The 138,733-nt window shown below is 40.3% G+C and overlaps 1 protein-coding gene and 1 long non-coding RNA gene across 9 annotated transcripts; one reads left to right on the top strand and one right to left on the bottom strand.

The window, feature by feature from the left end:
* Positions 1-42,671: 42,671 nt before the first annotated feature.
* Positions 42,672-106,377, bottom strand: cfap46 (cilia and flagella associated protein 46). 8 transcript variants are annotated; one of them, XM_029449943.1, is made up of 59 exons: positions 105,996-106,377; positions 105,780-105,901; positions 104,150-104,281; positions 103,753-103,817; positions 102,695-102,859; positions 101,167-101,290; positions 100,656-100,750; positions 99,823-99,969; positions 99,532-99,631; positions 99,036-99,134; positions 98,396-98,586; positions 97,539-97,764; positions 97,153-97,270; positions 93,324-93,453; positions 92,718-92,842; positions 92,433-92,551; positions 90,964-91,076; positions 88,228-88,440; positions 86,996-87,197; positions 84,066-84,209; positions 80,873-80,983; positions 79,859-80,040; positions 79,322-79,453; positions 79,027-79,192; positions 77,790-77,862; positions 77,510-77,645; positions 77,224-77,407; positions 76,551-76,707; positions 75,672-75,895; positions 75,422-75,544; positions 74,948-75,109; positions 73,814-73,962; positions 73,092-73,190; positions 72,924-72,984; positions 72,173-72,325; positions 71,738-71,938; positions 71,536-71,642; positions 70,876-71,061; positions 69,888-70,026; positions 68,447-68,644; positions 64,941-65,129; positions 63,559-63,675; positions 61,529-61,711; positions 60,517-60,690; positions 59,233-59,330; positions 58,859-58,932; positions 58,098-58,276; positions 57,450-57,553; positions 57,066-57,133; positions 56,196-56,357; positions 51,678-51,760; positions 51,245-51,305; positions 51,105-51,137; positions 50,446-50,539; positions 50,206-50,318; positions 45,879-45,960; positions 45,507-45,643; positions 45,313-45,411; positions 42,672-43,853 (listed from the first exon to the last, which is right to left on the bottom strand). In XM_029449943.1, the coding sequence occupies exons 3-59, from the start codon at positions 104,243-104,245 to the stop codon at positions 43,738-43,740; spliced, it is 7,581 nt and encodes a 2,526-aa protein (XP_029305803.1). In that variant the 5' UTR covers positions 104,246-104,281; positions 105,780-105,901; positions 105,996-106,377; the 3' UTR covers positions 42,672-43,737. The 8 variants fall into 8 exon arrangements, 7 of the variants coding, with proteins under 7 accessions (XP_029305803.1, XP_029305802.1, XP_029305798.1 ...); XM_029449942.1 differs by having other exon boundaries at positions 106,001-106,377; XM_029449938.1 differs by having other exon boundaries at positions 106,005-106,377.
* Positions 106,378-107,797: 1,420 nt separating this feature from the next.
* Positions 107,798-128,179, top strand: LOC115020227 (uncharacterized). The gene is made up of 3 exons (XR_003833552.1): positions 107,798-107,921; positions 120,057-120,161; positions 126,766-128,179. It is a non-coding gene; the product is annotated as an uncharacterized LOC115020227 (long non-coding RNA).
* The last annotated feature ends 10,554 nt before the right edge of the window (positions 128,180-138,733 follow it).

The following is a 138,733-nucleotide window of genomic DNA, read 5'->3' as shown; positions in this document are numbered from 1 at the left end:
CATTCTGGCATATTATGAAAGTTCCACTTTCTGCACTACAGATAGCTACCATACTAAACAGTTTGGAAGACCGGTACCGGTACCGGTCCGTGGTTCATTTGGTACCGGGCCGCACAGAAAGATTGAATAACAAAATATTTTATTTTGAAAGGTTTTATTTTGAAAAATCACCGGATACATCTGTCTGTGCGTCTGTGTCTCTTGACACATGTCAAGACGCTCGTCTGTCACGTGATACTTTACTTAAAAAAAAATAAGCTCACAAGCAACAATGAGAGGAAAACAAACGTCTTCAAAGAGTTTTTTGGAAAAGGGAAAAGACCCAGTGAGGAGACATTTAAAAGACAACATCAGGAGTCCTACTTAAAATACGTGTTTATCCGTGGCATCGGTCCGTGGGATAAAAAAGGTTGGGGACCACTGTTCTATGGAAGATAAATTGTAACAGCTGCTTTCTCTCATATTTATTCAGGATCTCTTTTTTCCAGGGAGTCTCATTTGATCACATTCAAGCTTTAACATGAGTTATTAAGAGGTGTTTATTTGTGTGGATATGGTTGGCCTATATGGAGAGTAGTATTGCAAGTTCTGCACAGCAAGTTGCATACATATAATCAAAAAACATTGCACTGAAAACATGGAATATGTAGATCACTGATTCAGTCAGCATTGTCATATGTCCGATTGCAAACCAGGTTATAACTGAATGTGTACAGTGCAGAAGAAAACACAATCAATACAGAGTTTATGTAATGTTGAAAAGTAACCAGTGAAACAATCTTACAATTCCAACGACGACACGCTTTGCAAAATCAATACTTAATTTAACGTAGACGCAAGACGTTAATTCACCCATGTTGAAAAGTAAGACGTTGAAACAAAAGTTGCGATATAAATGTGATCGACCTTGTAAAATCAAAACAAAATTCAAAGATGATACAACCTTGATACATAGACGTTGTGTTACCCGTGAGTAAACGTTATAAAGTCGACTGGGTTCGTAACCATATTTAAACTTTTTATTTTTTAATTCTCTTCCACAATCTGGACAAACACTTTTAGATGAAATAGATGCACCTTGAGTTGTTTGCACTAACAAGCGTCATAAATGTCTGACATTACTTTTCAGAGGGATAGTTCAGATCTTTTAAGGGATATTAATGCATGGACATGAGCTCAGACAGAGCTTGTGGTCGCAGATCTCCCAGTGAGCCAGGGGCTTTATCCAAACACCTCACACAGCCAGCTACCAAAAGACGTGAAGGCTCCACCCAGTGCATCACATTATGGCATAGCTTTCGGTGTGAAGTTACACACTGGTTTGACAAATACAAACCATTACAAGTTACTGTGAAGTCTAAGAGAAGAATCCAGCAGCAGAAATCAACAGATGATGTTTTGCGTGTGTTCTGGCCTGAAATATTTGGTTATGCATTTATGAATGATAGGGTTAAGATAAGGCCGCTCCTCATCTCCTGGAACATCTCCAACAACAACACAAAACAACAACGCAACAAAACTACTTGGTTATGATCAAGCTGCAACCTCTGTGAAGCCAATGTTTTTTCTAAGTTCTCAATCACTGGTTTTTAAGTTTTCTTCAATACATAATGTTCACTTTATAAGGTGGTTCCTTTTAGAGTACAATAGATGATAAAGCAGAGTTTGCTATGCAGCGTGGCTTCCTTGATTGACTTTAACTCTTGCGAAGTATGTTTTCAGTTCATCAAGTTAATTGTAACATTTTGGTCGCCCAAAATGTCTTGTTCGGAGTTCGGTTGTACTTAGTTCCACCCTCTCTTCTCCCTCGAAACGTAACTGAAAATCCAGTTCCGTTGTATGGAGAACGTTGTTTTTAGGAGTTCAGGCTGCATATACACACACACACATGCGCACACGCACACACACACGCATGCACACACAAACAGACACACACACACAGATACAGTAGGTGTGTACTGTAAGGTTGACTTCACCTTGAACATCAGACAGGATATAAATCAAACAAACCTGCCAGTGTTACATTGGTGCAGGATTACAGACTGCACTGCATGCTGATAAGGGGAGGGAACACTTCCAACATGTACAGAAGGGTTAAAGCTCCTATTTCTCACCTCCCAGCCTAAAAAATCAAGCCGCTCCACTTGTTTGTTGTGTTACAAAGGCAATACTTTTTTTTATTGTATGTTTGTATGCATTCCACCTCTTCCTGTGCTCCATTAAGCACATCACAGTTTGAGATAAAATTCCAATATTTGTGCTCACAGATGATGCATTCCCACTACGTCTCTGGAGGATCAGGGTTTTCCCACTTTAGTATAGGCAAGTCATTGTGGATTCACCGGATTTCTGAGGGCGTTATGCAAATCATAGGTACTCAGTCCACACAGACTTAGAAGAGGTATGTGTGTTTTCTGCAAAAAGTTGGCTATTTTCATGATGAGTAGTAAAAAAAGAGCAAGATATGGGGATACCTAACCAGAGAATCTGGCAACCCCATTTACCACGCATCAACTACATCAGCTAGTTGCAGCTCTGGATGAATGAACGCCATTCCACCCATCCATCGTCTACCGCTTATCCGGAGTCGGGTCGCGGGGGCAGCAGCTCCAGTGAGGAGATATAATCTCTCCACCGAGTTCTGGGTCTTCCCCGGGGTCTCCTCCCAGCTGGATGTGCAGGTGGCATCCTTACTAGATGCCCGAACCACCTCAAAACGCATATTTTTTAATTCATTCATTCATTCATTAATTTTTTAAGAATTAAAAAATATCTTTGCCATATATAGAATTAACATCCATCAACTGATTCCATTAATATTAAAAAACAATTTCCACTAAGATTTTAGTAATATTCGTGCAAGAGTTGTTGCTTCCTAACGAGAACCCAGCAGGCTTTATTTAGTTATTTTGTTTAATCGTTTTCATTTCCTTTTATACATATTTCCGTATTATCGAAGAGGAATTTTATTATAATTGAAGATAATTGGGTTTTCCTGACGAAAGCAGTGCTCTCTGGGAGAGAGAGGACGCTGGCGCTGCTTGTTCGCCGCTTCTCCTCCTGCTAGTTCTAGTTTAAGTCTGTTGTTGTTGTTGTTGTTGTTAGATGTTACCTTTAAACATCTAACTTATATCTTCTGCTGACTGTATTTCTACTGAATTACAAACCATGTTTGGAAAACCGCTGCTACCTTTTGCTGGCACTTTCCACTGCTATCGACAGCTCCCGGACAACTAACGCTAACTGGCTAGCTAGCAGTCTGTCGGCTTCCAATGAGCCAGTCAACTCCTACGGTCAGCTTCCTGTTGCCAGTGGGCCATAATACGTCCATCACTGTTTCACCACCTCTAATGTGGGGTATCCCCTGGACAGCCCTTCAACTGTCCCGGTGCGATTAGCTCTTGTTGGCTAGGACCGCTGCCTCCACAGCTAGCCGTCAACTAGCTTGCCGGCTAAACTGCTGCTTGGAAACGGACTACTTCTCCCTGCTTCTTCTCCTCCTTCCATGCTACGGATAACCATCTTGCCTTGCCTAACAGTTCTCCATCTCTGTCCATGGCTAACGGCTAGCCCCAGACTAAAACCTGTGGCAACCGGCATGATGTCCACGTATTCCATCCCGCAACTGCTGAGTCTCAACAACTACACAACTCCAACGTCATCTCCATCTCAGCCATCAAACAACTTGGACTCCTACGCAGACCTCGTTACACCCACAGAGGCTCCCGTAGAAAGTTTGTTTACCACCAGCCTGGCCCACCTGTGTCATCCATTCCTTCCATCTGGACCACTGTCGCACGTCTGCCGCGTCATCAGAGGACTGACGCTCTCGGTGTCACTCAGAAACGCACGGACACAGTTCTACTCCAATATCATCAATAAAAATCCTGGAAACTCCAAGCAGTTGTTCTCCACCATAAGTCATCTCCTCAGGCCACAAACTCTTTCACACACCAACACCACAGAAGAGCAGCGCAATAGCTTTAGTACTTTCTTCAAGACTAAAGTCGACACCATCCGCTCTTTTCTCTCCAGCTCCTCCGCTCAGTCTGTCCCTGCTGTCAACCCACAGCCTGGGATTTTCCCGCCTCTTCGCGTCTTCTTGGAGATCTCTCAGCAAGAGGTTGAGGACGTCATCCGCAGGATGAAACCTTCCACCTGCGTACTGGACCCTTTTCCCACAGCCCTGGTAAAATCCAACATTTGTGCTCTAAACCACCTGATCACCAAAGTCATTAACCTCTCGCTCCAGACTGGTCATGTCCCATCTTCTCTAAAAACTGCCGTCATCAGACCTCTTCTCAAAAAACCCACCTTAGACCCGAATGTTCTCACCAACTACAGGCCCATCTCCAACCTGCCATTTTTATCAAAGATATTGGTAAAGGTAGTTGCAGCCCAGCTTCAGGACCATCTCAAAGTCAACTGCCTCTTTGAGAAATTCCAGTCCGGTTTCCGTTCCGCTCACAGCACCGAAACAGCTCTGGTCAGGGTCACAAACGACCTGCTGATGGCGGCTGACGCTGGTTCCCCATCTCTCTTCATCCTCCTGGATCTGACTGCAGCGTTCGACACGGTCGACCATCAGATCCTCTTTCAGCGCCTCCACTAAACCATCGGACTCTCTGACTCCGCCCTGAGCTGGTTCCGGTCCTACCTCTCTGGAAGAACAGAGTATGTATCCTTGGGAGGTGCAAGTTTGCAGATACACCGAGTAACCTGTGGTGTAGTGGTGACCTTTGACACCCACATCAAACATCTGTGCAAGACCTCCTTCTACCACCTCAGGAACATTGCAAAACTCCGCCACACACTCTCCCTGTCAGATGCTGAATAACTCGTCCACGCCTTTGTCTCCTCAAGATTGGACTACTGCAACGCTCTCCTCATCGAGATTCCAAGCAGGAGCCTTCAAAAGCTCCAATATATCCAGAACAGTGCTGCTAGGATCCTGATGAGGGTGCGAAAATATAACCACATCACACCCATTCTCCACTCCCTCCACTGGCTTCCTGTCGCATTCAGGATCGAATACAAAATCTCCCTACTCACCCATCAGTGCATACATGGAAATGCTCCTCCATACCTCAAGGAACTCCTCCCCCAACAAACCTCCACACGCAACCTCCACTCCTCTAAAAAAACTTTGCTCCACCCTCCCAGGACCAAGCTCCGCACCATGGGCGATCGGGCCTTCTGCTCAGCCGCTCCTCACCTGCCGCCACAAAGGGATGGAGAAAAAAAGAACATTGGAACTATGTGAGTACAGTCCTTCAATCTGATATGCACCTGGTGCAGCTTCTGCCAAAGAAAGCAGCTCAGAATCCTGGATCCACATTGAAGCGGTCAATAATTGCAACATACTTGTGATAAACAGATGCACTGTATAAAGCACCCTGTGATACAGCAGGAGCAGCAGGGATGGATCCAGACTGCATTAAATGGCCTATTATGGGGACATTATTAGGAAATGCCCTTAATACTGTCTGCAAATTGTTTTATATAAAAGAGTGTTTTTTCAGCAAAGAAATCATCTATGTCGGACTTATCATTTTGTCAATGTAACTATATTTTAACTTTTTCAAAAGTATAAAGCTGCCAGGAACCCAAAATACAGGAACAATTGACAGTGGTGCCTATACAAATGTATACATCTTTGTTTTTGATTTATATTTTTTATAGTTCAAGGTTCAACAAATCCAAGATTGTAAACTCAATTTGGTGCCATTTTCATCGCTGAAAATATTGATAATTCACAATAACATTTTTTATAGTTCTCAGCTCTATATGATTTATAAATAAAGTTGACTTACTATCTTATAAATTGGATTTACAATCTCAAAATTCTGACTTACCTTTTTATAGTTTTCACTGACTGTCTCATCATTTTGTCAAACATTTTTTATTTATTTTTTATCATCATAGCTTTCCATCTATTTTTATCTTGGCAGAAATGGGCTACCATACTGAGTATTCTGCCAGACATTAACCATTAAATATTGGACTTTCTCCTAGGACTGATGAAAATGGAAATGCCAAGAGGGTTGATTGAGGACATATAGTATTTGAAAATCAAGTAATTGCTTTGTTTTTTACATGTTTTATATTAAACATACCAATAATGCTTCGCTTTATATTTCTTAAATCCTTGTTTTTTGTACTTTTTGCCTTTCAAGTAATTAAGTACCTTTTTGCTTTCTGGACTGGTGCCCAGATGAAAGGGCTGCTCTGTGGGAGCACAGCCTGAGCTGCTCCATGGAAGTAGTTGAAATTCAGTGCCTTGCTCAACGGTCTTTGTTGATCCGCATCTCTGATGTTCTCAAGTGGTCTTTCCCCTCTCCCCTACCCACTGTAACATTTCAATCCATCCTATGAAGTAATAGCGACACCTGTGACTCCATATCCATCATGCAGAAGAAATAGAATATATTTACAAAGCTTGTCAAACCACAAGCCATGAATGACAGCTGATATGAAAGGGTTGGTGCAGGCAACGACAGAGAAGAGGAACGAGAAGGATTGCACTCAACCACAATATAGCAGAGGTTACGGCCCCCGAGGTGAAGGGCAGAGGAGCCTCATGACTGAGATGTCCAGCAGAACCAACAACACAGCACTTAGCTGTGAGCAAGTGATTTACAAAGTTTACCACTCAAATCATATGATGATACATTACGTTTTTATAAGTAACTCCCCACTCAAACTAAAAGAACAGATTTGCCAGTGCTGTACAGTATTCATCTAAGATATTCATCTAATAATCTAGGGCGACTGTGGCTCAGAAGGTAGAGTGGTCGTCCACCGGCCGGAAGGTCGCTTTGAGTGATCGTAAAGATTGGAAAAGCTAAACTATAAACTCATGTTACTTTCCGGTCATTAAATTGAGCAGTTGGAGATGCAGCTACTGTGCCATTGACGTCATTTGTTAAAATATTTCTGCCCCCAGCATAGAGACAGCTTAGAGACACTTATTTCTACTCTCACTGATCCAACCAAACCACAAACCCTCCTGCTCCTCATCTCTCTTCCTCTCTACGCAACAACTGAAATAAGGGATTTAATGTTCAGACTTCACAGAATGTTGTGATTGTTGAACCAAATTACAGCTGCATGATTTTGAAATCTCCCAGCTCAGCAGTGATGTTTTGAAACGTTGCCAAAGTACATGTTATCAAGAGCCCGGTACCCTTAGAACACTTTTAGAAAAATGTATGACATCAGAATATGACACATATGTTATCCACATGTAAATGTAACAACATATTAACCTACAGTGAACTAACTGCAGGGACTACTAAGAGTTAAGTGCCTTGCTCAGGGGCACAATTTCATGATGCTACTCAAACGTAAGAACCACCCTTTTCTCCAGTCACTCGATATTTCACCTATAGAGAGCTTTTTAACCCTCTCATAAATCCTTATAAGGGCTCACACTCTCATCTAGTCAAAACACTGACGGGTGCAGTCCCTCATCAATGTGAATACAGTGACACGCAGCGGGTAAAATGGAGGTGAACACTATGGACACGACTCTGAACGCATCTGTTTTAAGATGCTGAGATAACACAACATGCATATTAGAGTTTCTAGGTTTCATAACCATTGGTCATTATGCTAAAATCCAAAAGCCCGGCCATTGGATGCATCAACACTTCAAAGTTGATGTTAAGCATGTTAGCATGCAAAATGCAGCTAATTAGTACCAAACACAAAGTACAGCTGAGGCTGAAGGGGAAGACTTTAGTTTTGCAGGTACTTGATAATAAACAAGTATTAGACAACACAAAAATGTTGACTTGATGTTGGCGCTATATGAAAAGTTATAGGATCACCAAAGTTATTACAGTTCATCCTGAGGGGAACATGACAATCCATTCATCGATTGTCAAAGACATTTCACCTAAAACTTCCAAAGTCAACCTCATGGTGGACCTAAAAGAAAAAGGTTAAGTGCCCAAAGTCAGTATGATTCATTCTTTAAGTACCATGAGTATCTGTACAAAACTTTGTGTCAACCCCAAGCACATTGGTAATTTGTGATATTGGGCTATACAAACAAAACTTGATTGATTGACTTCTGAGTGAAATAACTCTTTCGTCCCTCACAAGTGGAGAACGACTCGCGCGACTAACAACTGATGTGGCAAACTCATTTTTAATGTTGACATTTAGTTTCACTCCGGAAATGAACACCAATCCTTTGGCCCATCCACCTCAACCTCTCACCCACCCGATGCAGACTATTGCGCTATTTATATTACACAATGAGCTTTAAGTTTCTAATAATTTCGCGGGTGTGTTAATATTGGAGTAAGTTGAAAGTCCTGTGTGTCACATACACATGCTAATGGCTGCCTCCATGCGTCTGTGTCCGATGCTGAGGTGTAATTACCAAGCGTCAGTATTTGACACACTGGAAGTAAGAACGGGTTGACAAACATGAACCTGTAAGTGTAAATGTCTCGAGCGGAGCCCAAACAGCTGTACCATCTATGTGTTATTGTTGGGGATACATTCAGATGGGTCAAACAGTTTGACACACAACTTTTCTCTCACTTCTTGCACACATCCCATCTTTTATCACTGCCTGCCTTGAAGGCAACCTTGGGGCTGTCAAGACACACAATCAAATACCTCACCGTTTATCAAGGGGAATCCCACTGCGCACAGGCCACTACCTACTTTGTTATTGATCACCGTCTACCAGAGCTTGACCTCGAGTCCCAATTGGACAGGATGAAGAAATCAAGGAGAGAAAAAAGCATAATTAGATACAACCAATGTAAGAACATGATGCCAAACCTGGACACTAATTAATAAAATAAAATCAGTCAAATGATGGTGATTTTAAGCAGATGAGTGAGCTTCACACTGTCAGTGACAGCGAAGCAGAACGGAAATATCTCAGTAGTTACAGGGCTCCCCTTTAACAAGGTACCGAAAGCTGCATGTAAGAACTTTGTGGAAGTGCTGCTCCTGAGTCATCATTCACAAAGCAGAACAATGGCAACTAGTGTGGGAAATTAAAATGGCTGATATATTCATCCAAAACGAGCTTCCCAGTTATGACATGACAAGCTTTTACTGTGAATGCTGTGTACAAATGAAAATTCATAGGAATATGTGATACATTTCTATTATACATCTGCAATAATCAGCAAAGCCTGTATGTGTAACGTGTAACTATAAGTGCACTGGTGATCTCTTGTACTATATTTTCAACTTTTCAACGCCAGCGTGCTCTCGTCGCTGTTCCGTCTTTAAGAGCAATATTCAGCCACAGCAAATCGATCTCACTTTACCACCTGGTGAAATCAATTTCATCCCGAGGTGCTAACAAAGTTTTTCATGGTGAAAGCAATTTTATACTTGTCAACCGCATGAGTGATACACAGTTGCAATGATTTAATTTCCCACGATCCTCTTTGCGCCTCATTGGCATTCTTGTCAGTAAGTCTCCATGTTGTGAAATTGTTGTGATTATATAACAGCACACACCAACACTTGAACACATGTACATTACTGGCACATCACATTTATTTCCAAATGATTAGTTATTAATCACTTAGAAACACCACCTTGTAATAAATGTTGATACAAATGGTACAGCTATAGCGTCTGGCAAAATACTGTGGGCCTGATCTTCTGCTCAAACTAGTCCCGAGAGAATGCAGACTGTGCAGCTGTGTGAGATACAATATGTGTCTATATGCTGCTGGATAACACTTCAGATCTCTGCACCAAAATCCTATGTCTATAAATAATATAGACAGGGCCCAGTAGGTCATTTGTGCACATGACTTACTATGAGTATTTCTTATTACAAACAATCATTTGTAGTCTTCATAATTGTTGTGAATGATTTTTTCCCACAAATACTACACTGAGACCTTTCTTTAGATATGGTATACCATACAGCGTGGCTTTAGGGAAGGCAAACTCCATCTGTCGGTCAATTACTTTGACACAGAAATATCTTAACAACTATTGGATGGATTGCCATGACACTTTGAACAGACATTCATGGTTCCTAGAAGATGAATCCTAATGACTTTGGTGATCCCCTGTCCTTTCCTCTGAGACCAACAGCAGGTTGACATTTTTTAAATAAAAAGTATTTTCCATGAACTTTGGTACACACATTCATGCCCCCTTCAGGATCAATCATAGTCCGTTTGGTGATCTTTTAACTTTTTTTGTATAGCGCCACAATGAGGTGGACATTATAGTTCATCCAATTTATGGCTGATTGACTTCTGACAACTACTGACATTCCCATCAGCCTCAGTTGTGCTTTGTTCCAATTCGCGAAAGTATGCACTCAAATGAAAAAAAAAAAAGTATTTGGTTACCAGGTAATCATCAGCAGGATAGCATCGCCCTTTTGAGCATGTGAGCATGCTGATGTTAGCATGTAGCTCAAAGCACACTGTGCCCCGACCATAGACTGTATGTAAGAAGTGGTTTGTGGACTACGCGTTTGAAGCCTCAAGTTTGGCATTTTGTCCGTCGCCGTCTTGTTTTTTGGAATCAGAGGTGATACGAGAGGTAGCAACCTGTCAATCACAAAATAGCCCCTAAAGCAGTGATTTTCAACCACTGTGCCTGAGAGATTGTCAGGTGTGCCGTGGGAAATTATCCAACTTTTCTTTTTTTTAATCAATTTTCTCCGACAGCACTCGTACCGGAGCTCCAGAGTTGGTGGAGACCTAAAACATAACTAAATGATATCTGAAATATGACAATGTAACAGTCATCGGATTGATCAGTGCATTCAGCTAGTCACGCATTCAACTCAACCTTTGGACTCTGAGCATTTACAGTTTAGGAATGATTGGGAAAGGATTAGAGGTTTTATTTTATTTTATGGAGTGGTCTGCTGGGGCAGCAGCATCTCGGCTGCTGACAGGAAGAGACTGAACAGACTGGTGAAGAAGGCCAGCTCTGTCCTGGGGAGCCCTCTGGACACTGTGGAGGTGGTGGGAGAAAGGAGAATGACGGCCACGCTGTCCTCTCTATTAGACAACATGTCCCACCCCCTCCAGGACACTTTGTCCGCACTGTGCAGCGCCTTCAGTGACAGGCTGTTTCACCCGCGGTGTCTCATGGAGAGATACCGTAGGTCCTTTTTCCCTGCAGCGGTCAGACTGTACCATCCCCACGACCCCTGGTAGACCACCACACCAAGAAAAGTCTATTCCACCACTGTGTGCAATTATCAATGCCTTGTGCAATATTCACTTTCCAATGACTGTACTTATATTACTGTTACTGTATTTTATTCTATTGAACTCTTGCTCTTTGCTGTAACAACGTAAATTTCCCCGTCGTGGGACAAATAAAGGATTTCTGATTCTGATTCTGAAGAAATAGTGCACCCAATTAAAATGTTGGATTATACTGTATCAGCTGAACCCCTGTTAACGTTCACGTCAAAACAGCACAATAAACATAACAACCATCAAATTAGCTGGCACAGCTTCATGTCAGCCTTCTTCAGACAGCTGCCGTGAGTGAAAAATACATCTTCAGAGCTCCAATAAGAGTTACAAAGACACATTTTTTTTTAACTGTATACAGAATCCAAGCAAAACCCTTACATAACTCATGGTGACACACATACCAAATGATGTATTACCTTGTGTGACTGCAATGTTTAATCTCTCTTCCCATGATAAGCTGCCTTCATCTCGTCTATAGAGATGCAGTAACATTTAACTGCTTCGCCTGCTTTCTGACTGTTAATCCTGCATTAGCTGAGTGTTTGGCCTCCTGCGGGTACAAGGTTTCATGTCAAAGTTCTCTTTTAGGGTGATTTAATATTTGATGTTTATTTGAGCTAATTCATATTGAGAGGACTGAAAAAGAAGAGAAGTGAAACACAAAAAAAGGCACGGGAACCCCCATGATGTAATTCTCATAAATCAGAAACGGAGGCATCCCAGCTTCACAAACAACAGTATGAATGTCGTTTTCTCACGATGAGTGATTTGTCAGAGCTGCTACTTTTTAAATCCCAGGTATAATTGCTGGTGTATAAATATTCAAAAACATTTTTTTCTTACAAGATGAAAAAGGACATTAGGACTTTCTATTTCCCCTACACTTTTAAAGCCATCATTAATTGATAAGATGTCATCATTTTGTCAAGGCTTCAGCGTTAATATTTTATCCCGGGAAAAAGGGGACGTCAGAAAATTGTGAATAGAACCTGTGTTGTTAGGTGATTCAGATGGAAACTAAAAATAAACCATAATGTCAGTGATAGATTTTTGGCTGGAATAGGTAATGTATTTAAATACTTGCTAAATTGGGCAGTAAAATAATTGGGAGATTATATATTCTCTGTACCTGCTGGGAGGTGGGCATTGCTTTCGCACGGTATTCTCCTGGATTAATTACAAGCTTCTGGAAGCATTTGTGAATGTTTCAATCAATTTATAGAGATTACAGATGACAAAAAGAAATCATATTATGTAATGTTATTGTTATTCATTTCAACATAATCAAGTTCACAGCAAAAGTTTGAGCTGGAAGAAAATCTCTTTGACTTGATCACTCTGTGCACATCATGTTTGGTTCACTGTCATGAACACGCTCGCATCTGCTCAGGCTTTCTGTCAACTAGCAACATTTAACAACATAGATATGTGGAGTGAAGATTAAGGAGAGTGGAGACATTCAAACTGAAAATAGAGGAGGGAGAAAGAGCAGAAAGTGGCTGATGATTGATCTTGGTTGTCACACGAATGGAAGCAGCATGCTAAGGGTGGCTACGCCCATCCCCCAACTGTACATTAGGGCTACATTTTCATTATGTAAAATGCTTTTATTGTGCTATTTCTTTCATTTGCGTTTCCTACTGTATTTTCATTCAAACATAACATGATTTACAGTCAATTGATCGTTGATGTTAAGATGCTCTGAGCTGCCATGTGCATTCATTCACTCCTAAGTGCTGTTTTGAGAGAAACCTGGTGGATTACTACTGGGGTAAAGAAGCGCACTGTGTCGTCTGATAATACAAACAAAACGATTTGCTGTAGCATAAGTAATCCAGTAGAGCCTACAATGTACAGGCTTGCCATACGCAGGACGTTCGTGCACCATTCTACATTTGGGAAAAGGTATATTAGAACAGATTTCACTAATTAAGTCCGTACCCACATCCATATTCTGAACCTGTTAAACCTATAAACTTTATTTATTGTTTGCCATTTGGGGTCAGTGGAACTCGCTGTAAACTAAACAATGACATGTTATCAAACGTTTAAACAACAGGTTATCAATTTTTACAAACCCAGCAAACAGAAAGCAACATTAGCATGCATTTGGAGTTGTGTTTCTGGCCAATATTTACTTCCCTTTCCCCTTTCCATTAACTGCTGAGGGAAACCTTTAGCTGTTTAGCTGCTGAATGCTCAACTATGTTCATCAGTTAGCTGCTGGAGTAACTTTGTCTGTCTGCTGTTTGGTGCTGGACAGTTCTTAGCGGGTTTATCAGAGGTTTTTCTGCCAGTTGCTGTGGTAAACGAAACAAAAGATGCTAAACCACTTTGTAAAGCAGAGCGTGATGATTGTTCTCAGTGGGTTTGTCCCAAGATGGTATTTCGGCGAATGCGTTCCGCCTCTTCTGCTCTCCACACTGACTGTCAACCTGCATTCAACCAAAGCCTGCTCAAACATGATTGGTCAATACTAATTGGACAACAAAGGTGGAACAGAATGCTTCCGATGTCAGAACGTTGTCCCTTGGCCTACATGTTCTGCATATCTGAAGGTTTATTGACTTTCATGTAAAATGAAAGTGGCAAAAGTACAACACGTATCACAAACACATCTTTACAGAATAAGAGAATCAATCAGAAAGTCAATGAGTCCTACAGAGACAGCCGGTGTGGTTGCTCGACACTCACTGCTGGGGAGAGATGTGGAGTGTGCTCTCGGACAGAGACAAATGACAAGTGCGGGGAAGATGGCACGAGATGAGCCAAAATGGTCAGCCAGTGAGCCACAATGCTGCCACCGCACACTGTGTTCACTTTTCATCACCAGTCATTTTAAATGAATAAATGATTAGATCAAAATCAGTCTCACCTTTTTAAAAGTGAGTCAGCAAAATGAATGATGAAGATGTTGTTTTTATCTGCTTTGATGCAAGTTATGTCTGAGCAAGACAAAATATCATCCATATCATCGACTCAGATCCTTCTGTGGTTTTATATCTTATCCTGTCTTTTACATTTTTTAAATCTTACATGTGGCACCAACGTTAAAGCAGCAACCTTTTGGATTCCTTTTACATTACGCGCTATCGCTTGAGCCATTGTTTATATAAAAACATAGTTTAGTGCAGCTTTAAAATAATTTAAACATAAAGCAAAGTTATTTATTATTTAAAATAGCGTTTTACCATTTTAGCAAAATTGATGTATTTGGGAAGTTGGGAGTTTACAACTGGATAAATGAGACTTGGACTGCACGAGTCGTGTGAGAGTTTGTAAACGGATGTTTTGACATAGTTTTGCTGTTGTTTTACGCGGCCCAGATTTATTTTAATTCATCAAATAGGAAGTGTGTGAAGTATTCCCTCAAGTGAGTGAGGGAGAGTGGGGGAAAGCAGAAATAAACACACACAGTGTTCTCAATCCAAAGTTTCTCAGTAATCAGGTTTTCACATGTAAAAACACAAAGTGGCATTTTGTTTGGCGCCATGTTTAATCACACTTCAGGGATTGATTAACCTGTGCCACAGTGTAGTCTCGTATGTCATGTATGTAGAAATAAAAAGTGAGCAATGAACAAAGTAGGCTGAGGGAATATATACTGTGTATAAATCAAATTAGACTGCTTTAGTTGAATTCCTTCTGTGTCAATGTGGCAAAAACGGCAACTGAGTGATTAATTTGACCTTCAATAATGATGAATAAAGGGGACAAAGGAGGCCACCGCACTCTATTTTCATACTTCTACCTCATTCTCCAACGCCTCCTTTACTACAATTGCTTTAAAAAAACAACCAAAGATAATATACTAATTTGATTTGGCACAGTACCGATGTCTGGCCATTGAGCATGAGACATAATTTTGAGAAGAAATCATGACTTCCTTATTGTGTGCGACGTTTTGGAAATGCATCCCCAATGACCCACTTTGCTTTGCCCGGATTCCCATAAATATCAAAGTAAAAATGTAAATGTAAACCGGTGACGTCGCAGCTTGCTCTCAGATGGAAGGTTTACTCAGGGTCTGTATTAAATTGAGGATGCAAGGTGCTCCAGAGTTGATTTCACTGGGAGTACACTTCCCGACTGCCTGACTACATATAGTGCTAAATGAGCAGCCTCTGTCCTTGGGACTGTCTGAATTTTTTTGCACACAATTTTCTAACACACTGGGCTGTGTACTCGAAGTGGCTATAAGAAGTGTGAACATTGGCATATTTGAAAATTGTCTCAGGTGCAAAACGTGCACAAACGTATCGATCCAGAAGTGCTATCATGTAGCACAGATATACATAATGAGAACCATCTTAATGCATTCGCCTATCAGTTATACTTGTGCTTGTTTTAACATAATTCATATACTTATGGGGGTAATTGTAGCCTGGAGGAAAGGTAAGCAACTGGGTTAATGATTTAATGACTGGAGGGTCGATATTTAGAAACAGTTACTCTCAAAGTTCCCTTGAACAAGGTCTACTTCAGTTCAATCTGTAACTAGGTTACATTAAGTTTTGTAGGAAAAGGTAATGTCGGGATTATGTTCACAGCCAGCCAGTTTTTGTAAGAAGGAACTGCTACAGTAACGGCTTTTGTATAAAGTGCAGAACTTTGACAACTGAGACCAGGGTTCATCCTGCGTGTGGGTAGGTTTAAACTTTCAGCATGTTCTGTGTGGAGACCCACACACAATCCTCCATGTACATGTGTCACTGTCCACAACGATTAATGTGTACATATGTGTGTGAGCCATGCTCTCGTTCTTGAAGGAACTGTAGTGGGCACCGTGGAATAATCTACAGCAAGCACACAGGAAGGCCGCCGGAAAAGAAGAAAGCAGGAGAATCCAAATGTGACTGTTCTTTGTTCAAACCTTTACCTGTGCTGTTGTTCTCCCTCAGATACCTTGGTTATCAGATTACAGGTGTGTTTTGGAAGGAGGTGTAAAGGATAGGAGGCCAGTGCAAGAAGCATGGACTTTGGTTAAAGGTATAATATCTAACATCTCTGCATTAAAATGTCTAAAAACAACTAGAACTATTTTATACATTGTGTTGAGTTGTGTGATTATAGTATCCACAATATTTCCAACAGTTTTCAAAACTAAAGAAATCCGTAATCTTTATTCATGGAATCGGTTTCATGTAGTCGCCTGTGGTGCCGATGTATCCCCTTTGAGCATTGTGGTTGTCTGCCAGTAGCTGTCATTGTCTTTTAATCCAGTTTGAAGCTACATTTTGAAGATACACTTTTTAGATCTTCGTTTTTTTACTACATATTTTAACCGGATGGAGGATTTTAGTAATTGGAAGTCTGGATCTTTAATTTATCAGAGAAACATTAGCGGCCCCTCCATCACAGCCCCTCCATCCTATGTCCGCCATATTGCTTCAGAGAAGCACTGATTTTTACCATGAAACCTATTTAGTGTTTTAACCCTTTAACTCACATTGTTTTCAAGAAGAGGCGACCTCTGCGGATAATTCGGCTTGTGGTAAAAACCTCCTGAAGGATGAACAATGAAAGAACCCTGACCTTGTGATGCCGACTGCAATGATGGCATTGGCATTGCAAAACTCCCATGATTCCAGGTTACTGAACGACACCACCAAACATTTTAATTGAGAGACCCCTATAAACAAAAATTACATTACATGTTGTGTGATTAATTTAGTGAAAGACCCTGATTTTTGTTTAATGTTAATAAATTAGATGTGTTGTGCCTTGTGCTTTAACTCACTAATTCACTGAACAATATTCAACCAATCAAACCGGTTGGTTGCTAGAGCGGACATCAGATTTCAAAAGTGAAAAATGTAGAACATTTTTGTTTTTGTTTAAATACGTTCAGTATGTAACATGTAACAACTAAGACAAACCATTATAGTTCCTTCAAAACGTATTTACTGTTGCAAATTAGCACTTTATAGACATCATTTTAGCAGACAGGGTTGCAAATACACATGCATACACATTATGGAGCATGCACATGATTGTGAGTACACACACAAAGACACACACTCTCACATAAGAGCACCTGCTCCAGGGGTGTTGCAGTCTCATCAATCATTCTGCTTTGCTTCAATACAACTGAGGAGGGCAACGTTTGACAGGACTGACAGCAAACAACACTAGTTACAAGAGAAAAACAAAGGAAGTGAGGAGGAGGTGTATTAGCGAACATGACAGTGTCAATTTAACCACTATAGCTGCTAAATAGTAATCATTACTAACATTGTGACCAACAAACACAATGGGATGTGGCATTGAAGGACAGGGAGAGAGACAGAGAGAGAGAGAGAGAGAGAGAGAGAGAGAGAGAGAGAGAGAGAGAGAGAGGGAGGGGGGAAGTGTGTTAGAGAGAGAGGGAGAGCAAGGGAGAGAGGGAGAGAGAGAGGGGGAGTGTGAGAGATAGAGGGAGAGAGATAGAGGCAGAGGGAGAGCGGGATAGAGAGAGGGGGGCGTGTGTGAAGAGAGAGGGAGAGGCATAGGGAAGAGAGAGGGGGAGTGTGGTGGAGAGCGTGAGAGCAGAGGCGAGAGGGGGGGAGTGTTCAGATGCAGGAGAGGGAGAGAGGGGACTGAGGGGGGTGTGTGTGAGATAGAGGAGAGAGAAGGGAGAGAGAGTAGAGATGCAGAGATCAGAGAGATATGGAGATATGGAAAGAGCGAGAGGGGAGTGTTGTGGAGAGAGAGAGAGAGAGAGAGAGAGCGCCCGCGCGCCGCGCGGCGCCGCGCGCGCGAGCCTCTCTCTTCTCTCTCGTCCCTCTCCTCCTCTCTCTTCTGTCCCTTCCTCTTCCTTCTCTCCTCTCCTATGTTCATGTCTCTCTCCCTGCGCGCGTCGCTCGCTCGCGCGCGCGCTCTAGGGGCGCCGCGGGCGGGGGCGGGGGCGTGTGTGCGCTCGCTCGTGCGCGACCGCGCGGGAGCGATCGGTTTGGCGTTTGTGAGAGATTAGAGGCCGCGGGCGCGCGGGATAGAGGGAAAGCGCAGAGGGGGGAGTGTGTGTTTATAGAGAGGGAGACGCGCGAGAGAAGACGGCGCACAGGCCTAGGGAGAGAGGGAGAGATGGAGAGTAGGGAGCGAGTGCCAGCGCGCGAGGGGGTCGTGTTGTGTTCGAGCGAGCGAGAGGAGACTCTAGGGAATCGCGATAGAGCGAGACATCTCTCTCTCTCTCCCTCTCGTCCCTCTCGCCTCTTCTCTCTGTCGCCTGCTCTCTCTCTCTCTCTTATGTCTGTCTCTTATCTGCGGCCGGCCGCGCGCGCGAGCGCTCCGGGGCGCTAGCGGGCGGGGGCGGGGGGGCTGTGTGCGCGCGCGCGGGCGCGCGCGCTCGCGGGCGCGGGCGCGCGGCGCGCGCGCGGGCGTGTGTGGCGCGCGCGCGGGGCGTCGGCAGCGGGCCGCCGCGCGCTCGGCGGTCGTGGGCGGGCGAGCGTTGGAGGGTTGGGGGAGGGGTATGGTGGTGGGGAGATTCGCGCGAGCCGGTGCGTGGTGTGCGCGCGTCGAGGCCGCGGGCCGGCGCTCTTCTCTTCTCTCGTGTGGCGAGCTCGCGCGGGGGTCGTTTTGACGCGCTCGAGCGCGCGCGAGCCGCGCGCGCTGCCGCGGATCTCTGGACGATCTATAGGGGGTCTTTTGTCGCTCTCGAGGCAGAGCGGAAGGGAGAGAGGGAGGGGGGAGTGTGTGAGAGATAGAGGCAGAGGGGGAGAGAGAGAACGAGGATAGGGAATAGGGGTAGCGATAATAGAGATAGAGTATAGAGAGAGAGAGAGAGAGAGAGATAGAGGCATAGGGAAGAAAGGAGAGATAATAACCAAAGAGGGGGTAGTGTTGTTTTGATCGATAGAGAGCGATAGAGAGAGAGGGCGGAGGGAAGAGAGGGAGAGAGCGAGAGGGGGGAGTGTGTGTGAGAGAGAGAGAGAGAGAGGGTGGGAGTGTGTGTGTTTTTTGAGTAGAGATAGAGAGAGATAGAGAGAGAGAGAGAGAGAGATAGAGAGTATAGAGCGAGAGAGAGAATAGTGGTTGTTTGTGAGATCGATAGGAGATATCTCTCGCGCTCGAGAATCGCTCGCGCTAGCGGGACATACGCAAGATAGAACCCTCGGTCATACGTTCGATCCTTGCTAGAGGTAGCTCTTACTGGATGGCGTGTGCGCGCGCGCGCTGGCGCGCGCGCGCCGCGCTCGCGCGCGCGCGCTCGCGCGCGCGTGTGGTAAGTTGACAAGATAGAGATAGAGGGGATAGAGAGGTAAGAATGTGTAGCGATGCTTCACGTCATTCAATCTTTAATCAATAACTTACTCTCATTATCATGAATGTATATATCCTTGATTGTGTCCCACACTAGTGTGGACATCCTGTGATGTTCCCTGAGATTTTTTAGTTAGGCTTATAAGTAAGATTTACAACTATCTATAACTAACCAACTGCGGTCCTTCGAGATGCAGGTTGTATTTAAATGCCATAAATCTCCAGGCCCATGTGTTTGCGGTGTGTTTGAGCGAGAGTGGTGTGAAAATGGTAGGCAAAAGCTTTTTTTTTTGCAGCTTTTAATTTATAAATATACAAGGACTCAGTTAATTTTTAACATGTAAACTTAAATACTGCACCTTCAAAATAACAAATTATTAATACATCATTCAGTATTTTACCTTAATTAGCTGCCAACACCTCACCCATCAATTAACCAATCACCTCATACACACGTGACTGCAGCTGAGGCTGCTTCCTCTTTAAGCACCGACAACAAGATGGCTTCCACAAAGGACTCAAACTCAGGTTATGCTTTTTATGACAGCTCGTCTGTTTAATATACGTTTAGGAAATAAACTACTTTCAAATGCAACACATGTTACCTTGCCTTGTTTAATGGAAATTAGAACCATAAATGAAATAAAGAACTGACAAACTGTCTATCTTTCTGAACAAAAAGGCTAAACTAATTGTGAGTGTGAGTGCTTCATCAGAGGCCACAATGGTGAATTTAAGGCTTCAAAACTTTAGTCCACAAACCATGTATGTCGGCTTATGTGTGTATGTTTTTCACTTTTACTATAATTCATATTCCTTACATCACGATAATAGTTTAGACTTATTTTTTGATTTAATGTAGTTTTTATGCTGCCAGCTACACACCACTGCCTGGGACTACGGATGAAAACTAGCCTCCTGGCTAATTCTGGCATGTTTACAGTAATGTTGATTAATATGCACTGTCCCTATGAAATAAACAGAATAAATAAAGTGCTGTGAGCTTAGCTGTATGCTCTTTGTTAGAATGGAACCAAAATATACTTATATTTATACTTTATTGTAACACCATGACAAAACGTTGTAGAGGATAACAGTGAATCCTTTTTAAAGTTTTTAAAGTATCAGCCAAGATCATGGGGGCGGGCACATACACCAGCCACAGTCTAAAGGCATTTAACTTTCCTTTTAATACTTGGCTCCTACAATTGTATATTAATATATATATATATATATGCAGTAGCGGGCCGTCAGGGCCAACAAGGCCTTCTCTGCTGGCCTAAACATCATCAGAATATAAATATAATTTTGATATATTATTTCCACAAATATGTATTAAATTATTCCCCACTAGTCTATTCTCTTCATTTCATAGCTTTCCTCTTGGTTGCGCTGCTTCCAGCCTCAGATCAAGATTTGGAGGGCTGGCCTTTATATTAGAGCTTTTATCCAATCATATTTCAGCCATGATGTGTTGCCAGGTTCCAAGAGATCTGCCCTGAGGCCTTCAGAATCAACAGTGCGGGCGCCTGTCGCTTAAAGTGAACGGAGACAAAACTGTGGCATTAACCAATCAGATTTCGAGTTGGGGACACCGGAGGCCAGCTAGCAGGCGTACGATAACGTCAGCACGTCCACGTCTTTTGATTGGATACGCACTATTGAGAGGCAGAGCTAGCAAACTGAACTTGAACGAGCTAATTTAGATTTCTACAAGCTGTTTTCTTTCAACTCACAATGGCTGAAGGAGGACAAGAGATCGATTTGGTCGCAGATATAATTACAACGCCAGTTTCAAGACGAACTTCTCAAGAAAAGCTAGACATTGTGAGAAGAGAACGGCCAACCCCGATGCTAGCGAGACTATCACAGGGTTTGTCCGCCACTTTCAAATCACTAACTACGAGCCGGTACCCCTGGCTCACAACCTCCAAGAGGCACTGCACATTGTACTGCTGGGAATGACTGCTATTTACAACTGATCGATTTGGTGTTTGGAGCCACACAGGGTTTGGAAACTTGAGTTGTCTAACCAAGGCAGCAACGAGACACCAAAGCACGGCTGGGCACTTACAAGCTACGGTGCTTTTGAAAACCTTTGGGACACCCGAGTGGAATCTACAGCTCAACGAACAAGTGCGCAGGGAAACGGAGCTCCACAACGAAAGGGTGAACAAAAATAGGGAAATGCGGATTTATTGATTATAAATGTATTAAAATGTATGGCCAGCCGAAGTTTTCTCATGACATACCGTGCCCTCGCAGAGAGGTAGGGGTGAGACTGGCCTGGTTGCCAGCACCTGGAGTCTAAAGTCCCAGAGGGGTGCCACAAGTGCAGCTCCTTGCCTGAGGCCACTTCTCCATCCACATAGCCAACCACAATCCATCAGTGTGTATCTCCACAGCCATGACTGACATGCTGCTGGCTTATTAATCAGTGAGACTGACCCAGCCCGTCAGTCAGCAATGCCTGGGGGGCCTCATCATCACGCTGATGCAATGAGATTTTTGCTGTCTCTGGATACGTCCCTCACTTCCACACAATAGCAGAAATGTATATTATTTTCCCCGAAAGCGGGTGTAATGGATGGCAGACGTTAATAGCGGGAAGTTTGCTTGCAGCTGCAGGATAATCTGGGGTCAGAGATGGGATAATAGACAGGAAGCCAAAAGGTATTTCTGACGGACAAAATTAAGGTATTTCTTCTCTCCATCTGTGTCGCTGCAATTATGCCACCATTCCATTTCCTGACTCCCTTGAGTGGCAGTGTTGGAGACAAATAAGTTTTGAAGTGAGATTGCAGATTCTTTCAATAAAAACTGCATTTTGAACTCCTGCTCACAAAACTATTTTGCGTAACTGTTTGGTCAACTGCTTCATGCGAAAAAAAACATTTATTACTGTGTACAGTGCAGGTAGGTAATAAAAGGTTGGTATTTCTGGATCTGCAGAAGACTGTTTTCATATCTGTTTCAGATTGGTTGGGATCTAATCTCTCATAGTTTTCCTATTTTCAGACTTTGACTACAAGTCTACAAGTCTTTGGACCAATTATCTTCCCCCTGTATAAAACCATTGGTGACATGACTCTTTGTATTGCTGGCTGATAACACACAACATTTCATATTTTAGTTAAACCCAGTTATCTGATTGCCGGACAGGAACCCTGGATTAGGTTTAGTGACAGCATATTTCTTCACGGCCCATGTCAAAATGTAAAAAAATCTATGCGAGGCAAATCTGCTATGGATTAAAGGTATAGTTAGTCGCACTGTCGGTTGCTGTTTGTAAACACATAGGATCCAGTTGGCCCCTCCTTCCCAGCTTGAGCGAGCGAGTGAGAGAAAGAGAGCAGCAGGGCCGAGCATGCTAGAGTGTGAATTTAGACAGGGAGCTCTGTAAGTGAGAACAAACCAGTCAATCAGAGGAATAAAACGTTATTTTCTGATTGTTTCATGACGGTTACATTCTGAAGCACTTATAAACACATCTACACCTCCGCAATGCACAGCGGACAGGCAGGGGATTTTAAATAAATGCAGCTGCATTGTTCAAACTGGCCCACCGATGTAGCAGCCGAGGGGGGTGAAACAGTGGCAGTATGTGACGACCTGGGAATAAGAACAAGCTGCACACCCTCTGTGTTGATGCCCAGAAACGTCCCAAACACTGCATGTATCTACAGGGTGTCTGCAGATACATGCAGTGCTACACACTTCTAGTGGGTCACAAGGGATGATTGAGAGGAATTATTTTTGTGCGAGTCCTTAAGGGTAAAGCAACTAAATAACTTGGCTGTGGTTAATTAAGAAAAGTCTGTGGCAAGATGCAAACTGGACTCCTGCAGCGAAGTCTGATGTGCTACACGCCCATTCACCATCATGACCTTCACAACCTTACAATCCACTTTGATACGTACTACTTTCATTGGCACTGAACTTTGACACTGGATGCAAATTCTGAGGTACTAATCCGTGCAATATGGACATAATTCCTTGAGGTACTGGACTGTCTCAATTTCTATTCAGTTCAAAACCGTGGTTACGCCAGCCGCCGTTTTTGAATTCCGTTGCTCCTAAAGTCGCGTTGTTATGGTAAAGATGACCTCTGAGAGTCGAAAGTCCTGAAATACACTGCAACGTTACCATGGTTTTGCACTTGGCTCACATTACCGCACTCTTGGAAAGAGCCGTGATGTTGCAATCTGTCGATTCTCATGACTTTTCGTTGAAGGGTGTAGGATGGGCCAAGGAAGCCTCCATAACATTTAGCCGTTCTTGAAAAGGAAAAAATCATTTAAACGCCACCTCAAGTTGAAACAAAAACATAGAAACAGCTATCAACGTGTTGTTTAAATGCTTTGAGAAATTAAATGCAACATATCTTCTTTGTACCTGAAGCTCATGAACTCAGGAGATGGGACCATCCAAGAAACAGGCTATTGGCCTTGCCAGACGTCTGCACTTCTTTCCTTAGTTATTTACTGACTTAATTAATAAACAATGCACATGCGCTAAAACACAGCTGACAACAGGAAGGTGGACTGACATGAATAACTATATCCTGTTGCACTGTTTCTTGTTAAAGTACATTTCTAAATGGCCAATACACATTTCACTGCAAAGGTGCCGTTCACTAAACAAATTTACAACCCAAAAATCCAAATGTCAGACACTCACAAGGTGATGCTTGGACAGGGGGGGCTTTCCTCTGAAGTGTTAGATTTCGTAGAGATTTCAGCCGTGTGTGGGATACAGGCCTGACACTTCTTATTGTGACAATATCTTCAGTCTTTCCTACATGAGGGCTAAGCTCTCCTATGTGGTGTTGCTAAAAGGCTTGTATGGCAATCAATTACTTTATGAATGAGAGTTAATTACTCATTTTTTTCTATTATACTATCTTGTGTGCACCCTGTATCTGTAGAGAATTACAGAGCAGCAATAAATGACCCTGCTGCCTCTCTGATATGTTTGAATGGAGGGGAAATCATGAAAGAAACATACATGATGTTCAAGATTAGCAATAATACACCCGCAACCATTAGGATTCACAGGCTTACACCAGCAATCAAGAGCTCAAATGAATAAAAGGGAGAGAAAAACACAGCGGACCGCCGCAGCTAATGGGGAGCAGTTAACACAACGAGAAAGCAATCACTGCACTGGGAAAAGAAACACAGTCAGCTGCCAGTAAATGAAATTATTGTACTTGACTAAGTAGCTATTTTACTCTAATAATGAGAGGCCAGGAGATTCTATTTAGCACAGCCCTCTCAATCAGAAACACAATTTCCTAAACACACCCACAGTGATAAGACAGTGGGGGCTGTAGAAACAGAAGGTGAGCCTTCTGAAGGTCGCTGACGGATTTTGTCTTAGGTGGCTGCATATTACAATAGCCTTGAGGATAACATATTAGAGCATCTGTGCTAATGAAACGGACCACAGGAAGAATGAAGATTAACCTTCCTTGTGTACGAGTGTCATAAAGCCATCTTTTAAGACTCTTTTTATGACTGTTGCATGTTACATATATTGCTGTGATTTTAATGTTGTTGTGCGCTATCATGGCGATGAACTACTGTTGTGTATAAATATTTGCATGCTTCCTTTAAACTTTTCCACAAACTGTCATAACAAAGACGCGTTGCTAATTGACACACCTGAACCCAGCTAAAATCAGCGATCTCATTCGCCAGTTGCCGACTCCACTCCTCTATAAATACGTCAGATTACCTGCTGAACCAGACCTGGAAGGATGTTAACCCTTACAGGATGTTAACCCTTACAGGATGTTTCCCTCGCCGTGCACTGAGCCGCCTCAGCTCCTCCTCATCTGGTGAACCAGACCTTGGAGGATGTTTCCCAGGACAGTTGCTGCCTTGCCTCCCCGCAGATCGGATCGAATCCCTTTTGCTCCTCGCCGCGCACTGATCCTCCTCAGCTCCTCCTCGTCTGGTGAACCAGCCCTTACAGGATATTCAACGCACTCAATCGACGGTCCCACTGAAGCACGCCCTTTCCCTGGCACAAGGGAAAATGCGGAGCTGGTCTTGACTTTTGATATTTTTAAACCTGAACTATTGCTTGACACACTTAACATTATTTTAACTATTTATTGATTAGGTGTTTTTAAAAGTAATGTAATAAAAGTCAATCATTTTATACGTTTCTTGTTGTCATTCTGTGTGGCTGGTAATCCGAACCTTTTAGACAAATTTAATGTTAGTTGGATACTCTAGCCCGTTACACGAGCACTCCGGACACTAATGCTTCGTTGTGGATTACACCCTGAAATGTCTAAACAAGTGTTTGATGGGCTGAGTCCCACTGTAGACCATTGCAACAAAAAAGTGAAGGTGCAAACACTCAGCGTATGAGGCCCTGATTTGAACGGGCCAAGTTCTGGCCTAGAACACAGATGGAAACATTAGAGTAGACAGATGGGGAAATATTCAGTAAGCACTATTTAGAACAATACTCTTAATAAAAACAGAAATAACCTTGTGAATGCAAAACAGCCGTAAGCACTGCAAGAGAAAAACAATTGCACATTGACCATAACTACTAAATTGGTTTTATAGGTTTTACCTGAACAGACTTGAAATTGGTTAAATCAGCTCTTATCAGCAGTCACCACAACCCAGGGAGTGTGCTAGCAGTCAAGGGAAATCTGGCTTAGAACATCAAAACAATCAGACCCGGACGATGTATTCTTTGGTGATCTCAAATTTCCTCTAGTGCCGTCATCAGGTCAAAATGTAAAATAGTCCAATACTTTGCTGTTTGACAAAATACCTTTGAAACTAATGACATTCCCACAGCCTCAGTTGCATTTTGTGTTTAGTGAAAATGAGCTAATTTTAGCATGCTAACATGCCTAGACTAAATCCTCAGTAATACTCCCAAAAGTGCGTGTACACGGACAGCTGCGGACACCACGGACGTGTAATAGTTCTCTTTATACTGATATATTTATATATTGAAGTTGTGTGGTGGATGCGCAGTATAGCCTACTTGTAGCGTAGAGGACAGTCTGCGCTAACAGCACATTTAAGGTAAGTGGACATCCGGACACCCGCTAACAACGAAATTTACGTCACATGGACCCTTGCGTACTCTCGGAAAGTATAACTTCCTTCTTAAGCCTGTTTAGCATGTTGGTGCTGTCTGCTAAACATCAGCATATTAGCATGGTCATTGAACACATGTTAGCATGACAATGTTAGCATTGAGTGCAAAACCACTGCTGTGTCGATACAGCCTCACTTCTTGTAGAATTAGTTCTGTTAAATATTCTTATCGTAACTTAACTCCGGCTGCAACAAAGACAATTTTTCATTCCTTACTAATCATTTCAAATCAAATCAAATTTATTTGTATAGCCCAATATCACAAATTATACATTTGTCTCAGTGTGCTTTACAGACTGTACAGGTTACGACATCCTCTGTCCTTAGACCCTCACATCGCACAAGGAAAAACTTCCTAAAAGAAACTCCAAAATTAAAGGGGAAAAAATGGAAGAAACCTCAGGGAGAGCAACTGAGGAGGGATCCCTCTCACAGGACGTGCAATAGATGTCGTGTGTACAGGATTAACAACATAGTACAAATACAACATTTGACAGAAATTATGTTGTGTTGGAAAAAAAAGAAATAGAAAGTATGGATGAATCCAGGAAAATGTCAATAAGGCTTCCCAGTGTCCAGCAGGACCAGGTCAGCAGGCGCTGTCACGATTCATGATCCTGACGTAAACATTATCAGTGGCAACCTGCCACATGAGAGACAGACACTCCGGGGATGATACCCCGGATGGTGAGTTAGTAACATACATTTACATAAATGCATACAGATAGAGAGGGAGAAGAAGAGAGAGGGAGGGGAGGAGAGAGGAAGAGAAGGAAGAGAGCAGGGAGGTGTCCCCCGGCAGTCTAAGCCTATAGCAACATAACTAGGGGCTGATCCAGGGCAAACCTAAGCCAGCCCTAACTATACGCTTTATCAAAAAGGAAAGTCTTTAGCCTACTCTTAAATGTGGAGAGTGTGTCTGCCTCCCGAACACAAACTGGAAGCTGGTTCCACTGGAGAGGAGCTTGATAGCTGAAGGCTCTGGCTCCCATTGTACTCTTAGAGACTCTAGGAACCACAAGTAACCCTGCAGTCTGGGAGCGTAATGCTCTAGTTGGTTTATAAGGTACTATGAGATCTTTAAGATATGCTGGAGCCTGACCATTAATTGATTTGTAAGTCAGGAGAAGGATTTTGAATTCTATTCTGTATTTTACCGGGAGCCAGTGCAGTGCAGCTAATACAGGAGTAATATGATCCCGTTTCCTTGTTCTAGTCAATACACGTGCCGCTGCATTTTGGATCAACTGAAGAGTCTTAAGCGACTTTTTGGGACAACCTGATAACAATGAGTTGCAGCAATCCAGCCTTGAAGTAACAAATGCATGGACTAGTTTTTCTGCATCATTTTGAGACAGGATGTGTCTTATTTTTGCAATGTTACGTAGATGAAAGAAGGCAGTCCTTGAGATTTGTTTTATGTGGAAGTTAATAGCCAGATCTTGATCAAAGATGACACCAAGATTCCTTACAGTGGTGCTGGAGGCCAAGTTAATGCCATCCAGAGCTTCTATGTCATTAGAAAATGCGTTTCGGAGGCGAAGTATAATAACTTCAGTTTTGTCTGTGTTTAACATTAAAAAGTTGCTAGACATCCAAGTTTTTATGTCCTTAAGGCATGCTTGAAGTTTAGCCAATTGATTGGTTTCATCTGGTTTAATTGATAGATATAATTGGGTATCATCCGCATAACAATGAAAGTTTATAGAGTGGTTCCTTATAATATTGCCCAAAGGAAGCATATATAAGGTGAATAGAATCGGTCCAAGTACAGAACCCTGCGGAACTCCAAGACTGACTTTGGCTGTCATGGAGGATTTATCGTTAACAAGTACAAATTGAGATCGCTCAGATAAATAAGACTTGAACCAGCTTAGTGCGGTTCCCTTTATGCCAACACAATGTTCCAGTCTCTGTAGTAGAATGTCATGATCAACAGTGTCGAAAGCAGCACTGAGGTCTAACAAGACAAGAACAGAGACAAGTCCTATGTCTGATGCCAATAGAAGGTCATTGGTAACTTTCACCAGTGCCATCTCTGTGCTATGATGAACTCTAAATCCAGATTGAAAAACCTCAAATAAACTATTATTATGTAAAAAGTCACACAACTGTTTTGCGACTGCTTTCTCAAGGATTTTAGCGAGAAAGGGAAGGTTAGATATCGGCCTATAGTTGGCTAAAACCTCTGGATCAAGACTAGGCTTTTTAAGAAGTGGTTTTATTACAGCTACTTTAAAGAATTTTGGTACGTAGCCAGATAATAGAGACAGGTTGATCATATTTAATAACGAAGTGTTAATTATTAAACTTCTTTAAACAGTTTAGTTGGAATCGGGTCTAAAAGACAGGTTGATGGTTTAGACGATGAGATTGTTGAAGTTAGTTGGTTAAGGTTGATTGGAGTAAAACAGTCTAGATATATTTCAGGAGTTACAGATGTTTTTAAAATTCCAACAGTTGAAGTTAAGTCATTACCAATTGAGGTCAGGAGGAGATTAATTTTGTCTCTAATAATTATAATTTTATCGTTAAAGAAACTCATGAAGTCGTCACTACTGAGCGATATAGGAACAGAAGGCTCTGTAGAGCTGTGGCTCTCTGTCAACCTGGCTACAGTGCTGAAAAGAAACATGGGGTTGTTCTTATGTTCTTCTATTAAGGAAGAGTAATAAGCTGCTCTGGCATTACGGAGAGCCTTCTTATACGTTTTAAGATGATCTAACCAGACTAAATGAGATTCTTCCAATTTAGTGGAACGCCATTTACTTTCAAGATTTCTCGACTTTTGTTTTAGTTTGCGGATTTGTAAATTAAGCCATGGAGCTTTCTTTTTCTGTTTTATGATCTTCTTCTTTAGAGGAGCGACAGAGTCGAGTGTTATTCGCAGTGAGGCTGCAGCGCTATCAACAAGATGATTAATTTGGGAGGGACTAAAGTTAGCATTGGAGTCCTCTGTTATATTGATATTGAGTCCTGGTATTGAATTAAGTGCTGATGGAATCACTTCCTTAAATTTAGTCACAGCACTTTCAGATAAACATCGAGCGTAGGATATTTTGCCTACTGGCTTGGAGTCCAGTAACAGGACTTCAAGAGTTATTAAAAAATGGTCTGATAAAAGAGGATTATGTGGACACACTAATAAACTTTCAATTTCAACACCATATCCCAGAACAAGATCCAGAGTGTGGTTTAAACAGTGAGTTGGTTCATGTACATTTTGACTGAACCCAATTGAATCTAATATTGAGATAAATGCATTATTAAGGCTGTCACTATCAACATCCACATGAATATTAAAGTCACCTACAATAATTACTTTATCTGTTTTAAGGACTAAATTTGATAAAAATTCTGAGAATTCAGATAGAAATTCAGAATACGGACCAGGAGGGCGGTACACAGTAACAAATAAAACTGGCTTTATTGTTTTCCATGTTGGGTTTGAGAGCGTAAGAACAAGGCTTTCAAAAGAGTTATAGTTTAGTTTAGGCTTAGGATTGATCAAGAGGTTTGAGTCAAATATGGCCGCAACTCCACCTCCTCGGCCAGTACCTCGAGGAATGTGAGTATTAATATGACCAGGTGGAGTAGATTCATTTAAACTGACATATTCTTCATGTCTCAGCTAGGTTTCAGTGAGACAAAATCAATCAATCTTATTATCTGATATTAAATCATTTACCAATCCAGCTTTCGTTGATAAAGATCTGATGTTTAAGATTTAGTTGTACTTTTGCAGCGGTGGTGTTTATTTTAATTAGGTTTTCATGTATAACTCCTCTTCTGTTAACCATAGACTTGATTTGTTTCAGTGGTCGTGGGGCAGACACAGTCACTATGGGGATTTGAGTGGGTGACTGCCCGGAAAGAAGCACAGAGAAGTGTGTAAGACTGCAACTCTTTGTCCTGGTCTCAACTCTGGGTTGTCATGGATTAGGTCCACTAATAGACTTTGTAATATTATTGGATATGAGATCTGCTCCAGCCAAAGTAGGATGGATGCCGTCACTCCTAATCAGACCAGGTCTTCCCCAGAAAGTCCGCCAATTGTCTACGAAGCCCACATCATTATCTGGACACCACCGTGAGAGCCAGCGACGGAATGATGACATGCGGCTAAACATGTCATCATTCAAAAGATTTGGCAGAGGACCAGAGAAAACTACGGAGTCCGACATTGTTTTGGCAAATGTACACACCGACTCCACATTAACTTTAGTACACTCCGATTGACGCAATCGCGTGTCATTACCGCCGACGTGAATAACAATCTTACTGTATTTACGTTTAGCCTTAGCCAGCAGTTTCAAATGTGCTTCTATGTCGCCCGCTCTGGCACCCGGAATGCACGTGACTGTCGTCGCTGGTGTCTCAAAATGAACGTATCTCAAAATTGAGCTACCGATAACCAGAGTTGGCTTCTCAGCTGGTGTGTCACTGAGTGGGGAGAATCTGTTAGAAACAGCAAGCGGTTGGTGGTGAACCGTGGGCTTCTGATTTAGAAGAGTCGCTAAGAGAAGGAGGATAAGGAGAGAGTTGTAAGTGCTTAGGAAGTACAAGTATAGGTTTAGATAGATGACAGGTAATTAGCCGATGTGATCAAGAATATAACAACATTAACTGGGTCAAGCTGGAGCTGCCGAAGTATGCTACCAGCAACACAGAAACATTAACAACCGGAAATGACGCGCTTACCGTAACCACGTTACCAAGCCAACCTCATCGTAAGTACAAGCTTGCAGAGGTTTGGTCTAGTGTGAGCAAATACAAAAAAAAGGCAATCATAAGTTCTCAGAGCACATGGTGACATCTTAAAATATCTTGTTTAGTTCAACAAACAGACTAAAATCCGAAGGTATTCAGTTTACTTTCTTATCAGAAGATAAGATTACAATTTTTGCTAACAAAAATGATTTAATAAACTATTATTACATACAATACACTTCTGTTAAAAGACTAATCCATTAATCAACTAAGCGCTTCAGCTCTGAAGTTGGCAGTAAGCGATAGATAGTATATTCACAAAGACACCCACAGCAGGAATGCCACGACTAAGGTGCCAAGTGCAAAAGGCCGATTCCCTTCAAATCAGAGTGAAACTACACTGTCGGTATGTTGTTCACTGATTGTTCCAGATTACCGTTGTTTAACTAAATGCCCATCAGCCATGCTGCGATAATGTACTGCATAACTTTAGAACCTCAGAGGTGAATGGGTCCTTGAAGCGTACCCAGACCTGCAAACCTTGTTACAGTGTAGAGTGGAAATACCAGACTCCGCTGAACACCATACTGTTGTTGACAGCTCAAGAAAAGAGGAAAAGGCTAGAAAGCTAAAATAATAAGGGCAGAGGTGATGAAAGAGAACACACTAAAGACCAATCAAACATTGAATCAATGAAATAACCCTTAAGAGACAGAGCAATGGTGTTCCAATACATAGAAGCAGAAAAGGAGTAACATGTTGAGAGAATGTAAACCTCTGCAGTAAACCTCTGCATTGTTCTGCTCTTTAGAATCTCATCTTTTCTACTTCTTACCAATCGCCACCTGAATAGATCTTAGATCTCCCAAAAGTACAAAAGAGTTATTTGTGTTCCATGTGGCAACTCACCGGTCTCTAACTTTAGTAAGGAATAGCAGTCTCGTAAACACGAGTTTACTTGATACATTTATTTATGTTTAATTGTTTTGGGTTTCGTCAATATTCTGTTTCATAGACTTTGCGTTGTGTTTTTTCATTATTTATCTTTAGAATTTGCATTGAGTTTGCAAAACCTCTATGCTAACATTCATTTATTCAACTAGGTATGAATACTGTCACAGTCTTGCATTTTGGTTTCCTGTTTTATTTTGAAGTTTCACTCCCCCTTGTGTCATGTCTTGTTTTAATTCCTGTCCTTGTGTCTTTTTACCCAGCTGTGTCTCGTCCCCCTCATTAGTTTCTGTGTATATATCTCTATCTGTCTCAGTGATCTTTGTGGGATCGTTGTTCATATTATGTGTCTGATATCTGCCTGCCCGTGTCCTACCCCGTGTCCTACCCCGTGTCCTACCCCGTGTCCTACCCCGTGTCCTACCCCGTGTGCTACCCCGTGTCCTACTCCGTGTCCTACCCCGTGTCCTACCCCGTGTCTACCTGGTTTGTCTGTTCACTATTATTTTGTTACTTTGTATAAGTGTTTCAGCTTTGTTTTATTAAAGCTCGCTTTTTGTTGTAAATCTTCTGCATTTGGGTCCTCCTCTGTACCATACCGTGACAAATACAAGTTTTCAGCGCTGCCTTTGATAGTTACACACATTCTCAACTGGGACAATCCCAGTATAACAACACTTATCAGCTATAAGGGTTTAAGTGCCTTGCTTAGGGCACCCTTTACATGTCAACAATTTGTTTGTTAAATAATACTTTGGATTTGCAGTTCAGAAATGCACAAGTACTTCAAGGTAGATATTTTTCTTTGCTTCAAAACAAATTGAATCAAATAAAAAGCCATTTACGTTTATACATAAGTGTTGAATGATTTTACATCACCATAGTCTATTCTGATGCATTTTTCAATTATGAGTGTATGAACTGTAGCAGATGGAAGGCAGATGTTACTATCTGAGCATTATTACAACATGCTGTGTCCATATCTTGCTCCTTTACTTTACCTACAAAATGAGGCAGAAGAAGAAGACATTATTCCAGTAACTTTTAGAATTGATTTTAAGGTCTTCCTTCTTGTATACAAAGCCCTAAATGGAACCGCACCAAGTTACACTGCCAACTCTCTAATAAACTATGTGCCCCCAAGAACATTACGATCATCCACTACTGGTTTATTAAATGTTCCCAGAAACATCCAAAAGAAATTTGGGGATGCAGCCTTTTGCAATTATGCACCAAAGCTATGGAACACTTTACCTGCAGACATTAGGGAGGCAAGCTCGCTCAATATCTTCAAAAGTAAGCTAAAAACATATCTTTTTACTTTAGCCTTTTAATAGTGATATTTTATATATTTTTATCTTAGCCTTTTAATGGTGCCACTTTAAACTAATTTAAATGATTTCATAGATTTTTAAGCTTGGTTTTCCTGAAGGAGGATCATTTAGTGTTGAGGAAGTAAGAAAGTTAAAAGTAAGGTTGAGAGAGCGAGAGGAAAAAGTAATGTCAAAGAGAAAGATTAAATCTAAAGCGTTGAAAACAATGGAAGAACATAAAAGACAGTTTATGTTATGGGAGAAGGAAGCAGAGAACAGGGATAGCAAGAAAGTATGTGGATTATTTGCAAAGACAAATATAGATGAAAGTACAGACAAAGGGATTATGAAAATGTCAAGAATGTGTAAAGGCTGCTATTTTAATTCAGCTATTTATCACTTTGGGCTGCAATTCTTGTATGAAAGGTGCTATACAAATAAAGCTTATTATTATAATTATTATTATTATTATTATATATTATTATAGTTTGCAATACATTGCATGAAAATTGCTGGTTGTTTCAGTGTCTCCAAATATGTGCAAATATATAATATTGTAGTATTTCATTTCACTATTTATCTATTAATTTGGAATTTCACCTCAGCAATTCTACTGATTCAAGGCTTATGTGAATACGATAAAAGAACATATTTATTTACAGTGCACTCAGTGGGCCTTTTCATATCTGCAAACTTCAAAGGTCATTGTGCTGCAGTAGTTTCATCATACCTTATATTTATTTGGTTTACTAGCTATCTATGTGTGTGTGTACAAACCTGAAGTTTGAATAAAGATGAAATGTATGAATGGTACAATATTATGAATGGTAATTCTGAAAAATAAAACATTTTATTTGCACATGGAAATACATTACAAAGACATTATATCTGTGTGCACCGCCAGTAATACAATTGTCTTTGTCTCTGTTTCTGAAGTGTAAAATAATAAAAACATTTCCTCTTTCGACTCCTCACGGGTAAAACTCTCAGGGCCACAGTCCTGTAACGGTTCAGCATGTGATCTGAGACATGTGAGAATGCAGCATCTCTCAACACATTCAAATATAAAAACAATAAAACCATGTGTGCTCAGGCAGAGAGCTGTTATCCTTGCTGTTCTGGTATGATTGCACCACATAATTGCATTTTTTTTAGCATGGATAACATGATTATGACTACTGTGACCAAATGTTAAAAGCCTAAATCTTGCCATGTTTCTAAAACTAGGGGGATTAGTTGGTAATAAAATGATGCCTGATTATTGGCTTTATTTCATCTCCTCCATCTCATTGGTTCAAACGTGAAGATGAAAATACTGTAATAATAAAAAAAACAATAAATAATGTTTCGGTAAAAATGCTAGTGGGCAGATTTAATTATTTGAGAGAGTTCATATCAGAAAAAAGAAGCATTAAGTTCCTAGGTGTCCTAAGTGTATGTATATGTATGAGTGTCATTATTGCAAAGCACCTGAAGCCAAAGACTCTGAATATCATCCAACTACAGAGTTCCACTTCCAGCCCGATCACATTTGCAGTCCAACATGCACCAGGAAACAATTTACTTTCATGATGTGTGTGTGTGTAAGTGATTTTTTTTAAGTGAGTTACAATCCACTGTCACCAGGTGCTTTTTATCTAAAAAACAAAACAGTAAAAGCAGCAAAAATACATCCATCCATCCATCCATCCATCCATCGTCTACCGCTTATCCGGGATCGGGTCGCGGGGGGCAGCAGCTCCAGTAAGGAACCCCAATCTTCCCTTCTCCGGGACACATCCTCCAGCTCCGACTGGGGGATCCTGAGGCGTTCCCAGGCCAGAGAGGAGATATAATCTCTCCACCGAGTCCTGGGTCTTCCCTGGGGTCTCCTCCCAGCTGGACGTGCCTGGAACACCTCCCTAGGGAGGCGCCCAGGTGGCATCCTTACTAGATGCCCGAACCACCTCAACTGGCTCCTTTCAACGTAAAGGAGCAGCGGCTCTACTCCGAGTCTCTCACGGATGGCTGAGCTTCTCACCCTATCTCTAAGGGAGACGCCAGCCACCCGTCTGAGAAAACCCATTTCGGCCGCTTGTACCCGTGATCTCGTTCTTTCGGTCATGACCCAGCCTTCATGACCATAGGTGAGGGTAGGAACGAAGATCGACCGGTAGATTGAGAGTTTTGCCTTCTGGCTCAGCTCTCTTTTCGTCACAACGGTGCGGTAAAGTGACTGTAATACCGCCCCCGCTGCTCCCGAGGTACTTGAACTCCTTCACTTGGGGTAATGGCTCATTCCCTACCCGGAGTAGGCAATCCACCGGTTTCCTGCTGAGAGCCATGGCCTCAGATTTGGAGGTGCTGATCCTCATCCCAACCGCTTCACACTCGGCTGCGAACCGATCCAGTGACTGTTGAAGGTCACAGACCGATGATGCCATAAGGACCACATCATCTGCAAAGAGCAGCGATGAGATCCTCAGGTCACCGAACTGCAACCCCTCTCCTCCACGACTACGCCTCGATATCCTATCCATGAAAATCACGAACAGGATTGGTGATAAAGCGCAGCCCTGGCGGAGGCCAACATTCACTGGAAACGAGTCCGACTTACTGCCGAGTATCCGGACACAACTCTCGCTTTGGGCGTACAGGGATTGGATGGCCCTCAAAAGTGACCCCCTCACCCCATACTCCCGCAGCACCTCCCACACTATCACCCGGGGGACCCGGTCATACGCCTTCTCCAGATCCACAAAACACATGTAGACCGGATGGGCGTACTCCCAGGCCCCCTCCAGGATCCTTGCAAGAGTGAAGAGTTGGTCCGTTGTTCCACGACCAGGACGGAATCCGCATTGTTCCTCTTCAATCAGAGGTTCGACTACCGGCCGAACCCTCCTTTCCAGTACCTTGGAGTAGACTTTACCAGGGAGGCTGAGAAGTGTGATACCCCTGTAGTTGGCACACACTCTCTGGTCCCCCTTTTTAAATAGGGGAACCACCACCCCGGTCTGCCAACCCCTAGGCACTGTCCCAGACTTCCACGCAATGTTGACGAGGCGTGTCAACCAAGACAGCCCCTCAACACCCAAAGCCTTCAGCATTTCTGGACGGATCTCATCAACCCCTGCGGCTTTGCCACTGTGGAGTTGTTTGACTACCTCAGTGACTTCCATCAGGGAAATTAACGATGATTCCCCCATCAGCTTCCAGCTCTGCCTCAACCATAGAGGGCGTGTTAGTCGCAAAAATACATTCATGTTTTATTTTCTAAATGGTATGATCGATTTAAAAATCACATTTTTTGAAATAAAGTGGGTTTTTAGGTTCAATTAAAAACAACAAAAAACAGGTTATGAAAGTACAAAAAATGGCTGTTCTTGAGGACAAGGAAAAGGACATGGACAAAGCTACTAGATATAAGCGCAACAGAGCCTTTAAAGTAGTTTGCCTCATCGTCAAGCAGAGGGTTTTTAAAATTCACTTTGCATGAACTTTTGCTACGAAATATCGGCAATAGGTTGATATAAATTAAGGATATTGTAGAGGGTAAGCCAACGCTTTAAGCCACTGGGGTTCCGCTTTGTTGCTGTAGTTGACGCACTTGTTGTCGTGCCTGCTGAAATAAAGATTCCGATTCCAAACATTTGCAATTGAACATTCAGTCCGTTTATTTCTTTTTCCATCAGCAAACATACCATGACATTTCGACACACAATAGGTTAGCCTGCGGGAGCAAACGCTACCTTCGCCAACTTGTATGTGTTGTGCGTGTGTGTATGTGTATGTGATCAAAAACTGTTTGCGTTCCGGCGGAACACCACCGTCAACAAACATTGGTTCCTACTTATAGCAGGAGTGCTAATTGGCTCCTACAGATATGTTGTGATCGTTTGAAGGACGCAGACGTTATGCCAAACATGTATGTCCGTATGGCAGAAACATATGCCGGCGTATATGAAAATTAGCTAAAAATGTGTCAGAGTCCAAATACCTTTCCACAGCGGTGTTGTAGCTGACGCATACATAACAAATTATTATATGCATATCAAACATTGATAGCTTATCACTTACCTATTTAAAACATATCAGAGCGTCTGGCCAACAGAGCTGGAAAAGTGTCATCTGGTTCACGTCATGCTGATGCTGGAGAACGGCTAAAATGCTGAATGTTAGCTGTACTGTAGAAACACATTTAATTACACCGTCGTCAGGCATAATGTTAACATAGGGTAGGAATAGGGTATCCACTCGTTATCAATAAATTGGCTGTAGGATTCACCGTCAGCCGACGTAGCCTATATCTAACGTACCTCTAACGTAGTCACGTAGGTATTCACATACTATATGTACGTACTATATTTATGTAGGTAAGTATTCACGTACGTATTCTGTATTCACGTATGTCTAACGTCACGTAACGTCTGCATATCTTATGAAGCACAAGTCACGTCGGGTACGTCCACTAATTTTGAACATGCTCAAAACATCAGCGTTCAACAACGCACCCCAGCGTAACACAGCGAGCTCTTAACGATTACTACTTATACCTTACCTTATATCAACGTACACCAGCGTGTTGTCGATATTTTGTATACGCCATATTTTTGTATACGTTATGAATTTGTTGGGTATTCGTCTGATACATCAAGTAAGTGATGCGCTATCAATAGGTTAGACATGCGTATCTGTATATGTTCACTTTTCCGAACCGATCCGATGAGAAGTTGGACGCATTTGGACTCTGACAAATTTTTCGTATGTGCCGGCATACGTTTCTGTCATACGGATATGTGTGACAGGGCCTTTAATGAGGAACTGATTAAAAGAGGACAAATTACTTAAATGTAATAAATTATCTTTAAATATAAGCAAGACAAATGTAACGGACTAGAGTAGCCCGAGAATAGCGAGAATGACACCAAGAAACGTATAAAATGATTGACTTTTAAAACACCTCATTAATAAATAGTTAAAATAATGTTAAATGTGTCAAGCAATAGTTCAGGTTTAAAAATATCAAAAGTCCAGTCCAGTTAAATTGGAACAACTGCTCCGCGTTTTCCCTTGCGCCAGGGAAAGGGCGTGCTTCAGTGGGACTGTCGATAGAGTGCGGCCACTGTTTCAGTCCAGTCCGGGAAATCCAGTGCAGGATATTGAGGGTCGGAGGCCGCTTCACCAAGGCGAGAGGATGAAGGTCTGGCACACCAGCTGAGGAGGAGCTGAGGAGGAGCTGAGGAGGAGCTGAGGAGGAGCTGAGGAGGAGCTGAGGAGGATCAGTGCGCAGCGGGTAGCAAGAGGGATCCGGTCCGGGTCGTCATGTCCGGTCCGATCTGCGGCGCGACAAAGCAGCAACTGTCGAGGGCCACGTCCTGTAAGGGTCTGGCATATTTATAGGGGAGTGGAGTCGGCAACTGGCGAATGAGATCGCTGATTTTAGCTGGGGTCAGGTGTGTCAATTAGCAACGCGTCTTCGTGTCTTTGTTATGACAGTTCGTGGAAAAGGTTAAATGAAGCATGCACATATGTATACACAACAAGAGTTCATCGCCATGATAGCGGACAACAACATTAAAATCACAACAATATATATAACATGCAACAGTCATAAAAAGGTTAACCATACATCACACTGTCTTAAAAGATGGCTTTATGACACAAACATTTGCATCACAATTATGTTTGTATCAAAATAAACGATCAGGATATTTAGAGAGTAAAGTCCTCTAAAGTTGAGGCTTTTTCTTTCAATTAAAGCACTCTTAACCTTATACACGTTTTAATTGAGCCTCCAATTATCTTATGAAACTAGAGATTGTACAGAAGAAAGTTATACCTGCCACATGTCATGGTCCAAAATCAACGGTCCCACTGAGCCTCTTTTTCCCAGCACGTCTTCTGAAGCTTACTGAATGTGATAGTTTTCACAATGCCTGTATAATGTTGTAAATATGCTTCCTTCACATACATATAAGACTAGGAAAAAGCATCTTATAAAGGGTAAAAAACATAAACTTAAATGTACAAGCTTTAGTGTGGTTTGCAGAGGTCCACAGGGAAGGAATGAGATGGATAATCATATAGAAATGTCTTTATCTGGGTCTGTTTGTGAAAAGAGCTCAAGGCAGCAGTTGATACAAAAGTATACCAAAGCTTGAAACCCTAAACAGCTGGGGACTTCTAAACTAGTTTTCTACTCTGACATCTGTATCAATTGTAATTATTTCCACCTGCCACATGTCTCTGTTTATGGTATTTTACACATGTAACCAATGTTTTAATGGAATAAATGTTTTGGGGAAATTCATTAGTTAGGGTTAAGGTTAGGTAGTTTTTAGGGTTTTTGGTTAGTGTTAGGTGTTTTGCAGGTTGCAAATGTTTCTGTATAATACATAAAATCTTTCCAATTCTAGACTTGTTAGTAAACATATATTTTAAATAATATCTGCTTAGTGTCTGGACCCTATTGTCAAGCTTCAGATCGCTTACAATGGTGTCCCATCTCACATGTCCCCATTTCTGTTTTATGATTGTACTTGTCTTCTAACTGTTTGAATTGAATTGAAGCCTGATCTGGGAAGCTTCCTTCCTTCCCTCTCTTCTGTTCAGCGTTCAGAGAACTCAGACACATTTAGGGACGGCAAACCTGATTGGTTTCCCGGTTTGGCCCTGACAGAGGATGGGCGAGATGATGAAAGAGAAAAGAGGTGCAATTAAAGATAGAAGAATAAAACACCGACTACTTCCTGAGGAAGAGGTCAGTCCCGACATCACTTTCCATGTTGTGGGTCATTGGTGTGTCACAGTGTGTGTTTCCTATACTGGTGCTTTTCAGCTGTTGTTTGCCATGCCTTTTCTAGATCTTCAGAATTCCTACCACCCTCTCAGCTCCCATTACATTACAGTGAAAACACAAGTGGACTATTGTGAGATCAATCCTCATTCAACAATGCTGAACACTCAAGGACACCTACACAAAGCGTGACGGAAGTCATAACATATTTAGATGTTTTAGACTTCTTTATGAAAGTAACCCACGTGCACAATCCTTTATGATACATTTTATTGTGTTTATTTGTACATGTACAGGAAAGAGTTTAATCTTGCTCGTCTCTCAAGATACTTTTGGTAAGAGCAACATACTGTACAGATCTGCCGAACATTAAAACATTTGTGTTTGTTTAACATCAGGCTTTCCGTTGGAGTTGGGATGAGTTGGGTCAGTTCATTGGTTGGTCAGCCAATGGAGAACTGATTGGGATATTTAATAATAAATTAATCCCTTAGGTGTTTTTAGATGGCTTAAATGTGTTGGTTTAGTTACTTTTCTGCATTTTATATGAATTAAGTCGCTTCAGGTTTCTTAGAGAGTGGGGTTAGAAAATGTAGTCATATAAGAATCGCGATTCTTCTCTTTAAGATTCTGAATCGATTCACAAATGCCAAACATCTATTTTTGGTATGTTGATGAAACAAAAACTCAACTACGAGTGCGCAGTTCAGAACCCCAACAGGGTAGAGCCGGACACACAGACATTTTCTTGTAGTCCTTCAGAGAAGGCAAACGTTTGGGCGCATTTTGGATTGTTTAACTTAATTAATTAACTTTGCACATCATCACCCAGAGACCAGAGCAGAGGACTGAACTTGATCACAAGCAAACAAGTTAATCTGTTTATACAAATGACATTAAACTGGTAATGTCGATCAGTTAATTAGATTTTACTATTCTTATACAGGCAGAGAGACGTGCTTCCAAATGTGTAGTTAACGTAAAAGGATGTGAACTCGCACATATTTAATCGAGAGTCGGTTTTATCTCGAATCAATTCTGAATCGAACCATGACACCAAGAATCAGAAACAATTGTTACGTCTTGGGATATGAATGAACACTAAGCCTTGTAGCTACAGTATACCAGCTCCAACAGGCCACAACATAAACTGATTCAATGGTTCCAGAGTTATTTAGTAGCATCAGTCGTGTGCTCTACATGCCACTGTTAATCATTCATTGGTATATAATTCATCCACAGTATGTCAATCCATAAAACAAATTCATGAAACCATTATTTTTGATTAATTCATTAAGTGGTTGAACGCAGTATGGCTTTAATTGACTTTAGCTAAAAGTTAACTTAGATAAAAAAAGCAAAAGCAAAATTGTATACATACTAATGAATGTCAAATAGCTTTTAAAAATGTAACACAGCGTTTACAGTATACTGTAAATATCTAAACGGTATTTAAATACAGTATGTTGTTGAGACAAGTTGAGATCTAAGTGAACAGCATCTGTTGGAAAGCCAAGTTGTCCTGTGATGAAAAGACACACACGCTGCTGAGACAGACAGTCAGCTTTTTATTATTAGAATAAGGTAAAACAAGACATTGCTCTGAATGTCATCAGTGAAACAACGAGCTGTCTAGACATCAATAATGCAGGCATGAGCTGGAGCTTCTTAAATGTTATTCTATAATCAACAATTTGTTGTAAAAGGGTACAGATCTCTGCCTGTATGAGCACCACTGCAACACTACAATGACTGTGTGTCTGCATAGCAGTGGCTCTGTAATCGAATCACTAATGTCTGATTGGGGACATGGGCCAACATTTGGGTTTGACACAGTTGTACGAGTCGTACACCAGCAGCAACCTCAGGGTCTGAACAATTAAGCCAATGCGGAAGTGCCTTAAACTTGTATTTTTTCTGATGACCAGCAGGGGACGACTGCAATGTTTGCAAAAAGATGTCAGATTGTATAGAAGACAATGAAAAAATTATGAGTTTATGGACTCAATCACTAGGTTCAGGTCTTATTCAATACAGCAGGATGTTCATTTTGTATATTAAGGTCACATTTAGAGTAACATAGATGATAAAGCACGTATGCTTTTGGCTACCTTGTGATTGACAGGAATGCTACCAGTGTTTTTACAGGTTGGGTGTTGTCAAGTGTTTTCATCTTAGAACTTTTAAAGCGTCATTTCCATTCATGAAAGTAGCTTTAACATATTTGGTCACTTAAACATGTCTTGTTCAGCATTTATCTGTACTTTGCTCCACCCTCTCACTTCTTCTCACCACAAAAATGATCCTCACATTAACCCCCGTAAAACTGCTAAGTTGTTACTTTTTTACGTTTTTTTTTATTTTTTATAAATTAAACAAACAAGATAGATCCATGATAGTTGTTTTCCCCCGTTTCCTGCTTTATGCTAAGCTAAGCAGCTGCTGGCAGTAGCTTCATATTTTCTGTACAGACTTGACAGTGTTGTTGATCTTTTGAAACTTTAAGCAAGAAAGCGAAAAATGTATTTCCCAAAATGTGGATCTATCCCTTTAATTGTACTGTGGCCTCTACACGAGTGGCTTTGTCTCCACAATCAGAAGGGAGTTTTAAAATCTTACACACATTCAGTGTTTTACTTACACATTCAAATCTATTGAGGAACAAAGCATCATAATGCTGATGATGACTTCCACTCTCTAATTTTAGGTTGACCTTACTTACAATAAACAGGGCACTCACAGTTCTAACAGTAAGAGCACTTTTGTTTTCTAAAGGCGTTTGTTTACTATTTAGAAATACAACACACAAATATAAGGATTAATCATGCACTGCAATGTCTGATAAAGGCGTTCTCTAAATGAAAATAAGCGAATACAAGCGGATTTCATGTTGACGCAGTGTGACACAACGAGTGTAACCTTTATTATGTTAAATTCTGTTATAGCTGCAAGGTGAAGTGGTATCCCTCCACCCAAAGCTTAGCGGACTCTGAGCCTTCGTTTCGAGCTCAGTCCTCTTATTGTAGCATTTCATCCACTCCTCGTGTGTGACAGCAGGACTGCTGGGAGTGTTTATTTGCTTGAAATCCTTTCTCACATTCAATTTGGTAAAGTCTGATAGTAACCCACATTAATGAAACATTGATGGTCACCGAGGCGCAGAGTACACTCTAAACATTATGTTCAGTGTTATGTGCGAGACACATCCCAAAGGTACAAGTATGGAGATGGGCATGTTTCATAACTTACGTCTGCCGTGTAAAACAACAATATTAAAAACACCAAGTATAAAATCAGTATTCTCATGAAATGACATAGTGGAAAATGTAAAAGTGGAGAATAAAGGACATCTCTTGAAATGTGAAATATAAGTGAGCGTCTACAGAGTATTAGGTTATAATTAAGTTAGGGAGTCCATAGAGAATGCAGTTGAAGGCTGATGGTGCGAGAGTCATTCTGTGGTGAACATCATCATCTTCCATTGAGTCAGTGAGACGCACTCCATCTGCAGAGGAACGTCAGAGAAAGAAGTAACTATATCTGAGGGTTGTACTGACATCCAGCTCAGATGGATTCATCATTTTAATGATTCTGCTCGACATTTATTATTTCAGGAACACTTTCTGTGAAGACCACAGCTGTAGTGTATCATGAGGGCATTCACAGGGAATTATAATGCACAATTCTTATTCTTCATGACTACACTCATAAACACACATAATGCTTTGTGATGCATTATATCAACAGTCATGAAACATTATAGATGTGACGTGTCTTATGGATGCTCACGACTAGTTATAAAGGTTGACTGATGGGCTTATAATACATTACGACTACCTAAACTCACCTAAACTGAGTACATATTGATGCATCTATAATATTGCAACCTTCATCATAACGTTTCATTGTTAGTAATAAGTGTAATGCATATTCAAGCATTTAAAAATAATCCATGCTGCATCATAAGTGATCATTACATATTAATCACTTACAATGCAGCAGATTCTTTTAAACTTCATATTAACTTGTGATACTGGATCGACTATTGAAGTATACTATGAGAGGAGTGCTGTCACTATATCAGATTTTCAGCACACGATTATCGTGGGAAAAATAATTCCAGATAACGATAATGATATCAAATTCATTCAAATCGTCTCTTTTTCTCTCAAAATACGAGTAAAGGGAGGTGGAGGTGGGATTCTGTACAAAAGAAAAATGACTTATTATTAGAGGCGCTGCATTATTTACACAATATTATCATATATATTGTATTATATAATTTTTTTTTTTCAATACTGGTCAGGTAGTAGTTATGTGCATCTATAAGACAATTATAATTCATTTTAAGTCACATCCATAATGTTTTATGGCTGTTGATAAAGTACATCACAAAGCATTGTGTGTGTTTGAGTGTAGTGATGGGAAAAATACAGGAAATACTAATTGTTAAACACAGCAGGGGACAGTCCTCAGTCGATTGAATGAGCACGTCTGGGACCTGAGTTGATCAGTACATCTGTGTTTACTGTACACCCCCATCTTGTAGAACAAAGGAAGACTGACCTGGAAGCTCTTCATGACTTCCTGTCCTTTGAATGGGTATAAATACTGAGGCTGGGAGAGTTGCTCCGGTGAGCAACACAGCAGACTTTACAACCTGTATGTGTGTGAGTTTGATCATCCTTTGTATGAATAAAAGTCGGCTCCTTCTTGCAAGAATATAGATTAAACCCTTTTATTTGATTTGAATCCTGACTTCATGGCGTTATTAGGAATATATTTCCAACAGTAGTCACTATCAATGCATTACAATTCACTATGAATGCCGTCATAATGCACAACATATGTGGACTCTAGAAACCCTCACCCAGAGAATGAGTAGGTATGTGATGCACTTGACTATATCTACAGTACATAGAAATGCAAATGTGAGGTTGAATAGTGAGTAGGATATACAGTACCATATGATCCTGTGACCTTGTCATGTGGTATCTCTGAACTGTCCCCTCTCCTCAGGGCGAGGACGGTCTGACCAGATGTCTGTCTGACCCTCAGCAGATCTGCACACACAGATTGTAAAACTGTAACTGCTAATAAAAGTACATTTTTTTAAACGGTTCAATTACAATGTATTAGGTTGATGTATAAAACCTACTGTCTAGTACATTGACCATATTGTGTGTGTTCTGTTGGAGGCTGCTGTGCCATTGGTTGAGGACAATACAGCCGACACCCCCCAAACTCAACAGCAGAGCAGTCTCCAGGGGTTTCTCCAGGTCACACTGTCCTGCACTGAAGAGAAGTGAGATTATGAGAGACGCTCTGTTTCTAGAAACTATTACCAAACAAAAAAGCATTTAGTGTCAAAGGCAAGAGACACACACATTAATTATCATTATTGTAAGTGAATCCAATAAAACACATTAGGGAAGCAAAAATGATAACATATATAAGAGGCAAGAAAAGTAAGTGCAAATGAATTTGACAAACTGAGGTTGAGCTTCATTGGATAAAGCTCTGTCCTTACCTCTTGTGCAGGTCAAGGCTGGATTGGCGGAGCACACTGGCGTTGTTCTGAACCCGGTCAAAGAGCAAAGCCAGGCGACAATCTGTGGAGAGCAAACGTCTTTATCATTATCTGGCAACACAACAAACACAATTCCTCTAGAAAAAGACAAATAACATCTGTATACAAACTATATATACCGAACTCACTCTTCACAAATACACACACAGAGTCCGAGGTGCGTGTCTGTCTATCTCTCTTTCACCTGCGTGAAATGCACCTGTGTCTCTTTCACTTTTTCATATACGTTTCCAAATAAAGCATAAACCAGTGTTGAAGACGTCCACATGTTCCGCCCTAAACAAAAAGAGCTTTCTCCAACTCCAGCTGAACACAATCACATGTAAGTGATGCAGTAGAAGGTAAACACCGGTGTCTGTGCGGTAAGTAAAGCACAGAACCTTGTTTTAAAAAGTTGTGGTAAAAAATATCAAAAGGTGCTTTAAATAATAAAGTTTGCATTTGCCTCAGTATAGAGCCACAGTCCAGCACCAGGATAACTTTTGTTCCACAATGAATTCTTGTTGTATTCAAAATCATTTCCCAGGAGGTCTGTTTCTAAGATTCATAAGAGCTGTATGCTGACAAAATTATACTTTTTTTAAACGTTTGTTAAAATTAAAATAAATGTCAGTATTTACAGTATTAGATTTGCATTTAGCTTAAAGTTTGGATAAAACAACCGATCCTTATGTTTCACCCCAGCCCTCTATTCAAACGGCTTTCTATTCTACGTACATCACGGAGCAGAGGCGTGAACAAGCGTGGGACCAAAGGTGAACTAAATACTATGAAAAGCAAAGGGGGTAGCAGCAGATGGAACTATTAGTTTAACATGATATTTTGTACACATTTGCCATTTTCCTGTGATTTGTCACTGAAGAAAACTGTCTTGGAGCACGAGGCAAACACGCAGGGGCAGAAATACAGATGTCGCTGCGTGAAGCTGGGGCAGGCAGTTTCTTTTTGCCGTCATTGGGCGACGAATCCATAATAACCTTTCAGCTTATTGTAATTCAAGTGGTCTGAGAGAAAACCTGACTTCTCTCGCACCTCCTCTTGGCTCTGTTTTCACAACATTTCAGAGAGAGCGTTCCTATTTGCTGTTTTCTACAAACGCAGATGTTTACGCACAACACTTCAGACAGCCTGTTTAACGGCAGAGAAGATGCTATTTCAGCATCAGCAACAACTGCAAAGCAAACCAAAACAGGGCTGCATGATCAAATGTATAATGTATATGAGGGTATGATGAGGTTAAATGATTGAGCTTATAATATGATGGGAAACAGTGGCAGCATTTGGTCATTTGTGCTACTTCTGCTTTTGTTCATTATGCATCATTTCCTGGAATCACTTTGAGGCAGAAGAAAGAGGCGCTACTTTTTCTCTGTAGATGATATATACCTGTATGTAACTATACATAAACTATAAGCTAAAACATTACATTTCAGCCTTAGGCCTTCCTCAGAGGCTCAGTGTACTTTTACTGTTACTTCAACTCAGTCCATTTATTTATTAGTAAACAAAACAGGCTTTTACTGTACAAGCACTGGGACCTGACCTGCAGGTGTGAGACACCAGGTGTGTGTCAGTGAGGTCATCTTCTCTATTGCAGCAAGAACAGTCAGTGCCCTGCAGCTATTCTGGCTGACTTCCTATACAATGACAATCGTGTCCATGTCTGTAGCGAGACACTGCTGCTGCCCCCCCCGCTCCCCCCCTCCCATTGTTATTGAGCTGCCTGGGGCCAGAACAGCAGTCCACTGTGATGTGAGTCTACCAGGGAGGGACAAAGCTCGATGACTGTTATAGTTGTTCTGTTAGTATTACAGAACTACTGTTACTACTAAAAGGCTCAGTGTTTGGTATTCAGTGGCAGAAATGGAGTATAATATTCATAACTATGTTTTCATTAGTGTATAATTAAACTAGGGCTGGGCGATATGGCTTATGAATAATATCTTGCTATTTTTAGGCTTAACCACGTTATACTATTTATATTTTCTCTAAAATAATACTAAAAAACAAACTCTTTGATTCCACCCTCTGATGCATATCATACCAGCGTGATCATTCTAACCAATATGAACTCTCCATTTTCAAGTCAGATTGGTCTTTGCAAATGTATTCTTTATGTTTAATCTTGACTAATTATTCACACAATTGAAAAACTTTTTTTGTCGGCGGTAATAAAAATAAATAAAATCATTTTAATAATTATTTAATGGATATTAATTTTGTTTAAAATGTTTATTCATGTATTATTGTCAGACTGACTGACTTGAATGAATGAGTTAGGGGAGGCTGGCATCTTTAGTTACCATTTATGACCTAAACACTTATAAACTTCATTTGGTTCCCTCCAAATATAAAAACGCAGGCCTCATACTCCACACTCATTCGCTAAGGAGAGTGCGTCTGCAATACATCGCTTGTATTCGATGGATCTCGCAGGCCGACCTGAAACTAAGAACTGTTTCGTTAGCTTGGAATACGCCCTTCATAGCTACTTGAGAAGCGGCTCCTCTTCCACAGAGTCCACCATGTTGCACCCACCATGTTTGTACAGCAGCCTCAAAGCAGACAAACCAAACTCTGCCCCCCCCCCCCCCCCTACGTTCCCCCCCACGGTCCACCTTAGTTCTCCGACACAAGAGGAAGAGGAGAGCGGAGGGATATTCAGTTGGTTACAATCTGCAACCTCACTGCGAGATGCAATCCTACACACTGAGTCTTTCTACAAGATAAAGATGTAGTGACAGTAAAGTAACACAATTCCCAGATAAGATGCGAGTGCAGATGGTGCTGCATGTATTGCATGACACCTTCTTTTTCTGAATCTGCCATCATATGTCGGCTTATCATATCCTGATGGCCAATTAAGTGGGATTGGTCCCTGCTTGTTGTGAAGTAACAGCTGGAATTCAGAGCATGGTGTCAGTCACACTATAGTTAGCAGCACTAGTGGCAGGCTAGAGGGAGGCACATATGTCTCGCCTGGGGCGATGTGTAAGGCCAACCTGACATCTCTGTCAATCACACTAAGTCCACCCAAAGTCCACACATTCTCAGACCACCTTTGTATGCCGGTGAAAGAGAGGAAAGAAGATTTTGGTCTTGTGAAATATCTTTGAAGATGTGAAGAAGTTAAAGGCCCTTCAGGGCAGGTTATTATTTATTTAAAGAGCACTGAGGGAGGGAAAAGGCCTCCTCTCATAATTGAAAAAGAGGGAGGCGGCCAGGGGTTCTTCTAAGACTACTCCAAGAAAATCAAAAGGTTTGAGTTTCTAAATTGGTAATCACCCGAGACAAGAGACTGAAGCTCGGCTGCTCTTTACATCCGGAATAAATTAAAACCTGGAGTTTCTTTTTTTTTTTTTCTTTGAGAAAAATAAAAAACTTTGAATGACTGAAATTATTACCATATTCCTAAACAAACCTCATTGATTTAGTCAGTTATATGATATTTTGTACAGGCACTGAGTGTTGTGGGAATGTTATAGCAGGGATCTGATAGTAAAACCTCATTGATCTCTATTTCTATATTTACCCTCACAGGGAATGAAAGATTGATGGGTTTGAAGAGATTAAGCCTGCTCTTCTATTTATGGTTTACATAATCCGCAAACAGCTCTGCTCCAAATGTCAGTCATTCAGTATTACAGTATTATGCCTCCACTTTTTCTTCCTAATTTACCATTTAAAAGGTTTTAGAAAAAGCCAACAATATATGTGTGTGATTTAAAATCTGGTCCGTTACGAAGACACAGATGCTCAAACCATTTGATGACAAAGACTTGTTCTCTATCATTCTCATCATTTTGTGTTTTATTTGACGTAATGACATTTATATCGATCGTTTGTTATTAGTTTGAGACGGCCTTACTGCAGTGAGAGTGGTAACGGGGCACAGAAGTAAACCTGAAGGACACCAGCTGAAATTTAAACATTTAAACATCTGTGGCAGCCGAACAGCGTTTAATCACTGGGTCCTCCGAGGATAATTCAGTTCCCGGTGGACTCCTGAATGATGAACAATGAAGAAATCCTAACCAGCAGAAGCTGACTGCAGAGAAAAACTCCCATGATCCCACACTACTTCACAACACCCCATGTGGCAGACAATTACATTTTGTGTGTTTAAGTGTGGATGTTTATAGCATGCAACAGACCTGTACATCTAGTTTCTGTGTGGACATCTGGGGATGTTCAGCATACTGCTATCTAATATTTTTAAAACAACATCAATTCATTCAAATAACAATGCGGTATGTGTGCACAGTACCAGACAGGTTGAGGGCTGCCAGTTTGTCCGGTGGAATGATTGCCATGAAGCGCTCCATCCCCAGGTAAGTGAAGGCACTGCATCTGCACAGCAGCTGCTCGATCTCGGACAAACTTGATACACATTGGAAGGGTTAGCGCTGTAGAAATGATCAGGTGTGTTGCAGCGTAACAAATACAGTTAAATCTCAGTATGCTCAGTGCAAAGAGCCAACACAGACATGCTGCACTGCATTGTAACCTGGGCGTTCCTTTGCTGCCCATGAAGCCCTCCCACAGATGCTGGCCGTGGTTTTCCAAAATCTCTTTCATCCTCGTGCTCAGGCTGGTCCCTTCTGTGCCAGACAGACAACAACATTAGACATATTATCAAACTTTCCACTTGCAAAGATGGGAAAAATGTGTGATGTATATAAAACACAACATTTGCAAGGATCCTCCTGTTACATGTGACAACTAAGACAATTGTGTGTGTGTGTCTATGTTACCAGGTTGTTATTGGTGTTTATGTAGAATGTATCCTCAGACATGAAGTTTACATTACAGGTCATTGAGCAGATGCTCTGATCCAGAGCGACTCACAGGGAACTAACTACAGGGCTAAGTGCCTTGCTCAGGGGCACAATGGTGGCAGCCCTGGTGTTGAACTCACAACCTTCTGGTGTTGTATTTGGAAGCCATTAGCAACAACACAGTGTATTTCTATTCTTAGGGATTTACCAATATAAGGTATATCAATGTACCAATCAATGAAATTAGTACTTTGAGATTTGTTTATTAAAATGAAAAGTGCGCTTATAAATAAAATGTATTATTATTATAATTAGTTTATTAATCCTATAAATATGTAATTTAAGGAATGCGTTTTCTTCAAAGAAATTGATTGAATCCTTTACTTACCAAAGTGGCCTTCATTGTGATGGTCAACAATATCTGTGGGAGTATGTTAATAATAATAATAATAATAATAATAATAATATAATATATAAAAAAGATTTCTATCAATATATGTCAATAGATATATTATCAAAAAAAGATACATTTCAAGTTGCGCGTATCCACTGGGAAGGTGTTAGAAGGCAACACATGACTCACAGGTATCTGGGTACATAAATTCAAGTTATTGCAGCTTAAACCAGTGATAGTTACAAACATGAAGTGTAGAGTATATACTACATACGCATGCAAATATGCAAATGCCCATTGCAAGAAAGAATGTTAGAGTGGATTTTAAGGAGACGGAGCAAAGGAAAGCAGAAAGGGAAGGGGTTGGTGGAAAAAATGGAAGTGGTGCATGACAGGATAAATGCGCAGAAGCTAGAAATAGGATCTTTATGAAAACACATTATGTAATTGATTGAAAAAGCAGAGTTAAAAGGGAGGCGAGAGGAACTTAATTGCCAGTGCTGACAGCAGGTAAAAGTAATATTGCTGTCTGTATCTGGCAGGAACAGATTCATTTACTGAACTCACCACTTTGATGGCTTGGCTTTGATCTCCCCTCCCCTTAGTTCCCTTGCCACCTTTGGTCTCCTTTTTGTTGTCACTTTCAACTACTACAGACAGGAAACAGAATTAATACATACACTTGTCTGCAAGGTAGATTACACAGCATTTGGACTGTGGGAAAAAAACATTATCAGTATCTGCAAAGTCAATGACATTTATTGGTGACTGAAGAACAGTTCTAAAAGTTTCCTCATGGCTGCAGCATCTATTACCCTCTGCAAATAAAAAGCACTGACTGTTGATTAAGCCTTGATTATCAATATAATTACGTAACTAATATGATTCTTCCTATTTCTCATCAAACAAACGTTATATATTGAATATTTTCACCGTTACATTGGCATCTAAAAGCCCTTTTATTTGGCACTACACTCCTCAACATTAGAAAGTCCCTATTCCTACGCAGCTGTGCCTCGCTTATTAAGGCACATTTGGGTACAGAAGGGCTGTTTCGAGATCAGACTGTAAATAAAATCAAATGTAAGTAAAGTTCATCTAAATGAATGAATCCATTTAGTATGAGTAGGTAGGGAGGGATGTTTATATTCAGGGAGAATAAGCCTCCCCAGCACTGTTTAGAGGCATACAAGTGGAAACACACCCACACAGACACAAACACAAAGCACTGAAACCGCTAAGAAGATTATTAGATGAATATTGTTGCATATTGATTTATTTAAATGTATTTCTCCCCTCCTTATTTTTTACGAATCTATTTACTCATTCATCCACCTCTGTCCTTTTGTTTGTTTCTATTATTACTGCTGCCACACATATAATATCATTAATGACTCAAAAACTGACATTACACAGCTTCTTCCCTACAACGATTGTTCCCCACACATCTTCTCCATACACATCTACACCTCTGTGTTAATATACGGTGCCGAGTACAAGGCAGCCCATTAATCGCAACCAAAACCACCAGGGAGCAAACTGCTACAAGCTCTTATCGACCAGGAGGACAGAAACAGTGAGCGTGTGCCACATACATATCGTGTGCACTCTGCACCCACAGGTGCACTTTGGTGTAATTGCTCTTCACCCGAGGGTAATAGTCATTTGGCTATAGGGTCACTGAGAAGAAACTTCTTGGCGGAGGCGATCACGGTCATTAATAACCTTGGGAAACGGGATCCGAGCAGGATGGTAGGAATAGGTGTTTGCGAAGGACTGGAGGTAAACGTGACGGAGCGTGTCGGCCAATCAGTCTCCTGTAAAGTGTAGATTACAATTGTGCTCCGGGTAACTTGTTTAATTAAGTGAGCTAACTGGAAACAAAGTCCAAAGTGGATGTTTCCATCTGGGGTTGTTTGCCCGGGTTCTTATTGGTGTTCCAAAAAATAAGTTTGTTGATGTTACAGGACTGCACTAAGTATTGGCGGAACTTGGGCAATGCAAGGCCTCCTTTAGAAGGACTGTTCTCATGATACATGTTTAATACACCAGAGGAACGACTGAGTTGATCAAGTGCGGATTCCTAAGATTCCTAGTTATCTTAATCTTTCCATGACCTTTCTAAAAGGAAAGAGAGACAGAGGAAGCTTGTTGGCGAGTGAGTCAAAAGAGAAATATTTTCTCGTGTCAACCTTTAACGGCAAGCTCCGGGCAAACGTTTCAGACCTTTCAGTCTGCTTTCTGTTCCAGTTTATGGAAGTTTTACGGCCCAGTTGTTAAATCTGCCACATTGAACCACTGAGCTGCAGGATGCTTGGAAGACAAAGGTCACAGCTCAATGTGTAGGCTACTAAGTGTGTCAAATAAGTATGCCTACGTTAGTTACGTAACATTCATAGAGTGTATCAAATATGGACGTCACCCATAGGTTTCTGAAGAGCCGTTGTGATGCTTATAGTGGGCGCCTGCGGCTGTCACCATCTTGGCAGTGAGGTGAGGCTGAGGCAGGCCCGGGGTGACGCAGCAGAGAGACACTAGCGGCTAGCGACCTGTTAGGGCACCTACCTGTCACTCAAACCTGCCATGCCCTTAATTATAAATAACTTTAAGCCTTAATATAATTTAAACGGGTGAGTTATATAAAATAAGAACTTACATTTATAACATTAACATTTGTCTTTTCATTGTTTGTGCTAAGCTGTCCTGTGTATACGTCACGAAAGCACTGCGCAGAATAACAAATAACCCTTTGAGGCACTATATCTTCTTGACACAACGGTAAACTGTAGATGTCGTGATTATGGTAACGATGGTCCAGAAAAAGATCAGCCATGTATTTGATACAGGCATTTGTTAGGAAATACATGTGTAGTTTCTTGCCTGTGGTATATGCACGTACACACGCACACACGCACACACACACACACACACACACACACACACACACACAGACACACGCACACACACACTAGTTAACAGTAACCTTTGAACATTCACTCAGATTATGCAAATGATTCAACCTTTAAAAAGGTAAAGATGTCTGCAGCGTCAGACTCAGTGCTCTTTCTACTCCCTTTTTCCCCAGAGGATTTAAGCATCATTGCCAAAAAAACATTGGACTTTTTTCTTGGGATTTTACAAAAAAAAACCCTGTGAGACTGGAGAGGGACACAATGCAGTGGATAATATAAATACAAATATAAATAAAGCAAATGCGTTTTTATTTGTTTTTTTTTAACATGAGAAATATTAAAGTCCTCCCTGATGATACTCCCCTGCCCTGTGTTCCAATCACACTTTTGGGCAGTGAAAATTAATTAATTAAATTAAACGCAGATATTCTCCAATCTATTGGTCTTCACAATACATTGAACAATGTGGCAACTCTGATTAGAGTGAAACTTTAGTAATTTAAACTAAACAACAGTTAACGGCTGTTAAACTAAACTTCACTCCTTCCTTTGCGTTACATGTCAGCTGAGCACTTCTTACAGAGAGCTAGCATTTGTTTTAAAGGATTAAGGAGACAAAACATTTGCCATTGACTTCAGTTTGAGTTTGCTCTTATATCAAACCTAAACTTGTTCTTCTCTTAAACTCTAAATTGCTCTGGCAGGCACATTAAAATGGCTACATTTAATGGACATTCACATGGCAAATGTAATATGTTGATATGTTGACAGTCCAACACTTCGTTCCTCTTTGTTGTTTCTACTTTGTACTTTGTTTACATCATAGACTGTATATAAGAAGAGGACGAAGCCACTGAGAGATTGGTTAGTGGACTACCGCTTTGAAGCTGAGAGTTGGCCTGGGCAGCCAATCAAATCAAGATAGAGGCGGGCTTTACTATGTTAGCACTTTGTTTCGATAGTGCTAGCTAGATAGTATGTGAGAGGGAAGGGGGATTTCATATCTCATGTTGTGATAGTTTTAATGTAGGCTTTACTGTCAGAGAGAGAGAGAGAGAGAGAGAGAGGCAGAGAGAGAGAGACGCAGAGAGAGAGAGAGAGAGAGAGAGACAGAGACAGAGAGAGAGAGAGAGAGAGAGAGAGAGAGAGAGAGAGACACAGAGAGAGAGAGAGAGAGAGAGAGAGAGAGAGAGAGAGAGACAGAGAGAGAGAGAGACAGAGAGAGAGAGCAGCAGAGAGAGAGAGATAGAGAGAGAGAGAGAGAGAGAGAGAGAGAGAGAGAGAGGAGAGAGAAGAGAGAGAGAGAAAGAATGTGAGATGAGAGCAGAGAGAAGAGAGAGAGAGAGAGAGAGAACAGATAAGAGAGAGAAGAGAACAGAGAGACAGGAAACACAGAGATGAGAAGGACGAGAGAGAGAGAGTATGAGGATGAGATGAGAGGAGATCGAGAGAGAGACAGATAGAGGTGAGAGAGAGCAGAGAGAGAGAGAGACAGACAGATGAGGGAGAGGGAGAGAGAGAAGGAGAAGGTGAGACAGACGTAGAGAGAGAGGAGACAGATGAGACGCGAGAGAGCGAGACGAGATGGAGTAGCGAAGCAGAGAGGAGAGAGACAGACAGGAGAGGAGAGACGCAGAGAGAGAACAGAACAGAGAGAGGAGACAGAGAGAGAAGGATAGCGAGAGAGAGAGGAGACGCAGAGAGAGAGAGAGACAGACAGAGAGAGAGAACGCCAGAGAGAGAGAGAGACAGACAGAGAGAGACAGAGAGAGAGAGAGAGACAGAGAGAGAGAGAGAGGAGAGACAAAGAGAGAGAGAGAGAGAGAGAGACAGAGAGAGAGAGAGTACATTATCTGTACCACTGAATTACGCTTGTGGTTTCTTAGAATTAGCAAAGGATATTAAAATTTAAATGATTGATAATAGGTCTGGATTAACCATTCTTTGGACAATTGAAAAAGCATTAGTAACAATTTAAGCATGGTCCGTGTTTAATTAGGGCAGTAATAACAGGCAGAATGAAATGACGTGGCTAACAGCAAGTCAAAACAGACTACACAGACAAGACTTACTGCTATCTGATGGTCTTAACGTTGAATGTTTATGGGAATGGTTAGGAATCCCGAGGCACTGACAGTGATTGAAAATGTGTGTGCACGTGTGTTTCTGTTACCTTGTTCTGGTTCTTCTCTGTTCAGGCGGCTGTGGAGAAGCTGGAGGGAGAAATCTCGAGACACAGAACTCAGGGCTTCCTCCTGCAGGACGGACAAGGCTTCCAGCGGCAACTCCAGCAACTTCCTGTCTGCCAGCAATACCACATACTCCCCTGGTTCTGCTGGTAATTTACACACACACACACACACACACACACACACACACACACACACACACACACACACACACACACACACACACACACACACACACACACACACACACACACACACACACACACACACACACACACACACTTTATAGTATTTTTGTTATTATATGATGCTTGTTTTGTTGTAATTGTTTTGGTGCCTTTGAAGGCGATGTCTTATTTTAACTGTGGAAAGCTGAATTTCCCTGAACACATTTACCGACATTGGTACCAATTAAGAAACCTTGGACCTTGAAACATTTCCTCATATATTGTACGTGTCATGACAATAGAAGATTGTTGTTTCTTTTTCTTTTTAAACTTTAAGATTTAGCTGTTCAACCACCTTCTCCACTTGTGAAGTTCATAACTTCTAACTGGTAAAGTTTGATTTCTCCAACAAATTTCATTTAAGTTAATTATTTAAAAACAGTTTATTGGCACTATAATCCCAACTGTGCCTTGTAAAAGTACTGAGTTATCAAATTGTGTGTGTAAATCAGCATGTATCACATTAAATCACAGGTGCAGAAACAACATTGGCCTGAGGGAGATGAGCTATAAAACATGCCAATAATACAGATAGGAATCAAAGCAGATGTTGGCTGTAGATAACCACAAGGCCCTTAGGGTTTCACAGACACCAGCAAGCTCAGACTGTACATGCTCCTCCTTTACCTGAGCTCCCTTTGTCTTCTTTATCTCTTACTTTGGTCATCTCAGGGACTGATGGTGCAGCCTGGGGCCTGAGGGAGATGAGAACAGGTAAGAATCACTCCAGCTACACTACGGTATGACTGACACAGACGTAGGATAGAACCAGATAGTGTGACAAAGTGTAAGAAATAGATACATGCAGCACTTGCTTTGAGTAAGCTTGCTGCATGCTTTTGTGAACGCAGACAGTGGAACAAACCCGACCAACCGAGATTAACAGACAAATCTTCACTTCAAAAGTAGCAAACTTTCCTTCCTCAGGCTGTGAAAACTAAATGAAATTCATCAAGTCTTTGTAGTAGACTTAAATTGGGGAATCTGATGACCTATAGTACAGTACTTCACCTTAAGCATGAGAAGTCAAACTGTGTGAGAAGAGGATTCAAATAGTCTTCCATATCTTGAACAATTTCTCTGAAATGAGGTCCTAACACTTCTGCAGCAGATGTCTGTATAGGAGAACAAGAAAAGACTAGAATTACTACCTCATGGGTAGTAGGCCTCTGCAAGTTGTCATCATTGATCATATCCTATTAGACTTTGTGTGACATTTTCATTATTAGCACATTTATTCTTGAGTTTTCTAATTAAAATGTGTTTTGTTAGATATAAGTGGATATTTGTGCCAAATTGGAAGAAACTCCTGTAAGGTGTTCCTGAGATATTGCTTCACGAGAAGGGGATGGGCGACAACCCAAGAACATAATGCTGTCACCGGCACGGAAGCATGCAAAGAGGAAGAACGTTTCAGTAGCTGTAATGCAGTATTTATTGTTTCAGGGCCACTGATTACTTTCATACACACATCTATTATCTATTGCAGCAACACAAAGCTTGGATGTAAAAGTCATCCGTCCCCAGTCAGCCAGAAGGAACACGAGCGAGATGATAATAATTGCAGTGGAGTGAACTTATTTATGAGGTTTGCGGTGGATAATGTTAATATGTTAATATAGAGAGTGAAAGAAGAGCAGAGGTCTCAATAAGACATACATGGAGAAAAACACGATGCTCCTCAGAGTCCTCCAGCCTGCACTCTGCACTGTGCCAACAGGCTTGCTTGAGGAGGGCATGTCTAGTCTCCAGGCCAAAGGCCCGAGTCTGCTTCCTCAGTGACAGCAGAGCCTGTGGGCAGACTGAAACCTTGGCCACCTTAGAGCACGTCAGGGAACCTGCAACAACAGAATTATTGACACACAATTAGACGTGCATACTCACAGACGCACACTGGCTTTGTACCGTAATTGGTCCCCATGAGCACCTCCACCCCCTCCTCCTGGACCTTTTATTAGAGCCCCCTCTCTCTGCTTCTGTCTCATCTTATTGTTTCATCACTGTCTTTTCTGTTTCTTTCCCTCATTCACAGGCAGTGGGTGAAGATGCCAGCCTGTTACTTTTTTTCCACAGACAAGTCCCAGGCGAGGTGGAGCGAGCAGGTAATACAGTATGCTAATACCCTGTGAGGACATGCCAGGCCTGTACCAAACAGGGGGAATTTGGCTGATTTATTCTACACTCTCTTCCTCTCTCCTCGTCTTCGTTAAATCTGAACGTTTCTTCTGCCTTGCAGATAAATGTTACCTGGGAATACTAAATGAATTTGGCTCAATTTAAATGCTGGCACAATGCTAGGAACAGAAATACATAAATGCAGTACATCTTGTGTTTGAAATGGCCCACATCTCTTACATTAATAGGAAGTCTGACAGCCTTTGTATTGTGAACATTGGTTTAAATAAATGTACAACTCTAACCTGTAGCTTGCGTCGTCTTTCCCTTTTGATTTGGAGCTTTGGTCATCTCATAGAAGGCCCCAAAAAGGTCTGACCTAAAACGAAACAAACAAACACTTTTACCTGTATACTGTATGTTAACATAAACAGATGCATCCCATCTCTATCCACAAGTACACAACAAGTCTAACAATCAGCCCTCTAGTGGCAGGTGTACCACACAGCAGGCCCCTTCTTCTCCAGATGCAGTATTACTTTAGCCCAAACCTATTGTGACTTGCAGTCATTTACTTATGTACCATGAAACTGTCAGAGGCAGATGAGGACGTCATTTACAGCAGGGCAAAGAAAGAGAAAGAGTTAGAGAAAGCAGACAAGGACAACATATGAATTACCCATCTTCAGAATGCTGGAGCAGCAGGATTTTCAGGTTGGGCGGAAGCTCTGCAAGGATATTAAGGTGGCTGGGGTGGATGGTCAACTGGCTGAAGGCCTGCAGACACCACACATTTATCAGTATAGTATACAAACTTAAAGTGCTTAAAAGTTAGATTTCAGAACATGAAAAAGCCGTTTTCACAATAGAGGATGTACAGCAGATCACCAGAGATACAGTATAAGGGAACAGGGGAAAGCTGAATTGTCCTTTCCAATATATTTTCAGATCCCAAAAGACTTGCCAGGTTTGAGTGTTTTCTGCAAGAAGTTCAACATTTCAAACATTGAAGAATTCAAAGTGTCTTTGTTGTCAGTAAACTAATATTAGATTTACATTTTAGGCATTTAGTGTTGTCATTTTATCAAACTGTGTTACTAAGTAGAAATGTCCCCGAAAAGGAAATCAGGTGCTTTTTTTTTTTAGCATTGCTGTGTTTCTGTCGTGCATCATTTTATTAGTTATAGGAAACTTATGAGTTGTGGTTTCAATCAAACAAACTGAAAGGACAGAGTTGCAGAATCTCAGAATCCCCCTGTACAGTAGGTGTCTCCCGGAGCACATTTTGCCATGACGGCACACACACAGACTCACAAGGTGAAAACTATCACTGTTACGGCCAGTAATAAATAATATATATAAATACTCTATTGAATGAATTAAACATGTTGCAGAGTGAAGCTGTGTGTGTCTGTATGTGTGCGCACATGTGGACATATTTAGATTTACAAAAGTACCAGGCATGATTTGTCAGAAAACATCACAGATAACACGATGACATTTTAGTCAAGTCCATGTTATCAGATAACATCTCAATCAGTTTCTGCTTTGTCATGTCGGTAATATATCTGATCATAACATAATTAAACAAGAGTCACTTCACTTGTTTTAAGTTCAATTAAGGACTAACCAATCAGATAACCAATTATACCACCAAGGTCAATTATTAGCAACTATTAATATGTATTTTTACTGGTAATATTAACACATTAACATGTTTCTGCCTTTTATAGGGAAACTTCTTGCTGTACTTTCTTCACAAGCTGCAGATGCCACAAAGCTGTCCCACATAACAGCTACTGTACATGTTGGTGTGTTTGAAGGTCAAGTACTCGGTGTGGTTTTAGGAGCGCATTCAGAGCAAAGGCCATAACAGTGTGTGTCCCATCAAGGGAATTTGCCGAGCCAAGTATGACAGCCTCCATAAATCATGAGTGGGGGGGGGGGTTTGGTGACCTGGTACCTTGGAGAGGCTATTGAGGGAGTCCTCCACTCCGTTCAGCATGCTGCTGGGACTCTCCTCCTGAGAGAGGAGCAGTTTCCTGTGAAGGCTGAGCAGAGCGGAGAGCTGGGACACACTGGTGCCAGCGCAGGCAGAACTTAGGACCTCAGCCATCATCGCAGCAGTGCAGCAGCTCTGGGAATAAAACAGCAGATGGATGAAGGAACTATTGGTAATAGCAAGAATTATAGTAGGAGAACCGCTACGTAAGAGAAGATGATGTGTGGGAACAGATGCATAGAGCCACCTGCGTGGAGTCCATAGACTGTGAAAAGGAAGTGGACGTAGTCACCATGACGTCACCCATTGATTTGTGGACTTCGGTTTGAAGCCTGGAGTTTGACATTTTGGCCATCGCCATCCTGTCTTTTTGGAACCAGAAGTGACACGAGAGGAGCTAAGTACAACCGAACGCTGAACAAGACATTTTCAGGCGATTAAAACGTTACAATTAACTGAAAACACACTGTGAAAGGGTTAACGTTCTAAGACAAAAACATGGACATGCAAACCGGACAACATAGTGTTAATTACTATAAACTATAAAAGCAGAGCATACCCTGCTTTTACAGAATGAACACTGTGTTGTATTGAAGAAGACTAGCGATTGAGACCATACAGTCAGTCAGAGGCAGCATTTGGACCCATGTTTCATACACTGTACTCTTTATGGAACTTTCTAAAGTGTCATTTATAGAAATGAGTGCATAAATGTTATGCCTTCACTATAAAAACTATAAAAGCAGGGTATGCTTTAAGGCGTAGCTACCTTATGATTGACAGGACGCTGCCACGGCGTTGTCCGGTTTGCATGTCCGTGTTTTCGTCTTAGACTTCTTAGTCCACAAATCAATGTGTGACGTCATGGTGACTACGTCCACTTCTTTTACAGTCTTTGTATAGACATTATACAAACACTGCACACTTAGACAATGTAGTAAAAAAAATGCACATTTGATGGGATGCACAATACCTGAAACAGGGCAAGATATTGACCTGCCTCTGCAGGGTCAGACTGGCCATGACACTCCAACATGTTGAGAGAGGCATCAGCCAGGATGGAGGAGGGCAGCTTGTGTTGGAGACAAAGGCTAATGGCCTCAGCCAGCGCCTTACTGGCCTGTGCCAAAAGCTGCTGAGCTCGATGCCTCCTGCACTGATAAGGAGACATCACAGACACACACATGTACACGCACACATACACAAAATGAAAGCAGATTAACATTCTTGTACAGTAAGTCTGCATATCAATCAATCGAACATATACACCTGTAGTACACACACATGTATGTTACACTGTGTACATAAATTACATCGACATCAATACACAGTACAGTGAATCTGGATCTCATACTGTATGCACACTGAATGAGTTATTAGTTGCTATAATCATTCCTCCTCACCATACTGTTGAGTGATTTTTTCCTAACTTGTCTCCAATTGAAGTTTTCAGGGGGAAAAATCCACAGTCCTTTTACTGCAAAAATACATTCCAACGTTCAGCTGCAGCTAATATGAAGCTTACTACAGGCTTTAGAGAACTTTCTTGTTTTCTTGGACAGTGTGTCTAAGGTGAGCTGAGGGCGACGGAATCTTGGACAACAGGAAGTGTAACTCAATCAGACTTCTGAGGTCTCATATTAGCTTCATTGAGTGAGGACTGTGGGTTTTGTACCACATCTCTGCCACTGGAATTACATTAAGAAGGGATCTGTTCACATCAGTGGTGGAATGTAACTAAGTACATTTACTCAAGTATTGTACTTAATTATAAATTCAATTTACTTGTCCTTTACTTAACTATTTCCATGTTGTGCTACTGTATACTTCTACTCCACTAAAGAGTTAAATATTGTACTTTTTACACTCGTACATTGATCTGACAGCTTTAGTTACTTTACAGATTACATTTGTTCACCCCCTTCCTGTCCAGTGAAACCATTCAAACTAAAGGATAAAGTTTTCCTCATGCTTTGAGAAAATTATCCTACTTCTTAAGCTAAATAAACAATTTAAAAAGCCTCTTGGATGAGCTGGAGGATGAATCATCACAAAGCTGGAAACAGCTGTTTTTCTGAGCTCATGTCAAAGTGACTTCTAGAGAGACGTGGTTCTTACAGGACAGTGATGATACAGCTCAAATGAGCCCCGGCCTTAAACGTCTACAACATTACAATGCAACATACATGCAGTAGCAATAATAATCCAAAAGCATCATATATAAGAGTACAACAATTACAGGGAACATTTGTAATGTTCTGCCACTAGGGGGCTCTCAATCAAAACAATAACCAAAGATCATGGGAGTAAACTTGCTTCTCTGACAATTTAAGATCCAGATGACTAAACTATGACTAAGTGACTCAAATCACAATTAAACATTGTATATGTTAAGCCCACACAGGGGCCCTCTAAAGGCCTCAATCTGCAGTTCAGCCAGAAGTTCAGCCACAACGCTTTATTAATGCTAAATGTTTTTACATTCGTAGATACGACATTTCAACATAGTTTAAAAGGGAACAGAATAATTCACATGTTGAAGGTTTATGTTTCTACATAAGGCTAGATAAGTTCCACAGTATGCTTTTTAAAGGCAGGTAACTTTGTCTAGCTAAAGGACAGAAGCACAATAAATGAAGTGATTAATGTCTAGTCTGTGAAGGCATGCATCTTATTTTATAGGATTCAAATGACATGATACAGTTTGTATCATTACAGTTAGTCTCAATGCAGACACTCAAGTCAAGTTCAAACATTACCAATTCAGTCTTTCTTAATATTCCAAAATGTTGCCACATAAATAAAACATTGCCCCCGTTTTATTCTGAACCAAGTTTGATGTGGACAGTAGATCTCTCTGCGCTGACTTTCAATATGAGAACTATGCAGAGAGCCCAGGGATTTACCTACGGGGGATTTGAGATGTGAGGTGAACCTCAGTATAAACACCTTAGATTAGAGATGAGTCAGAGGAGATGGGATCACTTGTCAGGAGGTATGTACCTGCAGCTCAGCACTTTTGACAGAGGTCACCCTCGGCTTTCTTCTGCTTGATTCTTTTCCTTTCTCTGAATTCTCATCCTCCACGGGAGCTGCTTTAGGATCAGACCCGGCCTCATTCTGCACAAAGTTATTTCAAGATCACAGAACAGTGAGCGTGATTAGTATAAAATCCCCTTGTGATCACAAACCATGAAGACCCTGAGCTTCTCTCTCTTAAATGATGTAAGCGGATATCCATCTCTCTAATCACTATAAGCTTTTCACCCTTTGTAGCAACTTTTTCCAGGTTATATGTCCATTGATGTGTGTGTGTGTGTGTCTGTGTGTGTGTGTCCGCATCAGGATTCCCAAAAAGGCCTGCAAGTCAAATCCCCGAAGGTTTATATGACTTACATCAATTAAGTAATAGTGTGCTCAAAACTTAAAAAGTGATTTTCGTCTGGTATGTTGTTTTTGTTGTCACAACATTTCTGAAAGTATAAACAGCCTGGAGTAGAGTTACTTACAAAACAGGACCGATGCACTGTTGTCATTTCAAGATTTCGGTTTTACTTTAAAACTAACATTAGGGGCAGCTAGAGAAGTCAGGAAACAACAGTAAATAAATACCAGGTATATGAGCTGATGTAGGCTGATGATGCCACAAGCCTACACTGCATATACAGAACAGCAACACATATCAACACTCAATGCTCTAAACATCATGTAAACAATTTCAGTTCCTTAGAAGCTTTTAGAGCCCTGTTCAGGGATGGTTGATATCTGGGTACTTCAGGGATTTAGTATTGCTTTTTCATAAAAATGGTGGAATCAAAATAAAGTGATTTAAAAGAAGAACGATTGAAGTCGAAGCTGCAGCTGCCGAGATATCCTGACTTTTAGATCCAAGTATGAGTCAAGCTACACAAACACTGGAAGCTAGATTTACAATAATACAACTCAATAGTATTTTTAATAAGCTCCATAAAATTCCCTCCAGAGCCACAGAAGACATTACACAATTGGTGAAGTGCCCCTTTTTTCAGACAATTTTGATATTTTCATGAATCCATCCAATGTCATGAAGTTCTTAGGCAAACTTCTTAAACTAAAGGATTAGGAACACAAAGTTATTAGGCCCCTGAAGGTCTGATACAAGAGATTTTGTATTTGAATAGAGAAGCGGGTACATTTAATATATAGTTCTGTGTTTCCAACAGTCTGGTTTCTAGTTCTAATCTATTAATTGTATTTCCTGATATTCCTCCTGCAAATAACCGGTGAATTTCCACAGTTTCCTATCTGAACTACAGAGCCTGTTTGAACCCTCTGTGTACCAGACATACTGTATGTGTACATTAGCACTATGTCTGCATTTATATGTGAACGTTTGTGTTCTCTACCTGTTTGTGTGTGTCCCAGAGAGCACACAGATACAGGGGGTCCTCCTGCGCAGCCAGCAGTCTGAGGTACTTTCCCGTCAGACTCAGGCAGCAAGCTCTGGCCTCCATGTTGTCCAGGGAGTGAGTGCTGACTGCAGCCAGCTGTCCCAGAGCCACCTGTCCCAAGGTAGTGCCCACAGTCCCCCATTCCTGGACAAGACACAATGAAGTGAAGGTCATATGCGGAGATACAAAAAAGTTTTTGGATACACAAAGATCTCAATCTTTCAATTATAGCATCTTTCAATTTCTGCTTTTAAATCCTCCCTTAAAACACATTAATAAAGACTTTATTTATAGCCTCGCAAGTCTTTACATAATGCAGCTCTCAGCACCTGATTTTAAAAGTATTTGAACAGTTTCACTTTTACTACATTTTGGATGAAATATTTGTTAATGTCATTTATATGGTCTTTTAACTGTGTGCTTAGATTTAGCTGATTTACATCTCTCTATATATTAATGCATGTGTACAAGTCCTGTTTAGGCCTGTGTGTAAAAACATGTCAGCAGACTGAACATATAGATTTTCCCCATTAGAGATTAATAAAGTATGCTTTCTCCTTCAAATAATATATAATAATAATAATAGTCATGCCCTTCTCAGCTTCTAAATCTAAACTATTAATATTAAATGAGCAGTTTCCACTAAACCGGGTTAGAGTTGCTGATTGTTGGAACAGTGGAAAGACCAACAAAAAGGTTTTTGATGAGTTTTATTTTGTTTCCGTCGAGTTTGAATGAAGTGTGTTGTGTGATGATCAGTGAGGTCAAATTATTGTTTCTGTCAATGTAGTGTGGTGGTGGCAATTAACAGCAGTTTCTTTTCACATCTCATTCGGTGTATTTGGAGTGGAAGGACTTTCAAAGAAGGTTTTGATGAGTTGTATTTTGTTTCTGTTGAGTTGGAACAAAGTGTGTTATTCAGTGATCACATTGTCAAATCCCTGCGATAGCATTGAGCCGTTAAAGTGGCGGAAATGAGCCTGTCCACCCATGTGTCATATTTCCACCAGTCGATTGTAGCTGGAGCCAATAAATACCTGCGACTAAAGCAGAGTCATTGGTGTCATTTGAATGAATACTGATTGTAACCTTTCTCACTGAAGACTTTCACTTGCAATAGTGTATCCAACTTGTGACTGGAGTTTTAGGGTTAGCCTAAAACCCGTGTAAAGCCTGTGTGCAGGCCCACCGGTGGGCCCAGCAGGTGCCTGTACATGTAAATGTTTTAATTCTGAAAAACGAATTTCTCGTCTATTTTAATATGGAGATGAAAATCACAACAGCGGTACAATCTGCTCCTCAAACTAGCAAGTACACTCAATATCAAAATCATAACTTACCTATAAAGCCTCATAAATATCCTCTTTTCAGCAATATTTTGAAAAAGACGCTCCTAAGGCATTGCCAGAGGTCCACACGTTCGTTTCCGGGAAAAAGATATCCACTGTGAACATCGTCACATCGATAAAAGTCCATGAACAGGTGTTGCAATCTGTGAAATCAGCTGATCGATTTTTACATTATGTGATCATAAACAGTCATAACTTAATATCTCGTGCTCTCATCACGGTACAGACACATCCTGGTTTTAGCGCGGGCTCTCAGCGTTAGATTGACACTTCATTTGAGCCAATCGGAGCTTCGATGGGTCTTTTGCAACCTTCATGAGCCAATGAGTGTCAACTTGATAAGAAAGTGCCCACCCACTTCTTTTGTTACAGACTGACCCTGGACCAGCTCAGCGTCCTGGTGGCGCGTGCATCGTATAGAAAACGAGCGCCTCTTTCGTTAGATGCGTCACTTCCCATGGTTTGTTTTTTCAAAATAAAGTTTATTTCCAAAATAATATTTATTATTTATTGTACAGAAATAAATACAAAGAAAACATAAAAATATTAGAATGTCTTTATACTTCACTTACTCTGTGTGATTACTACTAACAGGTAATATGGGTATATAATAGTTATTTATAAATAAAATAAAATAAAAATTATTAATAAATATTATAATATGTACATGTACATATTGCACAGTTGGTGTACGCCTGGTGTTACTCTTAGAAAAACCTGTCTAATAAATTAAGTTTTTATCCCTTTTTATCTGAAATTTGGTGGTGAACTTGATAACACTTGGTTCTATGTTTCTATTGTGTATTTCAGCTCTGGACTACCAGCTATACCCATTTTCAGACATCTTTTTCAACAACAAACTTCAGACGGAGTGTATTTTCTTCAAATTCTGTATATTCAGACCACTATTACTCAGTGCCAGAAGCACCTGGAGTGATTTGTCACTGTTCAAGAACAATAAGAGAGTTATCTTTTGAATGAGCCCAAAATCATGCAGCTGGTGCAAATGGTTGAAGAGCAGCAGAAGAATTTACTTTGGGTATGTTGTTTGTAGGTATTTTCGGGTAAATTCGCCCACCTTCGAAAGAGGCTAGGTTATTAAGATAATTGCAACATATCCAGAATGCAATACAGTAAATCCATTATTCCATCATATTTAGCTCTTTGTTTTCTTGAGGATTATTGGTTCAGAGGAGTCAAGTTTATGCAAATCCATAAACCGTGGCAACCTTTCAAGCATTTCATGCACACAACATAGTATATCTTTCTCCTCAACCCAGCACTGTAGTAAGAAATCCTACATAAATAATGCGGGGGGGGGGGTTGTGCCCACTGAGCCAAAAATCACTGTCATGTGTTGGTTATCCACCAGAGGTTTGCTCTCAGGAGTGCTCACAGTTCAGGGGCTGTACAGTTACTTTGCATGTTAGCGTCCCCAAGTGGTACTGACATGCAACTCACATTCTGACCTACATACTGTAGTAAGCCAGACTTTATCAACATGGATCTTTAACTTGTTGATGTTTAAAGTAATATTTTGTATTCTTTGAAGTGTCAATCTGTCACTTCCTTTGCCTTAAGTAATTGTTTCCCTCATGACTCTACCTGAAACTGACACAGGGCACAGGATGACATCTGTTCCAGCCCTGCTTTGTCGCTTAGATAGGTGTATATTCTATATTTATCGATTACTACAGCTCTAAAAAAAAGTCATGTATCATTTTTTATCTATTTATTTTTTATTTGTCTTTATTGATTTTGAATGCATTTTTATTTTATTTTCATTTGTCTTGTGTATGTTTGAATATTGATATAGTCATGTATTGTTTATGTTCAGGTATAAGCTTCATAAAGCAGTTGTTGGTGTTGTTTTTTATTTATTGATGCTAGAAAAATGAATTATCCTTTAAAATAAGATGCCTTATAAGATAAACAGTTAATGCAATAGTTTGTTAGTGTGAAAGTGCTTAATCTGTTCATTTGCTACATTACTTGGTGTTATAGTGCAAGACTTCAGCACATCATTAATGTACCAGGTACGTGTGATTATATCTAAAAACATATGAGATGTCACAGGTGAGCCAGGTTTAAGGTGCTTGTGTACTGTCGTACCTGCTCTAAAGAGTTGGGCTCAGGTGTGCAGCGTGTAAACTCCTCCAGTGCAATCTCAGCAGAGGTTTTCCTCTGGCGGGCCAGAGCTTGGCGTTTCTCCTCAGCAGAGTGCACCTCCAGCATGGCCAGACACAATTCTGCCAGGGCCAGTCGCAGGCGCAGCAGCGTCCGCAGGGCTGCCAGTGACAGTCCATGACTCTGGCAAGAATGAAAGAACTCAAAGTCGTAAGCACACACATGATAAAGGAAACTGTAACACACACCTTAAACATACACATCAGTATGTGTGAGGCATGGGACAGACTGGAACTCAAGTTTCAATGATAAAAGAAAACTCCACAGCAGTCCATTTGTTTTTCTATTTAAATGTGCTGCCAACCTCAAATCGGAAGCACCATCTTATTATAATATTAAAAAGTATGACTATTATTTAAATGGTAATCGTAAACAACTATTCACAAGTGGAGGGTTAGGGAGCAGGAGTTTGCTGCTATGATCAGTTCGCAGACAAAGAGCAACAAGACGTGTGATCCAATATTTTGAGACATGGCAAACATGAAAGTGTGGCAGTGGTCTGAAGGAGACTGAACACCACTAATTTAAACGAGGTAGAATCTATTATAGAACAACAACTATCCCAGCTCATAAAGGTACATTAGGGTAGCAGCACCACCTGCTGAAAGCACACTGTTACATTCAAGCCTCAAACATCCACAGGCGATTTCATCGAAAACTCAATAAATCAAGATTTTGCAGCAGCTGTGAGAGTTGTTCAATCAATCTTTCTTTCTTGATTCCATCAACATGTAAATCAAGGCTGCAGGCAGTGTTACGCCATGCCATCTCTGGCACTAAAGCCTTCAGATAACCTCATCTGTATGACAGCTTGTATAATGTCTCCATAAAAAAGGATTCTAACACCCATCTGCTGTTGACAAGTCACAGTAACGGAGGCTTTATCTGATGGTGTCATAACATCTCTCAGATATAAACAGCAATACACACACATCACACAGGCAAGAACCCCGGAATATGACAGTGGCACAACAGGGCCTTATTAAGCTCATGCAGCAGCTTAATTGTGATTCGATCAATTAGACTCATTAAGAAATGAGATGCTGATAGCACACACAAAGTCATTTAGCCATCAAAAAGGGCCTTTAACAAAAATACTAAAAAACATGCTCAGATACAGCCGAGAAAATGCACGTCCCCAGTTTACAGCAAGCAACACCTTCTCCTCACTGCTCTGTTCCTGGTGTTCATTCTCAGCCCCGCTCTCTGCTGATCAGTGTCCTCTAAAGAAAGTTAAGTAAAGTGGCTGTTACTGATTTAAAAGTGTGGATGACGCAATTGTTTCTCAGACCATGTCAAGTTTTTCAAGGCTATCGTCACAATATTAAAATGGATTTTCAAGGAACATGCATGCACTTTTATTCACCTCCTCCTGCAAGGGGAGCAGCCTCTGAGCATTCAGCGCCACTTGTTCCTGCGCTGTCACAGCTAGCTGCATCTGGGAGAGGCCATGGAGCAGGAAGCGCTGTTTGTCTTCTGTGAAAGTAGCGTTGTCGGCTAGGATTCTGTAGAGCAACATATACAGTTTAGTTGTTGTTGGAAAATTCTTGTACTGCACAATCTGCCTCAGGGCCTTTATGCAGGAGGCTGTCTGTCCAGTAGTATCCTCTGTTGGAACACCGTCGACAGCTGTATTTAAAATGTCTTGGTATTGTTTGGAATCTCCTAATACAACTACTGACACTGCTAAACGTCTGACAGCAGGACATGTAACTCCCCAGTTTGACATTCTTCAGTGTGTAGGATTTTGGGGGATGTATTGGCAGAAAGAGAATATAATATGCATAACTATGTTTAACATTAGTATAAAATCCCCTGAAACTAAGAATCCTTGTGTTTTTGTTAGCCTAGAATGAGCCCCTCATAACTACATAGGGAGTCCGCCATGTTTTTACAGTAGTCCAGAATGTACAAACCAAACTCTGGCTCTATGTACGTTACCTGAAGGCCACCCTAGGTTCTCCGACACACTTGGAAAGGGAGGGGTTGGTTGCAATTTGCAACTTTACCACTAGATGTCACTTAATCCTACAAACTGGGCCTTTAATTCTTTGGTAACATTTTTGTGAAAATAATATCAGTGTTGCTGTCACGGCAGGTAAAATGTAAGAAAAAAGTGAGAGAATAACAATATATTCCCGCTGTGTGAGAGCCTCGTTAGGTGTAATAGTAGTATGAAATGATTCTTAAATTCAACTTTTATGTGCTGACTGAATTTAACTGTCAGAGCTCATCTGCATGCACCCAAGTAGACACATTTTCTTATTTGCATATGGCATGTAGTATGGTGTAAAGAAAAGTACATTTGCAATTGCACTAACATCCAGGTCCGGATTAACTCCAGACTGACTAACCTCAGACCGTGTGCACACTCTGCATGAGCCTCTGCTGCGTGAGCTCTATCGCTGAGTTTAGTGAAACCACTGGCACACTCTCTGAGTGTATCACAGGCAGCCATTAGCCTCTGGACAGCGTCGGTGCTGCGGAGTGTCTCTCCAGGTTCACCACCACCAAGGCCATGTATACATTCAATGGCACCTCTGTAACACAACACAACACTTCCCATTAGATTACATTCCCACAGGATTACATGAATGATCCCTAGAGTCACAATTTATCTGAGTGTGGATAAACATTTAACATATGACATTGAATGGATGTTTGTAATGCATCAGTTACATGTTGACAGTAGATTTCACTTGTTGAAGTTGACTTTTCTTTTAGTCTAACATCCATATTAGTCTTTTCATGATACATTAATGTGGGGATTCTAAGCGTGCACATTATAACCACAATTTCTCAGGATATACTTGTCTGTAGTTTTAGGAAAGGCATTGGAACAATACAAATAATAATAATGCAAAAGTTTATAATAAAGCCTTAAAGTAAAATCAGCAAACTGTGTGGCATTGGACTTCCAACCATGTGACATTTTAAAAGACCAAGAAATATCCTATAGTGTGTGCTGTTTAGTCACATCTTCAGCAGGTTTGAACATAGAGGTTTGGGGTTACCTCATCTCTAATGAGCTGATCAAGAATGTGATCTCTGGGACTCTGTTTATCCGCTGCTCCAGAACCAGCTTCAGAGCCCCACAGCTTTGTTTTATACTCTGATCAGCCTGTGACAGAACAAAAAACAAGATGGAACAAGTCTTCACTTCAGAAATGAGGTTATTGTAGTGTAGAGGGCTGTAAGAAGGCAGTGGTTCTATACCTTGGTGTGTGCGTCTTGGGCTCTCTGGCCTACTACAGCTCTGACCCTGGTGAGGGTGAGCTGGTACCAGAACTCCTCATCCCCACCCAGAGCTTGGGCTTTGTCCAGCAGGATCAGAGCCTGGGCATAGTTCTGCTCTTCACAAGCCAGACTGGCCAGACTGAGCAAACTCCTAGCAACTGCTTTCTGGTCTCCCAACTCCTGAACAGGAGGGAAATTGAGTAAGAGTTGTAATACGGTAGAAAATGACCATTGCAGTTAATACTTAACGCATAAATTAGAGACCATAAGTAAGGCTATCCTTGTTAACAATAAATTGAAGGTTTACATTTTCTTTCACATAAAAGAAACACTTTGTTTTTGAAAATTCAATATGAGCAAAGCTGACTGGTCAGATTGTGTCTGTCACTGCGGTCTTCTTCTGTTTCAACTCACCACAGCCACAAAGTGGGCCTCTGCCAGGAGCTGCCTGGCTGCTGGACAGAGCCCCATACTGAGGCACAGCTCAGCCTTGTCCAGCCAGATGTCCTGAGAACACACATCCATACACTCATGGCCAGACACAGCCTTTTCTTCCACCTTAACTTTCTGAAAAATCACCAAGATATAGCACAATACATTGTTAACTTGTTAACACAACCCTGTGGAAAAAGTCCTTCCTCATGTGCCATGCTAGATTTCAATGTGAAGTTCACAGGCTAGCGTACTGTACATGGAGAAGGACCAGACAAGTTACAACCATTGTATTTTTTTATATCACAGACTCACTGTCATTTTATGATCCTCCACAAACACTAAGATCCTCTACAGCTGCTCTTTAAACTGTTTACAAGGTCATCACAAAGACCTTAGGGTATGCTAATTTTAGCGTCTACTCCTTAAAATAATATGGAACACTCATTAAATGTATCTTTTTAATATAGTTTTTTTTTTATGCTGTTGTAATTTTCTGCTGCTTTTCACTCAGTGTTACTCTTTAAAAGGAATAATTACAGTATAAAGTACATTTCCTTCACCAATATAAGTCACATGTGAGCACTTGCCAATCATCCTCTAAGAAGTAATAAAACTAGAATAAATGTAAAGTTATTCATTTCAATGGGGACTTCTTTAACCCTTTGAATGTGGAGCATTTGATGCAACATTTAAAACATAGATATATTTATTTTGAGAGAAGCATGGTGACCTGATTGTCCGCTTTGTGAAGGCCTCTCCTCTTCTGTGAAAAGGCAATCGCTTTGTGGCACCTGGAATCATGAACATAATATCAAAAGGTCATTAAAAGCAAAATGTGCAAACTTCAAATCTTTATAGCTGAGTTGACATTACGTTACGGGTCATTTAGCAGACATACCTCGTCCGTTCTTGCTCTTGGATTCTACTCAGATTTAGGAGCTTCTCCTGATACGGTGAGTGTGTCTCCAAACCAAGCTGACTACAGGTCCTCACAATTCTAATTAGGAAAAAATGAGCAACAGGAAACAAACAAAGTTACAACATAAAATGTTTTAATTATTCGTCTATTAATTGGATTTCTGACAGTAAACAATGCGGCCACAAGTTGCTCATCAGTTCCCAAATGTGCTGTGCTTGCCTGGGTTTTGACTGTTGAAATAAATCACCCGTTTCACAGCTGACTTTAATCTATTCATTATCTTGCAATGGCAAGATTCCAGTGTTGGAATTGGCCTGTATTATATAAAAAAAGACTTCTCAGTACTGTTGATATCCCTGCAAAATATCAAAAGAGTACACCTGTGATTTAGTGCTGCACTTGGATAACATTTTCAAATGATCAAAATTGATGCAGCAGGACGAGATATTGTCTTCCATGTATCCTTCTTCCTTGTCAAAACATGCCATTTAGATTACCCACAATGCAACCGGACTGCTGACAGTTTGGTTGGAGATTGGGTGCGTTATGTTAGTGTCAGCTAGAGAGTGACATCACCTGAAGCAATTTATCTAATTTAACACGGCTCCCTCGAGAGACACAAAAGGCTTCATACAACATTTACAAGACTTTAACGTGTAAAATGTGAGGAGCTACCCCGTTTAACTTATCAGTGTTCTTACCTAAGTCGGTAAAGGTCGGAGAGGCTCCTCCTATCCAAAAGGTCATGAGCAATGGTCTCAGCTAGATGCATTATGGGCAGGGTCAGGTGGTCGAGTGAGAGGGAGTGAAGCTCTTTTTCCAGCAGGTTGAGATAAAACAGGCTTTGAGTCTACGGCCAAACAAAATAAAATAATAAAAATTGCATTCTAATGGATACCAAACACACAGTGGAAGCCTCTTACAGTGATCATGTCTGTCCGGGTCAAATTGACGATTATTATTATTATCTAAACAATTTATTTTCATTTTCTTTATTTCTCATGTAGATTACCATCTAATTGAAATGTGTATATTTATTACATGAATATAATGATATAAGCTTAGCTATTCAATACATTTTATTGATCAAAATACAATACAAATGCTTTTTAAATGAAAATAAATAAATGTGTGTGTATATATATATATATATATATATATATATATATACACACACACAACATGTTTTCCATATGCTGTCATGTAAGAAAAGACCCAAAATGAACCCTGTAAGCCGACTTCTTGATTACTATAAGCGACTTCTGTTGGCCCATGGTGGAACCTATTTGTACCATTTCAATCCAATCTCATCACAGACTTCTGTCCCATTCTCGTGGTAGATACATAAATGAATTGCAACACATATCGAATTCAGAATACTGAGGTTTCAACCTTTTAAAACATCTTAATTTGACCAACACAGATCGATAAACGCACTTCGTCACGTGACAGCTTCTTAGAGCGACATCGATACCAAGTCAATGCTTTTTGGCAGCTGAGCCTTTGACCATATATAGCCAGCAGATACAATCCTTGCTATGTTGAAAACAAACTCTGCCAAGGATGTTCAGGATGGGCGAAGGTGCGACAGATTTGGGTACGGAAAAACTAACAGAAAATGGTAAAACAAAGGGATTTTATCAGCCACTAGTCAGGAACACGTTTCCCACCCTCTCTTTATTACTGTAATAATAATCCTGTCATGCATTAATGTCTTGTCTAGACTCACATGTCATGTCTCACTTCACAAAAAATAAAAGAAGACTGACATCAAAGACAGAACAGCGGTAGATTAGGTTACGACACAGAGAGAAATGACAGGTATGTAGTCTTGCCTGCTTTGTAATGCTGTGTGTATTGATACATTGGGGGTTACTGGTGGTTCTAAAGATCTGCCTGGCCTGGTCGGGACAGACGAAGCGAGCCCAGTCCTTTGGGGTGGAAGGAAGTGCCTGATCCAAGACAACAGGTTTGGGTCTCTCTTCTGCAGGAGGAGGCTGGTCACGCAGATGAGACACATAATTGATATGTTGTTGTTATTACTAGTGTGCAGTCAGCATTTCAAATTAAGTACATTAATTAAAGTTAAGTAAATACCTGTCAAGAATATGTTTACTGCCCCAACTAAACTAACATATTGTGACATGTGGTAACTTGGTAGCATTTCAAATTGTTGTTTCTTTTCATCATACATACTGAGAGAGGGAACAAATGGTCACTTATTGACAAACAAGTCATGTAACTGCATTATTCTTCAGAAGTAAATACCTCAATCAAATTCAAAATCAAATTTGAGCTAGAGGACTTACATCTTTCACTTTTTTGCCTTTGCCCTTGTCTTTGCCTTTTTTGGATCCAGCAGAGGGAGGAGGCTGGGGTGGCTGGCTCTTTGCAATCTCATTGGAAATCTCATAAGCCACTGCCATGGACACCTTGAGGGACAAACAGCGGCCACATGTGTTCCATACTCAACTTAAACATCATCATTTGCATTTAAAATCAGCCTTATTTTAACACACAGTTGAGTGATAGGACAATGATGTGGTAAAGATGCAGTACCTGCCATATCTGAAGTACAAAGACGTAGGCTCTGAGCAGGTTAAGCTGGTGCTCAGGTGAAGTCTTGTCTGCCATGACAGCGAGCAGAGTGTGTGCTCGTACCAAGCTGTCGAGGCACCACACCTCCTTCAGATTGGCCAAACAGTCCTTCAATAACAAGCACTGGACTCCCACCAGGGATTCACATTTCACTGAGATCAAATCTCTTCTTTTGGACTCAACCACTGGAGGAAAGATAACGTACAACGGTTACTGCGACAAAGAGTTTAACAGGAAATAAGATGGATATGTAAAATAATCTGTAAGGACCATTGAACAGCATCATTAAAATTACTTTTAGCAATTACAAATAAAGCCAATAATACAGAGGCACATATCGCTGTAATTAGTTTCCACTCGTTCTCTCAGGGGATAGTTAATGGGGCTCATAGCAGGAGACTAAAAAGACAGCAGTCTTTTAACTGGTGCTTCACTATTCTCAGTGGGTTCCCAAATAGGATGTGGAGAAATCAGAGTGTTTGTCTGGTCAGTTCCTTTTTCTCTGAACAATATTTGCTTTGTTTAATGTGTACACGGTGTAACAACTGAAATGAAAGTACAAACACTGAATTGCATTGCAGATGCTGTGGCTTTTTTCTGGATCAGACAGATCACATGTTAATGTCTATTCTAAATATAGCATACACTTAAACTGATTATGTTTAGGTGGGTTAGGGTTATGCTGGCACTTCTGTCTGCAGAACCGTCATCTACTGTAGGTAATAAACTGACTGGGGATCCCTTTAACTTCTCCTCTAGATTTTAGAGTACACAGTAGCATAATTAACTACAATAATTATGTATCATGATACAATGAACAGATGAGTCAATGAGTTCTACCTGCTCCGTCTGCCTGTTCAGTTTCCGAGTGTAGAAGGATGTCTACAGCGCACTGAACCTGGTGATGAGCATCCGTGTTGGAGTAGTCGTGACAGTACAGCCACTCTCCAAACTCTAGCAGAAGGCTGCTGACCTTGTGCCACTGAGTCTCTACGCTCTGTCCACAAACACAAAAGTCAATCAAAAAGTCTTTCATGTATTTTTTTCTTTTACATTTTGCCTTTGTTGACAGGAATCAGTCCTTAATGTAGTCTGGAGCTTACGGTGAAGAGACGCCTTCGGATGGTATAACAGATTAATTTCGTCGTATACCAAACTCTTATCCTAAATGTAACCTCGCTCCAATTGAGAGGCTCTCCTCCTGTATTCCAGGCCATAGCAACGTGCACTTGGAAACACAGTTGCAATGACACAGTGGCTCCACATGATGGTGCTAGAGGCTTTGATAGAAATATTGCCGTTCCTCAGGGCAAAAAGACTACACAGGACTTCACTTTACTGAAGACGGCAATTTGAAACCATGATAATAGATGTCTCCACTCTTGAATGTAACGGTTTTTATGCTCAATGACTCTTTAAGATTGAAATAAAGGTTGAATGAATGAATCTGCTGATGTATAAGGTTGATGAACTGTAATGTAACGTTTGGGTAATGATGTAAAAAAGCTCATACCAACAGAGAGGTGATGGACTGCTGGTAGCAGGTGAGCTGTTGGGTGATGTTGGCAGCACACAGTGCCACCTGGTGCCACATCGATGAGCAGCACTGCTCGCCTTCGTCTTGTAACTTCTGCATGTCCGTCAGTACACTTTCCCCCAGTCGGGCTTTTACCAGTATTCTGTGTTTCAGCAGAGGTCTGGTAAAGCGGAGAGGACAGGAAGATGTATTTTGGTCTATCGGCCTTCCCAGTCCCTCTCATATCTGTCCCCCAGCCACCCGCACTTTGTATTTTACTCACAGCCTGTGTCTGGTGCGAGGCATGTTGCTTATAGCTTGATCGAGCAGCTGCAGGGCACTTTTCCAGTCCGTCTTATCAATGTGGATGTTGAGCAACAAACTGTAAATGGCTGCTCTCAGGGTAAGGGCCTTCTCGTCTACTCACACATTTATAGAAACACAGAAATGCATATTTAGATGACTGTTCTGTGTGTTTATAATGTCATTATACATGTAGATCTAAGAAATTCAGCTGTCCGAATAGACCAGTCGAAGTATTTCAGGGTCCTTTTTTCACTCACCAGTTGCTTCATGTTTAGAACTTCTAAGAGGCAGTGTTGTCACGGTCAGCAAGCCTCTCACTTTGCCCTGTTTCTGAAATAAAAACTGAAAGGGTTAATACTTAAGTCACTACAAGGATGATAGGAGAGTGTTGGTGGTAGTGGTGGATGGTTGGTTGTAGCTCTATAATGTACAGTACAACATAAATCGCTATCTGACCTTGCCCAGTGTATCAGCCTGTCCCCTTATCTTCCACACCCAGAGCCTGCAACATTACTGGGTTCACTTATCCTGGTTAGGTAGTCTGTCAAGTTCGTTAAGACCAGACACAGCCGGGGTATTTTTCCCCTGTTTGTTCACTTATTTTGTCCTGTTAACACTGGCAGGTTGGAGAGAACACCACAGATGCACATCATTCTGAATTCTAACATAAGCGTTCAATTATGGATTTTAAGTTATTTTGCATTTGAACGAGTGTTTATCCCCCTGGCTGGATTCCTATCCGCTAGCAGCACTGGGGAGATGTTTTCTCACATTACTCCCCTGTAGCACCTTCAGGAAAGCTTTTCATCAATTCTGTCATCAATTAAAGATGACTGAGCAAGTTTGAGAACTTTGATGCCTATTTTACTCCACAACCAAAGCAACCAAAGCAAAGTTGTTAAAAATGGCAGAACATGAAAGGTCAGTTTGGCTGTCATTCAATTCTTGTTTTGCTCACTTGTTATTCATTGTGTTGCTAGCACTTTTCTGGCAAAACTTTTGTCCTGTCAGCAGTTGGCATGACTAAAAGTGTTGGGAAAGACTTGTCTGATGGTGGGGCTGGGAAGGGGCTGGGACAGAAGTGCAGACTGTGTTTCTGTGGTGCTCTTGTTGCTGTGCTGCTGCATTGATCCTGCTGAGGACTTCAATTGCACCTTATTAATGCATAACATACAGAAGAACAAAAAGGTAGCTGTAGGCTGTGCTATATATTAGAGCCAGGCTGAATAACATGTTCTGTGAAGGAAAAATGAAGAGTATCTGCACACTGCATTACAGCTCCCAATAACAGCACTGGAAAATGCAATGAACATTTAGCTATGCTTAGTTTTTGCTATGTCACATTAAAACTTCGAGGGAGATCTATGGAAATCTTGCTCTGAGTTGAGTAAGCATCCTAAAAAGTCAACTCTGGCTCCTGCTCACACATGGCACCAACACAAAGAATTGACATCATTTATAAGGCTTAAAGTGAATGTGTGAATATGTCCATACGTTTGCATGTTTGGTGTTGGTATGAAGCAGAGCAATCAGGATGTTCTCCAGGGGCTCTTGGAGCTGCCATCTCTCCTCAGGAGTCTGTGTCAGTGGTAGACATGTGTTCCAGTAATGCCTGGCAGCTGCAACACACAATGCTGGATTCTCAGCCTTCTCTGCATAGCTGTGGACAAGGGAGTATAGCAAGCACATATCAGGTAAAACTAATTAAAATGTAGAGAGAAAAAATATACAATGTCGTGTACATCTGCCCAAGGCATTAGTCAATACATAAAGAGACTGTAAACAGCACCTGACACTGGACACAAGCGCCTTCAGAGCCTCTCTGTACGTGTGTACATCTCCATTGGACTCATGGACTAAACTTAAAGCCCTGAAACAACAGGCACTGCTCAGCATCTCATTCACCGCAGTCAGGCCATACCTGGGGACATGAGGACGCATATTAGCTGTCAATCAAAGTCAATCAATCAAACACTCAATCAATCAAGCAAAAGGTAAAGCTGAAATGCCCTAGAACAATCTGAAACTTTGCATATTCACTCAAGCTTCATGCAAAAAATGGAAAGCAATGCTTGCTCATTTATATCAACTGCAATACTGTTGAGTAAGTACAAGATGTCCCCTGCTCCTCAGGGAGCTTTGGAAGAACACATCTCAACTACTCCTAACACCAACCTATAGTGTTTTCCATAACAAGGCACATACATATCAAGTGAGGTCTCTATTGTCCATTTTTAAGAGTTAGAGAAAAAAAGACTGATCTAACCGGACATTTCTAAAATTCTCTTATTGTTTAAATACAGTGTAATCAGACAACTACACTTACAAAATAGAGGGCATGGTATTGAGGCTCTCTGTGGCTGCTTTTTCCAGCTGAAGGGCGTTCTTGGTGCAGAACAACACCAAGCTGTGGTCCTTGGCATGGTGGCAGAAGGCAGCCAGCTGGCACCACACCTGCATCTCCACCGCGGCGTCAGTCCAGCTGCATTCAGACACCATGCTCCCCAGCTTCAGGTGAGGAAAGAGAAGAGTAGAGTGGAGGGAAATAGAGGGGGTGAGGGAAAAGGAGAGGAGGATTGAGTGAGAGAAAAGGTGGAAAGAGAGAGGGGAGGTAAGGAGGGAGGGAAAACGTAGAGTGGGGGGGATAAAGTAAAGCAAGCAGGGGATAGAGAAAATGTGGAGGAGGGGTAAAAGAGGGAAAGACAAAGAATGACAAAAAGAAGGAAATAAAGTGACAGAAATGAATCAAATTGAGGATGGAAAAGACAAGAGGTGGTAAGCAAAGATTAGAGGGAAAAAAGTAAAGCATGGGAAAAAGTAATAGCACAGAGTCAAGGTGTAAAGCAAATTCAGGAGGTAATCCGGGACAAAGGGATGAGAAGAGTGATTGGAAGTACACAGAAAATGAAAGATTAAAAGGATTAAGGGGAAGTGGAAAAGAAAAATGAGGTGAAGAATGACAAGGAAAAGGGGGATAGAGGGTGAGGGGAGAATAGGAGGAGTGGATAGAATAAAAAATGAAAAGGAATGTAGGAGAGGTAGGAGTGAATAAAAATGTGAAGAAAGGAAGGCGGGGGAGATATGGCCAGATGAGAGACAGAGTGAAAGAACATATAGGTGTGGAAAAACAAAAGGCCATGGAGGGTCAGAGAGAGGGGTTCTCCACAGACCTGCACAGCACATCTCAAAGCAGGATGATCAGGGAAGCTACAGCGTACAGAAGATATTGACACATGATGAGATATAGATCGGGTCTGAGGGCTCATGGGCCATCTTGGCATCTGTTGTTAGCATATGGGCAACAGCTACTAATGGAAAACATGAACAGAGCAGCACATACTGCAGAGAGACTGGGAACAGAGAACTCCATGTGCCTTGGGTTCCTATTGCACTGGAGCATCTCCACTCCGACCAGCACATGCGTCATCGCTGACACGTCCTCGTTCTCACACTGCAAAAGGGGGAGAAAACAATGCAAACTGAGCAATGCGGTCCTCTGCTGAATATACACACACTCTTCTAGTTTAATTATAGAAAATACACAAACATGCATTAATATTTGCTAAGAAATGAAGCATGGACCAGCAGTATGATTATCATATAGTATGTGTCGTAAATACAGCAGAGATAACCTCGTTGATAATGTATGACTTGGAAAATGAGTTGATGAATGATTTATTGAGAGCACAAATAAACCCCATTTATATTAACGCTGCATTTCCTAATTTTCACGGCGAGAAACAAACTTCATTTAGCTGCTAGTCAAAGCACATCAGGCTGAAGGGACTAATGTAGGGCAGGAAACTCTTGGCTGACAAATGTTCATAGGATTGCGGTGACTAATCGAGCAGCCTGTTTAACTGACAGATTGCATAAGCGCTTTCCCCGCTTTTCTGTCCCACTGTGAAGCAGTACAATCGGGAAATATGACATCCGAATACAATGCTGTAATGGGGATATGGCGGAAGTAACACCTACCCACGTCAAATGTTGATTAATAAAAATGTCAGGAATCCTCAGCCTACAATATTATAAGCACATTATAGAGGAACTGTGAGGAGACCATGATACAGGATAAATTATGAATGTGACATGATTAACATGATGATGACATGATGACTGAGCTGCAGCGAGTATTCACCCTACTTTACATTTGACATATTGTGTAATGCAATTTTTTTTTTTAATCTTAGACATGGTATACATAGATACCAGCCAAGAAATAGAAAATAACTGCATAAGAAAATATAAATATCATTCCTCTTACATCACAAAACTTGCAATACTGAAGGAGTTTTGTTTTTGTTGTTTGGCCGTTATTCCAAAACTAATTTTCACAGTTTTTCTTCAATGTTTTGCACTTCTGCCAGCTGTGTTCTGAAACTGCAAATGCAGTGGTCACAACTCCTAATAATAATAATAATAATAATAATAATAATAATACATTTAATTTATATAGCGCTATTCAAGACCTCAAAGCCGCTTTACAATAGTAGGGGGAGTGGGGGGAGGGGTTAAGACGAGGGAAGAAAGGGAAAGAGAAAAGGAAAAATAAATAAATAAAAATAATAATAATAATATGGTTAACAGGGGGCTAGCAAATGATAGTTGAGAAGAGGTGCGTCTTGAGGCAGGACTGAAATATTTAGAGGGACTGAGAGTCACGGATGTCTTGGGGGAGGGAGTTCCAGAGCCTGGGTGCTGCCCTGGAGAAGGCTCTGTCTCCAAAGCTGCACAGCTTGGATTTGAGGGTGGAAAGGAGACCAGCTGAGGTGGATCTGAGGGACCGTGGGGGTTGGTAGGGGGAGATGAGGTCAGTGAGATAGGAGGGGGCTAGGTGGTGGAGGACTTTGTAAGTGAGGACCAGGAGTTTGTAGTTGATTCGGAGGGAGACAAGTAGCCAGTGGAGTTCTTTGAGGACTGGGGTGATATGGTGCCAAGATTTGGTGTGTGTGAGGAGTAGGGCGGCGGAGTTCTGGACCAGTTGGAGTCTGTTGATGGAGGTGCGGTGATGCCGTATAGAAGGGAGTTACAGTAGTCAAGGCGGGAGGAAATGAAGGCGTGAATCAGTCTTTCAGCTGCTGGGCGGGTGAGAGACGGTCTGATTTTTGCAATATTGCGGAGGTGGAAAAAGGAAGTTTTGACAATATGGCGGATATGGGGCTCAAGGGAGAGGGTGGGGTCAAAGATCACGCCAAGGTTGCGTGCCTGAGGAGAGAGGGAAACAGTGGTGCCGTCAATGGTGAGTGTCAGTTTAGAGGTTTTGCTGAGTGTGGATTTGGAGCCGATGAGGAGGAGTTCAGTTTTGCTGCTGTTAAGTTTGAGGAAGTTGTGTTGCATCCAGTTTTTTATTTCTGTGAGACATGATTCGATGTGGGAGAGGGGTGGGTTATGGAGGGATTTGGTGCTGAGGTAGATCTGAGTGTCGTCGGCATAGCAGTGGAAGTCCAGGTTGAAGTGGCGGAGTATTCTTTTCACAGTTTACTTTTTTCACACAGCTCTAAAAATCATAAAACCTGTGGTGTATGGAATGTCAAGTGTAAAGCATCATTTTGCATGTAGGATATTGACTTCAAGGCTTCTTTGAAGAAGGTGCCGCTGGCATTAATCTCCGCCTGCTGTTTATTAATGATGTAATTGGCGCCACAGTAGCGTACATGGAAGAGCGTGCGCCCTGTGTACTAAGGCTGAGTCTTTAACACAGTGACTCCGGTTGGAATCTGACCCGCGGCCCTCTGCTACATGGCGTCCCATCTCTCTCCCCCTTTAGTTTAGCTGCACTAATTAAGACCAGAGTCTCAAAAATTATCAGAAAAGAAATGATGAAAATCTTTTTTTAATTAAATAAGAAAATAAAAACTCAAATTTCGAAATGATAGGACATGTTCCACTCTTTCTAAATTGTATGAATACTATTAATAATAAGTTATACTTTTTACGCTACACACATATTTATCCAGGTAGGCAGACATAAATAAGTAGGTGCTGCAATAGCGTCAGTTATATCAAAACTGGAGAGGATTTCTTCATTGAAAGAAGAGCAAGGAACGGCACTGAAAAGCCTTTCTTGATGGAAAACTTGTTTTCTCCTTTCACCTGACTGGATTCAGTAAGAGTTTGATTTACAGATGGTTCATCCAATCACCTGCCAAGTATTTTTTGAAAGTGCCTGCCCTTTTCCAAACATGTTCTAATGAAGGCTTCTCAGATGGTCGTGTGACAAAACATCTGGTGAGTCAGGTTAAGCTTGTGAAACTGTTTACTTAGTTCAATGCTCTTGATGGAAGGCCCTACAGATGTTTCCTAGCAACTAATTGACACATTACTAAAGTCTTTACGAGCTGAGACATTTTTTAGGTTTTAATGGTGCAACCTGATTTGGTCGGAAACTTGGAAAATGACTTTAAGTTCAAGCTTTAGTAATGATTTATGAAAAACTAGTGCAACCCAACCCTAGACTAAAATGTAACGATCAGTGCTTTAACATGTCGAACATGGATTAGCAACATAAAATAAAGCAGTAGAATACCCACCTTAGTGTCCATCTTTGAGCCAATCTGCTGTTGCAAGAGCCTCTTGATCTGCACCCATGTGGCCACCACCTGTTTCCTTGCTGTGATGGGGACGATCTCCCCTGGGATGTTGCTGGTGGATATGCCAAGGGCGTAGTCACACAGCTAGGAGGACAATATAGTATATCAAATCAGGATTATGCATAATCCTAAATTACATTAAAAATATTAATGTGTCTATCAAATACCATACAATATGATACGTATTTGGAAGACTCTGCAGACCCTGGACTTTCTCTAACCCTACGCCCTCTGCCAGCCTGAAAGCTGCAGACACGACAGTCTTACGTAAAAGTCTCAGAATTCAGTAAGACTTTGTTCAGACACTGTATCTGACCCTGCTGTACCGTCGACTATTTATAAACAATGTATCGGAGAGGATCATTTTTTATCTTTCCTTCAAAAAGGAAACAGACACGATGACATTTAGTTAATAATTCACTGATAAAGTGCCTTTCATCTGGAGTTAGAGCAGATATTCATGGTGGATCCTTTGAGGGGAAAAGGGAAAAGGAAACAGGGTTTAATTGGCAACTGCAGCAGTCAGAGAACAGACATATCAAACTTCAATGGCACAAAGACACCCAGTCATGGAAGCTTCATGTGAGTGTGAACGTATGTGTCTGCAGGCATTGTTGGCTGTATCGAGGAGTAATCTAAGCTTCCTGAGAGGCCTTGTAGCTCTTAAAGCAACGTCATGCAATTTAAAATAACAGCATAAAAATAATTGTGATGCTTCACGGACTTGTCATAGGGAGAACGTCTCCATCAGTCCCACTCTGCGCCTTGAACACCTGTTCTTGCACTATGTAACATTTTGATGAGCGGGGACGATCTCTCACGAGGATTGCGTAAGTCTTTACGGCACTAAGTTGATTTTGGTGGACAGGAAGATTTACTTGTTGCTAAATAACGCTAACTGCTTTCTGCTGCTAACTGTAGCTGACATCCGCTAGTTAGCTGTGCTGCCAGGCCTGAGAGCTTAGAGCACCTTGAGAGTGTTGGTGTTTACACTGCTAGCATAGGAGCTATGGGCCCGGGGCCGGGGGGGAATTGCTGGTGGGGAGCAGCACCGGTGTCATGCTAGAACCGGAGACAGGCAAGCAGGCAATGGAACCGGGTTCAGCAGCCTCTATGGACATCATGGAAGAGGCAAAGGAAGTTGACAGGGGAAGCTAAGAAGAGAAAAGGAAAGAGAGACCGAGCAAAAGGCTGCCAGCGAGAGCTTTGCAGAATAAAAGGCTGCAAGACAGACTCCGACAGCCTTGGCTGTGTTAGCAAAGATGACGACTCGCTAGTTTTTGATCATAAGTAATGTTATTATAACAAATGCACGTGTACAGCTGTCCATATTTATGACAGTGGTGTATACATGAATTGCACTTTGAAACTGTAGAGGCACTAAACTGTAAATATACCAATTCTTACATTATGTTGCTTTAAATACAAATGCAAAGTGTCACTGTACCTAAACAATGTCTGTCTACGATCCTTTTTTGCATAGAGCGCCTCTAGAGAAGCCTCAACATATAATAAATAGCTTTTTTCCTTGCAGTCTTGTCTGAACCCGATAACCTTTTTGGCATAATAATAATAATAATAATAATAATAATAATAATAATAATAATAATAATAATAATATTGCACCTAAGGGCTGAAATACAGAACTTCCCAGTGGATCGATGTACGAGAAGCTTACTTGCCGAAAACATTTTATGGGGGTTGGATGACAAAGATTGATAACTCCAAAATAACTTGAAAAATAGCTTCCCATTTCTTCTATAAAAACTGGTCAGTATCCTACAATACCATCTGTTTAATTATTTATTAAATTAATAGAGAACCTTTGCGAGATTTAAAGCAAGCTGTGATGGTTTAAACTGTCATTTGAAAAAAGGAAATATGGAATTGAAAGCTTAAAACTTTCAAAGAGTATATCTGTACAAAATATTACAATTTTTGTTTCTGAACACGTCTTGCAAAGATTCAGCAAACTCCATCCAGAGATTATACACCCACTTCTTTAAAAGATTATGATATATTCTTATGCTTTGAATGCTGGAATTTCAGACATTGTTTCTACAGTGGAAAGATCAGAAACTGAAAAAAGCAACAGCTTAAGCCCCCCCCCCCCAATCAGCTCGGGAGGGACAATCATGTATGCATCAACAAATACAGCGAATCAACAAACTTCCAACGAAACACATTTCACTTTACTTTGTGATGTACATGCAGGTCGCAGAAAAACAGAAAAAAATATTTTCCAAATTGTCTTGATTTACATGATAACTAATTTCTAAACCCTCTCGACCTGAACACAAATCCTTCTTCAGAAATGATTATTTCATATCTTCAAAAGGTTTGTACATAATTAGTGACTGTGCAATTACCACTTTGAGTCTTGCCAGATAGTTGCCCTGTAAGAAGTTCTCTTTCTATCTTTATGCAAATATCTTGATAATTAATTGCTTTGCAAATTAATGTTGATGTCGGGGATAACTGTGGACATTTTGATGCAAATGTGCTGTGGCATAGGACGCTTGTATCCAACTTGGTTTGATTGTATGATAATAGAAGGAGTGAGAGAGAATTTTATGCAAAAATATGGTGAGTTTATGCACATGTGGGTGAGAAAGGCACTTTCTTTTCTTTCTTTCTTTTATCGCATTTTATGAGATCAAAATGTAACACTCAATTAATGTAACATCTAGAAACACTTCTATGGTACTGACACTTATTACATATATTAATAAAAGCATGCACACACACACACACACACACACACACACACACACACACACACACACACACACACACACACACACACACACACACACACACACACACACACACACACACACACACACACACACACACACACACACACACACCTCTGATGCTTTCAGGACATCCTGAAGGGCTGCAGGTTGTAAGAAAAGCCCATGGACACTGGCATCCTTCTCTATCCCTTTCTCAGGTCTGTTTTTGCCCTTGTCTCCTAACGGGGCTGGCTCGACGCTGTCCGGCCCACACATAGGCTGAATCAATCCCCGGGCTGCAGCATCACACAGCATTACAAGTAGAGCGGGATTCCTGAGAAATACAATACAAAGAATGCCCAAACTGACATTATCTGGAAAATCAGGGACTGAAAGTGGGCTTAAAGGCAAACAAATCATCAGCAATATTTGTTTTTCTTTTTTAGTTCTTCCTGAAAGTGAAAACACAGCACATATTTATATGGCAAAAGGCATATTTCCTTGGCCACATCATTACATGAACATATCACTGAGTCCAAACATTCACATAATTAGTTCTATGCCCAGGGACAGCTTGGCCTGTTTTCATGAACAGTCACTGCTTCTTTCCAAATAAGAATAAAGCTTAAACTGCCTGCTCATCGCCATAGCGAATAAATGAAGAAACATTTTTTAAAAGTTGACTTTGACTAAAATGATTTTCTGATGTGTACATATTGCTGTATCAGCTGAAAATATAATCACTTTTCAAGTTTCACTTGAATTGAAAGACCCTGTGCACAGTAGTCCACTGAGGGTTGAGTCAGCGACTGCTGGGCTGATGAAAACCTTTTAAAACTTAATAAGAAAATGTCTTTAGTCTAAAAACAGCTATGTTTCATGGTTCTTGAAATGTTGACATTTTGTGAACGAGGTTTCATCAAACACCTGTGGTATTCTGGTTCAGAGCTGTTAACAAAAACACGCTGAAGGATAAAGTTCACATCAATAGTACCTGCACAAAATTAGCCTTTCATTCATTGTTGAAGGAGCAGCTTGGCACCGGACCGAATCAAATGTTGCAAGGACTCCATGCCAAACACCCAAGCTACTCTGTCTGAGAGGTATATGCTCTGTAGTACCAATGAGGCTGTATCGAATGTCATTTTTCTTTACATTTGAAGCTTCTATTGAGGTTTTCGAATGAAGCTTTGAATGTCTGTTGTCATATTTTATGAGGTCATCACCCTAAAAGAATTTTGGGAAAATGTTCAAAACAAAATCCTCAATTTGAGTAAAGTGACGTTATAAAGGAAGTTTCAAAGCTTCAAACTATTCCGTCCAGCCCTGATGAAAAGTCATACTAATTTAGAGATCCAGCCTACCCAGTGAACTCTGTCTTTTGGAGCATCTTCACCAGACTCTGGAAGGTGGGAAGCAGGCGTTGGTATTCCCCAGCTGCCAACAAGTGGCTGCTGTAGTTCCACAGGTAAATGGCTGCATTTGCTACCACCCACTGCTCCCTGATCTCTGCCCCGAGCTCCGCTGCCCGCAAGAAGTTGGAGGTGGCGTAGGCAGAAAGAGCCTGGATCCAGTCTCTGGGTGAGAGGTAGAGTAGAGAGTGAGAAGGGAGAGAGAAAGTTGTTTTTGTGGGAAGAGAGAACGAGTGGCTACCTCGTGTTGTCTTAAGTGAACATAATACTAAAAGGTGAAAAAGTCAATGAATTTGTAAAAAGTTGCTTGTTTGAACTTATAATGCATAGGACTGTTACCATAATGCTTCCATTTGCTGAGAGGTTTCTGCATGAGGCACAGGAGAGAGTGGACCCCCACCATGACAATGTCAAATAAATTATATCTAATGAGGCATTCAACAGCAATGTGTTTGAACACCAGGATGCACAGTGATAGTGCCATCCCACATTATGTTACATTGTGCTGGAGGTAAACTTGAGGCTCTCATTCAGCAGTACTTCCACTGCTGGATGCAATATGTCAGACCTGGTCAATTCAAGACAGACACGACTGTTAAGACTAAGTGTGATCCTGCAGCTTTGTAGTGTATATCTACGTCATCTAATAAAGATAATCACATCATTGATGATGTTTGGAGCCATGCTTAAACCACACATGGGTGTGGGAATGGTTTCAGATCTGGAGTGCAGTTTCAAGAGATAAGGAAACAAAACCTACTTTAGTGAATGGGTTCTTAGTTTAACAGATTGTTTCATTCGAAAAATGCAAATGTGTTAACCAGTGGTTGAAGTTAGACTTAAAACGGACAGGGTCTTTCCAAAGATAGATCATACGTAGTGAGAAAATACCATCATATCTACGCCGGTAGAAAACGGCTCATGTTCCAATGATAGCAACAAGTACTCATTCAAAGTCTTTATGGTGAATAATTCATATGCCATACGTATGCCTGGTTAATGTTCCGATGTGAACTTTATATAACGTGTGATCGCATTCTAATATTAAACATGCCAAAAATAATAGCAATATAATTGAGTTAGTTGGTTCTAAATGTCTGTTATTGATTAGTCAGACTGGATAACAACATCCATGTTAGACTAGAGAAACTGCGCTATGTTGTGTAGCTTTGACAATTAAAACATAACAATGATATACATTTATGGGAAATACGCATCAGGGGATGTTACTGGTGTGACAGTGGCACTTTGAGAAGGCACCTGCTGTTAGGAAATGGCATATGCCGCTGAACCAAAGCTGGAAATGATCAGCCACTTTTCGATCTGTTCCTGCAGCATGCGCTCCTCCTGCACCAGCAGGGCCGCTGCTCCTCAGAGAGCAGAGGAGACGCGCAGTGAATGACTTAAAGTTACCACAGATCGAAGTCAGTCAGTGTTCTAATCCATCAAAATGACGGACGGTCTTCAGATTTTTCCGTCATTCTTTAAAATAATCTGTCAATGCGACCTCGATTGTGAACTTGAGAAGACTGCTCACTGCACCATTCAATGTGCCACTGTCACTGAAGTACAAGTTATTACTGACATTTAACAACCACAGTAACAGGTGGGCTAGGTGTTTGTTTGTGTATTAAAGCCACTTAATACTATTCCATTCATTCAGCAATTGAGGAGCTTTGTGCTTGACTTTCTTCTATTGACACAGTAGGCCTGGAGAGCTCACTCTATGCTTCTAGGAGACTAGTTTGCCGGGCAGAGAGAGCAGCTCTGAAGCTGGACCTTCAGTTAGCAGCTGTAGCAACTTGAAACTGCAGGAACAGAAAGTTCTCCGGAGCTGCCGACCAGCGAAGTAGTCTCCTGGCGGCGGCGAGTGAGCTCTCCTCAAAGAGCAGACTGAAAAGGAGGAAGCAAGGGATGCTGCTTTATACAACCAAAGGCAGAGAGGGACTGTTGACAAAAGTCACAATAAAGAAAGTTAAAGATTATTTCGACTGATAGCTTTTGTTTCTTCTTCTAATTTTCTATATATATTGCATAAATGAAAATCTGAAATCGTGACAGTCCTAATTTAAAGCCATTCTCAACATGAAATTCTATGAACTCCTATCCAAGGGTGTGTGAGCCCCATTGTTGTGGTTGTTTCAATACCTGGAAGAACATTGACGTAAATTTAATTTAGATTTTTTACTGACAAAAGTTTTGAGCAAAGCTTTTGCGAGATCTCACAATAGTACTTGTTTTAACCTTGAATTCCCCCCCCCCCCCCTCTATGTCCCTTCCGTGGCTACGTAGTTTTCAACATTTTTGGGAGGTACAATTTTTAAAATTTAAAAACTACTTGTTGTCTAATCATATCATGATACAACAAAATGTAAACAAAGCGTGGTCCCTGAAGCTACTTGAGAGTATGTTCCATCAGACGTCCTATATGGCTGCTTGTATTGCTGCTATAGCTATTAATAATTATAAACACAACATACAATTAAAATGGTATGATATGGTCATTTACAATGTAAAAACATGTAATACTACAAATTTGGACTTAAAATGCATAATTAATTACATTAAATAAAATCTGTAATATGCAAATCATAAAGCAGAAACATACAGTGCATAGACACAAGCAATACAGACACAATATTATAGTTTTATGATGCTAGCATTTGTGTGTGCATGTTGTGTCTTCACCTGTAAACAACCCAGTGTGGATCCTCTTCAGACACACACACCTCACTGTCCACAGCAGGGACAATAGGGCTGTTAAGCTGCACCCCCTCTGTTAGCAGCTTCTGGACGGCGGCCTGAGCAAGACAGAATAAATGAAATTCTCAACCTCAAAAGACAATATTAAAGTTGACTTTCTGTGGTGATAACGCCATAACAAAAGGAGAAGAGAAGACCTCACGCTATGGGACTGACAGTTTCTCTAGAGCCGTTAAAGCTCAGCTGTATTAGATCAAAGGAAAAAGAAACGGCTGGTGAGAATTTTACTCCAGTGGCGGAAAACTCAGGTTAGACAAGAGGAACCTGTCTTCATTATTAGACTGAGATGTAGCTAGATTTAAAAAAATATATAGATTCTCAAAAAATAATATCCAAGTGCCATGGAACAAAGAAAGAGATACATGAGAAGAGCAAGCACAGAGGCGTACAGTAAGACTCAGTTGCGACAAGGTCACGTATTTGCTGTAGATAGTAGTCTCCATTTTCTTCAAAGTGCTGTCAAGTTCACACATCTATGGACTTAATAAAGACTTGGAGCTGCAGGCTTGATGGGAAGTGGGATTACACAATAAGACACGCTCAAAAAACAAGCACAACAATCTCTGACTCCAACCAATCAACATCTTCCTCACAGGCTTGTTAAAAATCCAATATTGCATGTTTACCACTGCAAGCACTCTTTGTTCCTCATATTATATTTCAAAGAAGAGCTCAAAACCAAAACATTTTTGTTTATGTCTATGATCTAAGACTAAGAGGAACATCTCAGTACAAAAACATCTGCATCTGAAGAAGCTTGAAATAAAAAGAGCACTCCTCAGCACTTGGTAAATGATGTACATTAGCACTAATAACTGAAACGGGACACAAGCAAAGTCAGACAGCTGGAAGTTTTTGTATCTGAGCTGTAGATGTCTGCACAATTGCTCGTGCAGTGTAACTCTCTATCATTATCAAAACCAGAAATACTGCACGTGTTTGTGTCGCTGGATTGGTCGTCACTCCCCCTTTGGTCATAATCCTTTTTGCAGACTATTTTTGGTCGGCATTTGTTTTAGCAATAGTCATTTAGTCTATTTACACTTATTAATTACCTATTTTTTTAATGTTAGTGGCGAAGTACGCTATTCCAACGCTGCAATCAAATTGCCTTCACAGGAAACGATGCATGCATGTAATCCATCATAATGCTATGCCATTAATGACAGCCATTGTTCAACGTTCTCTCTCTTTACAAAGTATCAGAGCTGTATTATAGTTACAGCTAATGCAAATGAGAATGGGTCAGACGGACAACCCAAAAACATAATGCACTTTTGTTTTTATGTTTTGCACGAGTAAAACAACCACGTTTATACAGTAGTAGTAATGTGAAACCAGGAGAACATATGAACATATGAAACGTGTGTATGTGTGTATTAGAAGGCACACACCTCAGCACTGATGAAGTGGATTTCAGCTAAAAGGTGCAGCAAGTCCCTCACACATGTTTGGCTTCCATTGCAGCCGTGAAGAGATTCTGCACAGCGTTCTGCTTCCGAGGATCTACATTCTGGGTCAATTTGAGAACATTTGTGATGTGAATTCTCTCGATGATAGTAATCCTCTTCCTTGTGTATGTAGAACTTATACAACAACTAGTTCCTGTCCATCATTCGAATATTAGAGGAATACTTCTGTTATTTTACTGCCAGTCTAAGAATCACTCATCATCTTACCGTCAGTCTTGGAAATCTTCCATCTCCCATCATCGTAAAGCAAACAGAATCGACAAGCAGCTCGGCACACATCCCAAACCTCCTGTTTCCTGGCCGTCTTCACCAGTGTTGCCCACAACTTCACCCTGGAGCAGCCAGGAAATTAAGAACACTTAGAGATGATTTTTTTCAAAGGTTCGGGCAAGGGCACAGCAGCACATTGCATATGATGATCTAAGGTTGTTTGTTTGCAGGGCCATGAATAATAAACTTTTCCTTCGGGGAATCATCAAGTCTCTGCTCCCTCCTGAAGCCTGCAATTTCTGATGTGCTGATATTGTAGACAGGAACTCAAATATGCTGCTGTGAACAAGATGATGTAATAGAATGTTGTATACTAGTCACACGACAACTTTAACTCTAGAGAGAAGCAATAGATCAAACATTGATTTGTATATAATGTACAGTAACAGCGAGGAACAATACATCCAACAACGCTGATTATATAGGCAATTTTCCAACTGGGTTTCTAGGAAGCCTGACAGCTAAAGATAATTACTAAGTGAACTTTACACTAGCAAGAAGACAGACTTTCACTTGTATTCCTACATGTACATGTGTACACACCTCTCTGTGTTGTCTGTGTCATCTCCTTGTCTGGACAGGTATCCATCCACCCTCCGTACAGATGCAGAGTGATGCTGAGCCTTAGAAGAGAGCTGAGTCACTGGTCCAGATCCAAGAGCGCCTACGGGAACTACACAATTGAACTCAATACATAAGTCAATCATTATTAATGCTATTGGAAAAGCTTTTGCATTTTCTCAATTTTCCAGCTAGTATTAACAGAAACTCTCGTCATTCTGTTAAACAACTCCTAAGGACTAAACGATTGTCTATAATTCATACAACATGGAATACATGTGCACTAATATACATACAGAGAATGCATTACAGAATTACCCTTATTATGCAATTTTTATGTACGCAAAAGTAAACACAACTAAGGGACTACAAGAGTAAATGGCCCATTTACAACCCTTTCAAACAGGGATGTCACTGACTGACATGTAAAACCAAAAATACAAACCAAAAAACAAAAAACAAAGAAGCGTGTTCTAAATTTCTATTCAGACCCGTCTGCAGCATCAGGGGTATTCAAGCATCAGTTTAATGGGCTGAATTATAAATAGTGGTCTGTGACTTTGACTGGAGTGTTTTAAAGAAGCAAAATGCTCCAGGGCCTGCGTGCCCTGAGAACTCAAATACACACACACGCTCATGCACACACCTCTCATTGATGAACATCTGAGGAACGATACAAAATTGTGGCAACATTACATGCTACAATTAATTAAACCTCTTAGCCTCAAGGGATATTTGGTGTCCTGGCTTTGAAGCTCCGAACACAATGATTAAGTGTCGTCATCGAGGGGATGCTTGAGGTTTATAGAACAAAACAAGAGGTGCCTCTACAGCCCAAAGCTTTTAACTCATGCCTGCAATAGAAGCCCTTTGACGAGCTGTCAAAACGCTGAGGCGAGCTCTTTCCTGGGTCATTAGACTGCTGAATGTTCATTTGATGCTGTGGATCATGTAGTATGGAATAAGTCTGAGATCAAAGAGAGAGAGAGCTAAGAAAGAGACAGAGACAGAGAGAGAGAGAGAGCTGAGACAGAGACAGAGAGAGAGAGCTGAGACAGAGACAGAGAGAGAGAGAGAGCTGAGACAGAGACAGAGAGAGCTGAGACAGAGACAGACAGAGAGAGGAGAGAGAGAGAGAGAGAGAGAGAGAGAGAGAGAGAGAGAGAGAGAGAGAGAGAGAGACAGAGAGCTAAGAAAGAGACACAGAGATAGAGCTAAGCAGGACCGAGCAGCTGGTTCAGCAGAAGCTCAGAACAGAGCAGGTAGAGAAAATGTACATTTCTTATCAAAAGAACAACATTACAAGCCTCGAGTCATTTAACACTTGACCGAATGTTAAATCCAAGTATAATGAGCACAAAATAACCAGTGCTTTCCTCAACATTGTTTGATGCCATAAGCAGATACTTCATATATCAGCTTCATCATATTTATTCATTCCTCCTTTAATAGAGAGGAAAAGTGCTTTACTGCAGATGGGATCTATATGGGATTTATTGTTCCAGGCCAGTAATCGGTCTGATACGAGGAACAAAAGGCTTAGTAATTATGGATGTGTGTTTCAATCTATCCGATCTATATCTATATCTTCTTGCAAAAAGGAGATGCGTTAAATAGCAGATTCACAAAATAGTCCAGAGGTTCTCAACCTTCTGTAACTTGAAGATCACTTCTGACTCTTAAAAATATTCAGAGGACCACCTTCCCAAATAAATGTGAAAAAAATACTGGACTGACTGGACTGTAAATATATGTTATAGCACATGTTATATATGTTATATGTGTTATAGCACATGTTATATATGTTATATGTGTTATAGCACATGTTATATATGTTATATGTGTTATAGCACATGTTATATATGTTATATGTGTTATAGCACATGTTATATATGTTATATATGTTATAGCACATGTTATATATGTTATATGTGTTATAGCACATGTTATATATGTTATAGCACATGGTATATATGTTATATGTGTTATAGCACATGTTATATATGTTATATGTGTTATAGCACATGTTATATATGTTATATGTGTTATAGCACATGTTATATATGTTATATGTGTTATAGCACATGTTATATATGTTATATATGTTATAGCACATGTTATATATGTTATATGTGTTATAGCACATGTTATATATGTTATATGTGTTATAGCACATGTTATATATGTTATATGTGTTATAGCACATGTTATATATGTTATATGTGTTATAGCACATGTTATATATGTTATATGTGTTATAGCACATGTTATATATGTTATATGTGTTATAGCACATGTTATATATGTTATATGTGTTATAGCACATGTTATATATGTTATATGTGTTATAGCACATGTTATATATGTATGTTATAGCACATGTTATATATGTTATATGTGTTATAGCACATGTATATATGTTATGGTTATAGCACATGTTATATATGTTATATGTGTTATAGCACATGTTATATATGTTATATGTGTTATAGCACATGTTATATGTTATATGTGTTATAGCACATGTTATATATGTTATATGTGTAGCACATGTTATATATGTTATATGTGTTATAGCACATGTTATATATGTTATATATGTTATAGCACATGTTATATATGTTATGTGTTATAGCACATGTTATATATGTTATATGTGTTATAGCACATGTTATATATGTTATATGTGTTATAGCACATGTTATATATGTTATATGTGTTATAGCACATGTTATATATGTTATATGTGTTATAGCACATGTTATATATGTTATATGTGTTATAGCACATGTTATATATGTTATATGTGTTATAGCACATGTTATATATGTTATTTGTGTTATACCATATGTTATATATGTTATGTGTGTTATTGCATCAGCTGTAATGACCAAAATAAATGATGAATACAAATGTAATTTATTCACGATCATGCTGAGCTTTTACTGGCACAGGGTTTTCTCCCTCATCACTTTTTAATTTTTAATAACCAATCAATTTTGTGTCACAGCAGCCGAGGGAACGTTAGCTAGCCAACAGAGGCAAAACATGTTTGCCTCTACCTGATGACTAGTCTGTAGATTTGCAGGGTAATATTCAAACGTATATTGTCATTGAAATTATGTATTTTAATTAGACTTTTTTTGTCTTTGTGAATTTTTAAGCACATCCTTTTGGCAGTACGCCCGAGGCCCATTAGATGGCGTTCTGAGGCACACCAGAAATTGATAATAGCTTGAGCAGTGGAATATCAAAAACACTAGACAACACTGCATCGTTGTAAACTAACCATTCATCTGTAGTTTTAACAGTCAGTAATAAAGCAGCAGCAATGTAGCTATTGAGTTGGTCTTCTAACCACCATACTTACATACTTTGATTGTTGTTAAACAAAGATTAGTTTGAATATTTTTTCTATGTTATGTCAATTAAATAAACTGACACAAGAGAAGGAAAGACTCCTGCTCTACTTGCAACAAAGCAGTCACATTGTTGCTGCAGTCAGCTAGACAAGCCTGCTGGGGGTTTAGTCTTATCAGATCTTGCCTCATTTGTAAACAGCCTTCCAGAGCCAATCGAAGACTCTGCTATTTCACCTAGGTCCCGCCTTTATTAGTTAACCCTTCTTTGACAATAATTTATCATTGTTATGGGCTGAGATATATATATATATCTCCCGCGATTAATCGACTACTTTTTGGGAGTAGCCGACGACTACTACAATGCAACAGTCGTGAATGCCCAAGCGTTAAAACATTTGTATTGTGTCTTAGTGAAAACCGAAAGCGAGGAAGACAAATCTTTACTTTACTTTTGGATGTGTCGTCAGCATCCAGCACCATCTGGAAATCCTCAGGGGCCAAAAGGAGTCCCACAGCGACCAGGATGGGACAAGTGTCTGTCCTGTCTTGCGGCTGCATGTCCCTGGCCTGAGGAGGAGAAGGAACGGTTGGAAGTCAGAATGAACTTACAGTCCTCTAAGCAGACACACTCCTCTGTGAATGTTTATCTTAAGGCGTACACATCACACTTACTCATGTCTCATTAAACCTGCACACCTGCATATGAGTTAGTTGTTGAACTGACTTGACTTTAACACTCAAAAATCATCTATGTATGTTTTTGCATAAGTTTTGCCTTGGTAAGTTTTAAAGAACTGTTTTATTTTGTAATGTTGGACAAGGATGGTCTGAAAACCTGCTGCATAAGCATAGCGGCTTTATCCTCGGTCCGGGAGGGCGTTTGGCAGAGGGTCCCTCTGAGCTGCAGGAGGTGGAGAGCTGACGACAGGCGTTCTCGTTGTGTGCCGGTGTCCAGCAGCATGGCTCTCTGAAGATGAGTCAAAGAAGCCTCAAGGCGCCCGTCCTCTTCTTCAATCACTGCCAGCTCTGAGTGAACTTGACAGCGCATCTCCATCAACATACTGCAAAAATAACAAACAAACACTTCCAGCGTACACTAATATATTTTAAATAAATACAAAGCTAAGTCTGATACCTAAGTTCAAAATTGGGAGATACTAATGTCATGTTTTAAAATACCTAAATGTTGGTCCTAATTGTGTAATTGCAACAAAACAAAAATTATGTTTTTTTTAGTGTTTTTCCTGAAAGCTTAAGTCGGAATTTCCTTAAAAACCAAGAAACTTTATCAAAACTATACAGTTCAGTTGAGCTACAATATAACAGACCCAGGTTACCATGATACAGTATGTGAAAGTGCTCCTTTGCATTGCCCAGATATTACACGTTTGTGTTAACAGAGCCCAAGACTCCATTTTATTTATTGTTTTAGTTATGTGGTTATGTTTGATTTATTTCACATTCCAGTTCCATTGTTTGAATATTCTTAAGAATTAAAAAAGAATTTGAAAGGAAGTACTTGCATTATATGAGCATTACATCAGTGGCATAAAATGGTCTTGAAATGACAATAATATTGTTTATTGCAATTATTTCAGGGACAATATATCGTCCAACAACATCAGTTATCGTGAAAGGCCCAGACATACACACATAACCAAGTATCGTGATGAATTTGAAGAAACTGGGAACCTTTGCATGTCTTCCAGTGCATGGGAGACCCTGAGAAGAGGTGTCCGGAGGTGCTTCCTGAGGTTGTGTTGCAGGAGGGGCAGACAGAGGCTCCACTGGGTAGCACACACTGCCTGCATGGCCTGAGGGTCCCCCTCCCTCACTGCAGTTTGCAACCACTGATCCAGCTTGCCTATCCCCCTCAGCCGGGCCTGTGAAACAACAACTACAGATTGAGAGTCTCTCCTGTAGCTTCCATCATTTGGCAAATATACTTGGATTGAAACGTATTGAATATGTAGTGCCAATCCTTAATATGTGACAGTTTTCACACCAAAATGAGATTACATGATCCTACTTCCCTCAAGATATTTTCTTCTTGTCAGAGAGGAAAAACACCAGAAAATATATTGGGGAGAGTAAATGATAATTAAACTTCTCTGCTGAAACTCTAAATGATGAAGTGCTTCCATATGGGTTAGCAGTTAGTAAGGCAGGGACACCTATTTATGTGAAAGGGGATTTCTGGATTAACTGCCTTCAAGCAAAGACTTAGATTACAGAAAGTATTGTTGAACACTTCGTTAAGACTCTGATTGGTCCACTGCCTGCACAATATGCAGGAACATTTGGCTGATAATTCAGACGTATGATCGAGTACCTCCACACTGGCTTTGGAATAGTCATTCATCTTCGTCTCTCTCTTCAGCAGGTCGTTTTCACAGTTGACACATTCCACTATTATGAGTTGGCCAATACTCTAAAAAGACAAATACACATACTTGTACATGGTATTTTACGAGTCAGCGTTCAAGCAGTGCATGGAAGAGAGGATGAAGGAAGTCTATAAATAAGTTGTATGCCAAAAGTTATTGTACATACAAGGTTGCTAATTATGTTATCACGTCACTTAATTCACAAACTAAGAGCAAAAAGTCAAAAAACTACAAACCTTTCTATGAAATAAATTCTACATTAATGAAAGTAATCACAAATGCAGAAACCTCTTGAGTTCAGCTAATTAATCTCATCTATTGTCAAGTGTCTACTTAAAAGGGGGTGTCAAATCCCATGCATAAATGTGCATGTTGTTATGTACAGATACTGCATGTGTCTACGCTACTGCCTGAGGTTTTAAGGGAATACCGGACACTCACAGCCTCTCCCGCCGACCTTAGCTCTTTGAAACAGTCAACAGCTACTTCCTGATGCTTCACTTGAAAGGCCAGCAGAGCCAACTCCAGGAGGAAGGCAATTCTGCAAATCCCAGATAAAACATAATTTACACAATCCACAAAACTTCAGTACAGTAATGGGAGCCATGTACTGCCCTTGGGATATCCATGTGTGGGTTTTATGGTAGGAGAAAGGTTTAAGAAGAGGGCAGGGAGCGATGAAGGTAAGCTCGTTGGGTAGGATATTTGTATAGGACACCTCGGGTCACAGACCTGTCAGTTGCTTGGATGTGTGTTGGGCTCTGAAGAGGACTGGAGTTCACAGGCGTAGCCGATACTTTGCTACAATCCATCAGGAGATGAAAAATCTGCTCAAGCTCTTTTTTTTTTGGCTCGTCTTCATTTCTTTCTTTCCACCTGCTACAAACAACATGAAACCTGTTTGTATACATTCATATACATACACGTATGCATTCAAGAGTATACATCTGTATTTCCATAAACCTGAGGCAAAATAACCTATATGATGCTGACGATGGCTGGGTCAGACTGAGTCATGCTGCCGACGTTTATAGCTGAGCTGAAGAGCCATAAGAACATCTGACATGTTGAGTACATGCCTGCAGAAAAGAAGGGGGGCTGGGACTGGGTGTGTACTATGCCACATCAGAAGACATGGTACTGTACCATCACTGTACGCAGGCAGCCCGATAAACCTGCCCACTATGGGACGCCACTAGCTAAGCTGGGAGGCAGTGGATCAGGTTTAATGTTTGAAAAGCTCTCAAGTTAGCTGAAAGCATAAAACCTTCAGAATAAAAAAGCCATCTATATCCCTTTGTACTACATGTCGTACAGCTTGTCGTACAGCTTGTCCTACAGGTTAAGAAAACATGGCGTACAATATACAAAAAATAAACTTTGCAGGGAGCATTCTAACACAAACAATCAATAAATCATATTCTTTCTTTTGCCTCTACAAGGCTGCTACAGTACAACGTCTTTATAACTGCAGATAGATTTCATCATACAATGATTTCTGTAAAAACAAATACTCAGAAAAAAAATAAACCATTAATTGAAAATAAGACAGAAACTTTCCTTACTTTTTAAAATCCTGCATTTTGTAAACTACTGCTAAGGTAGTACACTGCATGCTCATTTCGAGGAGGACGTCACCCTTTGTCAGCTTGTGTTGTACCTAGGGAGATAAAAATAAAAGTAAAACGTACGCTTTATGTATCATCCCAAAATGTATTTCAAACCAAACTCAATTAAAAGTAGTCCACAGATAGTATAGCATATGGGGTAGGTTTTAGAAATAGGTACAGGTTAGGAATGGGTTAAACCTAGGGTCAAGATAAAGTCTGGTTACACAATCACAGACGCAAATAAGAGCCTCTGACCAATGGTTGTTAGTGAAGTATCATATTTGAACTACTTAATAAAGTGTTATCGAGTTAGTCATAATAGTATATCTACACTGTCCAATGAAAGACATGTAGATACATATATATAGATATAGATAGAGATACATGGTTAACTCCCAAAATAAGTGTTACAATATAATTCTTAAATCATTATAAATGTAGTAAGTCACAAAGAAAAGCTGTTTACCATTAACGTAAAGAGTCTTGGATAAAGATGTGGGGTATGTGCCTTGATGAATTCTTCTGTAACTTTGGCAAAGCTTGCAGCATCTTCCATTTCCCCAGAGTCCACAAGACATTTGATAAGATGCCTGAATAGAAACAGAGAGCAAATGGTAAAGACACTAGAACAGCTTTTTTTGCAACAGTCACAGGGATTTTCCCAGAACATATGGACATTAGTCATGATGTGACCCACAGCACATTACAGTATACCAAGTTCCCAGTTTATAACTCTACATACACCTAGTTACTGTACATCCAATAGAATCCAATCAAATATACTATGGTCTGGGTGAAAACTCAATTCTGATTGGCTGCAAGGTGCACATGATGAAGGACACCTACTAAGTAGTTTCTGTGAAACTGTCTGTTCACCGTTCTAAATGAATGTGCCGGCTGTATCTAAAATGAGTAAGCATAGCAACAGGGACAGTCATGGCCTCCATTTTCAATTTGTTAACAAGCTAATTACATCAATGAGAGACTTCAACATTACATTTCAGTGCCTCGTCCTCTGAAGCACACAGGATGGCGACTGTAACACACAAGCTGCAGGCAGTACACTGTCCCTCTGAACTTACTGATTCTTTGTATCACATGAGCAATCATCCAACACAACGTTAGCAAATCAACTTGCTACTTCAGTCTGCGGCCAACAGTACACTATTTGTTTGTAAAACTCCCTATATTGATTTTGGAAATGTCATGGCTGGATTGCTAGCTTGTCAATTTATATTTAGGTTACAGTTTTGTCAACTGTACTCAATGTTATTTCTAAATGTAGCCTTTATTTAAAAATAAATACTGTGATTCGTGCTAACATAACGTTAGCTTTCTGGCTCATAGCTGAGCCAAAGGGTTCTATGAGATGAGCGGGCTAATGTATCTAAGGCTTGTCCTATTTACTGGACGTGAACAACGTTTCCATTGCATACAAACCTTATGGGATGGTAATGATTGTTCCAGGTATACATTTCAGGTGTTACCATTGAAATTAAGTTATGGCTTGTGAAAATCTTTAGATTTTGATTGCATGAAAATATTAATTCATTATTTATTTATTTGGCAAGTGACCATTGTACAAGCGGGACAATGCCGTTCAAGGTGTCCATGTATGCTGGCCAGCCTATATTATATGGATGATACTAGTAATTACATATGACATATTGTCATATGTAATTACTTATTATATCACATACCCTGGCTATCTGTATCACTGACATTACACTGTACATGAATGGTACATAATGTACTTTGAACAAAGATAAGCCTGAGATGTCATGGGAGAACATGATTAAACAGCTTACATTACAATGGATTCTCCAGTCCATTAAGAAGAATAAGGGCAGAACGAGGGAACCAGAGAGCTGTGGTCACAAATTAACTACTGGTTAATTAGCTCTGTGCGTCATCCCCCATGACTACAGCATCAGAGAGTTAGGACTGGACTTATTGATGAAAGAGAAGTAAGAGAGCATGCTGGGGTCACTTGCATCATGAGCTCAGCCCTCCAGCTGTGGTCCTGGTCTGCCACCTCCTCCAGACTTTGGACCACCTGCCTGAGGGAGGGGACAAGGTGGAGGCACCACCCTGGCTGCAGGAAAAGACGCACTGTCTGGAAGTACAGCACTGAAGCATTGAAAACTATGAAGTAGTATCTATAAGAAACAAACCACATGCAAAATACGTTGACAGAAAACACTGAATTATTTATGTGATGCACATGCAAGACATTTATTCTCTTAGTACAACTTAATTCAGACAACATTTCAACGCTGTATGGAGAGGTTCTGTGAATTGCTAATGTGTGTGGATTAACCATCGTCCAATGAGCCTCAGGAGAACATCCTGTATGAGCCTTTCCATGTAAAATGAGGAAAATTGATGAATTCAAGGCACTGTTTAAGAGGAAATTATGTGAACACACTTTTAGAGGGGCTGCTAATTTATTCAAAAGAGAGTGTGCTGTGCGTTAGTCTGGGCTGGATGTATTAGAGATGTATTCCCTTTGGTGTTAATTGGGATTGCTCATTCTGCCCTTTTTTATTGACAAGTTATGAGTTCATTAGCAAAGACATTCAGTGCTGATTGCTTTAAAAGGCTAAGTTGCTATATCCCAACATATCTTTCAGAGCAAGGAACAAGGGAGCTTCTTATACATATATATATATATTTGTTATGATTTTTACCCTACTCACAGATTCTCCCATTCAGCTGTTTTTGAAGAAAACACACTGAACATAATCCGCTGGGGTGAAGCATGAAGACTCATGTTATCTTTCAACAATGTTCTTTGCAAATCAAACCTTCATGTCCCAGAATATATTTTATGCAGCAGACTGAACCCTCATAACCTATTATAGCCAAAAGAAACACAAAAACATTCCCTGTTGTGAATATTTCACTTTCATTGCATGTTTTTACAGCTACACCTTAGCACTATAACGGCATTTGCCAAGCAATATTAGAGATGATAAACTGTAAATGGCATATCGATCAACTTTCATGACTGCTAGAACAAAGCCAAGCACACTTCTGAGAGGTTACATACCGTGGGTCATGCTTTGCAATTTCAATTGCTTTAAGAAAATACAGCACAGCCTCTTCAAAGTCTTCCTAAAATAGAAAATAATGCAAAAGGGGAAGTGAGACCTTGTCACATCATACAGACATACAAGGTTCAGACACACCTACTATTCAACAAAGGCCACAGTTTGATAAAATACCAAGAAAAACTTGAAAAGGCAATAAACTGTGAAAAGACAAAGGGCAACATGACCTGAAGAATCACATTATGAGAGTTGTTTACAAAGCTAGGAGATGTGCTCCTTTGTTAGTGCAAGTATGTACCGTATATCTCTACACTAACTGTGTGTGTATCTCACTGGCAAAGACACACAAATACACTCGAGCCCCTTGAGGAGATGTGTCTATTTGACTGTCCTCACCACAGTCCCAGTGGCCGGCGGAGCCTTCAGCTGGACCTGGCAGAGGTAGGCTCGACACAAAAACTGATTTGCCGGCGGATTCCCGTCAAAGTACATCTTTAGACACGCTGCGCTTATCTCCAAACAACCCAACTGAAAACACAAAAAAAGAAATGCACACACGCAACAAAGTAAATATTTAGACCTTACCGCAGTTATATTTTGTCTATGTTTGATGCATTACTAAAACACACACATTTATTAAACACATGACTTAAATTGTCCTACTTGCAGGCTGTTGCCCTTCTTAGTGCTGTGTTGTATACGGTCTTCTGCTACTTGTTAGATAAATTCACACAGGGTAGTTTTAATTCAAAGAAAAGCCGTATATAGTACATTTTAAATTGTGTCATCATTAAGTAAAAGTGTATTTGTTAAACTTTACAGTAATGAACAATGCATCAGTATGTATGTTAGAAAATGTCTTCATGCAACAGGAATATTCATGCTTCTCTAGAAAACTGAATAATATTGTGATGTATTTCTGCTGAGGACGGCGACTGATTCAGTATTCAAATAAGCCTGAGACTTCAACCCAAGTTGCATTTTCACTGAGAAAAACGGCTGTATGATATAAAGAAGAGAGAACAAATCACATTATGGAATATCATTGTGATTCATTATTCAAAGATGTTTCCCTTGCCTTAGGAGAGTTCAGTCTACATTAGTGAATATTCATTAGTATCCCCTACTGGGAGCAATGGGAGATTTAGCTAAATAAAGTTATCGTAAGAAAACAGTGATAATTAAATTTGAGCTAAGACTTCTAGCAGAGGGGGTCCAGCAGAGGTTTTTAGTTCCATGATGTTCTATATCAGTACCTATAGATATCTTAATCAGCCTAGTTCCTTCTTTATTTACTCAAACCAAATAAATCCTCTCTATATGGCAATAATGTCAGTAATACATTCAGGAATTTCCACGATGAAGGTGCTTACATATCATCAAAGTAGCAGGCATTTACTAATATGAATGAGCTCCACATTCTTCGCAGTCAGATGTGAATCTTTTATTCTTGGAGGCTGCTTGAAGCATCATGTCTTTTGCGACATCTCAGCAGTCATGAACTCTTCACAACATGAAAACACTCCTCACAGCACTTGGAAGGCAAGGTTGCAGGCACATTGAGACAAGTGTTTTCTAATATCAATCTGTCAAACAGAGAATTTCAGCATCTGACTTATGGTTTGGCAGTATCAGGTCAATGTGTACACTTACAGTGGCTGTCTTCAGTGTGGGTTCTATACATGATTCTATATGAACCTGTTTATATTGTATGATATGTAGTAGTTTAAATCCTCTCCATTGACTAGTAGCCTACTCAGTAGAATTTGGCAAAAAACAACCTCTGGTGCAGTATATAGGTAATTGGCATTGCCTTTGGCAAAACATTAGTACTTTTGGTATTAAAAATATGTGATCTTAAACTTGCGTAATTTGAATTAATAATTACCAAAAAAAAGCCTTTTATTCGGGAGCTGCAACTCATGATAACCTAAGTATGTCTAAAATCCTTTCTTCGACACTGCTAACTGTACAAAGTCTACGTCAACAGGCACATGGCAGTAAATCATCCCTGCCTCAGTCTCACCTGTAGAGCTGCTTCCGCACATTCAACGTACAACTCTGGGGCAATGCGTGGAGTTCGTCCTCTGGTTCCAGCTACTGTCGTGTCGTTAATTAAACGGTAGGCTGACTGCAGAGCTCCAGAGTCTACATAAAGTAACGTTACATGACGTTAAACAGAGAAGGCATACTTTTGCAACTGTTTTAAAATTGAAAATTGCTCCGGAATTAACGTAAATACATTACAGACCATGTTGCTCCTTTGCCTTGGTGAGATACTGACGAATATCCAGGTCCATGTCAGGAGCAAGTTAACTAGCCTTAGCTAATACGTTTAAGCTAATATTGAGTGATGTCTGTTAGCTAGCTAACGTTAGCGAAACATATATTACGATGTCAGTTGTAACGCTGTTAGCTCCACTACCCCATTAAAACAGGTGTGTACAACTAGCTAGTCGAATGCAAAACTGTTAAACCGTTAGAAAATGAATGCGTCCGTACGTTAAATGCGGTGTTAATATAAATATGCTACTTATTAGTGTCTTTAATAATTAACAACTATCCTTATGTGGACTAGACACCGTCCGTGTTTGTAGTTAGGGTGCGTTACTAAGCAACCTGAGACCGGACTTGAACTACGGTAAACGAATGGGACAAAAAGGGTTGACACAACATAAAGAATAATAGTCTCTCGCGCTTTCTTTTTCTTAAAGAGCCTTTAATGGCATGACCTTATTACAACGCAGTAGGCTATTGCCAAAGCACATTGTACAAGGTGGTAGTACAGTTTTTAAAAATGCCAACAATGAAACATTTAACAACATTGTTAACAATATTATGTAGCCTTATGTAAAAAATCAAGAAAAGAAGCTGAACATCACTGATGATATTACCAACAATATGAACATATTAATACTTATACTAATATTAATGTCATGTACAACATTGTGTGTGTGTGTGTGTGTGTGTGTGTGTGTGTGTGTGTGTGTGTGTGTGTGTGTGTGTGTGTGTGTGTGTGTGTGTTATAATTTGATTGAGGGGTAATGGGAATTGACTGTTGTTGTGGGTTCTCTGTGCACCTGCAAGACTCTAATTTCTAGTAAGAGAGAGGACCCCACACCTCATTTCCATAGAGGACAATTGGTTCTGTGATATATTTGAGTAATTTCAGCCAGATTTAAATTTGAATTTAAATGCCCTGCTTTCTTTGTCTCTCAGTTATTTTATTGCTGGGTTAAAACTTCCAGTGGAACTTATTTTCAATACACATTACAATGACTTATATACTCATAAGTCATTGTAAACTGTACAATTGTCTAATGTGTGAGTTCCAAGTGCAAAGTTATATGTGTTTTCCTGAGATCTGGATCTTTTTTGAAAGATCGTTGTTTTTGTCTTTTTCATGTTTACTGCCAGGGTCCAGTTCTGGAGACATTGTACTCAAGACATTGTGTTTGGTGAGGAAGTTTCAAATGTCAAAAGTCTCAAATGTATAATGCTCCAATGTAGCTTTCCTAGATTACTGTTCACACAGATGCCTGTGGGTCAAATGTATCTCTGGTTTTGAAAATTGATTTGATGAGACCATGATTCCAAATGTCAGGAGAGTAACTTACACTCAGATTCAAATTAAAGATGTTCAGGACTGCCCATTGTAATTTTGGGCTATTTCAGCATCTCATTGGTAATGCCATCAAGCCCAGTGGCTTGTTTTGGGTTTTTCTCTTAGTTCCTGCTCATTAATGTGGGAGTCTAGGGGTCTCATTTATTTTATTGCCAATTCTAGTTCATTAAATTGTGTTATTATTTGGATTTGATTTATTTGGGTTTAGGGTTCCTAGCTTGAGGTTTAATTGACAGAATCATGTATTAGACTACCTGCCCAGTAGCGGTTCTGGGGGGGGGGGGGGGGCTAACACAGATCCTGGACCCACCTGTAGCCCCCCCTACGAACGAAGATTGTACAATAATAAAAAGTAGGCTACTGATTCTTTTTTTGTGACGATATGGCGTTGACGCGAAAGGAGGCGGAACTAATGTGCCCCAACATTCTAGTCGGACCCTTTAGACTCAAACCTTTAGAGTGTTACACCGCCTAAAGCTTTCTGGCTGACACATGGCCAATTACCTGACTAGAGGAAGAAGCAAGAACCACGAAGAATTAAAGGTGAGCAAAACTATTTTATTTGTGTGATTGTTACAAGATAAGATTGTTACAAGGTAAGAAATGTTGTTGTTGACTGTTAGTTCACTTAATAGCAGCCAGACAGACGTTAACGTTAGCCTGAGTTGATGGCTTGCTAGCTAGCTAGCTATATATTATTAGTAAGGATGAGTGTTAGTAATGTATTCCTCGAGTAGTACTCGTTTCAAATGAACTCCATTGGTAAACAAGGGTACTCGGGTTTTAGTTTTTTTGATGTAGGCTACGTTTTTATTTAATTTTTTTTTACCGTTACCTTTACATGTCAAGTACATTTTTTGGTGAAAAAGTGTTTTGAAGTAGTGAAAAATAAATTGTTAATATCATATGGTATATATATATGTATATACATATGGCTGTGACTGTTTTGATTGAGAATAAGCATTTAGCGTTTGGTAGGCAATATTGCTGTGCATCCGTATTCCTGCAGACAGATTTGTTGTGTTCTAAAAATAGATTTAGAAGGAATTAACGCGAGCCCTCGTTTTAGTTTTTAAATAAGTGCAAAGGCTACACCAATACAAATCGATATAACGTTATTTATATTTTGGGTTCCTTAGCCTCTTAGAAGGTGGGCGAATTCTTTCGAAAATACCTACAAACGACATACCCAAAGTAAATTCTTCTGCTGCTCTTCAACCATTTGCACCAGCTGCATGATTTTGGGCTCATTCAAAAGATAACTCTCTTATTGTTCTTGAACAGTGACAAATCACTCCAAGTGCTTCTGGCACTGAGTAATAGTGGTCTGAATATACAGAATTTGAAGAAAATACACTCCGTCTGAAGTTTGTTGTTGAAAAAGATGGATGATGAAAATGGGTATAGCTGGTAGTCCAGAGCTGAAATACACAATAGAAACATAGAACCAAGTGTTATCAAGTTCACCACCAAATTCAGATAAAAAGGGATAAAAACTTAATTTATTAGACAGGTTTTTCTAAGAGTAACACCAGGCGTACACCAACTGTGCAATATGTACATGTACATATTATAATATTTATTAATAATTTGTATTTTAATTTATTTATAAATAACTATTATATACCCATATTACCTGTTAGTAGTAATCACACAGAGTAAGTGAAGTATAAAGACATTTTTTTTCTAATATTTGTATGTTTAAAAAAAAAAAAAATTGTACAATAAATAATAAATATTATTTTGGAAATAAATTTTATTTTGAAAAAGCAAACCATGGGAAGTGGCGTATCTAACGAAAGGAGGCGCACATTTCCTTTACGATGCGCGCGCCACCAGGACGCTGAGCTGTTCCAGGGTCAGTTTGTAAAAAAAGAAGTGGGTGGGCACTTTCTTATCAAGTTGACACTCATTGGCTCATGAAGGTTACAAAAGACCCATCGAAGCTCCGATTGGCTCAAATGAAGTGTCAATCTAACGCTGAGAGCCCGCGCTAAAACCAGGATGTATCTGAACCGTGATGAGAGCACGAGATATTAAGTTATGACTGTTTATGATCACATAATGTAAAAATCGATCAGCTGATTTCACAGATTGCAACACCTGTTCATGGACTTTTATCGATGTGACGATGTTCACAGTGGATATCTTTTTCCCGGATACGAACGTGTGGACCTCTGGCAATGCCTTAGGAGCGTCTTTTTCAAAATATTGCTGAAAAGAGGATATTTATGAGGCTTTATAGGTAAGTTGGCTCAAAGTTATGATTTTGATTTTGAGTGTACTTGCTAGTTTGAGGAACTGATTGTACCGCTGTTGTGATTTTCATCTCCATATTAAAATAGACGAGATTCTAAGCTTCTTCTTTTTTTCAGAGTTCAAAAATGTCCATGTACAAGCGCAATAAAACACCTGCTGGGCCCGCCGGCGGGCCGCACACTCTAAGAGATTCCTTAAGTGTTATGTGTTCCTCTCCATTATTTGTTGTCCATAGTTCAACATGAAGAGAAAAAAAAACATCATGTCCTATTTCTGCCCCCAAAAGAAAAACAAAAATGATGAGGCAGACATTGAGACAGAGCCAGATGATCCAGGTGTTGAAAAAGCTGAGGAGAAACGTCCAGAAGTTGAGAGCGCTACAGAAAGAGAGCCAGAGGATTTGATCTTTGAGGAGATTGGTTTCCAAAGTGAGGGCACAGAGTGGGAAGAAAGACAGATGAAGATCCAGAGAGTGAGGCTGAGGGTGACATACAAGCAGAGTGTGAGACGCAGACAGAAGATCCATGTGCATCTACAAGCATTGGACCATCAGGTTTGTGAGGTTGAAGAAACATTTGGCTGCTTCTAAAGCAGTGTAATTATACTTTATATGATATGTCCTTGTAGAAGTGTGTAGTAATAATACACATAGATAATGTCAGAGTTCTATTGTGAGGGTGTTCTAAAATGTTATTTCAGTTGTGATGTCAGTGTTCTAGATTTTGGGGTTATGTATGGACAGACGCCTACAAACAGACGTATTGTTACGCCTGAAGACATTTTAGTCCCCCTAATTGCACAGAGACTGTATTTGACTCACAATTGGGATTCAAAAACTGGAAGAAGGCAACCTACAAAGAGGGGTGGTTTGCAAAACATGCTAGGTCTGAGCAGCACAAACAAGCAATGGTTACATGGAGGGATTATCAGAGAGCTGCAGCAACTAACACAACAATGTTAAATGTCCTAAACAAGGAACATAACAGACAGGTTCGAGAAAATAGGGAATATATAAAATCGATAGCGGAAGTGCTGCTACTAACTGCCACAGAAAACATTGTTTTTGTTGTGCTCTATTATTAATTAATTATTAAGTATTTATACTTCCTGTAACTAAAAATATGTAATGCTTGAACACTGCTTCGGGTTGAATGTGCCCCTCTGACAAAACACTTGGCCCCAGCCAGGCCCCCCTAGTGATATTGGTCTAGAACCACCACTGTACCAGATATCAAAGCAGCATAGATAGTTCCTTCTCAGTGGCCCTCAAGCAAGTGTGTTAAGCAGTTCATTGTGGGAGCTGTCTAAATATACTCACACAAAGAGAATATTCACCCTTTGGGATTGCTTAAAATGTGAAATATATAATTATTTACTGGAAGAAATTTTTCCTCTGTCACTTGACCTACTTAAGGGTTGAGTTTGTACTTTCATTTGTGGAATAACATTTCACAACTGTCAGCAGCAACAGTTATTTTGCTAATAAATGTGACTTTTACAGAGAGAAAAAACCTATTACTGTACATTTCACCTACACCTACAAGTCACATGTGCAGGGGCCATAAGTGTTGAGAGCGGCTCTGGACATCATCTACAAAATGTCACTCAAAGAGACACGTACCAACCCGAAAGAGATTCAAAATGACTACAAAGAGACCACAACAACTACAAAGACATGCAAAACAGCGAGACACAAAGAGACCATACAGACTATGACAAGGGTCAAAACAACTACAAAGAGACTCAAAATGACTACAAAAAGATTCAAAACAACTACAAAGACACACAAACTCACCATAAAGAGACATACAACTACCATTAAAAGACACATAGCAACTACAAAGAGACACTCCATTACCACAATGAGACGCAAAACCCCAGAGAGTTGCGTAACTACTACAAAGAGACACAAAACGACAACAAGAGGCTGAACAACTATAAAGTCTGTGTGTCTTGCTCCTATGTAGGAGAGGTGGTGGGGCCTTTTGCATGTCTGTGCCCATTACATTACAGTTCATTTAGCTGACGCTTTTGTCCAAAGCAAACAGCAAAAAGTGCAAACAATCATGGGGCCCAGGGGCCCATTGTCTATTAATCCCCCTTGGAATTATATTTAAGATCTTATGTATTAGTGCTTGATACCTGCAATTTAAAATGTCAGTAATACAACCAATTTCTCATGTCACCTATGCTGTAAGTGCTCATTTAAACAGATTAAGACCAATAGTATATAATCAATTCATATCAGAAGAGGGTGTGGCTAGCGACACAGTCAGTCGCCAGGCAGTCTGGCCAACACAGATGGTGCTATATGATGATGAATAGGCTCTACAAATGCTAAATGTGTTTGTTCAAGCTGTCATCCAGTATATTACAAAAAATACACCTGCCCTGTTGTATGGTTCACAATAATCTTTAGCACTGTATAATCTATATATAATATATATATAATTAAAAAAGATATTAAAATGCTATAATCTCATCAAATTCTTTCAACATCTGTCAATGCGAATAAAGAAATATATTACAGAATCCAAGGCTTCAACATGTGATGTCGGGGCAAAACCTCATCGAGAGAGGGATGTTTATCAAAATTAGCTTCTTCAGTTCCAGTATAAAACAGAGTATGTCCCCAGAAAAACAACCAGGGCATTTTCATTTTGTGTCATTCAGTGTCATGGAGAAGCCCCAGGAATGGTTCATATTTACAATGAAAGACTTAGCTGTCTGGGATTACATGAACAACAAGCCTGGACTCAGGAATTGAATTTAACTGAAGTGAAGAGTTGAAGTTCAATTCAATGAATAAATGCTAAGCTCCGGTTAAGGCTCAACAGCAGATTTTTAGCTCCCTTCAGTTTTTGTCTACACACCATCATAAATACTGTTTTGCTGAAATGCGGCATGGTCTCTTATAAAATGAGAAAGGAAATTGAAATGCCATTAAGTGATAATCCATGAGCTGTTTCTGTGAGTTATCTTTGGACCAGTCCGCAGACGACAGCCACAGTTAATGAGGATATAACCACATGTCACAATCTTGTCACAAACACAGATGCACACCAAGGTGGAGAACAAAGATAAACAATGCACTACCAGCATCGAAATCACATTAATCACCCCAACATTTTACAGAGATGAGTGAAGCGAAAACCCAAAAGGCTGCTGCTCCTGTGTAAACATTTAGATTCAGAAACATGCATTCAGAAACAGGAACAGATTTGTCACATACCGTTGTTAAGTTACTCTTAGACGTTATGATGAAACAGTTGGCTGTTTTGTTTATATAAAAGTATTTGTTTGCGTCAAGCTATGCACATGCACAGTTCTCTTCTCATATATAATGAATCAAAGCCATTGTGTGGAATAAAACTTTGCATTATCAGGCCCCCTGGTGGGATAACTTTCAACATCTTAGAAAATCCCAACACCAGCATATCCTTAAGATGTTAAATCATCAGGGTCAAATAAATTATTAATCAACGCTCAAATTGGTATCAATAATTGAGCATTTTGCACATGTGAAACCTACATACACAAGAATAGCAGAAGCCAAACAGTGAAAATTATAAAGTTATAAAGACTGGTTCATTCTCTACGTACATGCAAGTCCCATCATACCGAACTATGTGAATCAAGAAGTACCACAAGCCTCGCTTTTAGACTCAAAGCACAAACACTTTTATCTTTCATCCATGATTGAAAAGATAGATCTGCATGTTTATCAGACACTTTAGTCTTTGATAACAGAGTGTACTGCTATAGAGAGCCATGCTAAGTTTGTACAATTTGCTTTGAATTTTTTATAAAAATAGTTAAAAGTGTTATCAATATTGTATTAATAAAATGTGGTCTTTGATAGGTTTTTTAAAATGATCTAAATAAAGGTTTACACGGGTCTAAATCCAAACAATTTTCCCAATGAGTCTCTTCAGTACCATTGCTCCATCACACACACCACCATACTAGAAATCCCTGAGAAATGTAAATCAGATTAAGAGTCTACAGCTATGCTAGCAGCAGGATGCAAAATTTACTTTGTTTGTGCACAGTACAAATAGCTGATGAATGTTTAAATGTTACCAGCGACTCAATACAATAGATAACCATTGGTGTTTTGTTTGTCTCGTGAATGATTTAAATCTACTAGCCACTTGTATATTTTACCAGCATTTGGCTGTAAATGGTAATAATTGCGTGCTCTGGCTAGTGGCTCTGTGAGGCTGTAATAACACAGCGGTGCTTTGAGTGAAATGCTAACATAAGCATGCTAACATGTTCTCAATGACAATGCTAAAATACTAATGCTACAGGAAAGCAGGCACAATGTGTATAATTTTCACCATCTTAGTTTGAGTGTAGCCTAAGCATGCCAGCATTTGCTAATAAGCACTAAAGAGCAAGTAGCGTACAGCTTAGGTTGATGGGAATGCACTTGAGGCAGGTTTAATTCCAGGAGGCAACTTCCTGGTCTGAGAAGTGAAGCTAATGCAGAAGTGCCTTAAACTAGTTTTCTCTCCAGCAGGGGGCAACTCCACTGGTTGCAAAAAGAAGTCCAGTTGTATAGAAGAAACATGTTTATTGTCTCAATCGCCAGTGGAATTTAATTGTAACATTTTGGTCGCCTAAATTATAATTTTCAGAGTCCAGTTGTACTTTGCTCCTCTCCTCTCGTGTCACTTCTGTTTGCAAAAATAAAGATGGCAAAGGCCAAAAACCAAGAGGGCTGAATATGATTACTGGAGGAGAATGTGGTGGAGGAGGCCCGCAACAACATCGCCTAAAATGACAGCTGTCGGCAGCAGAGAGGAGAACTGATTTAACGTTTGACAGCAGCGCCATGATTGGCTGATGGAGATTGTGGAAAATCTAGTTGGTTAACTAAAAGAGTGGACACCCATAATCAGCTGATTAGAAGCAGCTGGTGGAGTGAGACATGAATGAAGCATAAAAAGTAGACTTCCTGATTTAATTTACACTGAGCTTAATAGAATCAGCAAATTCATTAGGCTTCATTCTCCGGGGACAATGAACGTCTGTACTAAATTCGATGACAATCTTTTTAATAGTTGTTGGAATATTTCATCCTGGACAAAAGTGACCGAATATACATTCCTGAAAACACTCTCAAGCCACCGCACTATACACATGCAAAGGGTGTTGTATCCACAAGTGTTTTCTGCACCAGCGAGTTGTCTGCAGCTAATCAGCAGACCCATATTCAAGATGTAACTCAATCAGGGTAGAATTTTAAGCAGATGTAGGTGTTAGTAATTTAAATGAATGCATCTAAGATTCACAGTGCATTTGCAGAGAAAGCCCACGTTGAGCTGGGTATCATTTATTTTTTTCATAAACCTAAATCCTTCTTTAAAAAAGAAAAATATACTGTAGCCACAGTCATTGATTGGATAATGAGCCTCAGGCTAAATCCTAGCCCTTCCCAAGTGCCCATTTTTAATCCTTTTAAGGCAATCAATCAGTTGGTTATTAATGTGGAATCAACTGACTTGCCAAACAAAAAAGTGAAAAACTATAATGTCTCTTTTCATTAATACGTCAGTATATATTTCTTTTCAGTTCCCTTTCAGATTGACACATTCTATTAGATAGGGGTAATTAGTGATGTGAATCCTGCTTTGGAGCATTTGCACGCATTCGTTACACATCCCCAGCAGTTTTGCCGCAGAATACCACCCTCCCCAACTAATGCTGAATCATCTTAAGCACTAAATCTTCTACATGTTCTTTGCTTGGACATTTGCTTCCCACAATATTTTTGTATCCAATTTTTCTGACACTGTCTGGGTTAATGTTGCATTTCCTCCACCATTCTTCCCAGAAGTTTCTGAATCCTGTACTCCTCAAGTGTCCCACTTTTAGGATGATGTGGTTTTTCCAATCTGCTAGTTTGAACAATTCGACATTTGAATATAATCTGGCCTGTCAGAGCTGGACTCTTCAGACGCACAGTTTCTTATCAACGTGAACATGTGTTCAGACGGCTAATGAGTGTAGTGACTCACTGCTCACACTCTCATTGGAGATGACGGATGTTACTGATTTGTTCAGCGTGGGGATTGGATTTGATGGCGCCCTGGATGCATACTTAGCAAAAACTGACACGATGCCCAATCCCTTCACATCATGTATTTTCTGATTTGGGTACACTCCATGGAGATTAGTAACTAATATCAAGTTGAACGGAAGCAAAGCATCACACTCCTGTTGTTTGCTGCATATATTTTACACGTTTGCTGTCTGTCATTTTAAAGTAGATTTAATGTGTTTAATGTTTAAGGCTGACTGCATACAATATGTTGGTGCTGTGTTATTACTGAAAAACAAGGGGAAAATAATAATACATGCAGTTGTTATATTATTGTGCTTCACAATGTGCTGCACAATAATCCAAAGTATTTTGCTGATTATCCTGTAGCCATACAAACACACGGTGTCTCCTCTGGCAAGGTCTTCCCTAAAACACTTAAATCATCACAAGACAGTTTTAGTGTTTAACTTTAATGCATTGCTCAACAGACTGAATAAAAAGCACTAATGTATCCGATGGAGGTTGATGATCCATTGAGAAGTGATTAATCAGTTGTACAGTGAAGTGCATGAAAGATAAATTATATATATAATATATTATATTTTATTCAGCAGATTTGCGACTCTCAGGACTGCAATTTTTGTTGGATCTGTCAGTCAGTCAAATATGGTCTATTAATGGTCCCCAAACATTGAATCTTATCATTTCCAGTAGGGTGATCTAGATCAGTGGTTCCCAAACTTCTGTGGCCAAGGCACACCAAAGACCAAGCCAAAATCTCAAGGCACACCTGAGTTCATATCCAGGAAAAATCCCCTCTCTAACACAGAGTATCACTGTTATCACTCTGTGAACATTTATTTATTTAGTCCTTGTAAGAAGCTATTCTCCTTCACACTAGCAGAGAGCCTTTGATGTGTCACACTCTAATATTTCCCACCATGCGCAAATGGCTAAAACTGGGTTCGCTTTGACAGATTTCTTTTTTTTAATGATTGTTTTATTTAAATTTAGGCCAAAGCATATAAGACCTATTGTTTCTATATTGTGAAATAAGTGTGTAGGACAAAGTACCGATAAAGTACAGTGTTTCCCTGCGCTGTTTTCTTTTTTTTATATATTCACAACTCACCTTTCACATTGAACAGGTGCTCTTTTATTAAATAAACTAAACGCTTATGTCATTTATCTCATTTATGTGCACGTTTCAGTTGCTTTGCGTATTTACATTCTCTCCTCTGCTTTGCTTCGTGAAGGGCAGAGCTCCGCTTCCGAACCCATACACACAAACACACACACACACACACACACACACACACACGTGCGCACACACTTACAGTCAGAGACAGAGCGGAGGAAAGCTGAGGAGAGAATAAAAAAATCTGTGCCACGCACGGACCTCATCCAGCCCAGACAGCACCCCCCAGAGGAAACACTGAAGTAAATTACAAACCTTGTCTATAGTTAAATGCAATAGGCCTAATTGTTTCAAAATCACACGGCGCACCAGGATTTGTCTCACGGCACCGTTTGGGAACCACTGATCTAGATCCATCAAAGGGTCAAGCTTTTGCCCTTGTCCAATACTTCAGGCTTTTGGCTAGAGGTAGAGTGGTCGTCCACTGGTTGGAAGGTCAGTGGTTCAATCCCCAGCCCCTGCGGTCAGCATGTCAAAGTTACCTTGGGCAAGATGCTGAACCCCAAATTGCTCCTGATGGCCGGTGAGTGAGTGGTTATCACTACTGATGAGCACCTTGTATGGTAGCCTCTGACTGTGTGTATTTGGGTGAATGATGACGTGTTGTAAGGCGTTTTGCGTAAAAGATTGGAAAAGCACGATATAAAAGCAGTCCGTTCAGTTGACCTCAACGGGAGACCTCTAACATGCTATCATTAGCATTGGTAAAGATAGCAGATGATCGTGAGAACACTGTTAAGGTTTAATGCTTCTAGACATGGACAAGCAACAGATGCAACGATTGGTCTGGTGTTGGCATCCTGTACCTTGCTTTTGATTGATTAGATCAAAATAAAAAAGGCAAACCTTCAGATAATAAATACATATGAAGGGATTATTGTGCTACATCTGCAGAGTCAGATAGAACATTTTAGTTTTTTATCCAAATAAAAAAAAGTATGGGGCTGAGGGTGTGACGTGAGAATACTTACATTTCACTCAGCTAATCCAAAGAATTAAACATTTTACTGTGCAAACTATATATTGGAGTGTCAGCTGACGTTTCACTTAGAAAAGTGAGGTTCCATCTACCTGTTAAATATACACAATTTACAAAAAAGATTTTTAGGCTTTACACAAAATGCGACACAATGTAATGGAAACAGACTCAGCAAAAAAAACATGAAGTACACGAAGCAAATTTAAACATCAGTCAAGCTTCCACTGACGAGACAAAAACTTCAGCTGTGTGGAGCGATGAAGAGACTGCAACCTTCCTCAAATGAATACATGAAACGAACAATACCACACTTCCGTCACGTTTCCCACATAGTTTTCCATCTTTTGAAGGTTGACTGGTGCTCTTTAAATCTCGTCATCTCGTTGGCACGGCACCTGCCTGGAGAATTAATTTGTATGCGCGCAACTACTAATATTCGATAACAGAAGTAGTAATTTGCATGAATTCATTAGCATTTACTTATGCTGATCTTTGGGAAATGTTTAAATGTGCGCTGCATTTAGATGGCAACTTGGATAATGAGAGAGATGTGGTCAACATCTTGGAGCTAGTAGTAGCCGTGGCAATACAGTTAACTCTTTGACTTCAAACTTTTGCCCCACTAAATGTAGCAATCTGAGAATAGCAAACCTGTTTCTCCATTTCCTATCCAACAGCTTTCCAGCCTCACAACGCTGCAGAATGTCTTTCGTTTCTGATTGCTGAAACAATCAGCTGGGCTGATTTATCTTGTTAAGAGGTTCCCACACCTCCATCTCCAGCTCATTCACTCAACCCAGAGACAGGGTGTCGGTTGTGATTATCCCCACTATGATTACCCCTGACAGGCATCAATAAACCACTTACGACACACGCTGGTTGCACTTTTACTTCCCATCTTCTGTGCCTGACAGTGCTTCAGTACAGCTTGACCTGAACATAAACCATATCTCATATTCTTAGCTAGTACTGCACCCTGAGTCACTTCACAGAGGAGATAATCATTCACGCTCATTGACAGAAATATTCTGTATCTTGTGCATTTACTCCTCATACAGGAAATAGCGTCTCCTCATCAGGCTGCTGTTTCTCAAGAGTTGTGCTTCTCTACAGCCTATTGCTTTCCTGATGGCGGGGTGGGATCAGTTGTGTGGTGATGGGATTGGCATTTGAAATGTTTGAATCTTGTTGTTAAATGAGACGGAGCAGGCAGGTATGAGGTGGATTTTTCAAAAAGATGGTTTCATTTACCAAAAAAACAGTTTTCAATATATGCAATAAAGTTCTGGGCCAATAAACAGAACTTAATTCAGACTATGATCACCAACTAATATAAACTTAATCAAACTGCACAGAAATGACCCAACAAAGATAGAATGGCTGATCACACCTTTTTTGAAACAAATACAAACGTTACCACCTAAAATAAACTTGGACGATTTGGGTATCAGTATTAATATTTGAGCAATCAACCAAACCAAAAGAATATCAATAAACTAATATACTATAAAGAAATGGAGAAATATGTATCACTTGCAAATGAGATCTCAATGTCAATGTGACTTCCTGATTCAATAAAGTATGTATAACGTTTCACTGGTAGATTGATCTCTAACCAATTTCTTTTGTTCGATGGCGTTAGTATTATTTCTGTTATCTTACACTAGCTGACATTTTTTTTCAATAGAATCAAAAAAGCGTTTCCAAATGTGCAAATATGACCGGAGTGATGCATGATAGCACAAGTGTGGCTTGTGTGTGCTTTCATGTCACTTTTACAGACTAATTAATTATTTTTGCTGAACCCTGGATCCTTCTTGCATGCCAATTCCAATCCTCGCAGTTTGAAATCTAAAACACATTCCTTGTTCTTTTTGTGGCAGGGCTGGGAAGGACTTGTAAATTGTAAGCAGTGACAACACAAAGAAATCTGGTTTTGTCCACGTTGCCATGGAAATTCCAAACTCCATAGATATCTGACGTGACTTTATCAACTGTGACAAAATATGACACTATCCTTTCAAAAAGAGATGACAATGACACGTTTTATGAATACTTTATGAGGAACGTGTCATTCTCGCTATACTTGACTAATGAGAACCTGTATTTCATCATGCTGTTATATGTTGAATGTGCGCTTGTGTTACTGTGTATGAATTTATTTCTCTGGAGGCTGATGTGCTTCTCCAGACAGGTGCTGGTCCTGCCAGGATGTGGATGTGTCTGGAAGAGTTGGATGAAAAGCAAAAGGACCCTCAGTGATATTTAATACTTCTGCAACATCACTGAGCTCAGGTACCATGGTAACCAGCCAGATCCACCCATCTCCCTCCCTCTGACACTGTCCCATTTAATCTCCTCTTCCTCTATTCGCCTGTTCCCATACATTAAAACAGACTGTGTTCTAACCCATGTAGGGACACATGTAGCAACTGGTCATCCAGACATATCAGACTTGATCATTGTACACTGCGTATATTTGCTAGAGAACTGTTAACACGCTGTAGTGATGACAAAGTTCACATTGCGGTCACATTATGAAAGCAATTTCTCAGGGAGCTGCTCCCTTTCTCCCCCTCCCCCTCCCCCTCTCACTCCTCACTCTTTCTCTTTGATGATAAGAAAAGTAACATGTGCTTGCAGAAACTTATAATGCAATGCTGTAATGCAAAAGATCTCAGATGTGTCAAAGAGACATTTGGATCAGTCATAAATTATATTTAACCATTTTGGTGCATATTTTCTGAGTTTTTTCTGGGAGCATTATGTTTCTAAATACAGCCTGGTGCTCTGCTCTGTCTTCACTCAGTTGCTCTTTGGCTGTTTGCCCAACAGATTGGCTGCAGCCTAAGGACACGCGCCAAAATAAGGCATCCCACTGGCCCTCACTACATGATTATTCTAAATAGAGCAACTCCCAATTTAATAACAAGAAAGTCGAAGTCCTAATAAACTTAAGCTTCTCCCACTGCATTGTTTTTTTTATATTCCGTTTTATTCTTCAAAGGAAAAATATCTCAGTCATGAAATCATGATCTAATGTTAGAGTGGGATGGATTATGGAAATGTGATTATAAGATAGTCTTGTGAAGGAATATGTTGCCCTTTATGTGTGCAGCACCAAAGTGACCAAGATACTAATGTCTTTAATGTCTTTTATGCCCAGCCACCATTAGAGCTGCTATGCTCCGCACACAGATTTACCAACTTTGCAGATTTACCACTCAAAATTCGTATAATTGTTTTATATCTTAAAGGCTTCATACATGATATAATGCGGAAAGTCTGTCTTAAACTACAGGTCCCAGACAAAAGGCATCCATTTTGAATGTTATCAACGGATCAAATGGGCGTTATCAGTGGTAATTGCTAACATTCGGGCCAAACGGCACCTTTATTTAGGTTTAGAAAACAAAACTACTTGGTAAGGTTTAACAAAAGATTGTGCTTTGGGTTAGAATAACTACGTCTGTAAAGTTAAAGTGAAAATGAACGTTGTGAACAACAAGACAACTTCACATTGTTGGTTTCCCACAGGACATGAACACCGTCCTCCTGGGTGAAAGTCGACCTCCACCCCTTATGGAGTTTCTCGCTCATTATGCTACATCACCTGACTTCCACCTTTGCTCCTGTGATTATTACAACGGTTGCTAGAGGTCGGTGTCATCTGCTTGTATTTCTTCTTTCAGTGATTAACTGTTTGAATAGATGATAAATCCTATTAGTCTGTGTTGCAGGTCCCTTCTGATCTACATCTCTGAGGCTGATAACCACTGATAACGGCCATTTAATCGGCTGATAACATTTGAACCGGGTGCAAAAAGTTAGCATCCTCAGCAGCTGATTGATGAAGTACAACACATGGAAATAAAGAAACACCATTGTTCTTGTATTGCAGAGTCGAGATAGTAAGTCCTGTTATTATAACTAACTATAGATTTGTGCTTTATTGGTCCTGTTTGTATGTTTTCTCTTTTAACGTTACAAAAGAAAAGGCTTTTAGTATTTTGACTAACCAATGTGTTGGTGAATGTACTGTAACACTATCTCACATAACGCATTTGTTAAATTTGTTCATGTCAAAACTCGCCCATTTCCAGAGCAGGGCTGCCCAAAGAGTGGAACGCAGGCCAATTCAATTTGGCCGCTAGACATTTCTAGCAAAATGGGGAAAAAACTTATAATGAAAAAAAACGTTGATAAAAATTGCTGTTTCATAAAAAATAGAAATGCTCTTCTAATATTTAGATTGCAAATTATTAATTACATTTCATAATCTGAGCACGGCAGCAGACAATGAGACTGGTTCAATCTTGTAAGGCTAGTGGGTAAAGGCGGTTGTATATTTAGAATTGATAATCAGTTGTCTGCACAGGCTATAAATGTCGGTTATAGAAAGGAAGCTTGGTGGTGCCACTCACGTGATGGTGTTCCACGAGTGTATACTTTCACTTGTTAATGCACTTTGTTTTCATGCAATGCATTTGTATACAAGTACTTTCTTTTACTTGAGAAATATTTATTTAAAGCAACAGTAAAAAAAACAGTAACAGTACATCAATCAACAGCAGTGTAGAAAGGAGTTAGACAGGATACCTCTCTGTCATCACATGCCCTTTAGGATGGTCCCAGCTTTTTCACGGTTCACATGGCTTTTCTTTCACCAGACTGAATGGGCATTTCCCTCAATTCACAAACCCACTTGAGGGGAAACACTTTATTTAAGGGGACAGATGGGCTGTTATGCTCCTGAAAACCTATCCCCTGTGAGCCAAGATGTCAAGTTCAACCTCATGCAGGCTTTCCCCATCCCCTCTCTCTCTCTTACTCAGTCCTACTCTCTCTCTCTCTCTCTCTCTCTCTCTCTCTCTCTCTCTCTCTCTCTCTCTCTCTCTCTCTCTCTCTCTCTCTATCTCATGTCCCCACCCTCCATAACTCTGTTGCTCATTTGACTAATTTGAGGAGCCTGCAGGGACTGAGTGTTCTGAGCCATGCATGGCTTATAAAAAGACTACCCTCTTATCTCCCATCCTCCTCCTCTTCCTACGACACACTGACCTTGCTGGCCAAGTGCTGACTGCCTTGTTCATCCAGTGACCCTTTCCAATGTTATGTCTGAAGGTCATGCTGTTGCTTCTTCATTCAGTGTTTCATTGGATCAGGATTACTCTAAGCTGTCACGGTCCTGTCACTGTTGCCAGAAGTCCAGTCGTGAACCGTGCATCACGCAGTTTCTTTGCAAGCTTTAGTCAGAGTATGCACAGGCTTGACAGCAATATAAAAACTGATACAGATTGAAGAGACGTACATTAAAGCCTGGCTCAGACTACAGGAGTTTTGAAGTCCTGACATATTTTGAGAAACTTCTCCAAGGTTCTTCTCTTTAACCTTAAACATGAACACACTACAAGACTTGAAAATAATGGCACACCACACACTATTATAAAGATATTATTAAGATTATTGTGCCAGAGGGAGCAATGCACCGCCTAACATCATCTCATGGGGAAGCAAACAAAACGGTCTAAATGTGTCTGGATGAGAAAATGTTTGGGGAGATGCGGTCAACACGGGGTGTCTATTCTTTGTTCTTTAGCGAGAACTGGACGTGAGATTTTAACTGTCACTTTTAATCGCTGTCAACTACTTACATGTAGTATGCTAGCTAACGTTAGCCTCAAGGGCTCATGAGCTATTGTGTTCATGCTCAGAAGGTACGGATTTAATCATCCAGATTTGTACTCCAAACATGTTTGACATTAATCGGGACGGCACTGATGTGTCTGTGAACAATCTCAGGAGTTCTAAGACTGGATCTGTAAACCCCTCACATCACCAGATAATCTGGGCCCAACGTCGGTACCGACCAAGGAGTTCTCCTCTTGTCGGGAGAGGTGAATCGGGTATAAATCGGCCCAAAACTCCTGTAATCTGAACCCAGTTTGAGACAGACTCATGCTGAATGTTGGCTGGAGTTTAGAATAATTATTTTTGTAATTCATATAGTGATAAGAAAGCATGCTTAAGGAGTGTATTGTAAAAAAACATATATTTGAAAAATATGCAAACTTTGAGCTGGGAACCATTGAAGTCCCCTTCTTTTTAAAGAGTTAGCTCACATTCCTGGCTGTGAAAGTTGGGCCCAAACCCCACAGGTCCTTGGGCTCAGATCCCAGCTTGATGCGTATCATGTTGTGGAAGGATGTTGACGACACCTCCTGTGAACAGACAGCCTCTCTGCTGCTTACAGCAGATGCAAAGACATCAAACTGAAAACACTGCTGGCTATTACCTATTAAACTTACATTGTGTACTTTTGTGTTTATGTTGCGCTCGATCGCAGATGTTTTCCATTTCAACTGCTGAGAAAGACATTTTTTTGTTCACAAAAGCTGAGCTGACTAAGATTATGGAGCACAACCAAAATACAGTTTCAGTGTTCTTCTTCTCAAAAGTGGCAGTTTTCCCCGAGCACCAGAGTCCCTTCCAAAAACTTCTAATTTTACTGCAGCAGGGTCTGACAGTCTGCCCCGCTCGGCCCTGGGTCTCCCGTGCCTCCCTTCCCTCCAGCGGGCCAAACAATACGTCCTAGTCCTCCAGCAGCGTGGTGTCAGTTTTAGCTCCTGGCAGCTACTGCTGCCCGCGGATCTCTCCATCTCCCACTGGAGCACACTTTTCCTTTCAACCAATCAGATTGGCCACAAACCACTGTGAGCCAATCTTCACATAGCAGTCAATCTCAGTATGTGTTCCTTTCTCTCAAGCTGTCATTTCACTGTCCAATCGTTGGACCCACTCCCACTACTCCTTCTCTAGTTTTCATCACAACCAGCTTTCAATTTGGCTCTTCTAGTGAACTCAGAGAAATCCTGCTCATCAAATCAGATCTTCAGCGATGCAGTTCTTCTCTCTTTCACCACAGACAACATCCAGAACCAACAGTTAGAGAGGCTGTATTCAGTCAGTGACAATAGATTCTAAAATGTCAAGATTTCGAGGTGGAGCAAAATGTCTACAGATGCATCTTAAACCACTACTGCAGCCGAACCCACCTCTCCACTGCCTATCTGTTTGCACAGTACGTTCCAAACAGTCACTATTTTGCATAGATATGGCTCAATAGGCAGCTTCTGTATTGTGCTATTATCCTCCAGTAGATAGCGTGTCACTTAAAATCGATCAATACAATTACAACTGCAATTGAGTCACCTGCTGGTTCTAAATGGAAAAGCCTAATTTAGTTATCAACAGAACTTTCATTACACTTCACAGCAGGCTGCAACTATTAGTTTCAGCTCAAACAAGAACCATGCAAAGTTTTGTTATGAATACCCACTTATTTCTATATTTATAATTTTGTAGAAAGATAATGTCATATGCATCCATTTGTATGGTAGTGTGGCCATAACACACTGGTTAAGTGACACTAGTGTTTTAGTGCTAAACCTCTTGAGTCATTCATGATAAAGTGAGACATGATGTGTCAGAAAAACCTCAAGACACAAGTGGTGCATCAGCAATAACATCACGAACAAAGAGCAAGAATGTCACAGTCTTCTTCAGCCTTTTCCAGAGTAAAATGCTTCAATAACAGTTGCTCAAAACTTGACATTTCTGCATATAAATGTGTGTTAGTGATGAAAAATGCCCAAGCCATAGTAATGACTGCAGCATATTGTATTGGGACACATTCTTCATTTGGCGTACACTTGTGAATGCGACAAAAAGAGCAGCAAGTATAACTTCAGCCTGTTTTTCTGTAAACATATTAGCAGAAAATATTTGCCATGCAACCCTGAGCAAATTAGAATTTCTCGCTCTCCACTTTCTCCACCCACCCATTCTGTCCTCCTACCATATGCATTCCAAAATGATCAGTGAATTTCAGCTCCTGCTTGAGCCCGTTACACTCTAATTTCACTCACACATACACAATTTCTCTCCCTCTTGCTTTCCCACACAAGAAAACAGGCACAATGCCGCTCAGTAATGGAGAGGCTGTATTCTTATTTACAAGTGAGCACACTAGAATACATTAATATGCTCGTATTGGAAATATTTTTGTTTCTAACCTTTCTTTCAAGGGCATGCAGAGTAGAGATTAATTTTTACACATGGAATCATATTTACCCAGTGAGATACGATGAATTCAATCACATACACACTTTTGTCCTTGAATTGCTGTTGTTCATTCTCCTGCAGTCTGACGACTTCTACATGTTTGGACCTCAACAGTAAGCATCTAGTTTTAATCAGATTTTGGCAACTTTAATCTTATTTCAACATCCCTCAGTTGGGTGTTTTTATATTAATGCAGCAATATTCTGCACTTTGTTTTCTGTCAATCACCCAATGCACACAGGAGGAAACGGGTAGGAGCAATGTCTCAAAAGCAAATTGCATTTCCAACCCTGATATTTGTATTTGTATTGAAACAACTCTCTTGTGCTATGTTCACACTGCGAACGTCAAGGAAACAAGTCATCTTCAATGGAAGCCGGTGACATGAGGCTACAAACTGACACTGAGGCCTCAACTTTCTTTCATTGATCAAATAACGTCAACTAATCACATGTTATTGTTTCACCCTGTTCTGTTGCATCTAAAAATGACCCACAGCCAGTGTCAACAAGTGCTTGAGCAACACTTCAACGGCTACTCGGCCATTTGTTGCTTTTGTTGCCCGTAGTGTGAACATACCATGAGGCGGGAGAGCTTCTGACTGCCTGGTAAGCTTGACGCTGTTAAGTTTTCCCCATCTTGTGCTTGCGTTTTTTTTTAAATGCTTTATTTCCCCTTTAGCTTCTTACTTTAAGCGACAGGGTCCTACATGTACACATTGGTAAATGCAGAACTTTCTAAAGATTTCTGCATTTGTGTCTTGTGCTTTTCTCAGTCTAGTATTCCTTAACCTGATGCACCAGATGTTTTGGAAAAGGGCAGGTGACTTGACGGGTGATTGGATGAACCATCTGTAAATCAAACTCTTACTGAAACCAGTCAGGAGAAGAGCGGAAACATCAAGAAAAACCTTTCAGAGCCGTTCCTTGCTCTTCTTTGAATAAAAGACATACTCTCCAGTACTGATGCTATTGCAGAAACGAACGAAATCAATCAGTCACCTCTCCGTGTCGTCTCACACACCTTAACCATGCCCTTAAGGATGCTCAAACGCATTACTTGAAGCCGCACAAGATGGATTTTCGTGTGATCTCATGATCCCGCAATTTTCTTGGGATCTTATGATGTTTCGAGAGTGCAGTGCAAGGTAAAACATTCTTAGTGTTCCCTTTGTGTATTGAAGGGTGGTGGGTGGGCTGCAGCACGTCAGACTTTCATATGGGAGATTAGATTTGTGACTTGCTATCACAGACTTGCAACAGACATGTTGGAAAATGTATTTGCTTTCTTGTCGAGGGTAAAATGAGAAAAATCAGTACCACTCTAATATTTGTATGGCAAATATGAAGTTAACGCCAATAGGCTGGCTAACTTAGCTTAGCACAGAGACTGGGGACAGGGGGAAACATTTAGCCTGGCTCTGTCCAAAGGCAATAACATCGACCTACCAGCCTCTCTAAAGCACACTAATGTTTATACAAAGTGTAAAAAATGACTAGTTGATTGAACCAAGGTATTATTCTATTCTATTAATAATAAACAAGCTCTCACATTTAAAAATCCACATTAATAACGAAAGTCACAACAACAACAGCCACGCCACCATTTCTCCCCAGGCTGTAACTGCAGCATTCTCATTAAACATTTGAGAGCAGCTGCTGTTTACTTTGCTGTCACATATTGTGTGACCTGTTTGGGCTGTACAGAGAACTCTGTCATTTTCTGTTTGTGACTGTGATTACCACGCATATGCTTTTTTCCAAAAACCTGCAGGACTGTGTCGATTTGGCTCTGTAATGTTTGTAGGACCTCGGAATGAGAGCGGGTGGGTGGCTGTATTTGGGCTGACAGAACTCAGTGTGGGGCTGACAGGGGAGACAGTGATTACTCCTGAGTGTCCGCTGGCGTTTTGCCTTCTTCCACATCTCTCCTCTCCGCAGGCTCTGCTGTGTAACAGTGACAGAGACTGCAGCCCTGCTTGCCAAATGGTCTCGGCTGCTGTTGTAATGCTGGAGAGAGACACACACGCACACAAGACTGATACCCTGAAACTCATGTCATTAAGGGCTTAGCTGAAATATTAGTTTGCATTTTTATAAAAGACTTGTAATATGGTGGCTATGATTAATTTGTTTCATTATATGTTGATTTAATAACACTACACTGTCCAAAGAAAACACTGATTTGTAAATAAAGCATATTTTGAGTCTTTTAATTTCAGTTCTTTATCTTCTAAAAGCTGTGAATAGTATTTTTAGGAAATGTTTGGCGTGACAAATGTAAGTTTTAGTGGTATCGAGTGTGGGTTCGAGCTTTCAGCAGCTTTACTTCAAAACTTACCGGTGCCATCGATCCATCCGGCTTTGCTCAAAAGAGCGAATAAAGTTGAAATATCAGTCAGAGAGTAGAGACAACAGAGTGGAAGGTAAGATATCAGCTGGAGCAGAGACTTCATGCCTTGTTAACTCAGAGAGTTTAGCAGACAGATGTTTGCTGGGGTCAAGGTGTAAGCTATTTGTTGTTTTTTTACAGAAATAGAAACTCATACAAGTTGTTAAGCAGCCTTAGCCCCTGTTTCACACCTCACTTCAGCATTTGAAATTCCACTCAGACCTCTGTATGTCTTGTGCCTTGTTTGAGCTTTGACCAGTAATGGAGTTTCAAAAGAATTTGTCTGCTTTGCTGCCAAGTCGTTTTTTTTCTTTTCAGTGGATTGGTTCTCAGTAGTCTCATGTGTGCACCAATGTTTTTTACAGAGTTTGAGAAAGACAGCAAGAGATGGAGGAATTGTCAGTATTCTGTAGTGCGTGTTCCAGAAAGAGAGATACGTGTGTCACTTATGCAACACACACACACACACACACACACACACACACACACACACCTCCATCTGGGTAATACATGGAGCCTTTGTGAACAACATTCTGACACTAACAAAGAATCACTGTTTCGGTGATTGAGAGCCCCTGTCTCAGTTCCATCTGAATGATGATGCTGTTTTTTTGTGTGATAGTCGGTAAGGCATATTAATGTCCACTGCTGCTGTATCTTAGATTTCTGCAGTGGGATGTAGTGTGGGCAACATGTTTTATAAAGTCTTTGACACCTGCTTCTTACTATAAGATAATACTCAATGATATGCAGATGATCTGGACTGTTTTGTATTCTCATATTTGTAAATAACATTCACATTTTAAATTATGAACAGAACTTTTCTTATTGCATATTGTTTGGCATTTGTATGAGAATGTTTCAGATACATAATTCATCAGTAACAACATTTTTAAATTAACAATGGTTCAAATGACTATGTGTAATGTGACAGCAATCACTAGTAGTGACAAACCAACAGATAATTATCCCAGTAGTTCCCCTTAGCTTTATGGAGCGTTATAGTGTCGTTCAGCTCCCTATTTTGGTTTGACTGTCACCGTTTCCAGCAACTGGCAGCTGGGAAAAAGCTCTCCGACTGTAAGCTACCTGTCCAGCTACGAACAGCAGGCAGACAAAGTTAGCGACTAGCTGGTGAACATTTATCGGAATAATAAATTACAATATACTTTCCCAATTATTGGCCGCTAATTTATCTGCACCGATATATATTGTGCATTCATAATAGAGAAAAATGCCACACATGCTGTACTGTAGCACTTATGACATTGGGACTTTATCAAAAGAAAGCCAAATATGTTGTTGTTGATAACATGCTTTGACTCCATTAATTGTGTCTGGGCAACTGAATAGTAGCAGGATGTTCTGAGGGTTTGTCTGCTGTTATGGACGTTCATGAACCAAGAGGTAATCCATCATGGTCTTTTCTGCCTGACATGCTCCTGATGCTAAAAGTGCTTTCAGAGTAGATTTAGTTTATTGTGCAGACTCTTAAGAGTTCAGAATTTCCTAAACAGCCCACAACACATACACTTTTATGGAAATGTAAACTAAAGCAGGGCAAGAGAAAAGTTATGTTTATTAAAATACTACTGTATGAGCTTAAGATACATTTGGAAGAAGTCATAGCATAACAGAAGTTAGTTTTCAGCTCCCATGACTAACCCTTTCAGCAAAACTGTTTTTTTTTTATCTTAGAGGTATGTCTTCCTCTTAAACATCTTTCCATTTATGTCAACACTTTTCTGTTTGTCTAAGTCATTCCTATTGAATTGATCCTGACAACCCAAGACATTTATACATCATCAGTCAGAGAAGAACAAATACCACACCTTCTGTGTTCAAACGCACAAAGTTTGTTTTCAGATTTCTCGTGTTTCTTGACCCACTTAAAAAGATGCAAGAGGGAGACATAATATAATTGGCTGCACAGAAGTAGGTCACCCACTGAGCTTTGAAGAGTCAATCCATGGTGTTTTGGAACCGTGAAAACTAGCTTCTCTTCATCGCGAACCTTCTAGATGTTATCCCGCTCCCTCTTTGGCTTTGATTAGGCCATGTTTTAAAAGGAGAATCTGTTCACTTGTGTTCATGGTATCGAAGAAACATCAAGCGCAGAAGTCTCTCAGGAGATGGACTCCTAGCAAGATAGACGGATATTACTTGAAAAATGTTGTGATGAAATAGCAAACTGTCTCCAGTGTGGGGTAGCCCATTAGCGTCAATAATTTGCTGACGTGTGGCTAGAAAAATTACATTAAACAATTATGCAATGCTACAGTATTCTAAACTAGATCTGTCCTCCCCTCCCACAGGAAGGATTTGTCTGACAAACATTTGTCATCTCTTCATGAAATTCCTTCTCATGACTAATCTTTTGTAAGCTCTGTGGTCAAAGTGTATATTGTCCTTTACTTGCATAAAACTGCAGTAGCCAAACCTGATTTGGCTGAACATGGGAGTAAAGAACGGTCCCTTTGCCTTATTCTTCTTTTTTGTGGCGTTGCAGAAAAAACAGCTGCTGTGTCCCGCAGCAGAGTTTGTACTGAGAGATTATACAGGGAGCCTCTCTGGGACTTGACAGGGTTTTGTAGTCTCCCACACATTTCTGGATAATATGGTAGACTTGCTAATCTGACATGGTGTACAACTCTGTCACCTAGTCACTGGCAGAATCCTGAAATGAAAAAAGACGGCATCCCAATGTGATGGAGACGGACGGCAAAAGAGAAAAAATGGAATGAATCCCCAGACAGATGGTGCATGCATGATAGATGAGCAATGCAAGCTATGAATTTTACACTGGGTGCAAGCTCAGACAGACTTGAACTCAACCATTGCATTGAAGTGATAATGTTTAACTCCAGTTAAAAGCTCTCGTAAACTTTATATACAGTATATATTACATGATAGGCTCTACAGCGTACCAAGAGGAGTTTCTATTTGTAAGTTGAGGATTAATGATTACGACAGCTATATATATATGCACAGTACATAACAAATTCTTATTCATTTTACTTCTCCATAGAAGCGCTGCAGTACTGCCTGCTGTTAGAGTTCCATAGAGCATTTTTTTTCTATGCTGATTGATTGATTTTAGTTATGTATTATCAGACAAAGAAACACAAATATTCAAGATTCAAGATATTTATTGTCATATGCACAGATAACAGACAGTTATACTGTACAATGAAAAATGTACTTGCTAATCCTCCGACAGTAAAAAGATAAAATTAGAACTAAAAGTCAGATATACACAATATAAAAATAAATAAGTAAAGAGGTAAAAAGTATTGCACATAGGTTCACAGTACAGTGTTAGTACTGTGAAATATGAAATATTGCACGAGTAAGGCAGACAACAAATGAAGTGCACCATGCATTGTCCATGTTGTGTTGTGTTCACAGTTCAATCAGTTGGGGTGTGTGTGGGGGGGGTTTAACCCTGATGGCCTGCGGGTAGAAGCTGTTTGTTAGTCTCGTGGTCCTGGATTTCAGACTCCTGTAGTGCCTGGCTGATGGCAGGAGAGTGAAGAGTCTGTTCTGGGGTGTGTACTGTCCCTATATAAATATCCAAAGGATTACATGCAAATGTGAAAACACTTATTTCCAACATGGTACTAAGATGTTGGAAGACAAAGAAAACACAATGAAGCACATTTAACATAAACATAAAACAAACACACATACAGAAACAATCCTAAAATCAGAATAATACAAAATAACTCGGACAACAAAAAACAAGAACAGCTAAAATAACAATTTCATTGCAAATCTCACTATAAATATTTTACCTTGTTTCAAACAAAAGCCTTTACCTGACTTATAAGCCCCTTTCGAATTTAAAGACCTGATTTGTAGCTGGAGGCTGTTCATGGCAACATAAAAAAAAATTCTGGCTGTATTATTCCCTCAAGGCACTTTACATGGCCCCTGGTATTAAAGTTATGCTGACTATGGACCATTGTTATCTACATATTAAGAAGCATAGCCATTGATAGTATTATACATATGATGCAGCTTCTGTTGTTCTACTCTGAACTGAACTGGCAGCAGCTATGCTAAGCTATGCTAAGCTATGCTTTTGTATTGATACATTTAACATCCAGCCAGCTTTGTGACCATAGCCGGCGCTGGCTATGCCTGTCTGAGGGTCGGGTGCTTAAACAACACTTTGAGCTATGGCCACACATGTGGCTTTGGTTGTTTCTATGGTAGTGATGGCCTAGTGGTCTAGTGGTACGCCTTTCAAACAGAACACCGGAAGGCTGTGAGTTCAATGCCAGGGTTGCCACCATTGCTCCAGGGAGACTGTCCCTGTAGTTAGTTGCTCTGGATAAGAGTGTCTGCTAAATCGAATGTAATCTAGGGCTACAGTGTATCTGTGGCTACTCCTGAGCTACCCGCACTACACTTGCGATCGATTGACCTTTTGGTCACTCCTGCACTAGGGTAATGACTAGGAATAGTTTAAAAAATACCTTAAGTTAACGTTTGTGAGAATTTAAATATGTAGTCAATGATGATCACAGAGTTAGGAGGTATAGTGTTACCATAATGATCAGCCAGCTCAACTGTAGCCAATTCAGTACACCTACCCAACTCCCTCTGCCGTTTTAATGCTGAGACTTACTAGGGATCGGGCCATGTGGCAGGAAAAGGGCTAAAATGGCTCACGAGGCTCGGGGGAGAAAAAAATTATTCACAGGGGGAAAGCGTGCACATGGGTGCATTACATTTGAGAAATATAACTATTGGCTTACAGTGAGTCGGCATTTTCTATATTGTATGCTTCACTATGGGCTTATATTGTTAATATTGTATGCAAATTAAGCGTGGCTGATGTGTGTGCAGATTGGACTAGGCAATAGTTGAGTCGTGATGGTGCTTTGGGGAGTAGCCCCAAGGCCCATGGTACATTAATGAGGCCTTGACAACTCCTCTATGTAGTTAACACCCATTAAAGCATATGCATTACAGCCTTGATAATCTTAACCCAAGCCACCATAGTCCTAAATACAAAGACAGCAATGTCCAATTATCTCGGCTACAGATTTAGCCATGGCTATATAGCCACAGCCTGTTCCAATGACAGCCACAGCAGCAGCCAGGTATGGCCATAGACTGTATAAGAAGTGGAGGTAGTCATTGTGACGTCACTCATTGGTTTGTGTACAACCTTTGAAGCCTTGAGTTTGACATTTTGGCCATTGCTATCTTGTTTTGTGGCTGCCGCCATCTTGTTTATCTGAAAGCAAAAATGATACTAGTAGACAAAAGGGTGGAGCTAATTACAAGCGAATGCTGAACAAGACTTTTTAAGGCCACCAAAATGTTACAATAAACTTTAATGAACTGAAAACACTGTTTAAGGGTTAAAAGTTGTAAGAGGAAAACACGGAACACCCAAACTGGACAACACTGTGGTAGCGACCTGTCAATCACAAGGCAGCCGTGCCCTAAAGTAACCCTGCAATAGCGTTTATTTGCTATATTTCTATATTTATTCATGTTATATTGAAGAACACTTGATACTAGGGATTGAGACCTTAAACTCATGCTTACAATGTTTACTATGTATTTTACATACATTACAACATAGGGTTATTTTCTCATCGACTTCTATACAATCCTTTTTTCAACTATTGGAGCACTTCCGCATTGGTTTCCCTTTTCAGATCGGAAGGTGACGCTTGGTTATACCACAGTTTAGCTTCCTCTGGATCAATGAAGCCGAGGGAATGCAAACAGCAGTGTGAGTTAAGACAGACGTCTTAATGACTTTTCACCGTAGTGTTCTGATGATCTCATGACAAGTTAGCCTTTCCTTTATCATGTCCATAACCCCTTCATTGAAACACTGAGGGCATGCTGCAACAACCAATTAGCAGACATAACAACAGTAGGTCTTTTTAGGCCTACATTTGTTACATTGAAGCAATGCTGTTTGGTAGCCTAGTTTGCGTAGTTGCTAGTTTGCCATTATTTCCCAGACAAAGCGTGGTATTCAAATCTTTTTGCCTATTGCATGCGCTTTGGTTCATTAAAACTGTCCCTTAAGCAATGCGTACAGAATATAGAATGTGTCTTTATCTCAGAAGACCTTTACAGCTGACAATACGCAGTATTCCATGTATGGAAATGCAATTAAAACACTGTATCAGATCAAATGTTCTGCAATCTTTTTTTACCCTAGCAAGCTGTAAATATGATTATATGTTTGTCCTGCATGGGGACAAGGTATTAATTTCATCACTGAGATGTGATCAAAGGAATATTTAATATTTAAAAATCTAGCTTTAACCCAAAAAAAACCACATAAACAGTAACTGGAGTCAATCTCACTTGGATGAATGACATTGAATGATTTGTGAAAGCAATGTCAAATAAAACACATTATGACTACCTCTGCCTCTTGTTTTACTTTTTATCTAGCGCCATCATGAGATCAAATTATTAATTAGTCTAATACTTTGGTTTAGTGCTGAATACCTTCAGAATAAACTCATTAGTCTCTGTCGTACTTTGTTTTGGACTTTTTAACAAATGTTAGCATGCTGATGGTGAACATGGTAGACATAGCACTTGCTAAACGTCAACATATAAATACATGTGACATTGTGAGCATGTTAGTATACTGTAGGAGGGCTGAAGACTCTTATGAAAGCTTAAGCTACAGTTTACACTCGATGTGGAAGGTATTTCATACTAAGAACTTCTCAATATCCTGTATTCTATAACATTCTGCTGATAATGGAAACGCCTCAGGTATCCATGCATGTGACATGATACTGTGGATTACTAAATGTAGACTCACTCTTTAGCGTACTATAGGAAAAATGTGCTGCAACGACAATGTCACAGTCATTTAGGACATTTAGAAAACAAGAACAAGTTTGTGTCACTGAGATAAGAATTCATTTTGTGTTGTCTCCTCCTCTACCCTAAGGGAGCTTTAAGAGGAACATTTTACTAAATTGAAATCTTGTGAATTTCTTAAGAGTCTTTATTTCTTTCTCCCTCTGCAGTGACATCACATTTTTCAATGAGCTTTGATGGTAATTTTGTTTGAATTTCAGCTAATCTCATGATTAAACCCATAAACTTAGCCTTGATTAAATGTCATCATGTAACATGGTAACTCAAATTACCATTGAGTTAAATGTATCAATTAGAACTGTCATATATAAAGGACAGGGGAGGTAGAGGATTCATGGAGCAAACTGTGGGATTAAACAGATTCATTTATCTTCATGTAGAAAGAGTCTTCGTCAGATTGCCTGAGAAGTTCAATGTGACTGCAGTCTCTAAACGCATACTAAACTGCTATAGTTTGGCAAGCAACAGAGGTCTATGAACTTCTGTGGTTATACATTAATATAGTTTCTTAATAAATTGTTGCTGGTTCATTTATCGAATCCACATCCGTTTACATTATGAGGAGCTGGTGGTGTTGTACATGTTCTGTAAATACTTCCGAAGCTAAGATATGGTGGTTATTAATCATACTTCACAGACAACGTAGACAATGACCTCTCTGTAAATGTGTCCCCGCGAATGGCACATCCCTTCTTGGCTTTGAGTGTACGCACATGCCTAGAGACCATGATACCTTATTAAGGCCCAGAGGCTCCACGATGAGACTTTAATTGTTCACATTTGCTTTGAGCATATTTATATCTTTTCACAAACTATTTTAGGTATACTTTGAACATTTTTAGTCACTTTGAAAAGTAGCTTCAAAAACATGGTGCAAAAAAACACAGAACCTCTTCTGGCGTGCTCTGGAAAAGCAATTCATGCTGGGAGTCTTGAGGTTATCAGCTATTTGTCTACAGTGCTTTAGTCAAACCTTAGTGAGGCATTATTCACATATACAAATATCCATGTGTTATTTATAGACGTGACAGCATGTTCAAGATGCATTACTGGACAGTGTTCACTAGAATTGGTATATACGTATGCAACATATATGAGTTATTTGGTTATGAGTGCTTGTCTATAGTACTGTATGCATATGTGTGTGTGTGTGTGTGTGTGTGTGTGTGTGTGTGTGTGTGTGTGTGTGTGTGTGTGTGTGTGTGTGTGTGTGTTTCCTGTCTCTTGTTGTGTTTGTGTTGACAGCATGCTGACAGAGACAGTATGATGGATTCTCCCTCGTGGTGACACTTTATGCAAAACTGTGTCCTAATTACAGCCCATAAAAAAATATGGAACAAACAGTCCCCTAATGCAGGCGAAGTAGACTGTGAAAAGACGTGTAAATAATTCTAGTTTAGCTGCAACCATCATCCGTCATCATCAATCATCCATCAGTCAATGCCATCATACACATGCATTACACTCATATACTTTAATCCCCTTTGCGTCAGTAGTATTGCATTCTAGATGATTGCATTCCTCAGCATTCCCATGATGTTTTCATAATTAATTTATTTATTTGATTTGATTGTTTCTTTTTAAGAGTCATGAGTCCCAGAGCCTAACGCAGCACGCTTCTTAGAAAAAGGCCAGGAGAGACCCTGGACTGTTGGCCTGTCAATCATAGCACTTATGCAGATAGACACTCACTCATTCTGCATTCATGGGAATTTAATCTCACTCGACGCACATGTCAAGAATTTACAATCTTCTTATAGAATACGTACATTTTACATGGTGGCTACGACTGACAATTATCAGATCTTTCTAAATATTTAGTAGTCGCACATGTGGAGGAGCTACAGAAAGCTGGTGAACTCTCAGTACTGTGTTATACGGCAATAATAATGTACATGTTGTGAACATTAGTTAACACTAGCCACCATAATTGTAATTGAGCAAGGGTGCATTTCATTGCCTCTGAATTTTTTTAAAGACGAACAATTACTTATTTCTTCTCTCAATTGTTACATATTCTCACTTTAGGCCGTTTATAAAAGATAACGCATGCATAGGGAGGTAATAAGTAAGAAACTAGATAAATAAAAATGTAACAAACTGCATCAAAGTAGCACTAAAAGAAGGAATACAAATGAAATATATATATATATATAGGCAGCAACTCTAGACATGGTCAAGATGATCTGCCGAAGTTTAAACCAAGCATCAGAATGTGTAGCTGATCACAGTTACTTGAATGTACCATGTTTGTTGGTGCCAGACGGGTTGCTTTAAATAACACTCCAAAATGCTGATATTTTGCAGACACAATGACACAAAGTAACTCTTTAGGATTTTGGATGAAAGATTTACACAGCGGAGTGCAATATATGTAAAGAAACAACAACGTTCATACTGACACACAAGGTACAAGGATGACAGACAGTATCTGTGACAGTTCAGTGCCAGACATGGCCAGTTTCTAGTCTAAATTCTTATCTCAAGGTAAGAAGGGAAGAAGTGGAAAAGCTAGAATATTCTGCTCAGGTCTGATACCTGCAGGCTGGCTTCCAGATGGCATTGGATTGAATAATACATTCAGTTGTTGGACAAAAAACTTTTATTTTCACTCTATAATATAATGCAATCCAAAACAATAGCTCTGCACTAAAGCTTACTCTGTCTTGCATGGTTTTTGTTGAGACTGATGTTTTGAGGTTGTAGGTTGTGATGTTTTTGTGTCATGACACAGACCCACAGACCAATACACACACACACACATCCTCATTTCTGCCATGGCAGCTTCTTTCCATGTTGGTTCCAAAACAATATCTAGCCGGTGTGGGATTACCAGTGTGTGTATTTGACCCTTAACATGGCAGCTGGTTAATCATTTCTCTTGGTACCCTGGTACTGTTTATTTCAGCAGCCGCAATCTCACAGAAAACTGAAGCACCAGCAACAAACTATGTGCCGGATACCCAACAGAAAATTCCTAGGAGATTATTAGAGCACCAAACTTTTCTGTGCCAACTAGCAGTGATGGAAATACAAATGTTTACAGAAACTCTTTGAACCTGCAGATTCTATTCAGCTGTAACTTCCCATCACTAAGAATAGACTTATTTACACTTAGGCCCTGAACAGGCTGCTCCTCGTTCCTTTGTTCTGTGAGTTGAAATATTTATTTCCTGGGTTTTAATTTAAGTATGAAGTTGCTTGGGTTTTAAAATTTTAGTTATTGCTCGTAGCTTATTATTTACCGACAGGCATGTCACCTTCAGTTGAACATCCTGGAGTACATGGTTAATTTCCAACCTCTCTAAATAATGTATGTAGGTATGGTCTGTTTTTCCACACATATTTTTCAAACTTTTTATTGTGTCTGATATTCAGAGTGAGAGAAAAGGGTTTTTAGGGGGTTTAATGATAAAAGAGACAGATGGGGAGGAAGTACATATACAAAGAGATGCCAAACAGTTACACTCTGT

This window comes from Cottoperca gobio, chromosome 15 (genome assembly GCF_900634415.1).
Source record: "Cottoperca gobio chromosome 15, fCotGob3.1, whole genome shotgun sequence".
In the NCBI taxonomy this organism is placed as follows: Eukaryota; Metazoa; Chordata; class Actinopteri; order Perciformes; family Bovichtidae; genus Cottoperca; species Cottoperca gobio.
The sequence above is the reverse complement of the archived record's forward strand: the minus strand, read 5'-3'. Positions and strand labels throughout refer to the sequence as shown.

Coding starts and splice junctions, on each gene's coding strand:
- cfap46 (XM_029449938.1), bottom strand. CDS start 106,053: ATGGACCTGGATATTCGTCAGTATCTCACCAAGGCAAAGGAGCAACAT. Junction 80,041..80,872: donor CTGTTCCCAGTCTCTCTGCA/GTATGTGCTGCT, acceptor CCTCACCTGAAG/CTGGGGAGCATGGTGTCTGA. Junction 77,646..77,789: donor TTCTAAACATGAAGCAACTG/GTGAGTGAAAAA, acceptor ATGTGTGAGTAG/ACGAGAAGGCCCTTACCCTG.